Raw genomic sequence first — 144179 nt, 5'->3', positions numbered from 1 at the left:
ATTTCTGAAGTGCAGAGCATATCTGTGTGATTTCAGAGGGCTGGAGCCTACAGTAGGAGGTTGAAGGAGGTGGGCTTTTTCCACCTGGAGAATAGAAGGCTCTGGTCTACCTTAGTGTGGCCTTCTACTACTTAAAGGGGGCTTGTCAACAGGAGGAAGATTGACTTCTAGCATGAACAGGTAGCAATAGGATAGGGGAATGGTATTAAACTGAAGGAGGAGAAGTTTAGATTAGATATTAAGAGAAAATTCTTTACTCAGAGTGGTGAGGTACTAGGAGAGGCTGTCCAGAGAAGCAGTGGATGCTCTGTCTGTGCAGGTGTTCAAGGCCAGGCTGGCTGGGGTTGGTCAGCCTGATCTAGTGAGTGGCAACCCTGCCTACAGCAGGAGGTTGGGACTAAATTGGCTTTAAGGTCCATTCCATCTTATTCTAGCTTGATGTTTTCAATGTGTTACTGAAAAGTAACACACTGCAGTTTATGCTTACTACATTGTGCTGTTTAGGGACTAGAAGGGTATAAAAAACCTCACAAATAATGTTACAGTGATATAAACTTGCTTTGGAGTTTTCACTGAGTAATGGCGGATACATTCTGCTTGCACATTGAATTAGGCTCATTAAGGCAGACTTAAACTAAAATGGGTAAGAAAGGGGGAAATATTCATTGAGGGACTTAGTCCCATCCTTGTTTGTAGTGTAGGCCAATAAGCAGGCTGAGTGCTTATGTATGATTCATTTATCTGTAAGAACTACAGATCAGTCACAGATTGATTTATTTGGAGCTGGTCCCTACAGTTCTAAGGCAGGTAAAGGTCAGGTAATCCAGACATGGTGTTATGCTATGTTGAGGGAATGAGATGTTTATTCAAAAGTATGGGGTTAAGCTGACACAATGTAATCAAGACCCAAAAGAAAAGTTAGAAGAGGGATGAAATAGATGATATTTTCCTGTGAGAGCTTGTGTCCATCTGTGCTTTATGTGGCATAATTTATATTCTAGTATAATCTTCCCATGACAACATCTGGGCAAGAGGCTAAAGATGGACTGAGTGCAAGCTGGTTTTTGTTAGGTGCAAGATTATGTATGCTGCTTTCTTTCTCCTTAGCCTTTCTTTGAAATGTTCCTGGTTTTCTTTTGATGGTTTAATTTTGAACACTGTCTTTTTGTATTCAGTTCAGCTTGCCATAGTTTGCCCTGAAAGCTCCATAATTATATAATTCAAGCATAAGAAAATGCATGAGAATAAACTACTTAGTTCACATCTTGCTTTTTGAAAACTACATACTGCCTTCAGTTTGCTCTTGGAGTCTAAGGACTACTCACAACTGCTATAATTAAACTTAGCCAGGAGAAAAGTAAAGAAACCTGTAAGCCTGCAATGTCTGATTTTGTTTGAAGGAAAGGGAATTTTTAATGACTAGTTAAAACCACAATCCTGTCTTTCCTTTACTTTGCATTTCTTGTGCAGTACGTTTCTCCTTTTGGCTTGTGATGCAGTGCTGCAGTGGATCACATGAGGTAGTACATTGTTTCATTTATTTTTGCACCTTTGTTAATCTGCAAGGTAAGTAAAGGTGAACTGGTGTTTCTTGTTGACTTCATATACATTTAAATTGAAAAAATGTTCACTTTTCCTCTCTCCTCAAGCTGTGATGTGGTTCCTGTGAGGGACATTTCTGTTGCAGCAGGAAACCGTCAAAATTTTGTAGAGTATACTTGAGGGAATTATTCCTTCATATTAACGTGATTCAGAGATGCCTGGTCTGGGAAAATGACAGGAACATTTGTCAAGCAGAGTTAAACTGTATTCTTTGAAATATTTCATCACAACACTTCCATACACTTGAATTGTCACTTTATGGGCTTGTTATTTTACAGTGAGGTTTTTAGGCCTGGAGATGCACAAAAGCTTTGACTGAATGTTGACAGTGAAGGGAGTGTTAAATAACCTCTTCCTCAGGGCTGACTAAGAGAGGGCAGATACTAAATATCCCACTTCTGTGGTGGGAGAATGTGGTTTAGCTAGAGTGAGCATTGTATCAGTCCGTGATCTGACTGCTCTCTCGGGTTCTTTTTTAAAAATATTTGGTGGCACCCCCTAAAAGTTCCAGATTTTGGAGCTGTGATCATGATTTTTAAGGCTGTATGCTTTCAGAGAGGAAGTTGAGGGGAAAATTACTCAAGTGAATCTTAAGGTCCTTAAGACTAAGGAATAAATAATACATCTTGTATATCTGTAACTATGTATCTTTTTATTGCTTCTGCTTACTTTGTATTTAAACAGTGTCATGATTTTTTGAATCCTGACTTCTGGAAGCTCTGGGCTTACTATTCCTGTGCTAGTGGTGGTCAAGTCCTACTGGACTTTGCTCCACATGTAAAGCAGATCATCTTTACAATCAGATATGGTGTGTACTGTATGAATCCTTGTTGCTATAGGAAGTGTGGCTCAACTGAGCTGATACTTGATGCCTCTGATAGGCTTCTGTCATGGACAAAGTACTTCTATTATAGAACCTGAATACGGGCTTAATATGAAACAAAATTTCTCAAAGTTTGTCATTTCCAATGAAAGTTGGGAGGTTGTAAAATAAATAATTTGAAGAATATTTTCAATACAGGCTGGTGTACAGGCATAGGAGGCAGTCTGAGCTCTACAGCAAGGTGTTATCCTGACTAGATATTGTGATGTCTCTTGGCAGCGGGTCTCTTCAGTTCCCCAGAGAACATCTACTGGTGACAGTGTAGCGCTACTCCTTGGTGTCTGTGGAAAACATGAGCTGCTATTCCTGCCTACTGGCTACCAGTGAGCACCTCCACAGCAAAACACTGTGTGAATGCCTTGCTATTTTATATCTCTGCATAATCCCTCTGACAACCAAATCTATTAAAATTCATTTTCATCCAGGTGAATCCAACTCCCTGAAATCAATTGAGCATTGTTCTTTGAAAGCATCTTGTGCTTGTAATCAAATCCTGAGGTGGCTTTGCATGCATTCTACAAGCACCAATATACACTCTGTTTCAGTTTTTCTTTTTGATGTTCACTTTTAAGGGAATTAGAAGATTGCACTCAAGTAAATGTCTTTGTATCTTTAGTAAGGATCTCTGTGTGAATGGAGTCCCTCCCTTTTCCCATCCAATCCCTACTGTACAAGTACATAACATCTGTATGCACTACACATCATAAGAATTAATGAGAAGTCCTGTCTAAGTTTTGCCTTCTGTGTGCTGATTTTCTGATGGCTCTCAGCAGCAGTACTTTTTGAAGGCTCTTTGGAATTCTTCAGGGATTCTGAAGTCACTCTACTGAAAAAGTAGCTTTGGGGGGATATAGACAGGCTGAATATTCCATACAGTATTCTAATCCTGCATGAGTAGGAAACTGAAAAGCACGGGAGCTGTGCAAACGTGATCAGTGGCATTCATACCACTAGAGGGCTGCCTGCAAATGCTGCACTGATCAAGAGGCATCAAGCATGTAGGCTCTTTTTGTGTTTAGCCATTGTGTTGTGTGAGTATTTTTACATTTGCAATTACTTTTCTTCCTTCTCAAATTGGCTGTCAAAACCAAAGTGAAAAACTGAAAACATGATCTGCACTTCCAAGCCTACCCATGGAGATGGCCACCACCGTTCTGCAAGGGGCCTCAAATACCAAAATACGTTATGCACAGAATCTGCTTATCTTGAAAGCAATTATTGTTCAAAATGGACTGTCTGCATCCTCCCCAAGCCTTTGCACCAGAGGCAGGGGTGCTAAAAGCAGCAAAAGAGTTGATTCATTTATTTTTTTGCATTAATAAGATGGTAAATTATTATTTACATCTCAGTTTTATTGGCACTGGGGACCAAAGTGGCCACTAGATACTTGCTGAAACTGTTGCGTTCAACTTGGAGATTCTTAAAGTCCTGTTGAACCATCTTTTGTTTGTATGTTTATGTAACAATCATGCTGAGGAGTACTGATGAAGAAAAACTTTTGTTAAGCGCACTTTATTTGTGACCTTTTTTATACCACTGGAAATGCTACAAATATTCAATGCAGAGACAAAGAAAGATTTATATTATGCAGAAAATTTCACACAGATGTTAATATGCTTTTTTTTAATGTGCTAAAGGTGTATGTAGAGAGAGGTGTAACAGATTTCTGTTAACACTGAAGGCTGGTCAACTTTTGAGTGTGCATCCCAGTGCACTGTACAAATACATACTCTTATTTAGGTATCAAAATATGGTAGAATCTTCCTCCAGGATTTCTTGCATTCCAAGATACTATTGATCAGTTTAAAATAAAACTGTTTTGATAGAACGCACTCAGATATTGGACCAGATTAGTCCTAGGTGTGATTGTATGGACTTGGATCTAAAACAGATCTCAGTGTTGTATTTGGGAGAGTTACTATTGCTCTATGCGCTAATGTCACAGCAAGACAGTTTTGGATTATTTTGCCCTTAAAGGAAGTGTTACTGAACTCATTGTAATCCCATTTTCTCCACCATATTGCATGCTTTTGCATGACCACATGTACTTCCATCTACAGTAACGCGGTCTTCATTTCTTTCATGAAAATAAGAGAGATTCAGATACAGTGGTTGTTCATTTATGTAAGGCTTTGTATACCAGTGTTTCCTGTTAGTGACATTACAGAGTGCTGTTCTTGTTACTGCTCATATTAAAACAGTGATCCATTGTTAAAGAAATTAGTCCAAATGAAGGGCCTTAACTTTGATTTATCTGACTTTTAAGCCTATCACAGGCTGTGCTGGCAGCTGAGAGCAGACTGAGGTCTTTAATCAATCCAAAAGAAGAGGTAGAACATACCTGGCAGAAGTACAAGTAGGTCTCTGCTGGCCCAGGAGATGGAACTGTAAGGCTGAGGAAATTCTTCATACTTCACAGCATGGCCCACTTTTGGTAACAGCACTGAGCTTTCAGTGAAGATGTGGCCTATTAGAAACTTGACTGAGGGGGCTTGCGGGCTGCTGGGCAACCATTACACAGAAGTGCAGTGGGTTCCTATCAGTGTGTTGAACTTGACCCAGTGCCTTCACCATGAAGCAAAATTATTTTTCTTTATGAAATTGATATCATTGTCTGGCAGCACTTACTGTTAATACAATGACACTTCTGGCATAATTAGTAAAAATAAGTTAATTTTTCTGAATATAATGAGTTTTGTTGTTGAAATGATTCATGTTTAAGATCAAAAGGAAATGTTTTCTGAACTACAGTGTCCCATTTCTCTCCAGGGTCTTAGATTTCTGTCATGATAGGCAAAATCATTCCCTTTGGGTTCTCTGCACCTGGAGATTTATTTTTTACTTTCTAAGGCAGAGAGTTGGTGAGGATTCAAGTGAAATTTCATGAGTTTGAGTCTGGATGTATTACACAATGTATTGCTGGGATATTATGCAAGTCACTTAATGTTTTGTTTGTGAACAGTCTAACCCAAGGTGCTAATTAGCTAGAATAATTGCATATATACAGAACGCTGTTTTCTTCCATAAAAATAAATCTGTGAGGTGAATTTAACTGCGAGCTTAATTGTGTGCAACCTTGGTTTTTGAAAACAGCAGATTAATAGCAAATATTTTTGAGTGGTGTTTTCAGTTTTAACCAAGTATTTGTAACTTTTTAATTGTTAACATCACTAGTTCTAGTTACTGATTTGTTAGATGAAATAAACTGTTTAAATATTGTTGTTTTCCACAGAGTCTGACCTCACTATCTGTTTCTAGTGGTCAGTACCTTATGATAGTGATCAACTGTTTACTGCGTAGTCTGGAACAATGTCTTTTGTGTGTTTTGCTTTGACATATGTGTATTTTTTGTGCCATGTTGAGTGTTCTTTTTCTGACTTGAGCTCAAAGGTGTCTGAGCAAGGAACACAGGGTTGCTGGAATCTATTGCTTATGAAACTAAGCAATACAAATGCAAGTTATTTTAAATTGGGGGCATTCTATTTTTTACATCAGACTTCTTGGATGAGTCGAGTCTTGAAGATATTTGTGGGTACCAAGTAATAAATATATATCAGCTTTAAATTGAGCACTGCTGCAGAAGTGGCTGCAATAGGAGGAATCGGCATGATCTCTCTAGAGTGATGTAACAAAAATGAACACCAATTACAGTGTATTCTGTCCACTAGGACTTGGCCCATCGTTTTGTCTAATTATGGTATGAATTCTACAATGGAAAAAACCCTTCTTCTGTAAAGAACTATTCCCTAGAAATACAAAAAATCTTAAAGAACTCCATCCATTTCTCAATAGATAAAGAACCAGAGAGAACCTGTGCCAGCCTCTTACCAGAATGGAAGGGGAAAAAATAAACAACAAAATAACAACAACAAAAAAAAAAGCAACAGAAAAAGATAAAGGATTACCCTGTGAGACAAGGAGGGAATATGAAGTAGTAGAAACTCCTCTCAACCTTTATCTAGGCTTTATTTAATATAAGAGCTGACTGTTCTATGCCTAAGGAGCTTTACTGTCAAGTGAAAGTTGATAGATCTATTGACATTTACTTGATGAATAATTGTTGGGTAATAATAGAGGGATGTGATAAGAAAATGGCCAAAACAATCTTCTGCTATACTCCTAATAAGTTCAGAGACATCCCAAACTAACTTGGGTAACCCAGACTGCTCAGGAATGCTTTGCATACTGTAAATTTGTTACCAGACATGTTATTACAAGAAATGGGTTGCTTGAGATAGAAAAAGGGTAACCTCTGACTCCTCATTCCCAGACCTATTTTTCAGACTAAATTCCAGCACAGATTTGGTTGGGCTTCTGCAAATGTGAGGTGGTTCATTAAGCTCTACTGAGGGTTGTTCAAAAGAAAACTGAACAGCAAAAAAAATGTTAGCAGATGAGAGAAGAGCTGTAAAGCTTCTTCAGCACAATAGAGGGTGGTTACAAATAAGAATGATGAAGAATAGACTACAGTCACTCAGGAATGAGGTAACCACATGTATGCATGTCACGAGGCATCTGTTTATTCTGAGTTTTTAAACCTGCAGTATTTAATAAAAAGGCAGTGTTTACCAATGAATTTGCCTAAAATGTCTTTCCCAGCTGCCTGGTGAAATTGAGTCCAAACTCTTAGTTTCATTCAACAGAAGGGTTTCACATATTTCATAATGATGATCTTTCAAGCTACCCCACAAGAAAGAGTAAGCAGCCATCCCAGGAGGAGGACTGCATGTTGCTTTTATTTGCAGATCAGTCTGGGGAAGTGAAAGACCAGTAGAGCTGGAATTAATCACCTCAGAGACAGGTAACAGCTCTCACTGCTTCCTGGCCATGGAGACGCTTGTTTGCCATGTTTGTCTTTCCCAAGAGAGTAATCAATCCTGTAGATGTCTTCATCTTTGAGTCTGATACTACATGGCCCTTCTGCCTGCTCTAAAATTCTGAGCTGAATCATGAGTAGGAGAATGCTAAAGCCACATACCTATGAATGCATCTAACAATAACAGACCTTCCTTTGCTTTGCTGGCCTGTTGTATGGATTACTGTTGTGTTGTAACTCTGTGTGTGCCTACATAAAATGGATTCTGATGTAAAGCTTTAGTTGTATCTGCTGTGTGTCTTGCTCTGTCAGCTGCTTTTGAGGTGTAAGCTAGTACTCAGGCTTCCTCAGCAGAAGGAAGAAAAGAGGCAAAGTTGCTAAACTGACCAGTGTTCATAGAGTTCCTGCCTTTAATAGGCATGAGTGCCATCAACTTCAGAGTTGTCTGTGAGCACTGTCTGAATGAACAACTTGCTCATGAATATGGAAGGCAGCTGTTCACGGGAAGGCCTTCAAGAGGACATCTGGTCCATCCCACTACCTCAAAGCATAATAAATTCTTCCTAACCTCTTTGTTATTGTCTAGCATGGGCACAGCAAGCACTGAGTTTCCACTAATGTCTCCATTTGGAGATATTTTAATGCTTCCAAGTCTAGCAAAATTAATGGAAAAAGTTGAAATTTCATCAATTCTCACCTAGGCCAAGTGTAGATGTGCTTGTTGTGAATGCTTAACTGTACCTCCTGCAATGGGAGATGCTAATCCTTTCTGAACAGCCTGTGTGTGGAATCAAATAGCACAGTGGGGCAATGGTGTGCCTGGTAGCAAACTGGGGCCTACTTGCAAACAAAAGCCAAATGAAGGCAAAACAGCCCCAGTATTCTGATCTCAGTGGCTCCTTCCAGAATAGCTTATAGTTGCACATATGGAGAATGTTGATGTGCTGTATTTGTCAGCTGTCCTTTTGGTGTTTGTTATGCTGCACAACAATAAATAGCTTCAAAACTTAGTATATAATGTAGTACAACATTGGGCAAAACCAAGGCAATTCAGAATGCTCCTGTTTTGCAGGATGCTTTCAACAACAGTGAATGACATTTCTTTCCCACCAGGTACCAATACGTACAAAGTGCAAATTGGTCTGATGTTACCACTTGGACTTCCCATGTTGACAAATACAGCACTGTAAGGACTGTTTTGAGACTTTCCTGGTGCTGGTAGCATGAAAAAAAACTGTAAAGTGCAGTGAATTCACATCGGTTTAATTATATTGTGACAAGCTCTAGGATTTGCTGGTGGAAGCCTCCTACTGGCTTCCTGGGCTATTAAGTATTAATTATGCTTCAGCTATTTTGATAAGTTCCTGGTAACCTGAGAATTATTGAGTAACATTATAAAAAGTTCTGCACACTGACTACAATGAGCATGAATTAGTATGAATTAGGGTTGCTAAGGCATAAGGTATAAAACAGAGATTATCCTAAATTTAGTTTCAGCAGATGGCAACTAGGTTTGTGCCTTTCAAGCTAATATTACAATCTCACATAGCCTTAAAAAGCCATCTCCAGTTGCACTCTGTGCCACAGTATTAGAAACAACTCCACATTAGTTCTGAGTCAAATGAAGGATTCTGATGTGTATATGATGTGTAAGGGACATGTGAAGAATGATGGGGTAGGAGGTGCAGAGTGCTTGAGCCTGTAATACATTCAAATCCAGCTCATGGGTTTGTGCTGTCCTGTAGGTAGAGCCAGCACTTGTTTGCCAACAAAGTTCAAAGGTAGCCCAAGTACAACTTGCTTCTGAATGTCCCCTGCTTTTTAACGAAGAATTTGTCTGTCCAGTGTCAGTTCACAGTGGTGCCTGTAGTATGCAGAAGTATCCCAAATAGGTCCTGCTTTCTGCCTCATCCTTCTCTAATGCTGGTAGGTATGTCTGTTCTTTGTAAAGCCACAAGGAAATATCAGCCAGTAGCTATTGATGTACAAGTGTTTCAGGACTTGAAGAGAAAACAGGTTGAGGACAATAGTCTAGATTAAAAAATATGAATTGCTTGCTTGCAGACAAGAACAGATGTCAAGTAACAAAGCATGAGGTCTCATTTTACTTGCATGTGCCTGGATGCTGTGTCTTAATTGGTTGCTGATAAATGGGACTCCTGAGTAGAACTTTGACCTTAGAGACAGGATAAATGTAGAGAGAGTCAGTTTTGGAAGATGTGGCCATTAGCTTGATCGAATTATAGTTTGAAAATGGGTTAATAAATATAGAGGAGAGGGAAGGGAGGAAAAGGGCTTCTGAATTATTCATCCTTTGTTTCTCAGTTGACAAGTTTATACAGAAATGAAAATCAAGTGGGAGTATAGAGAGTGTAATTTCACAATTATGTATGAATTGAACAGATGTTTCCATATAATATGAAGATCTGCTTTCACAACTTGGCATTACCTACGGCTGGATGAATCCAAAAAATCCAAGGCTCAAAATTCAAAATCAGTTTAAGGTTATTTTTCACTCATGGCATCAGCAGGAGGAGCCTGCATCTTTCTTGCAACGTGCTTTAATGCTTAACTGTCTATCTGCACTGCTGTGTTACCACATGTTAGTGCAGGATGAGGGCATGTTTCTTTTTCTGGTGTAGAGGAAGCATGCAACTAAATTTTCAACTGTTGGTCTTGTCCACAACTGCAGAATGGAGGAGGTGATGAACTTAATAAACAGTCATGTTTCCAACTTCTGAATTGTAGTAAAGATGGGAGCAAACTATTGTTCAAGCAAAACTTACAAAGACTGCAGGGGCTCTTCTTACAGAGATGTTTTCCTGAGGCCAGCAAGTAATTTGAAATCCATTGGCACTACCTGAACCTATTTCTGCATATGAACTTGCCTCAGAGATCTAGTAGTACAGAGCAATCAATGACTCACAACTGATTGTAATGCCTCTTTAATTTTGATTTTTTTTTAAATCAACTTTTTTTTGTAGTAAATAAATGAGAAGGAAACAAACTGATAGAAGGAGGTGGTGTGGATGTGATGCTTTCAGATCCAGCAGATCCATGTGGATGTTACAGTTAGCATTCCTAGTAGCTGACTCATGTCTCCTCAGCAAACCCAGGTCAAAACACCTCAACAGTCTCTTTTCTTACAGGCATCATGTCTTGAATTTTACAAATGAAAATGAAATGGGGAGAAAAAGCATACTTTTATTTTAAATAGGAAATGCAAGCTTTAAAATTTGCTGGCGTTGTACGAATGATGCACTCAGTGTCTCTGAGAATGTAGATGATTCAGTGGACTGATACTTTGTTTGAAAGGAAGGAAATTTAAAGGAAGACTGTGTTTTTTTGTATTAGAAAATATGGCTTTTAGTACTGTTATGCAAATACCCAGTTTCACTAAGATATGATGTAATGATGTATAAACTATACGCTGAATAACTTTTAAAGGGTTACAAGGCTCTTCTGAATTAACAAGGCAAAAAACCCAATCCTGACTCATTTCTTGTGGCTTTTCAGCTGTGATCAGATCCACGAGGAAGCTCAGATTCTGATACTGTCATTTTTCATTAGTAGGCTTAATATTTTTTTGTTAATATTTGAATATTTCCTACTGCTTTTCATAAAGAAAGCTTTTCCACAAATAGTGTGCTGGAAGGTTAATGTTTCAGTTGCTGATTTGGTATGATAGTTTATTTGAATCGTAAATGAATTACAAGTTTGAAATGGAGCATCAAGTAAACTGAGAAGTCATACAAAGCAAGCTGGATGCTGACCCTGGGCTAGACTGCACCCTGATAGCTGAATGGATGATGTGTATCAAGCTAATTTAATCTGCATAGGTTTTCATTACACTTAAGCGTCATTGACTAATGTAGCAGCCACATGTCTTAGCTGAGTTAATTGTCAAATTGTCATCAGATAGAATTTGGACTCTCTTGCAGTGCTGAAAGTAGCACTCCTGGAGGACCCAACCATCCTGCCTGCTGATCTGTGTTGTGCCCATGGCAGAAAGCTTGAGGACATCTAGCTTTTTTACCTTCTTTTCCAGGTAGATGTATATGGCTGCTGTATTCCTCTTACATGGTCAACATGCTATTTTACAGACTAAATGTTAGATCAGGTTAATGTTATATAAATGGTGCTATTCAATATGAGAAAGCAGGGTTTTTAAATAGCTTTGTGCCAAATACATCAGTGGACCAACCATACTTAGTATGGATGTAATTCGTTATTCTATTCTCCCCCTCAGAATTGGCTAAAGAAGCAATTTCTCATAAAAACAGCTCACCCATACGCAGGCCTGTAAGTGTAAGTAAAGAACCTGTGAACATGAAGCATCTGAGAAACAATTTATTGTTTCTGGCACTGACTGTGGAGGGAGTGTCATCTCTATTTGTAGTGATGTTTTTACGTGGGGAGTATGCACTTTTCAGGCCCTTAGAAGACAAAGTGAATTGACAGTAAGTGTATACAGAAAACAGTGAAAAGTACCAGAAGAGTTTATTACCATGTTAGAGATCTTCTGTAATAGAGAAGATAAGCTGGGTGAAATCCATGCTCTTCAGAGGTGTAGCAGAATATTGTTCAAAGTTTACCTCTAAGATGCAGTGAAATTGATATGCCTTGTTTTATTCCATTTTTCACATTTACACAGATAAACTTATTTCTGTATCTTTCATAGGTGAGAGAATTGGGGTCAGGTTGCTGCTTCATAAATTTAAGCATTTCTCCTCATTCTTTTAACTGATTCACCAGGATATTTGAATCCAATCCTGTTTTTTAGTGCTCAGTCTGTTTTGCTTTCTCTCTGCATGTTCCCTACTAGACTATATCCAAAGCTGTTCACTCTTCATTATTGCAGTGCCAGATTTTGGCATTTCTTTAACTTTCTCTGGAGAAAAAGAACTAGAAAAGCTTGGAAAGAAGTCATCTGTCTTTCTCTAAAGAAAACCCAACATGAACGAGATTGAAAATTATTCTGAATTTGTCTGTTAGGAAACCAGTATCCATCTGATTCCCAAATGTTACAATCCATTTTAGTTACCAAGTGATACTGGGAAGGCTGGAAGGTATGACTGCATCTGTAATCTGCTCAGTCAATTTAGAGAGCAACAAAGAAGTAGAGTGTCTTAAAATTTTCTCTCCTGCTGCTCATTTCCTGCTGTTTTGTTTTTATTTTATACATTTTTTTCTTTCTTTTAAGTGCTTTTTCTGATATCTGTATGGGGAACAGTTCAATGTGAGAAACCAATAGTTCCAGCAGGTGATGAAACATTTGTTTGCTACTGAAACTCTGCTGTACAAATATGCCATTCAAGTAGGAAAGATGTTTAATGTTATCTTTCCTAAATAGGAGAAATGTCTGAGAATTTCCAGACCACCAGTTATTTCTGTATGTGCTCTGTAGGCTTTTTGCATTTAGTCTAATAACTTTGAATAGTCTCTTCTCAGGTGAAGAATTTAAAGGCAGAGCAATAGGACAGCAAATACAGACTCCAGTACATGTTCTGATATGCACCTCTTTGTTTTATCTTTCCTGGTTACACTTCTCATCATATTCTGAAAGGGTTTTTAGAGGATTACGAGTCTGACAGCAGTGATTTTCATAATGTAAGTTTTATTGAGGGTCTTGCACACGTTGCCTGGTGAACAGCCAGTGGGTCTCAGCCAGTCAGTGTCTGAGTTCATGACACCAGGTCTTTTGTGCTGCTGTTGATGGTTATGCAGTAAGTTACAGGGCTCATACAGGTGAGCAGAAGTTCCTTCCACCACATCTTTTCATGGGGGTCTCTAAGTGGTAGGAATCCTGAAGTGCATTTCCACATCTGTGAACTGCTGGACATTCTCAGTGCTCTCTGGAGGTGTGGTGACTGGGGAAACAACATGCTTCAGGCGCAAAAGCAAGGTGAAAAGCAATATGAGAAGGATAGCCAGAACTGTTAAGAACAATCCCACATACACATAGAGACCAGAATATTTATCTGCTGCTTTGTCTACTTCTGTAGCCACAGTTGGATAGTGAATGCGTCCAGTCAAGTTTCCATGGAATTTGAAATAAATCTCAGTCATTGCTGTCAACTTTGCTACATTTTTTTCTATTTACTTTCAACTTCAATGTCTTACCTCACTGGTCTCAAAAAGTAGGTCAAAAGAAGACAGATGGTGATATGACTTCTGTGTAAAATTCAGGAGGAAATGCTATCCTCTTGTCCTCGATCTGTTTCACAGAGTTAGCAGACTGCAAATAATAAGCCTTTGTAAACCATAGTTGCTATCATAATGATAACAAGCACTAGACTTGTATTTTACATGGCCACCAATCTTCTATTTTGTTCTCAAAATCTTTGGCCACTGCTTCTAGTAGGCCATCTCCTTCGGAAGGTGAGATGCTTTGGTTCTCCTTCCAAATTGATCTGCAAGGGGTTGTATAAGTCTTTGCAAGTGCTGCTTTCCAAAAAGAGCAAGTTTTCTGCTGGCTTTTCCAACAGCAGGTGGTTTAACCCTGCATGAGATGGGGAATTTTGGTGTCTGCTGGGAAGTTTGTGTTAATCCAGGGTTACTGATGCTTGCTTGGAATATAGAATTTCCAGTTTCTTGTAATGCATTGTGAAAAGTTGTCTGTGTAGAGGGAAATATAAGAGAAATGAAATCAAGTTTAAAAATAGCCTAATGTGTATGTGATAGCTTTAGGTAAGAAATGAGTTTAATCCCTTGTTGTGCTCCTGTGAGTCACTTTGGCTCAGTGCTGCTTCTGATCTATTTAACTGGAGACTTGGGCAGAGAGGAACTTTATGAGGTTCAACAAGGGCAAGTGCAGAGTTCTACAACCATGGAGTAATAACTGCATGTGCCAGTACAGGTTAAGGGCTGACCTGTTGGGAAGGCGATCTGTGGAGAAGGACTGGGGTGTGCTGGTGGACAGCAGGGTGGCCAAGAGCCAGCAGTGTGTCCTGGTGACCAAGAAGGCCAGTGGGTACATCAAGAAAAGTGGCCAGCAGGTCAAGGGAGGTGATCCTTCCTTGGAGGTGAGGTCACATCTGGAGCCCAGTTCTGGGCTCACCAAACCAAGAACATTTTCTGCAGATAACTTCTAGAGAGAGTTCAGTGGACAGCCACAATGATCATCGGGGCCTGAAGCATCTTCCTACTGAGGAAAGGCTGAAAGTTTTGTGGCTGTTCAGCCTGGAAAAGATTGAGTAGAAACCTTGTAAATATCTAATGGGCAGGAATCAAGTACATGGGGCCAGGCTCTTCTCAGTGATGCCCAGTGACAGAACAAGGGGCAATGGGCACAAAGGGGAGCATGGGAAATTACATACAAACATGAGGAAAAACTTCTTTACTTTGAGGATTACAAAGCACTGGAACAACCTGCCCAGAGAGGCTGTGGAGTCTCCTTCTCTGGAGTTGTTTAAAACTTGCCTGGATGCCTTCCTGTGTAACCTACTCTAGGGAATCTGCTTTAATGGGGGGTTGGATGATCTCCAGGGGTCTCTTCTGATCCCTATAATTACATGATTCTATGAAGTTTAGAGGAAGACCATGCGAGTCTAAATATTAGTCTCCTCTAGTTCTTACTTTAGAGGTAAGAGGAGGCTAAGTCTATGGAATTAGGTATCTTAGAAGAAGGGAACAAGAATCCAGCCAGTGCCCTACACGTGTTTTTTATTTGTTAGGACCCCTTGTTTCTTTTGCTGGGTATGCTTATATGTCCAGTATCCACTAGGTATGGTTGAAAAAAATTCCCCTGGAACTCTCTTGGGCATGTAACAACTGGGTTGTCAGGGTACCTATAAACAGCAACACCTGTTTTTGCTGGAATAACTGAAGTAAAGCATTTGCATTATATTTTTGTAGCAAGTCTTGCAAACCAAGGTGAACAAATTTTTTATGTACAGATCATAAATCTCCCCAGACAACAATGTTTACAGTATACACAGAAATCCTCACAAACAAATGCAGATAATACTACTGTTAAAAAAAAAAAAGGGGTACTAGAAAGAAATTTCCAGCCCATCCAAGGCTAGAGTATGTATAGAAATGTTTGTTTTTCAGAATATGCAGTTTGCTGCTGAACAGCTTGGGAGAACTTAAGATTTGAAAGCTTCAGTTAGGATGTAGTGGGGGTTGATCTGGGGTTTTCCTCCCATACATACTCCATTTTATGAGTTCTCTGAGCAACCGACTTCAGGAGAAAAAGCAAACATTAATAATGCAGCCACAGCTCTATCAAAAGGAACAAATTAAGAAAGACTTCAGATTGTGGTGATTCCTAATTACAAGTGACTTTGGGTTCTTTAGAATAAAATACTTGAGGTATATTAAATGTTCTCAGCTCTAGAAGAGAGTATTCCTATACCTTCAAGATTTTTAACTTCTTTGATTTACAACCTCCAAAATAAAGTACCTAGTTCCCTGTGATTTGCAGATGTTAGTATGTGTAAGCCTTCCATTCTGCTGCTAAGTTGTAAACAGAACAGTTGTCTATAAAAATGCCACTAGTTAGTAATACGGTGCTGATATGCTATTAAGGACTTGGTGACTATTTTAATATCTTTCTCTGACTGGAGGAGACATGCAACAGGATCCTAATGTAAGAAACAGAAGATGGGGGCAGTTGGTCACGTAAGTGGATTCACAGCTTAGATGGAGAGAGAGAGGTAGGGTGAAGTGTACTTTTTGGGTGTACATGCCCTGAGAAGGAATGTTTCACATGTCTAGAGGTCCCAGAGGATATGTCTGTGCTGAACCCTGAGGATGAGCTTGAACAGAAGCATACATTCTGGACTCCTGCAGCCCTTTTGCTTCTTGGTGATATGGGTACAGCAAGCAGCCTCCCACAACCCTTGTGAGTGCTGTATTACTCTGCCCCCCAGTGTACCAGTGACAGAGCAAGCAACTCTTAAGTATGCTTAAACATCCAGAGATGCAAGCTTGTGGACAAATCTTGTTGTCTGGTCTTAGGGCAGCCTTGGGGCACCCTTCAAGGTCTCTAGCAGTGAGCAAAAATTGCAGCATTGTTATATAGTCTGTGGCAGTGACTTGAGCAGGTTTGGAGCTGAGGCAGGAGCAGGGGATGTGAAGGCTGTGTTATAACCAAGCACTTAGGCAATTATAGGGCAATGTATCTTAACTCTGTTCTTCAGACATAAATGACAAGTATTCCCCCATGAGGAACATTCTCACGACATAAAGCAAGTGGAAATTAATATGGCCAGTAACCTTTGTATCATTTTAAACCTTTGTATTTGAAGTAAGATTTCCTTGTTGATAATGAAATGTAGTCAATCTGGAATCTGACACATGCATGCGTTAAAGCACAGAGCAATGCCCATCTCATCTGCTATCTCACTAACAGCAAAAGTCAGAGCTGGTTTCTCTACTTAAGCCATTAGGATCTTTCCTCCTTTATAAAATTAGAATGCAGAATGCTAAGGACATTAATCTTAAGTTCAGTAATTAACTATAAGCCAAGACCTTGAATTGAGAAAGCTCTGCTAATTAATAAAAGGAGCAGATTAATAATAGAAATATTAGCAGTAGAGGCTTGGCATAGCTTTCTTTTTTTTGTAGTCTCAACTATAGAACTGTCAGGAGCAACCAACTACTCAGGCTGTTGAAAGCTGTGGACTTAACTACATCTTTTTTTTTTTTTTTTTTTTTTTCCAGAAATAATTCAGTAGCCCCAGGCAGCACTAAAGATTGCTGCTGTTCAATTTGCCAGTGATCTCAGTGAATGTATCTTTTTGGATGTTAGTAAATTCAGCTTGAACTCCCTCATTTAAGGAATGCAAACTTGAAAAACGTGGAGATCAAGGTAATGTGAAAGTAAATGGGTACACAGAGGGTCTACAAAACCTGTGTATAAAGCAGGTTAGTATTTATAACTTTGTGTAACTCATAGTACTACAGACAAAACCTCCCTGGCTACCCTTTGAAGACCAGCAGTACGAGGACAAATTAAGTAGAGATTTATTAGAGAGCAGAGCAGCGTTAAGTGGTGCCAAACTTCACTGTGATCTATGTTCTTCATCAGGGCTTTGTTGCTCTGCTCTGGCTGGACAATGTATCAGTTTCTAAGGAGTGTCAAGCACCGTTAATGCTCACTAATGCTCAGTGGATACAGGCTGATTCCAAACAGACACTTCCTTTTCAGCACTTTGTGCTCATTTTATGCAAGGATTAATAACAAAAACATTTCATTTAGTAACAGAAAACGACAACAGCAAAACAACGGTAATGAAAATAGATGCCCCGAACAAAACACCAATAAAATTTCTTCTTGGAGTATGTCTTAACAAGAGAGCAAATCTTAGCCAAAACTTCATGAGTGCTGCAATCACCACCCTCCTTCTGCAGCTTCAGGAACTATCAAGATTTTCCCCGTTCTTAGGAAGCCTGCATGGCCCCTTCGCACCTTTGTAGGTCACAGAGAAGCAGAAAAAAAAGATTCCTCCTTCCCCTCTCAACAATGCAGACAGACAACAGAAATCTGTTTTGCAACTCATGTCTTATCTCACTTATTTCCTTTTACTCCCAGATTGCTTTAGGTGTCACTGCTAGTAAGGCATCACTGAAAGTGAGGGCAACTTTTGAGTTCTTTTGCTTTTCCAGCCAATACTAACATTACTGCAATGAGTGAAGTGGGACAGAAGAGAACGGTTATTCCAAAGCAGTTTAAGGTGCTCTGAGCTGTCTGACAAGCACAGAAACATTTCTTTTAGAACACAGACACTACCAGGTGTATTCTGTCTAGGTGACCTTTAGAGATAAGACAGTGTTGAAGAAATGCAAACAAGGCATTTAAGTATCAGTTCCATCCATGGCTTGCATTTTCTTCAGGGAGTATCTGAGAGGAAAGGGGGGAGTGTCTTTTATTTCAGTGGTGGTGTTTTTTGTTCTTATGCTGAAGTGCAAGATAAGTAGTGTCTCAGCTGTGACAGTGCATAGGGAGAGAACAGAATAAAGCATAGTTACCTTTCAGAAGCAGGAGTTTTGGGATTAGGCACTAGAGCAGCTGGTTCGGACCATGAGCTTGCTGGTGATGTATCAAGGCATATCTCCTCCTAGGTAGTGGGATTAGTACAAAAAAGATTTGCAGTCTTACTGTTGGATTCAGTGCATTTTTAGTGCATTTGGCATATCTGTTGCTGTCTTCTCCTTTGCTCTTGAATTCGTGTGGTTTAATGTCAGGTATGGCTCTTATTCCAAGTCTTGGTGTCAATTTACAATCTGACTCAACAGCATCAGAGCTGGTGCTCTGTTCTTCGTAGGCAATAGAAGCAGAAGACAAGGAGATTTCTCTTTGTGATTTCTCTTTCTCATCTGCTTGGATGGAAACAGTGTAAGCCAGCAGTTCCCTCCCTCAGCAGCAGTAGGCAACAGGCAGAGCGGAGAGGATTGCAGCACTCCAGTGCTGCTGTATCTTGGCTGCAGGCGAGGAGGGAAAGGAGGGAGGCTGCCAGCTCATCACACAGCAAAGTTTGTGCAAGGTTCTTAACCCTTTCGCACTTGCAAGTGGTAAACAAGACTGAGCTGCCTTGTAGTTGAGGAATAAGATGTGAGTCAGGAAGAAGCAGTATCAATTTCTTTCTGGTTTTCTGCAGATTGCAGAGGTTTTGTTTTGTTTTTTTTGCCTCTTGGGAGGGATTAGTTGGGGAGAGCTCCCAGCTGGGCTCCTGTTTGCAATCACGGGCAGGTGACACTTTTCATCTGGGGCCCTCAAACATTGCTCTTTGGGATTGTTGCTTTTTATGTTGTTGGTTGTTTTTTTTTTTTTTGTTTTTTTTTGTTTTTTTTTGTGCTTAGTGCCTGGTGTTCTGGGGAGGTGTCTGTGGCTGTTTTAGCTTACAGTTCATTTATCCCCTGAGGTATTTGAAACTGTTAACAAGTGTACCCCCAGCTTGAATGCCTTGTGGCTAAAAATTTTTTTTTTTGCTTGAAGCTCAGATCTACCTGCAGAAAAGAAGCAGGAGGAATTGAAGTTGATGTGGGAACCTAAACAGTCCTGATCTCAAGTCACTTGACCTGCATTTATTACCTACCCCAAGCTGATAAATGCAGGGGTTTTGTGTCCCTGTCCAGTTACTATACAAATCAAACAGTATGAAAATTAGAATTTTCATTGTGTGCACATCTCAGGAAGGTGACAAGGATCAAGATTGCTTACTTTACACAAGGTGGCTCAGTTTTCAGGGGAGCAGATGTCAGTTGGGATGTGTGCAATGGGTTTCACCAGCAGAGGAGCACAGCTGGAGATGACCAGGATGTAGACAGGGAAGCTGCAGTTTGTGATTGCCAACCACTGAACTGCACGTAGCTGGGTTTCACATGCAGCGTGAGTATCCATTCCCTGTGTTCTTTATGTGCTAGCTAAACCTGACCCACAGGCCCACAATTACTGTGGGTTTGCGGTAGCTTCCAGTGACCAGAGGCTGTCATTCATTCTCAACCTGTGCTTTGGGCACTGACGACAAGGTTTCCCTCTGGAAAGGAGATCCCATGCAAGTTTGGGAAAGAGCATTTCATTTTTTCTTTCAAGCATTGTTTGATGAGACAAACACTTTATCTCCTTCGAACAGCTCTCTCCTGGAAGTTCCCTATCTCAACTGCCTGAGCAGATGGCCCACAGGGTGATGAAAAACAGCTGCATAACTCTTTTATCCTTTTTGGAGTGAAGGAGTATGTTATAAACCCATCCTTCTCTGGGTATCAATATCTGGAACTCACAAGCACAGTGTATTCTTGCAGTGCTGCACTATATAGGTAAAAGATAGTCTTTATCAAAAACTACAACTCTTCCCTCTGAAAAGCAAGGTTTTCTAAGGCAAGTGTGTTGCTGATCTTACTACGTGTTTTCTTTGTTGTAATCCTATATGTACTGCCTTATTTTGCTGTTTGTGCTATGATTCCCCACATGTGTATTTTTACTGGAATCAGTCCAATTTCTCCTTTAGCAACAAACTATCCAATGACACCTCAAAACCCTGGGAATGTGTCCTTTTATTTAAGGAGAAATGAGTGAGAGCACTGTTTAAACAAATTATGTTGTGGGTTGAGTTATGAAACTCAGAAGAGGCAGACAGGTGTGTGTTGAAATCCTGCAAGCCAGCTTTCTATGTAATGCTAACGAGTGTTGGTGAAATGAAAAGCTCTCTCTCACCCTGCAACCCAGCTTCTCTGCTCAGCTCTTTTTCCCTTTGTTGTTGTTGCAGGAAATTCTCTCTCCCTTTTGTAGGACCAAGCTGCTCTTTGCTGGATGGGCATACTTGGATTTCTTGTTTCCTTTGTAGCAGGGTATAATAAAGACAGATGAATTTTAGATAATATCACAGTTTATATCAGCTAAAGCTAATAATTGCTTGGCTGACTGATTGCTGAATTCCTGAGTTGTTCAGAAGTATGTAAGGCTTTCTCTCTATGTAAATTTTTGGAACAGTCAATGACAAATTTGTGTGACATAAAGGTATACAAATTACCTTGGAAATACACAGATAAGAACCTAGTGAAAATAATTTTTCAAGCAGCCATTAGAAATTTGGAGGGTGAAGAGTAGAGTCCTCATTAGGTTCCTTCCTTCACATTGCTTGACCTGTGCACCAAGTTTTGATCAGTTAATTTTATACATCTTTCTCATAACACTCCCACAGCTAGTGACATTTGGTTTTAACAAGGTCCAAGGAGATGTGAGTGATTATTAGTGGTTATAATCTGTTTATTTCTTCAGGGATTCTTCTGTTATCCAAATTTATGAATTCTATAAACAGACAAAAGATTACTTTGGATCTTTCAAAATTTATTTCAGTGTAGCTGCGGAGAATGAAAACAGAGTTGGGCTCTCCTCTCTCCCCATGTTTTTGCAGCTGAGACATCCCAGGTTATTCAAGCTGTCATCTGCAGAGACCTTTGATAATTCAGATCTGTGTGTGGGAGGGCCAGCATTGAGTGGAAGCCTCTTTTGCTAATGTAGATGATATCTATTGAACTCTGGAAAAAGGTGCAACTTGGTAGGTGTCTGTGCATTTGCCAAAGATGACAGAAAACAGAAACAATGTCTGAGTTTTCAGTTCTAGGGATGGAAAATGTGTTAAATTAGAGCAGATTAAACTCAGATGTCACGTCTGAAATGCTTTCTGTGTTTGGATGTACTTTCTGCTTGTTTTGAGGTTACAGTCAATACCAGTTCATCACTTATGTATTTGTTGCTATCTTTACCTTTTATCTTGTTAAAACAGCTTCCCTTTTCCACCTACGTGGTTAATCCCTGTGGGAGAGTTTGACTGACTGAGCTGTTGTGCTGACCTGTTGTGCACTTGGTGGGAAGGCAGGGCCAACCTGGGGAGCTCAGGTGTGTGCAATGTACTTAAGTGACCAGGAACCACCTCCCAGACCTTGTTTAAGGATTGGCAATAGAGGAGAGGGATTTCTAGCAAGATCCCTGCCTACCAGAGGCCTTCCAAAAGTAAGCAGTTTTTCTTCCATATCCATGGCTGCTACATTTCATTGTTCTCATTTGCTGCAGCCTAGGATTGTGCCACTCCACTGTTATTGCTGTACTTTAGAGGAGAGCACTGCAATTGGATGGCAACCCTGAAAGCAAAGGAAGTTGCCTGGAGTTTTGTTTCTTTCTTAGACCACAAAGGATCTGAAGTAAATGTACTGGTTTGTCTCTACTTCATTTCTTCTTCACAGAAAGGGAAAAATTACCACCACTTCCTCATGAACAGTCTGTCAATACAAAGTGCTACAGAAATGCATGTGGCCATGTGCCCACTGCTCTAGTAGAGCTGAGTCCTTTTTCTCCTGTGCATTCCCATGCAATCTTGTTTTGCCCAGTACAGTGTGCCTCAAAACGCTCATGTGTTTGGACTGAGTTTTATTGTTTTGAAAGGCTTTGGGCTATTTTGACGACTTGGTTTTGTTTTGAACTTCATTCTTCAAAAATACTGCAATGGTTTTGTTTGTTTATAAAAACTCATTCTCCCACAGATAACTCAAGAAATTCAGCCTAGCATGATGCTACTGCTAATTTTAAGGAACATTTCTAATCTGATTTACTGTTGTCAGTGAAGGACTGTGTTGTCCCCCAGACTAAATTCTGTCTGAAACAGTCCTAAGCTTTGTTTTCCTGAGGGAGCTTGTAAAGCTTGTCATTGCAGATCCCCTTTCTCAATGGGATCAATGTAGCTCTGGTAGGGCCAGATAGAAAGAGCAGTGCTGTATGAATAACCCTTGGGTTCCACATGAAATGCAAGTACCTAATGGCCTCCTTCCACTGAGGTCCCACACAGGTCCTTGCAGATCTTGAAAAAAATTAGTTGAAAAATGAGTCAGAGAGAGAACTCAAACCAGATACTGTTCTCCAGCCCATGGTCTAGATTATTATTACCATTACTATTATTCCTAAGTAGGACAGCTCTTGCAGTACTTATTCTTAGGGACTTCAGCACAATTTCTAGACCCGAGAGCTTCAGGGAAGTCTGGAGAAGCTTTTGGATGTGCTGATCATCTATTTTTGCCTGTCCAGTTGTTAAAATACAACCAGAGTAGCCCTTGTTTGATGTTGAGTCACTGTTCTAGTTGTTTAAAGTCACTTTTTTTTTTTTAAACACTCATCAAGCTTGTCTCATGGCCCAACTGCACTACTTACTGGATGATCTTGACATGACTGACTGTGTGCAATAATTGTTCATGACTGGGCCTTATTTTATCAGCAAGGTAAAGAATGAGCTTCCAGGAGACTAGGTTGTTCCTCTGGATGATGGACAAGTCTGCACGGGCAGTGCAGGTTTTGCTGGGATTTGGGTAGCTCAGAAACTATTCTTCCCACTTCCATAGTAGGACCTGTGCCCCACTGGAGATGTGGCATGGACGTATACGTCAAAGCCAACAGTTGATCTGTGTATATACATGAAATGTGAATGTTTTGTATTTCTCTATGTCGTTTTCCTGAAATTCTAGATATTCTTGATGGAGCCTGAAAATACACTTGCTCATTTTTTTTATTTCTACATTCTTTGCCTTCAGTCTTGCCCTATGCTCAGGCTGTGGACAGCTTAGCATTGCCTTCATTGCCACTTAGTATTGTTTTATGGCAAGTGAGTGAGTTGCTCTCGAGCTGCTGGACATGCTGTCACTACAAGGTCCGTCTCAGTCCCCCAAGAGCAGGACCTCTCTGTGCAGGGAACCCTTTGACTCTTGTGGGCTTCACAGTGTTCTGCTTGCAGGACCAGCTTGAAGGGTTGAGGATGCGATTCCCTGAGAAGTGCTTCACAGAGCAGATGATGTTAGACATAAGGAAGAACTTTTTCTCTCAAAGAGTGGTCAGGCACTGGAATGGCTGCCTGGGGAGGTGGTGGAGTCGCTGTCCCTGGTGGTGTTCAAGGGGCATCTGGATGATGTGCTGTGTGATGTGGTTTAGTGCTCGTGGTGGCAATGGTGATGAGGAGACGGTTGGACTAGATGATTTTGTAGGTGGCTTCCAACCTTGTGATTCTATGATTCTATGTTGCAAGATGTGTGACTGTATCTAAAACTTTTCTCAACCTGTGCCTCTCCCCCTGTTACAGTCGAAGGTAACACCTGAGCTTGCCAGGCAGTGCTGTGATTGCAAAGTCAAATGGACTTTCTTTAGAGCTCATCCTGAGCAAACTTCCCTAAAGCTGGTGTTCACTGTTATGCAGGGTGTTATTTTGGTCTGAATGCTGAGCGTTTTTGAACTTAAGCACTTATAAACTCACTACTGGCAAGGACCCATGAGTCACTACTTTCAGAACCTTTAAAATATGATTAGATATCTTGAATTCTAACCAAATCCTCACAGGCAGGCCATAAAGCTGAATGCACAGTGGGTAGAGTATAGGGAAGGCTAGCTGCAAAACAGTTAAACTCTTCTCTGAAATCTCAGATGTCACATTATTTGCATGATTCACAGTTAACAGATGGGTATATGCCCATGTGCAGGGGGGAGCTGTTCTTCAGTTCCAGTCATTAAGTAATAATTACAACAGTTTATACTGAAAAGAAAACAATTTTGTGATGACCCTATTACATCATTTCTTATTTCTTGGGTTTGTTTTCATTCTGATCTTGAAGAAAATCCCTTTTTTTCAGTTCTCATGTATGAAATCTGCTGCTAAGGGGACTTTGCCCACCCACACAATTTGACTTTTCAGATATCAGCATTTCCACCCGGAGCTGGATGAACTCTTTCAAAACCCGTCTGGAGTAAATACGGTTGAAATCTTTGCACAAGGAGAAGGAAAAAAAAAAAAAAGTAGTAGATGCAAATGTTGCCATCTCTGCTCTGCCATGTTGTGTCATCGTGATTTTGAATAAACTCAGTTTGTATCAAAGATAAAGAAAAGTGCAGTAAAGCTTAGCTGCTGTCAAATGTACTAATAGTTATCACAGTTTAAGCTAAAATGATACAAAATCAAGTGTACAAAAAAGCCATTGCTGCATTACCTGACTGGCATGGCATGGGATTAAATTCTAAAAGTTGAGATTATTCTGTATGTGTCTGTTTCAAGTACTTTCATCTGAAGACATTCAGTCTAGCCTTCATAAACTGTGCCATGGGTCTGAAAGTGAGTGGTATCAGTGCTGCTCAAACTCCATTTTCTCCATGTGTCTGCTTGTGAATACCCATACAACACAAAAATTCACCTTAAAACTAAAGTGTTCCTTATGGCCTCTGTATGCATGGGGGATATAATGCCTGCTGGGACCAATGGTCGAGATCACAGATGTCTGGTAGTGAGGTTTGAATTGTATTTAATGTGGAACTATTGGTCAGTGCTTATAACTGGAAAAAGTCCAAGTTATCAGTGGGAATAGTACCTGTGCCTCATGCTGTTACTTCATAAAGTAGTTGCTCAGGTATTTTTCTTTAATCCACTTCCCAGGAGTTGATCCTTCCCAGTAATAGAAATCTTTCTTGCCACGACTAAGTTCTTCTCTTGCCTCTGCCTGAAAACATCTATACCTTAATGTTTGTCATTTATGGCTGAAGAGCCCAGAGATCTGTGCTGTGATACAGACAACATATGTTGCCCTGACCCTGTATCTCGCTTTATTCTACTACACTGAAAGAGCAAGAAGAGTTATGTCAAATAAAGCAATTTTGAAATCATGTTTGACTGGATGAAAATACACTACTGTTTTTCAGCTGAGGTAGAATAGTAGGAGCAAAACATTATCAGTGATTTCAGGTTAGTTCTGAATTTAAATCCCTAATGGATGCTCTTAGAATGCAGAAGAGGAGCAGAGCAAGTAGTATGGAGAAAACTGCACAGTGTGGCTGTTTGAGTTCCCCCTGGTTTACTGGAGGCCTCTTTGTATGACAGCTTTTAGCATCTATTTCTTTCCAACAATAGCGAGACAGGATGTCAGCCTAGACATTCTCTTAGTCTCGGTTGCAACAGCTGTTGCTATATATTTATGGCACAGCCAGGGAGTGTTTCCACTTGTCGCCTTTGTCTGATAGCAGTCACAAATTCCTTCTTCCTCAGCCTCTGGGTCTTTTACAGAACAAACTCGTGGCCGGTTCCACTTAATTATTATTCATTTTCAGTGAAGCAAAGTTGCTGTGTGACTGTGCTTAGTTACTGTGTCTGAATATTAATAGCCAGTTTGGTTTTTTCCCCCAAATCTGTGTCACAAAAAACCACGTTTTCCTTCCATCTCCAGAATCAAGTTGTCTGGGAAGTCACTGTTCTGTGAAAAGTCTGGACAAAGACCTTATTGAATTTCCCTTTTTATCAGCAGACTGATCTCTCCCTTTATTTTTAGCATATTATCAACAAAAGTTGCTTTATTGCTTCACTGCTTATAAATGAAGATGTTTACAATACCGATAAACAGTTCTACCTAGAAAAATTTTCCACATGGTTCTCCTGATAGCACACAGCATGAAGTCTGCTGCTTGGTCATCTGGTCCTTCTCTTTTTAGGTCCAAAATACCTACTGCATCCTGCTCGTTCCACACAGCCTTTCTTAGTTCCCATTGAAAGTAGGAGGTACAGTTACCCTCCAGATTCACATTGCTAACCTCTCCCAGCTTCTTAAAGCCAGACTTGTCTGGTGCCTAGGCATTGATTCAAAATACCAACTGTGTAGAGATCTTATGCTGTGCTCAGGTGATGCTCTTGAAGAGGTTTCTTGTCCTGGGAAGCAGCGGCCAAATAAGATGTTCGTTGCTACAGGGGAGAAGACTGAAGAAATACTTAATTGATGCTGAAAACTAGCTTTTTCTCTGGCAGGTTCCTGTTATTCCAGTACTCATTCCATGTACCAAGATTAAAGAAAATGCCAATTCTGAGCTAGATCTGCTCTCTATACATCTATGTGACTCCACTGGTGACAGAAGCATTCAACCCTTACCCTGACAATAGCTTTAGGAAATATTACTTTGTGTCAGTGTCTGTTATGTGCCTATGCTGCCTTCTGTAAAGGGCAAATGCTTCATTTCTACTTCTTGAAGACATAGCAGTTTTCTATTTTACTTCCTAATGCCAACAAAATCTCTCTTTCTTCATAGAATTTTAGTCTTGTGCAATAGCAAGAAGCACAAAATCTCCACCTGCATGCAGTTTATTGTTAACTTCCTGCTTCAGCTGCTCTTCTAGGCTCAAAATAATCAAGAAAAAAGTAACAAGTGTACAAATAATGCAATGAACTTCTCATCTCTTAATCTGTGACTAGACCACATACAATGTATGTGATGTTGTGGGTCTCTCAGCAGGGACACCTACAAAAATTATCCTGAGAATAAACATGTACATTTCCATGAAAGTAAAGTGTAAGAGATCAGACCTGAAGAGATCATTCACACATTCAGGTGTGAAGTCACTGTACTGATGACCAAAGATTGTGATAGCAGTGCTCTCTGTTGGGCTGCACCACAGCCAATCCTCAGTGGAACCATGGTTTTCCTAGGCATTTTTCCACCACCTGTGTTTTCAGTTCCCAGAGTTGGGCTTCCTGGAAGAGCTGTTTGTGAATGTGATGCCAGCATCATCACCAAAGCAACTGGCTCCTTATTTGGCCTGTGCAGTCCTGAGCAAATATTGCAGTCTTAATATCACCAGCAGGTGCTACAGCTACCCTTTCTTAGCATCCCCTGTCCATTTAGGCGGATATCAGTGCTGGATTTGGTTCTTTGAGTAGTAACTTGGCCACCTATGTTTGATGTATTCCTCTCAATTGTTTGTGAAAGGTGAATTGTTGAGTTCTGGAGGCTAACAGTGAGTTTGTAGCACCCAGAGGTGCATGTTTCCTTGGGGCTGTATTGGCCTTCCAAATATCATTAGGAGGCAGACTTGCTGGAATTCACTCTATCAATATGGAATGTTACCAAAGTCCTGAGTCTGTAGTCAGATATGGGCTGGTATGGCCCTCTGACAAATTCTTGTTACTCAGCACAGAGCAGAGATTCACATGTTATCTGTGTTTCACCAAGCCTCACTTTAAAGCTTAAAATATGTCAATTTGTGCTTATAATGCTGGAGAAGTCTTGTTCAAAACCTACTACTGAGATAAATGCTTTTACAAGGATGGAGAGAGGCTGGTCTAGAATTTAGTTCCTCAAGTCTGCTAGCACTCATTGCTTTGCGGTATTAATGTCTGCAATCTATAGCCTCCATCCTGCCCCTCTTAGTTTCCCTCTATATTCCTTATAACTCATTCTGCATATTGTCCATTCTTGTTCTTTCTAAGCTGTTCTCCTCCACCCCCATCTCACCTAAGGCTCACACAAAGTTCACATGAGCAGAGTCAGTTTATTGCAATGTTCATATTTCAGTGAGTGGGTCATATTGGACAGGGCTGCAATAGAAAAGCAGCAGCCAGCAGCTGTTTCTCATTTATTCATATGTAACCTCTACAGCACTGTCAGCAGAATACTAAACAAGATTTTAGCATTTGCTTTTTTGGTTGGTTGATTATCAGCCAATTGCTCTTGAATTCCAAGACAAAGTGTCTGTATGTCTCATTAGCAGGGTTAGCAAATCAGTGCCACAGCAAAATCTCTGCTGCTTTTAGTTGTAGAACACAGTTGTTGGTTGCCTGTATCTGCTTCCTGTGACTCCTTTTGCCATGGACTCTTCTCTTCATGGACTGTAGGAAAGCTCTAGGCCATACCAGGTTGAAAAGAGATTGTCACACTTACAAAAAATGAATGCACCTTTACCTGGTTAAAAACAAAAACTATCAACCTAAGAAGCTTTAGTTTCTGTCCCCAGTGTAAAAATTTATTGGCTGATTCACTCTTGCTGGCCTGGAGTGACATCTAGGTATCCATGCATGGGTTTCAGGTATACCCCCAAGAAGATCCTAAAAGATTGGTGAGTGGTGAGTGGTAAAGGAGTGGTGAGTTGAAGTTCCTTGAAGCTTCCTCACATCAGTGAATTCACACTCAACTTTTTCACCCACTGTACATTCTAGTAAGCAGTGGCTATTCAACAGGAAGTAAGGAAAAGTGGGTGGAAAAACCACATCAGAAGGGATGGATGCGGTCCTGTAAGTTCTATAATTAGAGTCTTGCTTTCTCTCTGCACCTGGTTTTGTGTCCTCCCAGCATAACTTGGTTGAACATAGTCTCATGCTGCCAGTTGTTAGGAAAAACAAGCACACACACACAGACAAAAAAAACCCAACAAAACAATACTTTTATCTGTGTCATAGTGAAGGTTCTTTCCTGCAGTATATTTGCAAATACTTCAGGAAGCTACTTTTAAATAAAGCAGTTGCCATGAATTAAGAGGGCAGATAGCAAGAGTCAAATGCATTTTCTATACTCTAATTCTGGCTTGGAAAATTACTCTGATAACTTTTCCTGTTAGTTCCAGTGACGTAGCTAAAAATCCGCTGTGTGAGTCAAGTCCAGCCCTAGGAGGAAGCATCTAAGCACCTTGCAGTGTAACAAACTCTACTACTTTATTTGTATGTTCTCTGAAAGGGAATTCAAGTCTCTGAATCTTCCTGATCCAGCTGATCTTATTTAAATTAGCTGGAAGATTTGTACTGCTATCTTTTCTAGCCATAAAATTTATCTTACCTTTCAACAATTTGAGATATTTCATTTTCAGTGGCTGTAATACTACAAGCTATCTTCATATTGTATGAAATATAGTTTGTGACGTGTGGCCTGTGATACAGGGTGTTCTGCCAGCAAATATTTCCTCCAAGCAGGACATTTTTTAAAGAAACAAAAACTACAGTTTTCTTTACTGCTCTTTGTCACAGAAAAACAGTCTCAGACGTGTTTGTAAGATAAAGCCCACAAATGAATAGCTCAATTCAAAGGAAACCCATGTTAATAAAATTTGGAACATGTGTCTCTATATTCAGCAGTCGGGACTGTCACTTTTGGAGACAAATCCTATTTTTTCTGGTAGTGGGACACTGAGTTTCTCAGCTCTGCTAACGTGTAATGATTCTCTTTGTTGCCCTGCTTATAACCGTCAGGGCGCATCAGATTCACTGCCATTTGAGGTAAGACTTGTTTTATGCATCTGACAAGAAATGTTCAAATGTCTGAGGTGCTTCAGGTAATTCATCTGAGAAAGAGGGCGAGTTTCCTGCACAGGAAACATGTTAACGTGCCTCAAAGAACTACAAAGAGGCAAATGAAGGGTGCATGGGAGTAGAGAAATTCAGTGCCGTTTTATTCAAGCAGCAAGAGAAGCATTTCAGTTGTTCCAGTCTGATCTTGTTTAGGTCTCAGTGCACTGAAATACCTCCCAACACTCCTGATAGCCTGAGCATGATTTTCATTTTCTCCATTGAAGCCTCTTTGTCCCTCTTTCAATCTTGAAGGCGACCAGTCTGTTAGGGAGGATGAAGCGGTTAAAGCAGTATGCCTATTGAAAATACTTGGCAGTAAAGATAGAAACCCATTGGAATGCCCTTCTGTTTGTCTATGTCTAAAGTCATAGGCTTTAATTTAGCAGCTATTTGGTTTACTTTACTCCTAACTTTCACCCAAAGTTGCTTTAGTAGCATAAACTGGTGTGAAGCAAAGCCAAGGACTTTTCAGAAGGAAAGGTTTTCTAAAATGGTGAAACGTGGAAATAAGCTGTGCTTAGATCTAGGCAGTATGCCAATTATTGCTGTCTTAAAGATAAAGATATGTACACAGCACACAAAATACGAGGCTGAAAAGTTCTGAGTATGGGTGAAATAACACGACTGTCAAAAAATACTGCAGATCTGGTCAGTGGATATCAAAGGTCTGACAGTTTGTGATCCATTTCCCTTCAGTGACAGAAAGGAGCTGGGATGTAACTGTAATATTCTAAGAAAATGGGTAATGCTGGGATATCCATTGTTTCCATCTATTATCTACTTAGCACCACTGCTTCCCCCAGAAAACAATGGGATGCTGCCAATTTTCATGCAGCTATGGTTAAAAGATCTGAATGCATTTTTTGATTCCTCTGCTTTTGTATTCTGCATTGCTATTAGGCTGGCACAGTCCAGTTTGCCTACAACAGTCTCCTGTGGCCTTTGTCTTCCTTTAATGGTTTAAACTGGAAGTTTGGATGCCTTCTATCTTATCTTGCAAATATCTATAATAGCATAATTTTTTTCCTAGAAATTGTTCCTACTTGCTGCTAAATCAAATATCTGCACTGTTTCTGGCTATAGCTTTGAGCTTTTGTCCTAGATTTCTCTCCTAGTTCTATCCTAAGATCAGTCTTAGTTTTCTGTGCCTCAGTTTGCCGCCTGTGCAACTGACTTAATTCTTTGCTCTCCTACCTTTCTGATTGATGGGTTTTTAATGTGTGATTATGGCCACCTGTCTTTTTTTCCAGGGACAAATGTGGTCTTCCATGCTCTTTTTTTTTCTCTTGAATACTTTGGCTTACATATTTATTTCTGCGTATTGCATCATGGAAAAGCTGGTGCTTGGCAACACAAATGATCACAACACATCACCAGTCCTTAATGAACTTCACTGGACATCTCCAGGTAAGGGGTGTAGCTGCCAAACTGACATTTCCTTCAGGAAATGTTCTGTACCTCCTCTGATTACTCCCTCCCCTTCATTTGGAAAATCTGTGATTATTAAATCACTCCAAAGGAAAGGGATCTGTTGCTGTAATTCATTTAATAATTCAGCGTAAGCCCCAGATTTCTTTTTGCGCAAATGAAATTTGCCCTGTTCACAAAAGATCAGCTCCCAGGCTTCTTGCTTACTCACACAACCCTTTCTTAATTAGGTGGCAGAAACTATCAAAGCATGGTCCTCTTTGCACCACAGGTGACCTTAGGGAAACAAAAAGGCTCTTCATTGGAGAGGTCCTGGTAACCCTGCCATAAAGAAGAGACTGAGATTCATTTCTGGAAGAAGATATGAATGTATAATTGCTGTGTGGCCACTAACTACAGGCATTGTCTCCTGTTCTCAGGCAGCAGAGAGAGAAGATGGGCTCAGTTGTGACACTGTGGGACCCCCTAACCTGACTTCTTTTTTCCCATCACACAGCTATACTTCTCTTTGCTTTGGTAGGTTTTTTAAATACCTGGGTGAAGTCTGAATTAATGTCATCTTGGACATAAAGAGCAGTGAAGTTTGGTTTGCAAAGCATAACATTTTCTTTGTAGCTTGAAAAGTTCCTGTGTAAGTGCAAACAGATTCTTTTTCCCACTGCATAATCCAGTTAGTCTAGTGGGATATAGCATGTGCAAGTAGGGTGCCACTTGAAAAGAGAGCCACAGACATGATGATTCTTACTGTTTATGTCTTTAGACTAACCTTGGGTATTTTTGCATTAAAAATCATAGTGGTATAATGGCTGTTAGCTCCAAATCCCCACTGAAATGTTATAAAAGGATCCAACTAGGGACCTGAGTATTTAATCATTCCTTTTGCTTTTCAGAAGCCATTAATCTATTGAAGAGAAATTCTACACAGCCAGGATTTCAGGTCTACGTTAACCGGAAGACCTTGTGCCATCTTTTGTACCTGGGCTGGGGCAGGCTTTATATTATCTGCACTGCAACAGCACCTGATGCTCATCAGTACTATGACAGCTATGCCAGCTGGTGGGCTGAGAGCAGGAGCGGGCAAGGAAGATTGTATACAAAAGCTCAAGGAAAAAAACTGCTACATCCTTTTATGGCAATAAACAATTTTTTGTCAACCTGTCCCACTTCCTCCTGTGGATAACCTGAGAAATCTCTGCTAAATTACCTCTATGACCTATACAATGAACTACAACAACTCTCTAGAGATTCCCCTCCCTCATCTGTAAGTGTTATAGGTAGTACTGCTTCCCTTTAGTTAACGTTGCCTGCGAAGCATCTTGTTCCCAGAGACTCATTGCCTCTGAATTCAAAGTACATTTGGATTCACAATGGAAACATTGAGTTCTTATTGAAGGTTTCCTTTAGCTGTATCTAGAAGCTTCCGATTCCTCAACCACACAAGGAGATTCCATCTGAATAAGAGGACTCCTTTTTCCTTGCTCATCTCTGTGTTTAGGAGTTCCTGAAGTGCAGAAGGTAGAACCACATTTCTATTTTCATTTATGTGTGTAATCCCTGCGGTGATAAAGGATTTATCACATTTAAACTCTCAGCAGTAACAATTTCATTAACTTTGAGATTTCTGTCACTGAAAAAGAATGGATTGACATGCTAGAAGCCAAAAATATCAACCACATGTTCAGTGCATATCCCATTATGTTTTATTTTGTGTCAGTACTCTTTGTAAACATTAATAGGAAATAATCAATGGGAGTATCCAATGGCAACCACTTTATATAGTGGGTTCCAGTTGGAAGTTTTGAATAACCTAAGAAATTCATTGTTTCTGGGTACTGTCAGGGATCTGAAGGCTCCAAAACGTTTTGTAAGTTATCTGACAGTAAACATTATACAAGAAGCATTTTTAAATAGAGTACAAAGATGACCCAAACTTCACAGCATGGGGCAAACACTATCAGGGGTTGGCAAAAAAATAGGGGTACATTTGTGCCCAAGTGTTTCTTCTCACATTTTACAGTGGCTTCAGAACTATCTGTCTTGTTATGTATGGGATGCAGACCTGAGGATCTCTAACCTGACCTATTTCTATTTTCTAGTTTATAGCTAGCTAAATCAGTGTTATTTGTTGATCTCCTGATTGTCTAGTGATAAAACATTTCCTCCTTAAAATCAGCCCATTTTAGTAGCACATCTTAATTTTGTGGAAAAGGGCAAACATCTTTGTCATGTTTCCACCGAAAGACAGCTCACCCATCCCTTACAAAGAAAGACTTGTTCTCCTGTTTCCAGAGAAAGAGATCACAGCTCTATGGCACAGCAATATCTGCAGCCCTCTGCAGGCATGACTCTCACGTGTAGTTTTCTGAACATTAATTTTTAAGGAGCCTGAGGGGAAAAAAGGGAAAAATAGAAGTGATGCTAAAGGCCTTAACTTTCCAGAATGATAGAGCTTGATTTATTTTCTTATGCCAACAGAAGACAAACATAGTTATCTTGACTCAGAAGACAAACATAGTTATCTTGACTTCTATATTTATTAGACTTTGACTACCATTCCTTACAGCTCGAAGAGTGCAGATCTTAAGAACCCACAATGGTAGGAAAGAAAAACAGCATTCCTATATAGAAAAATGCTGTAACAATGTTCAAGTGTCCCAATTTTTCTACTGTAACTTGATACTGGTAAACACAAGGGGGGGAAAAAAAAAAACAACCAAATTCCTTCACCCAATTTCCTTTAAGAACTGTGAGCAGCCCCACCTGGTTTTTGCTTTTAACCAATTCTTGTCAACAGATCTGTTGAAATGGTATGTAAGCATTTACTTGGGATGTGTTGGTATATTCTGGAGGTTATTTTCTGTACTATTCAGCTGTCAAGAATTGGGAATTTGGATCATATTTTAGTATATGGTAAATTGCTACATCTATGTGTGAAAAAGGTCTAGTTTCTCATGACTGCTCTTCATATTACAGCATCACAATGAGGTAACAAAATGGTGAAGTGTGATGGCTTGAGCCACTTGAGCTAAAGACTCAAACAGAGTCTAAACGAGGTCTGTGTAAGTATCACAAAGCCTGGACTTTTTTTATTTAGAAAGATAAGCTCCATCTGTCAGTAAACTGTGTTGTGATGGTTCTCCCGTGTAGAGATAGGTGTTCGAGTCGGGGAACTTATATTTCCCAACACAGCATAATGGGTTGGCTCTTCACTATTTTATTTTACTTTATTTTATTTATCTCATAATTCTATTTCTAATAATTCTTCATTGCTAGGATCATCTCTTTCCCTAACCTTACGCTAGCAAATAAATCTTTTAAGAGCAATTCTTTTTTTTTTTCTTGTATGTAAGTCCCTCCCCTTGCTTTAGCCTTCTGTCTATGCTATACTTGTTCTCTTTGCTCTAACTCACCCCTGCTCTCCACCTCTTCCACAGCATCACAGCTATGTTGGCAGTGGGCCATCTAGCACTCCAGATGGCTGGCACTTGCTGCTTCTGCCACAGGCTGAGGTAATGAGCTGGTTATTTCAGAAAAAAATCCAATGCTATTTACTTCAGGGAATGGTGACACCAGAATAAGTTATTACATGCCTCATTTCTGAAGGATGTGTTCCCTGCTAGTTAAGATCTCTTTCAGTAAGGTGCCTCTAAATCTGCTCCATAACTCCCTGACTGCGGTATGGAACAGGCTGTTTTCTAATGATGGTATAGTAGCACCTCTACTCTACTTAAGGACTGCTTACCCTTAGTATAATCCACATCATAGGTATTTTTTCCAGCTAGTGTGAAGAACATAAGGGAACAAAAGCTCTCTTCCTAGACTGTAATGCAGCCTATCCCAGTATGCAAGTAAATTAATGGTACTTGCTGAGGATGGTGTAGCATTTACTCATATTGTATTCTATGTTTCAGTGCTCAAAAAAATCCTGCTTCCTTAGATTCAAGGCATTAGGTTTTGTATATTGCAGACTTTCCTCATGAATCCTATTGTGCAGTCTCTGCATGCTTTATAACCAGCAGAGACTTCATGATAATTCAATTCATGAGCCAAACCAATGAATATTTTGCTTCTGCTGTGAAGCTGGTTTAGGCCAAGTAAAATGTATATATATTTTTTTCCTAGAAGCTAGTTGTGATCCATGGGAAAATGAGTAACAGCATGTGGAACAGTCACTGCATGGTAGAAGTTGCGTATGTGGTGGGGGCAGCAATAATTAATAGTTGTCTCTTCTGGGATGTTGATACTCTGCTGGACTGTGGCTAAGCTGGAGAGCTTTGGTAGAGAGTAGTGAAGTTGAAACTGATGGGCAATTGGTTCCTGTTAACAAATATTCTTTGTCCTGGGGTTTGTTGAGTTCCTTTCCCTATAGCATGAACACACCAGCAACAGTGAGTTATCATCCATCTCTGTCACAGCATGAGCTCACCCCCGTGACCTACCACAACCTACTGCTCCGTACCAAGCGACACCTCTGACATCCACAGCCTGCTAAATCCTGCAGTGGACTGAAGAGGTAGTTACAGCAGCTGATATGAATATTAAAAAGCTGTCTTCTGAAATCTAATTGCATCTCCTTGAAATTGATAGCTATTCGGCCAATGTAAATTAAATAACTTACTGCTAATCTCTATTTTGGAAGAGAAGATAGAAAGCAGCCCTCCAATGAAATAACTCCATATTCTAATTTAAAACAATAGTTCAGTGAATGTCTTCTCTCCTGATAATTAGCAGGATGTTGCTGTAATCTCTTCCCTCACTATAACTCAAATCCCCCCCTTAATGACTCTACAGTGGTCACTTTTTCAGTAGTCTTTCCCTGCTGTGTTCTGCTTGGTACTGATCATTCTGTATGTGAGAAAACTGATGTTTCTTGATTCCTCAGCTCTTCTCAAGAAAACTCAAATTCCTGAAGCATGGGTTTGTTGAAGAGCTGAGAAGACTGAGCAGTTTTCAGCTTCAGATCTAAACTCTCCCTTTGTATATGCAGAAGCACAGGCTCTAAGAAAGATTAGGCTCCTCTCTGAAGAGAACAGATTCCCTGCGTGCATTCATGTTGTGTAGGTCAGGCTGGTAAGGCCTGGTCAGCAAGCAGCATCCTTCTCATGGCTCTTAGTACAGAGCTCAGCTGAGGATGAAAAGTGGTGCATATTGTGGGTTGTGGCTTGTCCGAATGAGAGTTCTGGCTCTATTCCTCTGGATTCTGTTGGGTGCCTGGAAACCCTCGTTCTGTGTTTTGATGGTGTGAAACAAAGCACTGCTCCTGCTGAGGAAGCTCTTACTTGAACTCTGTGAGGACTGCCAAACCTGCTGCCCTCCAGCCTTTAAAAATCTAGGGAGACTCCAAATGTTTACAGCCTTCCAAACGTTAACTGCACATAAAACTTAAACCCTCTAATTCCATGAATTGTTGGTGGGAGGGAAATATCTGAACAGTAATTTACAGCGCAAATTAGAAGTTATCATAGAGCTGGACAGAAGGAAATCTCAAGCATGGGGACTGTATGGGAACTGCTGAGTCACGGCCTGAACCTCTGATTGATCACCTGAGGTGAGCCATGAGCCAGCCAGAGGAGCACAGGTGAAGGCAATTCACTGTGCTGCCAGAAGGGGTGGAGCCTGGCTGCACCCCTCCTAGACCTATTGAAGAGCTGGCTACCAGTGGGGAAGGATCTCTTCTGGAGATCTGCTCTGCTGGTGTTTTGTGGGTGAGCTCAGGATAGGGGTAAGCCTTCCATTTATTCTCTTTTGTTATCTTAGTCTGCTTTGCCTAACTCTCTTGTTTATTTCGTGATTATAACATCCTAGTATACTTTGATTATACAGGGACATTTAAAAATGTGATCTAGGCATTAGGGTTTATATTCTGTCTGAATTGTCAGTGTATAATTTACACCTATACTTCAGACAGTGTTGCTTAAAAGAAACTGGTCCTTTGCAGGGGTTTTGGAAGTATAAAAGAAAACTGAGACTCTTAAATCACAGCAATGTATGACCATGTGCAGGTTGCGTGAGCTTCCCATGTTTCAGCATTGAGAAGCCAGTAAGAATTTTATAGAACGAGTTAAACTATGAAAATGGGTTAAGAAATGCCACAGGGATGTTACTAATACAGCGTGGCTGCAGTAGGGTTTAAAACAGCTGGATGTCTCCTGTACACTTCCTTCGAAGTTTTAATTGCAAGGACGAAGCTTCTCTGACCCTCTGGCTGCCACCCACACTACAGGTCTGCACGGCTCAACAGCCACTACAAACTCCTGAGCGGGTTGCCATCTGCTGGCATTGCCTTTAACTGCTTCCTCTTGGGGCAGCGAAGGGAAGGGCGTTTACAAAATACGGGGAAGCAAGTCTGACGTGTAAATGCCTGATAATGTTTTCTTTAAGTGTTTTCTAAATCCTTTAACCAATTGTCTCTGTTGGTTTAGCAGGCCTCGCATTAAGGGGAAGAAAGCTGTTGTATGAGGAGCCTGTTCCTGGTGTCTGTTGTAATTTGAAATGATTTCTTATCACCCAATGGGCTACATGAAATGGAACAGTAATTAGCTTCTGCAAAGCCTGCCTTTGGTCTGATGTGAATCAAACAAGTCACATCACAGATTGTTTCAATGCAGTGCAAGGCTGTGACTCCATCTCTGGGATTTGTTTTCCCCCCCGTATACAGCTCAAATCCCAAGTTTGAGCAAGGGTTCTGCTTTTCAAGGTCCTGTAAAGTGCAAAATCAAACAAACAAAAACAAGAGCAAATCTGTTCTTTTTTCAGTTTAGGGATGCTATATCACTGAATCCTACTGTGCAAATGGAGAAAGATTTGTGTAAATCTGGCTGTGTCATTTTCAAGAAGCTGCAGTCCAGCCCTGACTAACCATTCAAGGTGTCTGAGATGTTGTTAGCTTCTTGCAAGTGTATCAATGTGTGCTGAAACTTGTAGGAAGAAAAACCAGGTTATGGGAATTGATTTCCTAAGAGGAATTTTAAACAAATCTATCAGCTATCCGTTCCTTTGAATTAAATCACTATCATTAAATACTATATTGTTCAGCTTTACCTGAAATTCTGATCAGAAGTGATCCCTTGTAGTAGGAAGTAGCATCATGCTGTACAGACGCTGCCTGTTGTGATGATGAATAATCGTTACGTGGCTCTCAGTAGCTTGGTAACAATCAGGCTATGCTACTGCCCACCAAGTTGCACGGAAGTGAGCATGTTCCAGAGCTGGCAGTGTCCTTGCAAGTCATCGAGGCAAAAAGCCTGTCTGCTTGCTCCTTTCCACAAAGCAGTAAAGAAGGTGGGAAGTGCAAAGTGTAGGAGAGATCATCTGTTTCTTTTGCCATAGCAATTCATCAGATGAACTAACCGTTGTGCCTGCAAATCCTTAGCATCTCACGGCGCACACTACAGCACTGCTAGTGAAGCACGGTGCTGCTTACGGGTGCACGATGTCCTCCCTTTCTAGGGAGCAAATAACATGCTTGAGAGCTGCACTTCCTCCAAACTGATGATGAGTCCTCGAACGAGGATCGCTTCGCACTCCGATACTCAATTTCACCACGTGGTGGCATCGTTGCTGTCTTACTGATGCCTACAGCCCGGGGATCAGCCCAAAGACCTATGAGGTTTGCACCGAGGTTTTCACGGACGTCCCGACGATGATTGCTGCGGGTGCTTGAGGAGTACGACGCGGTTCCGTGGTGCTTTGTGAGGCACGGTGGAGGTATCCTTTGTGCACTGAACTTATGCATTCAGGCTCACGTCTGGTTTACTGTTTCCTGTCACATCTGCCAACCTCACAGGGAACCACTCTGCACTAGTGTTGCTCTCTCTGTGAATGGCCTGGGTGTGGTGTGACATTCCACTCCTTTGTGATTAACGCTGTAGAAAGTAAAACTAATCTCCTTTCAGGTTCCCCTTTCGCACCTCAATAGAAAAGGCAGGAAAGGAGACTTAAAATGGATGTCCCATGATATAAAGGTGGTATGGTGACATTCTGCTGGGATTTGATGTGTACTCAGCAGTAGGAACTGAAACCTGTTGTTGCAGGAGTACCTCCACTTTGCAGTTCAGCAGATGCTAACAGAGGTGAGAACAGTGGTTATGACCAACTGGACTATCCCATCTAGTCTTGAGCACCTCCAGGGATGGGGGCACTCACAGCTCTCTGGGCAGCAGTGCCAAGGCCTCACTACCCTCTGTGTCAAGAATTTCCTCCTAATATCTAATCTAATCATCTGGTATTCCTGAGATGTTACACAATTATCTGATTTTCAGCAAGCTGTACATTCCTAAAACAAACAAACCAAAAAAAAAAACCCACCCTGGACCAGCCAAAGAAAACCCCAAATTAAAACCTACTAAAGTTTCCTAAAATGATCAGCATCAAAGCACTAACCTTTTTATTTGTGTAGTCCCTGCCCATCACACAGGATGATCATGATTTCTTTCAACTCTAAATTTCACAATTTGCCTCAAAGGTTGAGAGCTCCAGGCTGGTGTAATTTGTCCTTTTACTGCCTCTGGTCTTTTCCAGAGCTATGCTGCAGAGTTTAAAAAAAAAAAAAAAAAAAAAAAAAAAACTCCTGATGTCTCCTAAAGCCACTAAAGGTATTTTTTAATCTTCCATTGAAAATTTTAGTCTTGTAGGTCAATTATCAAGAAATTAGTAGTTTTGATCATGAGTCTCCTATGTGCTACGATGCGGCCCATAGACAACGTCTGAGGAAGGAGACATCTATATTTCTTGTGGTTTCATTTGTCATGGCCTTGGCTGGGACTTGCAGACCATATATCATGCTTAGTTTGGTCAGCAGAAACATACTGACAACGTCTGTGAGCTTCTGCGTGTTCACCAACGTAGAGGCAATGCATGTGGCAGGTGTTTCCATGTCTTTCTGCAAGCTTTGCAAATTTCTGTTGCGGGGAAACTGTGCCACTGAACTGCCACCAAAATTTGCCTTGTAGAACCCACTGGATGTGGCAGGATTTATAAAAGAATACCTTGGATGAGGGTGTCTTGTTTTCTCTATCAGGGAATTTGTTTTCAGCCATGGAATATTTATTCATCGATGTGATTTGTTGCTTTGTAGAATGGAGGGAATAAGCCAGATGAAATTTAATGTTGAAGGTATTTTTTGGGTGAGTGTTGTGCTTTTTAGTGCTTTATTGTATCTGGATGTGTTGGGAATGTCTTTGATGAGTCACTGAATTAATTCTTTGGGCTGTGTTGTTTCCAGATACTTAAAAAGGGTTTATTAGCACAGGGAATGGCCTTTTCACTTGTAGCGTGCTTCTTTTTGATCCCTCAGAGGAAGGAATAGCTCCTTTCTCCTAAACTTCAGCAGAAGTTTATCTGATGCCAAAGTCAGCTGCTGAAGTTGAGGGGGATCTGCCAAGGGTGTGGGGCTGCAGCAGCACAGAAGCATTAATTCAGCACAGCTGCAGGCTGTCTCCAAAGGAGTGACAGGTCCCACCCAAAGGGTGTTGTTGCTGTGGGATGCAGGTGAGAACCTCACACTCTCTGGCTGCTGCAGGTGGCCTTGGAGCCCAGCCAAACTCGGAATCTACAGCTTCCAACCTTTCCTCCTTCCACAGGTAGAAAACTCTGTCCCTTCTGTTCCCTGGGGTTTTCAGTGATTCAGGCTGCAGGTGGGACTGTACAGCCTCTGCAGATGGTTACAAGGCAAGGAGTGGGGCAGCTATGCTGTGAAGGTAAGCCTCCTACTTTCCTGGCAGTAAGCTGAATTTGGCTCACAAGCTTTGGTATTTAAAAGACTTTCGGATGTGTGTGGTCCATATAAAAATAAGTATTCAAAGGAAACTAACACTGCGTGGTGAAAATCTGTGAAGTGCTCATTGCTTATAGTACTATGTAGGAGAAACTTAACTCTATGGGCCAACATAGGATAGTTCTTCAATGAACTATCAGGTCCTCAGGTTTAAAGGCTGTTGCTTTAAAGTTTCAGGAGTGAGTTACTGGCCTTATGGATCTTAGGTTTTGATTGCCTCAACACATTTGACAGAGCCCTGAAATAGTTATTTGTGATCTCAGAGTGCTTTGGCACAAAGATCTCATCCAACAAAGCTTTGAAAGGAGTGATCAGATACGACATCTTCAAAGCAGTCCAGAAGCATGGAGGTGAAAATAAAATTAAAAATGCATCTGCATAGACTGACATGACAATGATGATCCAAGTTTTCCTACAGAAGCAGTGATCACTTGATTTAATTTTTTCCAAAAATTTTATCTGTGGTGCAGCCAGATTCAGGTGATTAGCACCCTTACATTGTGATGTGCTATGAATAAACAAAATTTTTATAGAGTTCAGGACATATTATTAGCAAGGCAATGGAAGGCCGACATAGAAAGTACTTAAGACTGACTCCTGATAATAGAAACTGGGTTTTGTATGTACATATGGGGAAGTTAGCACAGAAACAGTCACAGAATCTCTTTTATCTGCACTCTGCTCTTCTCTGAAGTATCACAGTTGCTTGGCAATGGCAACAAACATGTCTTTTCCCAGATTTAGTTACATAGGCAGAAGTCTAAATGCTAGCTTCCTCAGAGGAAAGATGATTCACCTGATTTAAAGCAGATATTTTAATCTGAAAAGCTATATTTGTCTTTGCTTTTTAGCAAGATGAGGCTATTGATGGGAAGAAGAATTTTTCCGATTCTCGGTACCTCACGCTGCCTAAAATGGTTTAGATTTGTCTCGGGGAATGATTCTCTTCTGAAGTAAATAGGTTTTGACCAACATTAACTCCTCGGGGCCAGTGAAGAAGTATTCATCAAGAAAGGGTTGTTTATTTCCATGCCATATCGCCCAGCCAGCGTCTTTAGAATGAGATGATTCTGCTTTCACTTGCAGAGAAGCAAATGTGGTGTGATTCCATTGGGAATGTCACATCAGTCTGGCTTCAGGGCTCTTCACCTCCAATGATGCTCTGGCTGCTGAGGTTCTTCTTGCCTGTGGCAGGATTAAAGGGGGACACTGTACTTCGTGTGATTTGGGCACCTTATACAAATAACTTGGTTACACCAAAGATGGACATTGTTACCATTGACTGTAGGAACCTTATCCTTCAGTCAGGAACAAATACCAGGTTTCTTGTCAATGTGCTTAACCCTGAATGATTTTAAAAGCAAGTGCCCATGCTCAAAAGCTTATGATAGTGTCCTGAGTAGGCATGTTCATATACACACGCTTTGTTTTCTCATTGGTGGATGAGGTTTTGGGGGTTAAAAAGAAGAGCTGTCTTTTAATGCTGTTCGAGACTATTTGCCTTCCTCATAGACTCCATAGGAGTCAAACTTGGGAGATAATTTGTATGGCATGAATTCACATCACTCTTCCACCTTGCCACAAACTAGTATCCAAATGCCTCGGGCATGCAAGACTGAAGACTAAATTTTATTTCCTTTCCTCTATTTTTGCTGTTGCTGCTCAGAGCACATGTATCATAATTTATGTCTTTGCATTTTAAAAGTATGAAAACTTAAGACAGTCTCTTGTATAGTATAGGGAAGAATTGTTTATCGTGGACAGATTATGTGCATGGTGATGAATGTCCATATATCTGATTTGGGAATGGGAAGGAGAGTAGATCTGTGGCTTCCTCTGTAGTGATTCCATGAAGCACAAGGGGAGCAGATGACAGCTTTTGCAGAGGACACAAGGGAACCTTACATGAATGAAAAGATTTCGGGGAAGAAGAAAACTTTTCACAAATGTTATGTGTGAAAATTGCTGGGAAGAAGTGCTTTGAGTGGATTCATCAGCACTGCCTGGACAATCATCTACAGGACAGACAAAGCTGGAATAAATACTATTTTTTTTTTTTCCTGTTTAAATGCATAATGTGCCAGAATGAAGAAAATCTGATGTTTTCATTCAAAACAGACAGAGCATTGTTAGGAAAGATTTCCTTCTACAGATGGGAAGACCCTCCCATTTCCAAGCCGTATTCCTATTGAAGTAAAGATAATACCAGCATCAGCAGGGTTAGGAGTGGGGTTTGCAGTGCTGCTCCTTTACGTAGGATGGAAATCTCTCTTATAGTGCAGGTGAAAGATTTTGTTGTCTCAGGGAAAGAGGCTAGTGCAATTTTAAAACAGATGAATTCTCCTGTTAAGTCCGAATTCTCTTTTGTTTGTTTGGGATATAAGCCAAACTGAATCTGTTGGGTTAGGTTTGTGTTGATTGACTCCATCCTGAACCCCTTGGCTACTTGAATGCAGAGCTTTGGTTTTGACGTATATCCAGTGCTAGTGGAGAAAAATTATTCAAGTGCACTGCATATGTAACCACCAAGCCAATTGTCCCTTCCTGCTTGCCAGTGTAAACCATGAATGCTGTGTGAAACCAGTACAGCAGCAGGACTGGGCCCAGTGCCACCGGTTAACTTTTTTTTCTTAAATTGCTTTACTAACACACTACAGCCTTGTGCCAGTATTGTAGGACATAGTAAGCTAGTAGCCATGACCTCCCTATACTGTAATCCTATAAAATTGGTGCATCAGTCTAATTATGCTCTATTTTCAGTGGGGCCAGATGCTTTACTGGTGAAGTTAAAGCCAAGGAGAAATTTACTTCCTTCGGAACACAAGCCCCAAACTTACCCCTTTAAACTTTTTTTGCTTAACCATCTATTAACATATCCAGAGCTAGAATGAACACACCCTTTTTTTCCCACTCAGATGCAGAGAAGATTACAATAAGATGAATGATGATTAGAGTAAAAACCATTGAGGCAAAGTTACCATGAAGGGATCGAACAAGGCACTAGGACCTAGGAGGCGTCTCATCCACCCTGGCAGGAATTTCTTGCTTGGAGCTCAGACAACAAAGGCAGAGCGAGCCTGGTTTTCTTTCTCTCAGCATCTCCACCCTGCGCGCTGAAAACCGGTGAGTAGAGCTCTTTCGAGTGACTTGCATGCAGAAAAGTAGCAGATGTCAGATGGAAGGAGGAATCTTTCTTTTAGTACCTTACAGCATCTGCAGTTCATTTTTAAACAAAACCCCCGAATCCTCTGTTTCATTCCCGAAGTTGCTTGGATGTTTCATTGTTCAGTACGTGTCACCCGACTGCATACACCCCAGCTGGCATTGTGCGGAAAACGTTCCGAACTTGGGGTTTCTCTGCAGATTGCCTGCATTGTCATCTGCTTTACCGCAGGCTGAGGACAATGATTTTTCTCGTGCAGGTCACGGTGACATTGTAAAACACAGCGAAGCAGCAGTTCTGGCAAACGTGAGGGGTGGGGAACTGATAGCAACAGCTTTTCCTAGATTTGTACCTGGCTGCCAAATGTGGGATGTAAATCCCATTTCTGCCTCATGTTAACATGCAAGCAACATACGTGAGTTGCATGTTTCTAGTTTACAGAGGGAATGAAAGAGCAGGACTGGGGGGATTTCTCCTCCTTTTGTGTTGGGGTTTGGTGCAGGGGAAAGGTTGTTCCTAAGCATAAACTAAAGACCATGTGAAAATTGCTGATTACTGTCTGTCAGCTCAAGTCTCTGCTTTTCTGAGCTCTTCCCTTGCGCAAGGAGCCCCCTGTGCTCAGAACAATGAAAGGTGAGCTGGCAGGGGCAGCGTGTCCCTTGGGCAGGGGGCACTTCCAGCAATTAAATCACTTAAGACCAGGAGGGGGGAGGTTGGAAGAGTTGGAAATAGCTCCTTTATTTTCTCCTCCTCATTAAATGGGAGCTGAAATGCAATTCAGAGGAGGCTCAGGCTGCTGAAAAGGGCTCATAGAAGCCTCGTTTCAATGACAGATTTTTCTTTCCAGTCATTTCTTCTTAGAGATGTAGGCTGGTCCTGGGAATTGATTGATGGGCTAGGAGGGGGCTGCGGATAGGGGGAAGGGTGGGATGGATCTCATTGTTAACCCTTATTGAACAGGCTGTCACAAAGAAACTGCTTAGTCCCCTGCGACCATTCTTTCATAAATGCCAGTTTATTCTAATGTTAAATATTCAGATGCTCTGATTCCTTCTGTGATTCGACAGATTGAAGGGCTGACTCACTGGGATCTCCTTGTTTTCTGTTGCCAAAGGAAACCTCACAGGGCTCAGAGGTTTAATTCACTGCCAACTGGTGTTTGGATGAGTTTTCTGGGGGCTGAGATGCAACTCCCTTTGGCTTCAAGTCCCAATTTACTACACTCCGAAAACTCCCAGGTGTAGGAGCAGACTGTTCTCTAGTAATATGTTCCCTGCCCCCAGTAATTGGATCCCTTTCACAGCGCGGACCCCTCCTACCCTCAGTCCCCAGAATCGATACAAATCTGGGTCAGGGGAGGGGGTGCTTCTCAAATAAATCTGGCCTGCTCCAGACGCAGCTCTGTTGTTTTTTTTCTTGCTGGACTGTGGCTCTGCTTGGCTCTAACCTGTCCTCTTCGCACTCCTTTTCTTCCCGTCTTCCTGCTCAGCTTCAGATCTTTAGGGTTCACCAAACTATGGAACTTGATTTTGGACACTTTGACGAACGAGACAAGGCGTCCAGAAACATGCGAGGCTCACGTATGAATGGGTTGCCCAGTCCTACTCACAGTGCTCATTGTAGCTTCTACAGAACCAGGACCTTACAGGCACTGAGTAATGAGAAGAAAGCCAAGAAGGTGCGTTTCTATCGCAACGGGGACCGCTACTTCAAGGGAATTGTATATGCTGTGTCTTCCGACCGCTTCCGAAGTTTTGATGCTCTCCTGGCTGACCTGACCCGGTCCCTGTCTGACAACATTAATCTGCCTCAGGGAGTCCGTTACATTTACACCATTGATGGATCGCGGAAGATTGGAAGCATGGATGAGCTGGAGGAAGGTAATTGGCATTGCTGGCTGGTGCAGTGAGGAGGCGGGGTGAGAAGGGGGCTGTACCACTTTGGCCTTTTCCTTAGGTCACATTTCCTGCAGGCCCAGGGATGCTTCTGCCCCTCTGTGTTGAACCTGCCCCATCTCCTTCCCTGCACAGAGATGCAGAGGAGTGTGGCAGCCCTCAAGGTGCCTCTGGCATGCTCACTCTAGTGCAGATGCAGAGCTTGAGGGGTGTGTCTTACTCTGGACTAGACATGGCTGTGTGCATGGCTCAGGGGGCTGTCTGAGGGCATCCCTATGTCTGTCCAAACTGGGCTAGGGTCTCACTGGGGTTGGATGCATATGAGTAGAAAATGCTATGACTGTATGTGTGTTGGGGTCATGCAGTGCGTATGTAACAGGGTTTCTGCACAATGTATGATGGGGGTAGGAGGGATTTATGCAGTGTTTAAGGGTGTGCAGTGTGGGGCTCATGAACAATATGTATGGGAGCACTGGCTGGGATGCGCGGGGGATTATGGAATGTTGGGATGTGGGGTGAGTGTTTAAGGAGGTGTGTTAGTGGTTCAGACAGCATTTGAGGAGTGTGGAGGGGTGTGTCAGGAGCTCATGCATTGTGTTTAGGGGCAGTTAATGATCAACGTGTGTGCATGGAAAGGATGTTGAGAGGGGTTGCACTTGGTTAAATTTGAGGTTTTATATGTAGAGATATGTGGAAGAAGTTGTAAGGAGGGTTCCTAGAGGGGGTTCATGCTCAGGGGTGTGTTGGAAGGATTATGCTCAGGGAATGTTGTAGAGGGATGTTGGGCTTTGTGTGTAAGAGGTGGTGGAGGATTCCTGCACAGTGATGTGTAAGGAAAGAGTGTTGGGGGGGTTCATATGCTGTGTATGAGTAGGGTTCATGTGGGGTACGTACAGAAGGTAGGCATGTTGAAATGGAGTGTGTGTGTGCAAGGGAGTGTATCTGGGGAGTGTTTCTACAGAGACTGTATGTGGTGGGGGCTGATGTGGGCCAGGCTGCTGTGGTAGGTTTGTGGAAAAGTGTGGGAAGGCATCTCATGTGGAAAAAAGGTCTGAGTGTGCAGGAGATGCTTGGTGCAGGTCAGAGTGCCTCTCTATTTCTAGAGAGGCTGGCAGTGTGCCTGTTCCTTTGAGCATCACCTGGGCTGTGGGATGAAGGAATTACCATGAAGCTCAGCCTCTGCAGTGGTAGGCTGCTGCTGTGGGTGCTGCCAGGAGGATGACCAAGGCAAAAATCACTGCAAAGCCAGCCCTGCATCCTCGCCTGAGGCATGGCCACAGGTGAGCTCTGCTGGTGGCACAGCTTGAGCAGGGTGCATGGAGAATGTCCTCTCTCTTGTTCTGCTTTTCTCTTTCCAGACCAATTCAGACACTTCATCCTTTGTTTGGGCCTGGAATACCCTGATTATCTTATTGCAGAAGGAGAGGTGCTTTCCTCTATTCTTTGTTTTCTTCCAAGTAGATGATCTGAGGGATGTGGTGACTTCAGAAAAACCACAAGGCTTCTGCTTTAATAGGACAGTAATGTAAGCCCCTGAACTGCTGGGGCAACCTCAGCAGGGAATAATCAAGTGACCATGAGTTTAGCCTTTTTTCCTTATCTGTCAAGTGGGATGCTCCTTTCCCCAAAATAGTTTGTGGAGAAAAGAACACAATGGAACAATAACATTTTTCACAGAAGAGTTTTACTGGAAAGAAGTTAATGCTTTTCACAGAGATGATGCAATCCTAGTAGAGTTATTCTCAGCTGAGTTACCATATAGCTGTCAAATGGGTGTGCGGCCTCCCTAATTTTAGAGATTCTGCCATCTTTTTCTCATCACTTTTAATATGGCCACAGCCTATCTCTAATGATGGCTCTCAGTCCTTTTTTTCTTTTTTTTTGGTCAGAAGTTAACAAGACTTTCATAATTACACTTGTTTTACAATGAAATTTGTGCTGCAGATAAGAAAGTACCTAGTTCTTCCAAATACATTGTTTTATTGATTGAGGTGTAGGCAGGAGACACTGACATTTGGGTTCTGGCTTTGTTCTACCAGAACAGTGTCTGGAAACAGCACTGAAGATGTGACACTGAAACAAAAATGGGATTGACTGTGTTGCTAGTAGGAAAATTAGCTAGTAGGAAAATACAATCCGATCAAAATGAAAAAAAAGATAATCTAACATCTTAAAATGCAAAAGGAGATCTATCTGCTGTTATTAACAGTTTAATGATAATATTCCCATAGTGCTAATTTAGAAAGGCAATCTTGGAGAGGCGCAAATACCATGGTTGCAGACAATCCTTTGTTAAACTATGCTACTGGTCTGTGTGTTTGTGTAACTGTGTTCTAGGTACATGTGAAGAAGAAAAAAAAAAAAAACAACAACTTCAGCATATTTGCACTGTGGCATGCAAAACAGTACAGACACTTGACAGTATGTTTGCCATATAATTAGCTTTCTGGTTAGACACTGACAGCGACTAAAGCAGTTTTAGTTGCTAAAAGGTGACTAATTTATTGTAATTTCTAGTAAATAAGTAGAACGTAGGAAATGAAGTTATTGGAGGGGCTAATTTCAGTTTGATTTTCAGTAGCTTGTAAATTACCACTAGTCTTTCACACTGCATTCTGGGTACTTGATTATTCTGCATGATTAAAAATGTGTTTATATGGTATAGTCTGAATGTACTTCTGTAGGGTAAAGAATGATACTGCATAATACCAATAACCTCAAGACAGCAGATATTTCACATGAACAGAAATACTTGGTGAGCTACTAACTAATGGTTCTTGAAGTAACCCTTTGGATCTCTAGGGTCAGACTTGGTAGACGTCCTTCCCTGGAATTAGGGGCCATTCTCCTAAGGTTCTTGATGAATGCATGTTTTCCTTTCCGGTCTGTCTAAGATGGAATAAGTGAAGTCTCTCCTACTCTTCTGGTCACATCTTGTATCTATCAGGTGGGATGTGCCTCTTGATCTGTACTGAACTTGGCACTGTCCACTTGTTCTGTACTGCCTCCTATGCTAGACTTGTCTATCTTCATGTCTCCCAATGACTTTTAAAGTCGTCTTCTCTGATCATTTTTTCTCTCTTGCTATCACTAATACAGATCATCTTCATTCACTGCATTCATCGTCTTAATCTTGACTCCTTGTTTTCATAATGCATCTGTAAATATGTGAAGTACATGCTGCCATTGTTTAGAACTGTGTTCTTTCTTTATCTAGATGTTGATTTAATACAGTAGAGCATCCTATTCACTGTTCACCTCATCCTGACTATACGTAAATTGCTGACAGTGTCAAGAGTGAATATTGCACCCAAGTGCAATAAATAACCCAAGTTCAATAAATGAGTTTTGGGAAAGAGCAGCAGGCGAATGTTATTCCTTTCATTTTATGATGAGTTCTAGTGACCAAGACTTAGGAAACTCCCTGGCTCAGAGAAGTGGTAGTCTGAATATGTCAAGGTGCAGGAAGATATTACCATTGAGGAACTGAGATAGCGGTAGACAGCCTGGTTTGTTTGTCCTAATTTTGTAGGACAGAAGAAGATGAACAAGAAAGATCAAACCTTGACTTTCAAGTTCATTCCATTCCTCAGTCTTTTTCAGGGCCTGGTCAGAGGTCTGGGGGTACGTACTTCTATCAAGCATTTGATTTTAAAGTGGACTTTGGTCCTATTTCTGGAGTTCAATTTTTTGTGAATAAAGAGTTCTTTGTAGCACATGGTGGGGGTCAGAAATAAATATGAAATAAGCCTATATTGACTACAAATACAGTATAGATGAGGCATGGTAGGTAAGGCAAAAAATGCAAACTATGGATTAAAATCAATATTTGAGAGACAGTATGTCTCTCAAGCTGCAGAGCTTCTCCTCTGTGAGCTCCTGGTGTGCCAAAGCTATTAGGCAGGGTCAGAAGGCCCATCATATAATTTATACTCTTGTTTTTATACTCTTGTCCTGTACTGGGCTGTTCTGGTCTGAAATCAGCCCCTACCTTAGTTTAAACATTAGAAAAATCTGAATGGAATTATGTTTTGTTCAGTGGGGTTTCATCGCAAATGTTCTTGGGTTATGTATGATATTTGAGGAAGTGTTTCCAAGCTTTTGTCATACCCTGGAGAGTCTTTTCTGGAGTCTTGTTCAGGAATGTCTAAAGTAGTCACGGGAGAGGCTCCACCTTAGAGCTGTACAGAGCCTGGTGCGTGTTGGGACTGAGGGCTTGGTAGGAAGTGCATCAAAGTCTCCACCCAATGCATGCATGTTCCAGTTTGTCTGGAAAGCTGAAGCTCCTGTAGTCCAATATTGAAACCTTGGTAACTTGGCATTGTTTGCTGTGACTGTTATCCCTAGAGCTTGGTTAATTATATCCTGTATAGCAATACATATTGTTGTTCTGTTTTATTTCCTTGATGATCTGAGCTGCCACACTAGGATTAGTATGGTCCCTTGGTATGGAGTCAAGATTAGTAGGTAACCTGGCATGGTGAATCTTTATCATGTAGTTGTGAAGGCAACTTGGTAATCATGCATTTCATTTTCTCTTTCTTTTTTTTATGGTTTTTTTAAGTTTTCCAACAGAGCATGAAGTGCTTCTCTCATGAGGAAGCTCCATGTGGAAGAGCCAAAGGAAGCTCTTCCACTGTTCCTTTTGCTGTGGTGAAGTAGGTCTTGAGGCAGAAGACAATCATTTTCAGTGCATAAAGTAGGAGGAAATTCACGCATTTGAATTCAAGGGCCTACTTTAACACAATATATAATGAACTCTGTGAGGAGTTAAGTCCACTTAATTCCTACTGAAGTCATAGTAAATCCCATGAAACATGAAAGCTGGGCACAGTAGCAAAGTCTCAACTTTGAGGCAGTAGAGCTGATAACCAAAATAATTGACTGCAGTCTACAGAGACAGTTTTTGGAATAACTACTAGCAGTTAGACTTTCAAAATGGCCTCAATCCAGCTTTTCCAATTTTTCTCAACTTCTGCATGGAATTCATTATACTTGAAAACTTGCTGGTGCACACAAAACTTGCTGATGTATGTTGATAAAGGATAACTTTTTTTTCCTGAAAGTACAACCCGTCATTTTTAGTATTGTCAAAAGAAGCCCTTCTAAGAGGGTTGAAGGCTTAGCACTCGTCTTGAGCTTAGAATCTCTAAGAAACCTTCTCTAAGGCAAACCTTATCTTTGCTGAGATCATCCCTTCTTTAGGAGCTGAATAATCTAATCGCCTTGTGCTTCTATCACAATGGTAGCACAGTGATGTGTAATGCAGGTATAGCCAATACGGTTGCACGATACAAGCTGTGGCTTCAGGTGGCAAACATGCTGGCTTATGGTCAAAGCTCTACAGTCAGTCCATCTATTGCTAACAGTAGGATGAAAAGAATAAATAAAAGCTCTAGCTGGTCTGATGGCACAGTGGGAAACAGTGATACCTCCAGAGCACGCTGTCATGATGCCAAGTACACAACATCCTGCAGGGCTTTGGCTTTGCAGTCCAGAAAGGGCATCTTGCACTGACCTAGCACTGCACTAGAAAAATGCTGTTCTTAGCACCGCTGCTCTCATGCCTGTAGTGCCATATTGAGCAGCAGTTTGGATGTTGCCTGGGATGATACTTCTCATGTTTACCAAAGCCTCCACCCCCATGTGAAATTCTCTTTGGTGCTGCCATTTGGGGTTTTGTTAGGAAGCAGCAAAATGGCTGTTCATTGTACTCTCTCATGGTTCCAGCTGTGTTTCTGCACATGCACACAGCTGCTTATTGTCTGAATATATGTTCCTGAAAATATTTGTGTGCAGGTTTTATGTTCAGGGCTGGGGAGTAATGTACCTCTTGGAGTTATTCCTTTGACTGAATCTCATATCTGCTTCCTCCCTTTCTCTGTTATGCTGTGCACTTCTGCAACCATGTTGTGCTTATCAGTTATACTTCTGGCACAAATGCACACCTTGAATTCTCATTAAAGATTCATCTACATATTGATGTAGCAGAGAAACCACTCCTCTCTGCTAGAAATATTCCCCCGTAAGATTTCTCTCCTTGGTGAACCTATGGCCACAGTGCACATACTCAAAACTGGAAAGTTCAAATGACTTCAGGCCATTCTTGGTTGATTATACTACTACTTTATGGTAAAATGTGGGTAAAACTCAGCTGCGTAAAGTGAAATAGCAAATGTTCCTGGTTGGCAAATGGTAAAGAGGATGTGCCTTACTGAGGAATTTCATTGACATGGCTGTGATTTGACAGCCAAAAACTGAGTTTAGAAATACATAAATTGTAGTTAATTTAAATTGAAACTAATGCTTCTGTGGTCAAGGAAGATGGAAATGCCTTTTCCTGGGAGCTATCAGCCATAACTGTGGAAATGATACTAGGAAGAGCCACTGTTCTGAAGGGTAGAGCAGTGTCACTCTAAGCAAATTTCCGGTCAGTTTTAGAATTCAATAAAATATCTGCTAGGGATCAGGTTAAATAAAACCAAGTGAGAATGGACAGATGATATTTTCCATTTGTGACTGTGAGCATAATCTGAAAGTTTTATCCACAAGTACCTAGCATTGCATTTGTGGAAGCAAAGCATCGGCATGTTGCAATATGCCATTATTGCCTTTGGAGCCAGCTGTTCTAAGTATGCTAAGCAACTACACAGTGCAGTGAAGAATTTCAAAGGATTCACGTGGAATTAAGAATAATAGCACTCTCCTAAACAGACCATTAATATTTTAAACTCACTTTAAAATGTGGACCTTAGTGTATTTTCCATAAATAAGACTTCATGTTTTTATAGATCACAGCATATGCCTATACTTTATTTAGTTGTAGTCTCCCAAAATACTGTGTAAAAACAAGTTATATTCAAGCCCAGCACCCCTTTGGTAGCTGATTGCTACTATTTTTCTGGTGTGGAAGCAAAGGCACAGGTCTGAACCTTTCACAGAAAAGCAGTGGTGAGAATAGGATTCAAGTCACTTCATATTGCATTTAGGTACAGAAATCCCTTTTCCCAAAGCATAATGTTACTGTTCTGTTCAGCATGCTCCCAAAGGCTCTGCTGCTTGGGAATTATCAGCTTGAGGAAGCTCAGGTTCTTAGGAGGGCTAATTCCCCGTTTGAGCATCTCAGACTCATTGCTGTGCTTCGTACTCAGTTATGAAAGTGCTGAGAAGCATGGGCCTCCTCTGCACCAGATGTTGCTTGGCTGAAGCAGATAAACAATGGCTTATCACTTATTAATCAGAAAGATTTAACAAACACAGCGTTTCTGGAAAACAATCAGTAACTCCAGCGGGGATCCTTCATAACGTATGGAACTTTGTGGGACGTTTTTGCTTCTATTGAGTCCAATTCAAGAAGTGTGAGGCACTAAAGGAGCTTCAGTTATGAGTGCTATATGAGCAGTTTATCAAGGAGTTCTGCTGATAGCACGCATACTCCAGCTGTAGATTGATTGTTCACACCAACAGAGCCTCCTGCTGGGGTTCTGTTAGTCTGGAGCGCGCTAGTTAATAAATAGTATCCATCTTGAGACTTGTTAGATTTCTGCCTTCTGTGTTTCTGTCATTACTTCAGAAGGGACAATACCTGCTGCTTGGCGGTAAATGACTTCGGTGCTCTGCAGTTCAGGAGACAAAAGCTGCTGCTGGGGATGTAACTGCTGAGAGCACACACTGCTTTCTGGCAAGTGAAATACAAAGTCAGGGCAAAAAGAAATCCAAACAATTGAACAGCCAAACATTCTGCAGCTTTTCAATGGATTTTTGTGAATTCAAACACCAACGGTGGCAAGGATATAAACAGTGTGCACTCCTTTGTTTTAAGCCTTTAGTAAGGCCTCTATGCGTGTGGTGTTGGTCTCTCCATGTGTTCCGTGAGGATCATCTCACTGCATTCACTAAAAAATGCCATTTAGTCATCAGAAGGGTAACAGTGTGAGCACTGTGTACAAGGTGTATGTTTCATGCTTGGATCATACATTTTTCTGTGGAAATCGGTGGGCTCTTTGGAAATCCATATTTACACCTTTGCCAAGTAGATGTAAAATCCTATCTGGAAAGATTCCATATTGAAAAGCCAGATTCAGATGCGGGGCAGGCTCTTCAAAGACATCCAGGCCATACAGTTTGTAGGAGGTAACAGATAAGGAAATGCAACCGCTTCTGTATCTGAAGAAGGATTTTTTTTCTTATTCAAAATGGCCTTGATATTAAAATATAGATTTAACTATCGCAACACCTAAAGAACTGTAGGATCAGTCCAACAAAGCTCAAAAAGAAACTTTGTAAGATCCTGCAGGTACCCATTTTATATCTTCAATTCCTATTAAAATTTTATCTAATGGTGAGACAAAGGGCAAAGGCTTTTTCCTCTAACACTGTTTTACTGTTCGTCTTTTTTTTGTTTGTTTGTTTTTGTTTCTGTGCATCCTCAAATGCTCAGCAGCCTGAGTCATTTCAGACTAGACAGCTCAGCTACGTTCCCTTAGGGAGACTGCTTCACAGTCTCATTCTAGTAATAAATCCTCTAGGATCCATCAGACTTGCAGGCCCCAAAGAAGCTCCTACAAATCCTTCTTTAAGGTGATTTTAAAACCTTAGGTAGATAGAATCCTATAAATTACAGATGAAGCTTGAAACTAATTTTGGATGGGATAGGGTAGGGCTTTATTTCTTTTTCTTTTTTTCCAATGAGTTACTACTAGGATTATGTAACATTTCACCCTTCTCTACTATGTCTATATTTGGACTTAATATATTTTTGGTTGGTACCAGCCATTTTGAAGCAAACAGTGATATTTGGTATAGTGTTCTATCTTAGCTGCTATTAGATCTGACTAATAAGTCACTGACACTAAGTGAAGTGTATTTGTTATGCCTGCTAGATTTATCAAAGATGCTTTTTGACAAAGATTGTTTAGTACTGGATTTTCATAATTCTTCAGTCTTTACAGAACAGGTACTTTGAGGATGGATGTTGATATCCTCTAGGAAGGGGATGATGGGCTGAAGTAGTAACTAGGTCCGTAAAGATGGAGAAGAAGCTCACAGATTTGCAAAATAATTTGGGTGATTAAATGAATTAGATGTTCATGAACTTTTAGACAGCTTAGAGGCATCTTCAGGTAACTAATACCTTTACAAATCTCAACCTTATTTAATCCCAGGTTTATGTGACTGACAGTGTGTGTTTGCTGATGTAAGTTGTCTGACTTGCTTACACTGGGGAAATGCTAAATCATATTTTAAATAAACATAAATATAAAATATAAAACTCACACAATGTTTTAAGAATAAGATGTCTTTGAAGTTCTGATGAAAACCGTGATGAATGTTTTACATAGTTAATGGGGGAAAACGTGTGCTTTCTGTTTCTTATCAGTCTTAGGGTAAGAACTGTATTATACTGGTGTTCGTTTCTTTTGAAAGGAGAGAGTTACGTATGCTCATCTGACAACTTCTTCAAGAAGGTGGAATACACGAAGAACGTCAATCCCAACTGGTCTGTCAACGTGAAGACATCTGCCAACCAGAAAGCACCTCAGTCTCTGGCCAGCAGCAACAGCGCCCAGGCAAAGGAGAACAAAGATTTTGTGCGTCCCAAGCTGGTAACCATCATCCGTAGTGGGGTGAAGCCCCGGAAGGCAGTCCGTGTGCTCTTGAACAAGAAGACGGCCCATTCGTTTGAGCAAGTTCTCACTGATATCACTGAAGCTATAAAGCTGGAGACAGGAGTGGTCAAAAAGCTGTATACTCTGGATGGAAAGCAGGTAGGAGATTTTACAGATGTTGCCTTTTTCTTTTTTTCTTATCTTGATGCTTTGCTGATTCAGAACAATTTTTGAAGCCTAAAATTAACCTGAGATGATCACTGCCATCTGTTCTCTTAAAGTCAGACTTCCCATGCCAGTGGTTAAGTTACTAAATTTTCACTGATATCAATGTCAAGTGAAGAATGCAGCCAACCATCTGAGTGAAACAGATGCTCCATCCTGCACGCCAAAATGCATTGTGTGCCTTTTGGACCAGCTAAATAAATAACGTGGGGAGTTCAGCTTATGGCCACCAGTTGATTTGCCTCTGAAGTAATTACAAGAGCTCTCAGGCTTTGGATTCACTGAGTGAAAATGTGTTGCTTGACTTGCCCTGCCTCCCACCGTGGCCTTGCTAAGATCCATGTATGCTCTCAATAATGAGGAGGAGAAGTATGGAACTGTTGCATCTTCTTGACTAAATACATGAATAGATAATGTGCAGAATGGGTCTAGGGGCAGAAATATTTAGGTGGTGGTCATAATGTGCTTCGTGTCTGCATTTTCCTAGAACCGAAATAAACATCTGTCTCTTGTTAGCAACTACACAGCAATAAGGCATTTCATATTACCATATCTATGAAAACCTTTAAAAGAATGTGGAGGATAGCTCTGGGGACTGGGAAGAACTAGATTCTTCTTCAAGGAAAATTCTGATCTTGATTTAATAGTTGTGAGTCTGCTGTAATTAAGAGATAATCTTATTTTTGTATCTGTTTTTCTTACTCCAGCTCTTTTGTTAAAGTTGGACACTGGCTCTTCTAGGATTTTATGCTGTTGCTTTAAATTAACTCTCCTATCTTTAGAGAAAATTATTCAAATACCTTGCCAACACTAAGCAGTGAGTCCAACCAACCAACATGCAGCCTTTACAAATGAAAATGTTTATCCTTTCAGCACCCAACGTTGGTTCATTAAGTGTCCAAGTCCAGATACAGTGTCTGTGAGCTGAATGTAGCTCTTGCTTTGTCCCGGCCCATACATGTTAATATCTTTGCATCCTGTACAACAGTTAGTGGCTGTTTGTAGTCACGTATAATCTCAACTGCCCATCAAAGATTTTCTTTCCACTTGCCTCAGCCCTGCTCTTGTATCAATGTAAGTCATACAGCTTATATGACATACACGGGTGGGCAATTTTCCAGCTAAGCAGACTGTACAGTAGCATGTTGTAGTGATACAGGATGTGTGATGTACTGGGAGCACTGGAAGTGGCTGTGAGGAGAGGGAGAGGAAGGACAAATGATAGTTTTGCACTGAGAAAGATCACATGTGGGCACAGGACCGTGCATCTTGAATCACAGCAGCTTTAAAAAAGGCTTAATAGATGGATCTGATCCAAAACCAGTTGTCTCCTTCTGCTGTCTTGTTGCACTCACAGTTGTGAGGATGAGAATCTTAATTTAGATGAGTAGATTGCCTCTATTTTTTGAGAATAGCCGACAATTTGGAGATCAGATGCAGGTTTGGATGAAGCATGGAAATTCTTGGCGCGTGCCCCATTGGCATACCATCTTCTTTTCTGTTTTTAAACTATTTGCAGGAATAAACAGTGTTTTCCCCTCTGCCTCTGATGGTAAGCAAGACTGAATCAGCTCATAAGCTGGACTATGTTTATGGGCTGTTGGTTGTACCTCCTTGGGAAATTCTGTTAGTTAAGCAGAAATTTGGGAAATGCTGCTTGCTTTCAAGTTACAGATTACCTAGAGTAGTGCTGCTCTGGGGCTGAGTGCAGTCTGGTGCAGGAGTGGCTGCCTTTCGTGGAGACATGGCTGAGGATGGAGCACTAAGATCTATGTAATTCAGCAATTTCGACTGCAAATGCATAGCAGCCATAACATATGCTTATACATCCAAAAGGAATTCAAGAACCTTGAAGGAAAGCAGCCTTGCTTTCCTCAAGTCAGCCTCAGAGATCCATAGAGAGTGGTGCCTACATTTTGTGCTTTGTTCATTGGGGCAACCTGAAAATTTCATCATTGTTTTTGCCACAGAAATCTGATTTCAGTAAAGTCTAATTTAAGTTACCACATTTAACTTGTTTTACTACCTTTATAATTTACCGTTTTATGGAATGTGATATTACATTGTGTTAGGTACCACCAGCAGTTTTACTGCATGCAAATGTACATTTTGTATTGCAGTTAATGAGAGCAATGAGATTTTGTAATTTGACAGTAATGCAATGTTTGATATTTGTGGCATCAATTATTGCTGGAGGTCCCTGAGGAGCAAATCTGATTTACCAATGCTTTGTTCTTACTGGGAAGTTTCCTTGAATGCTTATATTTTAATCTAAGCTTATTTGAAATCTCCTACCTATGTGTGTTTTCACAATGCAGTTTTCCAAGCCAAAGCCAGAAGCTTCTGCTTTGAGCACTGTGTTTGCTGTTAGGGTTTCGTGACATACTGCTCCATAAAGTCTGACCTTCAATATGATATTAAAGGTTTTTGCATGTCTGATTCTGACGTTAGAAGAAAAGATTCTTGAATGCCTAATTCTCATGAATAGTACTTTATTTTCAGGAGAAAATATTCATACAAATGTGCAAGCTGCTCAAAGCTGAAATACTGACAAGAATCCTGACAGTCCATCTCTTTGAGTGTCATCAGAGGCACATTACACTCTCTGCTGTGAAATGATAAAATTTACAAAAGGAACGTACAAAGGAAAATCATCTTTCCCTGCTCCATGGACTGTAATTTAATGAGAGCTGATTATTTTATTTATAGGCATTTCCATGGTGCTCATCAGTAGAGTAATCAAGATGCGTCAGAAGTACAGACAGTAGTGGCAGTGACAGACTGGTGTGTAAATAATTATATTTCTATGCACTGCAGACCTGCATTTGGAATGAGAAAGCAGTTAATTTGAGAGCTGGATGGGATGAGGTACATTTGAATGAATGTAGCACTTAAAATAACAGTGGGTTAGATTTTTTTAAGGAAGTTTGTTTCTTGTTACATCTCATTGTTACCCTTTTGAATACTACTACCATTTTGAAATTGCGGAATTAGAATCTCGCGTTTAAGTAGCTTACTTTACTTGCTCTTGCATACATTTTTAGTGCTTTGTGCCTAGTCTGTCTGCTGCTTCTCTCCTTGGAATATATCACTGCCTTATAAAAAAAAAAAAAAAAACCCTAGAATTCAGAAGGAGCTTCAAACTATTGACCAAAGAAGAGTCATAACAGAATCACAATACAGATTTGTTTTCAACTCTCACAGCTACATAGAATGTAGTATCTGCCAAAGAACTCAGTGCATTAAACAAAAACTTAAGACAGTAGATTAAATTCAGCACTTTGTTTCATGACTGCAGCTCCAATTCTGCTGAGATAATGTAATTAATGTGTATGTATACATGGGTGTGTGCAAGACTGAATTTGGTGTGACCTGTGGGTCATGTCGTAAGGCAGTTGTATTGGGAGATTCTTTCTCTTTCTTTAAACTGTTACAGTTATATCCAGTGTCCCAAATAAGTCTGGATTCCTGGGAGCACCGACTGTTTTATAAATACATGATGACAGTTCCTGCCTCATGTAGTTAAACTGAATTAGAAAGCAGAATTTGACACAGTGGATGAATTGCATTCAAATATTTTGAATGCAGTAGTCTAAGTAGACCTTGCAAGTGTTGTATAGACATACTGTGCCATTTGTGCTTGAGCTGCTTTCACTGTGCTGTACAGTAAATAGGTGTTTAGGACAGAGGAAGCAATTTCATGGCTAACAGCCCTGTGCCCACCTTCTGCCTTCTGTATCTTGCTTTGCAGGTGGTGTCTGTTAGCATTTATTCCTACTTTAAGAAATTAACTGAAAGAGTTAATGTCTTTTGTCCATACTGAACTTCTTTTATCCTAAGCTGTCTTGCATTCCAGTCTTAGTAATTCAGAATACATACAAAGTGGTCTATACAAAAGAAACAAGTCTGGGTTTTTGTTTTTTCTTTTTTTTTTTTTAATGTGGATTACTGTTATTGGATGAGTGTGCAGCTCTAGAAGAGCCAAAAATGTGTGCAGTAGGTTCAGTACTATCTTATAATTAAGATGCTTTTCAATGGTATGGAATTCTTTCTGTCTTTTCTTTAGCAGATGTATTGCCATGTTTTAATCAACTAAATGCCCCTTTCCATCAGTTAGCATCACTGAATAAAGACTGCTCAGGTGAGAGAGAGCTCGTAGGCTCAAATCCCCCTAGATGTTCTGGTCAACAATCAGGACAACTGAATGCCTTTTTTTGCCATAGTAACGTACAGTGATCTGCTTTGGATTTTAAAATCTTCAAGCACAGGGAGAGGTCATGCATATACTATTTATTTGCTTTTATCTAGCCTAGACAAAGTGCTTCTATTCCATCTGAGTGTTAGCTGTCTCACCAAATGGAGCTATATATTTTTATATGTCATGGTACTTGTGAACATACTCTCAAATTAATTTCTAGTCTTAATAAAATGATCCCTTCTGGCAGTCTTTTTACTGATGAGGATTTCTTGTGGCAGGTGATGAGCGGAGTTTATTTGATTGCAAAACTGATGCAAATGCACAGGAGACCAGCCCACCTTTCCTGTTCAGAGGAGAAATTCCCATTTCATTTTAGATGATTTGCATTGAGGAAGGACAGCAGCTGCAAGGAGAAAGAAGCAGGATGACTAAGCTCACAACGTGCTAAAGTTGATTCTTTCACGTAACAGCTAACAAAGTAGTTGGTAAAGCAGCATCTGGTGCTTCGCTACTAGTGAAAATGTACCCTGGGTGCATCCACGTAAGTTGCACTGGAGAGACCAAACAAACTTTGGAGTTGTACTGATTTTAAGCTGGGATTTGGAAACAAACCAGTAAAAATTTCACCACTCAAGTACCACTGCTAGCAATGGACCAAACTCTATTGCTAGGATAATGTAGTTCTATTATTGTATTAATGAATTTTAATTAATACGACACAGAATGAGGTTTGTACCAAAATATGCAAATGCTTCCAACTGCTGTGATTTGTAATTGATGCTCGAGAAGGTGAATAAGCCCATGGTGTATCTAGTAACATCTGCATTGCTGAAAGATCAGGGGTAAAAATAAAGAAATCCCCCTAGAGCCCTGGAGTGAGTTAGTTTGTGCCCTGAGGCATGAGGTTCAAGGCTACAAAGCAAACAAATTGGTTTGCATATTGGAACATGCAAAGAAGTTGAGGTTATGTGTGATGCTGAGACTAGAATGTGAAATACCTTGTCCTTGTGAGACTTTGTAACTGCCCATTTGGATTCTGAAAGGTTCCAGAACAAAATAGTTTAATTCACTTGTGAAAAACTGGGGAAGATTTACCTTCAAAACTAATGGGAGGGAGGAATAGGAGATGAGTCTATGCATCCTGCAAAAGGATCTGCGAAAGCTGGCACTAATGGGGAGAGGTGAATCCTGTCTTCCCTCCCTGCTGCCTAAAGCCATAACAATGAGACTGTATCTGTTCTGCATCTTTTTCCCAGACCTTTTTAGGGCTTCCTGTTGGCTGCTGAGACTTGGCAGGCCTTTCATAAACCTCCCATTTTGATATCAGGACAGGTCTGGCTCAGGACTAGCAGAGAAATAACACAGGCAGCTCTGCCCATAGCACCGGTCACTTCGTTCTAGGATTAATTCTGTGCTTCATGCCTTCTCACTGCATTTGCAGGCTGCTCTGAATCAGGTTGTTTGTGTGACATGACTAGCAAATGCATGTCATGCAAAGAAGAGTAAGTAATAATGTATGGGCTTAAGAACTTCTGAACCCAAGCCATTACATGGCCAGACAAGGCAGCCTGGTTCCCTATCTTTAGGGAGCTCTTAGTCTAAGCTAGAAATTCAGCTTTGCCTGATTCATGCAACGACTAGACGCTAACGCAGACAAAACCAATTTGGCCTCAGGTATCCCTTAAGGATTTTATTATATGCTAGAGTGAATAAGCCAGGCTTCCATGAACGCATATCTAAGTACTAATGATGAAATATTCAGAAGATTTTTAAGGTATTATTCAGAAACCTTATGCTTCTTAATTTCTGTTTACATTGGTCTATGGGCCGCAGAATCAGGGATAAAAGAGCCTGTCTAGGATACTAATGGCTTCCCCAGAGTGTGCCCATCAGACACTGTTGCTGAAACTGTACCTAGCTAGTGTCTTCAGTACTGTGCCAACCACAGACAGTAGTGAAAAATGCTCTACAGCTGTAGTACTGATGCTATGATAACTTCTGCCAACAAGCAAGCTGAGAATGGTGCCTCCACTCCTTGTGAGCATAAAGAATTACTGACTCAAACACGTTTACTGAATACCTATAAAAGCTGTTATGTTCTAGCTCTTTTTTTTCCTCATAGCTGATCAATTGATTTGTATTGCGGCCTGTTTAAAAATAAATGACCGAAGAATGTCCAGCTTCAGGGATTTGGCTGATCACGGTGTCACAAGGGTTTTGACAAATACCAGCTGACATATATGGCCTTGGATCAGTCCTTGCCAGAGGTGGCTCTGGGAATAAACAAAATTTTGCCTTAGATGTCCATGGCTGGAGCTCTCTGAGGAAGCTGCTTCTGGAGCAGTGTTAAATAAAGTGTTGAATTAAGTATGTCCCCTCCAAGGACAGACAGAAGTGCTGCAGTCTATGGACAGACTCTAGTCAGTTTTCCAGTTTCACATATTTTTGTTTTCATTATCCTTCCCTGTTGTGTGCAATTTAATGGTGGGAGAAGGTGACTTTGTTTTCTGAGAGGCTGCCCTGTGTGCAGCCTCTGAGTCCTAATTCCTGTATTTATTAAAGCAGAAGCAGTTTGATCTCAGCAGCTTAAGTCTTGATGACATTTGTTCCCACAAGAGCTTTGAAGCTGGTGTGGTTGCAGTTGGTGGTGTCTCCAAAAAACTGCCAAGGCCATGTGCAGAGGGAGGCAGTGAAGAAGCTTGTCATCTTGCAAGGTTTGGCAGATATTTTGTCATTGCTTTAGCTCAGCCTCTGGTTCTAGAAGGTGCTGTGCTCACACTTGCTGTCCAACAGGTCTCTGGCACCGTTTTTTGGCATTTTGTTGTTCTGAAAACTCTGGCTAAAGGTCTAATGCATCTATAGTATTCTTAAAGAAGTGAGTCTCAAAGTCCAGAAGCAGGCTGTAGTGCTGCTTGCTGAAAACTGTTGGTCTTCTGGAAATATAAGCCTTGCTAGCAGACATGTATTGACCAAGATTCGCGTGAACATCTGCTCCTTATATCACAGATGGCAGGCTGTCAAAATTATTGGAGGACACAGTCAGATCTGACCTGATGACCTAGAAGTACATGACCCCTATCACTGAATCCTGGTGCTATTCACACCCCGAAAAAGAGAGATGTTAAAAATTCAATCCTCACCAGCATCTTTATTTTAGCAGTTCTTTCTGTCATAGAGAGTGACATGTTCCCTTTTCACTCTGAATCCCAGGAGAGAAGAGGATTATTCACTGTAGTGCCAGAGGGTTTATCTAGGAATAAATAAGCTGAAAATGAGCAAGGGAAAATTAGGCTGAATAACAGGAGCTGAGACAGGCTGAAAAGGCCAGAAGTTTCTGGTTCCTTTTATTTCTCAAGTAGAAATCTCAGAATTGTGAATAGGAGTCCCACCTGCTCTGACAGGGACCAGGTATCTGGAATTTATTCTGAGCAAACATCTACCTCAACACTTGGCATTCAGTAGATGCCTTATTTTGATGACACAGTAGAAACACAAATTACATGTAGTTTTTTTCCCCTATGTACTGGGGGAACGTCTTGTTTATTCTGGTAAGCCTGAGTCCTCATTTCTTATGCTCTGAACGGTACCATATTAGGTACATTTGCTCAGGTTTATCTACCTGCTCTAGTGCGTCAAGCAAGGAAATATTCTCCTGACCTTACCCAGCATGAGAGATCTCAGAATCTGATTGTGGATGGTCCTGTATTCCACATACCATAGTAAATTCCACCTCTTCTTGTCTGTCTGAATCAATTGCTTCCAGTGCTTCCTTTCCATACCCTTCACAGCTCTTCTTGGCCTTTGATCAAATGGCTGTTTTCTCTCAGTAGTGTAGAGCTACGACAGCTCATGCTTTGCTTTAGGAAGAGCTTGCACTAGATATGGCTAGAAGCAGGCAGCCAAACAATTGAGGCTGATAAAAGTGTGTGATAGTGCTCTCATCCAACACAACAGTATCTCCTTTCTTTCTTATCCCCGAAACTGCATGAAATGGAACCAGTGATTTTTATTTTCAATATGTATGTGCATCTTGATGTAACTGAAGTATTAGGAAATGAATCCATGTTGCAGAGGGCCCATACTGAGCTGGAGAGGTTGTCCAAAGCCTTCCAGCCATGTGTTTTATACATAATGCTGGTGTCATTCAAACGTGTCTGTGTGGGACAAGTGATACCTTTACTTATGTGCAGAGGGTAACAGCTTCCATCCACCCCCAGGTCTGCCAGGGGTGATGAAAGATACTGGCACAGAAATGTAATAAATGCATGTCTAAAGGAGTTTAGAAGAAAAAAGCTGGACCCAATCCATCCAGATTGTCAGAATTGGCTAAGGTAGGCTTGCATATGTGGGAAGTGCAAAGGCAAGCCATGAAAGCTAAGGGCTGTTCCAGTTTGTGCTCAGGGCTTCCCAGGCTGCAGCAAATCGATTAGCACAGAGAGCTGGAATTGCAGGACTGCTCCTGGAAATTTGCTTAGCTCTGAATTTAAACTCAATAGGGAAAAGTGAGCAAGGCTAATAAACTGAGCATTTGCTGCTCCGAGACAAAAGACACACCCTCTCCCCTGTGAACATACAGTCACTCTTTTCTGAATTAAGACACAATTCTAGCTTTCTTGTTAAAGCAAACAGGGTGTGTGCGAGTATATGCACATGTACTTATCTGTATAAGTATGTTTTAGTAAATATTGCAGATATAGCTCTGCAGCTCAGCTTGCTGTTTGGTAACCTAAATTCTCCTCTTACAGTAAAAAGCCACTATTTTCCTCTGAAAACATGATCCTTGAGTTGTGTTAATTATTGTTTTTTCTTCCTTTCCTTTAATAAACCCAAGAGCATTTTGCTGGAGTCTTTAATGTTACTTCGAAAATATATTTGATTACTTCTACATCATGCTTTGAGATAAATGCAAATCTCATTTTCATTAACAGTTTCAAATTTATCCACGTATTTTAAAATGCACAGGAAACTTTTGTGTGTTGGTTCACAATGCTTTACTATTACTTTCTATCTTGGAAAATAGATTGAAAAATGCATAGGATTTTTCAACTACTAAGCTGTAATCTGTTTTTCAGTAATTCTTTCTTTTCTTCCTCCAGTAATTCTTTCTTTTCTTCCTCAAAGGGAGGAACTAGTTATATGAACAAAAACTAGTGGTGAAGACAATATGCATCATTCATTAAAAGCATTTTTTTCAGGGGATTTTGCTTCAGTCAGAAGGTACGTGAGAGATCAATCATTCCAGGTCTGAGCCCTGTTATCTGGAGGGCAATGAACACAACAAATACCACGTGCTTTATTGGCTTCACTGGAATAATTATGCAGCTAGTGAACCTGCTGGGCAGCAGGGGAGAAGCAGGACTGTGAGCTCCTTCCCTGTGCTCTCCTGCCCTCCCCATCTGCTCTGTGCCTACAGCTACCAGGGGCCACAGCTCTGCTTCTGCCACTGCCTCTGTGTGTACATCACTCCCTGGGTGTGGCGGAGCTCTTCAAGCCACCGTGCAAAACCCCCAGCCATGCTGATACTGGGATACCAAGATGAATAGGCAGTATAATGGAAGATCATAAGTGCAAAGTAATGCACAGTGGTACAAATTACTCTCGTTCTTAGCTTTTAAATTAGATGTATCTGTTCAGCTGAGAGGGTTGGTCTTGATGAGGCAGCTAGTACAAATGTCTCAGCACAGATTCAGAACAAAATAACATGCTGGAACATATGGTATACATACAAAATTTAGAAAGGAACAGTTTTAAATGTTGCAGTAGTCCTTTTACCCTTCTACTTTAACTCTCCATCTCTCCACATTCACAAGTGAGCCTTGGAAGATAAGTAAATAATTTCTCCAGAGATTGTGCTGACCTGTAGGCCTCTGCAGCACTCCCATCTGCACTACGAAGGATGGAATAGCTTACACGTATGCTTGGAAACTCATTTGTAAATGTATTTGTAAGACCAGAATTCTGGTGAAATGTGAAGTTACAAATGGTCAAAACGTGTACCGTGGAGAGTTCAGTGCAAAATCACCCAGGCTTACACTGCTCTCCATGGTTTCTACATTGTGGTATGTATGGTTTTGTGCCTCTTTGTGTCTGGGAGTCTGACTCTGACTGAGCTATCAGGATGATGTGGCACCCTGGACATTAATTTACTTTGGAGGTTGGAGGTGTCTAGCTATGTAAAGAGCCTGAGGGGTGCTGTAGGTGTAGCTTTACAGATGGGGAATACTCTTGTTTTCTATAGACAGAGGTGACATCTGCATGATAGGAAGCATTTGAAATGGTTTTGTAAAAACTGCGTGGAGGGATTCTACTCTTTACATTTGGGGCACAAAAATACAGTGCTTGTGGAAGTTTTGCTTTTAACACATTCTTCAGTTCATTCTTCAGATGTGATTTGTATAGTTATTAACTCAGCCATTTCTTTGATGTGCCCAATTTTCACACTGTATTTATCTCCAAAATAGTATCATTGAAATGGAGAGAAATTACGCCCTTCATCCTGGTTCCCTACCTTGTAATATTTTAAAAGTCTGAAGTATTTTAATAACGGAAGCAGAAGCAAAACTGCAATGCAGTGACTTCAACATTCTAATAATTTTAAACCTAGAAAATGAATTACTTGGGAAAGAAATGTATCAAGCCGAGAAGAAATCTGTTTGAATCTGTTTGAAACCTTAAACCTGAGAGGCCTTCCATCATGGAGCTCAGCTTTCTGGAAAGACAGGAAGAGGACTAAATTTCTTTTCCTCAAATGTGCACGTATCAGAAACCTTATCAACTGCTGGCAGACTGCAGGATTACATGTAAATTAAGTGTATCAAAGAGTCGGGGTAGATAGCCAACGTTAGGAGCTAAGAACGCTATTCTTGCCTAGTTGAAAGCCCTTCATAATGGATTAGAAACAAGAACTTACATCTCTTAATACCAGCAAAAAATTGAGGCATCCTTTTGCTTCTAGTGAATTTTAATACTTTCAGAGTAAATGATACTGGGAATTTCTGTCATTTTAGACAACCCTAGTTGGAGAGTTGCAAAATGTGTCCCACAAAATGAAAGCCATAAGGCTGCCTGGATTTTGTGTAAGACTCTCAATGGAGACTGTTGGTGAATGTTATTTTTAGCTCTCTATGGCAACAGAGATCTTTACATCCTTGTTGTTTCTTGCAGTTTTAAAATGGAGAGCAGTTTCCAAAATGTCTGCTTTTCCTTGAATTTTTATCCACCTCACGAACATCTCCATAAAGGTTTTACACTGCTGTTGGCACCAGGTAGTGATTTAGTGCCAAGCTGTGCAGAATTACTCCATCTTACACTGTTTCTGCAGAATGCTTTTTCTCCCAGAAAGCAGATGCTGGTAACAAACAGTCCCATCTGATTCTAACATTCGTTATTTGGGTTGTTTCCAGTTGTATCTGTGAAGCATTCAGCTTCGTGTAAAATGAGCAGTAAACAACAAAAAGTAAAGTTGAGCCCAAAAGTGGATACATGAAAAACTACTGTACACATCTCATAATATTTAATACTGGTGAAAATCAACATTTTTTCTTTTTTTTTTTAATAAACATAGCTCACCAAAGACTTTCTTACTTTTGATAGTAAGGCAGTTGCTACAGGAAATATGGAAATATTTTATCATAGGTGACAGGCATTGTGCTTCAGAAAGTCAAACAGCAAGAGTGGGTCTTGGGGCTCCTGGCATTACTCCTGGAGTCACCTGCAGGCTGTGGCCTGGGTTAAAGCAATTAATTTAGCAATTTCAGGTGGGTATGCTTTGCCTCATTTAAACTGTTGGGGGGGGGGGGGGGGGGGTTAAAATGAGGCTAAAAGTTTTCACATGTGTCCTAGCTGTTCTTTGAGGAAAAATAGAAGATGATTCACCTGTAAGTTTTGATTCATAATGCAGAGAGCTGTAGGGGTATGATGTAGGTCAGGGTTTCTCGAGTCCTTTATTTATTTATTTTTCTTTCATCAAAAGACTTCCCAGGTTGGATAAGAACATCCACTATGTATTGCTTACAGCTAACATTACTCTAGCAATCTAGCAATTTTTTCTCCGATTTTATTTCTTCCCTGCCTGCATGCACAGGGATTTGCCTGTTTGCTTTGCTTTCTTTGCCATATTGTTTCAATTATCAAACAATCTTTTTTCACTTCTACTTGACTTACATGTGGGTTTGACTTACAACTGGGACAATGTAGTCATTTTGGCAGATGTTTTGTGGACCACCTTTCTGCTGGTTTTTGGGCCACCAGCTAAGTCTGGTGAAGAATGTTAATAGCTCTGTAACAGATTCAATCTCTTCTTTTTGTTGCATCCAGATATCATGTATGGGATACCTGGGTTTCATACCCAAAGGTCTGTCTTCTAACACAAAATAAGTGTCCAGGTTCTGCCCCCTCAGCGGGTGAAACCCATTGACAGTGATCTCTTTTTTTTGTATCTAATGCTGCATTTAGGCAAGGAGACAAAGCAGAGATTGATTCAGTCCCAACCTTCATCCCCTTCACATGTGATTCCTTTCCGTAAGTCATGCTTTCACTTCTTTTTTGCAGTCTGGCAGCTGCAAGGGCTGGTTGCTTGGTGACGTGCTCAGCAGCACAAAGAGCTCTCAGCTGGGAGGCCAGGTCTGTTGGCCACAAACAGCTGGGGTAATTTTATTTGTCTTTCTCTTGATCCTGTTAATTGCAGGGAGCTGAATCAAAGTCAACTTATAATATAAATGGGAGTACCAGCAGATACTATTTATGGCTTCTTTAACATCCCTCTTTTACTCCCTGAGTCAGGAAAGCAGCATTGTACACCAGTAGTGGTCTGTTATTACAGAGATGTAGAAATAAAGTCAAAAGGCACGACTTACACTTCTGGTTCTGATGAGGTTTTAGCAGACAGTATTTAAAATAAGTTGTCAGATTGGGCATTGGATTTACAAATCATTCCTTAATTTGATGTGTGAGTGCCCATTCATTGTACAAATCGTACACTGTGTGGGTCACCTCCCTGAAACAGCTGTTAATGACTTTCTTCCACCTCAGAAGGATGTACTGCCCCTCAGATTTCATGCAAGATAAAAACAAAACTCCTAGAGTTCGGTGTTGTGATTTAATGACCCAGGAAAAGACCTTGGTATTATGAGCAGTGGTTTCTCAATTCTGCTCCTACACAGATGATATTATCCCAAGTTATTTGATATGTTAGCTGTTTCATTGACATACTAAGATATACTATGGTCTCTGAAGAAATGTTGGGGGAACCTGATGGCTTTCTACTTAGGCCAGACTGTTTGGCCTAGATAAAAGACTGTCTGTGTAGATAAAAGAAAGTACAGGGGGAGTGGTGACAAGGGGACATCAGTACTGCTCAGCTGGTGCTTCTGGGGTAGCAGGACCTCCCAGACATGGGTCTGAGTGCTACCAAGAGCTGAGGCATCAGCTTAGATACATCAGAGCAGTTAGGCATGTGAAGAAATTCCAGCAAGTCAGCTTGTGTGGAGGCGCACTGTAGTGTTTGAGAAGCAGTATTCAGCTCTTAGAGGGGAAAAGTAAGGAAACCCACCATGGCTGAAGCTGGTCTCACCATACTTCTACTATTATAATAAGGACCACTATATATATATTCCTAAATTACTGATTGTTTTTAGCTCCACTTTGCAAGACTTTTTTGTAATTTTGGGTGTAAATCAAAACTGATTCCAATCAGTTGTTAATTTTATGCTTTGGGGTAATCTAATTATGCAAATTAATATACAGTAGCTAGGCAAGTAAACTTTAACACTGAATATTTACGGTCCAGTGGTAAAACTGAACAGAGGGAATAAAGAAGTTATATAAACTAAAGGATCTGCCTTTAAACTCCTAAGAGCAGAAAGCACTATAGGTTCATGCATTTTCTTCCCTGATCAAAAGCCCTGAGGTTCAAAGAAATAAAGCTACCTTTGGGGAGTTTGGGCTGCTCTGTTCCCAGGACTAAAGTCAAGGAAGATAGAGTAATATGAACTGAAGTGGGAATGTACCTGCTTAACACTGCTAAGTCCATCATACAGAACTGCTGAGGGAAAAGCAAAGTTTTGTGAAATCTTCTGATCCAATTGTGAAAATGAGGATTCAGTTTCACTGCCTCCCATTCAGGGAGCTGTAAGCAAGTGTTAGAGAAGATACTCTGGGTTTCTTTGGACCTGCCTCTCCAAGCAGAACAACGCAAAAAGATAATGTGCATTATTTGTGAAGGGGGAGCTTTCCCCCTCCTCTGCAACATCAGCTATTAGCTGTGCATCAGCCTGCATACACCAACGAACCGATCCTCTGTGTCAAATGTTATGTAAATGCAGCAGCCTAATCCCCCTGTCCTAATAGGAATTTCACACCTTAATCCTCACAATGAACAGGGGCAAGGGCATTCCTACTAGGCAGTTTGATACACCTTATTTTGAGAAAAATCACCGTGTATAAGTTTGTGGCAGTAGGGAAACTGTATTCTCCTATTTGTACAGAAGATTGAAGCATGTCATTCTAATAAAAGTGAGGGGATTATATTCCTAAATTGTCGATGGATTCTGGGGGATTAGCTGCACCAAATGAGACCATTAGCCTGCCATGTCCTTCATTTTGCCCCTGGCCATCTTTTCTTGCTTCAGATGGAAGTGCTCCCTGGGTGATACAGCTGAGTCTGTAGGGGTGGAAGGAAAAAAATTCTCTCCTGACCTCTGCAGCAATCCAGGTTATACCTCACAGCTTGGCAGCTCTCATGGTGTGCTGGGCTTGCACTACTCAAGTTGAAAGAAGTGTCGGTGCGTGTGGTGTCACTCTGAATAAACCCGAAGGTGAATTTATTATGTAACCTCAGAGAAGTATCACAAAGGCTGAAGTGGAGCCCACAGTGGGGCTAGGTAGTGCCTTGAACTCAGCTTTGTCTGCATAGATATGTGTTAATCTCTCAGGAATGAAGAGTATTTCTTAACCAGATGAGAAGACCAGCAGATGGGAAGACCAGCACTGTTCCTAAATTGCCACCTCGGAAAAGAAGGATGCAACAGTGCATCTCCTATCACAGCTGAGAAGTAATTGCTTTGCGCACAGGCAATCCATTTCTCAGTCTCAGAAGGACCATGGCTGTGCCTCTTACATTTCTGGTTACAAAGATAATTGTGGGTGCAAATCAGGCAACTGGATGTGCTGTTACTAACCATCACATTAAGCACAGTTCCCCCAGTCTGTTTGCTGATGCCTTTTCTGCACGCACAGACAGGGTGGATCTTAATCAGCTGTGGATTAACCACTAACGCAGAACACAATGTGTGCACAGCTTTACAAGCAACTGTGGTTTGCTGGCCATTTGGAAGAAATCTGCGTACATGTGTCCTGTAATTTGCACTGCCAAAGCTCTTCCAAACCAGCCTTTTGTTTTAGTTTATTTCTCACTGCAGAAGCTTTTTATTCCTTGTCCCACTCTCTTGTTGCAGCACCAGTCCTACTTGGCTGCTCTTTGTTTGCTCTGCTGTTACTAGACACTGCAGTTTGGACTTGCTTCTCACCAGTGCACGAATGAGGCTCTCCACAAGGCAGGCCTTTATATCTATTCTCTATAGAGTTTGTTCTACTATGCCACCCTTTGAGCATTTACATGCAAAATACCAGTGCACTGAGTCAAATCTGCCACTACACAAGAGTGCCTGAACAAACTAAGCCTTGATTTTTTCCCAGGCCATCTGACTGTGGAAACTTTTGTTCTTTGCAACTCTAAATACTTGTGTTGTTTCAAACGATATTTGACTGTAGCTCATTTAAACATCTGTGGCTTTTCCTTTGGAATGATATCACTGTCCCAGTTAGATCCTGTGGAGCAAGGATTGGAAAATCCACTTTATGAAAAACTGTAATTTTAGAGTCAGCAATGTCTCATGTAGCAAGAAATGCAGTTTTGAGGGTAGCTTCTACCCAGTTATTTAAATTCTTCTGTCATCTAGGATAAACCCATCTGTAACAACAAAGGCCATAGCATCCCCAAAAATTCTTTCTTTTTACCCATGTCTAGCATGCAGTTGAAGTGGCTTCTCTGCGTTCAGCCCCACAGAAGGGCTGTGCCCTCGTGCAGCTTTCTGTCCTGGCTGGGTTCAGTTTGTGACACTGAGGAAACACTGAGAAATCTAGAGGGAACTGAGACAATTATCAAGTCTGAGTGTGGATCCCTTGCAAATGCAACCTTTCCTGGACTTTTGTAATGATTTTGGTAATCGTATGTCATTTTTGCATCCTGGCTACAGCAATTTTTGTATTTCCTGTTTTGATGACCTTTGCCAGCATTTTCTTGTACTCAAGAGTCCCAAAAGTGCCAAAGCTGACTGCGCTCTTGTGTTTAACAAATGCCTTAGCCAAGAATTTAAAATAATTTATTATAAAAAATATAAGGAAGGAAAAAGTATCTCATTGCTGCTCAGGCCAGAAATTACAAAACCCAGAAATTTCTTCCAGCCTTACTAGATCATGTCTTGAACAGACATTCAGCACCTGTGTCCAACCTGCCAGCACAAGGAAGGAGAGAAAACAGGAATGCTTACTCCCTCCAGGCCTTTCCAGCTCTGATCCCCACTAAGCACTTCGCAGATGTTGTCTTGCATTGCTTTGTGCTATCAATCTCAGCTATTTCTACTTGTATCTTGTTGACTGCGAAAAAGTGTATGACTGTTGTCTTCCCTATAACACTGTACTATATTTAAGATGGTATCTGCAAGAGAGGATATACTGTGTAGTGCCTTTAAGCTTTGAGAGAGACTGAGTTCCATAAAGCTTTGCAAACCAAGACTGAGGACATCCCTACTGCTGCAGTTGTGACAGCTGCACTGTTCACAAACGCAGAATTTTAACTGTGCCACAGGCTGAGCTTTTTTGAACTCACATAACAAACAGCTAAGGTTTGTTACATCCAGAGGAGTTACACCAGCTGCAAGTCCTGATGAATATAAAGGAGGTAGCAGGTAATGCATGATAGAATTTGTTTATGAGTGTACTTGCACAGACCCAATTGCTGCAGCAGCTCACTAATGTGTTGTGTTGCTTTTTCGGAAAGAAATGTGGGAAATGAACATAATAAGCATAAGTATCCTAGAAGTTTTTATTGTTTCCATCAGGCTATGCTGAGCAGTGAGAGTAGAGAGAGCAAAGGGGCTGAGGGAGGTGGACCTGGTTGGCCTCGCTCAATATGAAGCACTTTGAGACACCATCCTTGCTGGAGTTGGCAATGGTGTGTGCTGACAGCAGCTCCCCAGGGCATTCTGCCTGAGGCAGGTGTGTGCTGCTGGTACCCCAGGGGGAGCAGATACTCAAATAGCCCCTGCTGCACCATTCTGTAGGACACAGAGTGACCTCTTTGCATGCCTGCCAGATGGTGCAGGGAGGCCTTCACTTTGCCCTCACTGCTCTGTCTTGTCTGCAGCTGCCAGAGAGACTTGATTCCCTTGGTCCCTGCACATCGGTAGAGTTAATGTCAGGTTGCACTGGGCTCTGGTGTCCTTTGGGCAGCACACCTCAAGTACTTGAAAACCTTCCTGAGAGTGCCAGCTATTTGTGTGCTGCTGTTAGGGCTAGGCTCCACATGAGGCACAGGAAGCTGTATCCTCACATTAATTTCCAGTTAAGTGGATTTGTAACAGCAAGGCATGATACTCAACGTTTTTATTCCCCTTTTAGCTGGATAGTCGGGAGGAAGATGCCCAACTCTCAGTAGAGAGCTAGAGAAAAGTTACTTGTGGGTTGCACCCGTATAATTTGCCCTGAGCTGGCACAGTGGCAGAGCTGCTATTTCACTCTGAGCAAACGTATTCCCAAAGCACAATGTGTGTGGGTCTTGAACTTGCAGAAATCCATTAACAGGGCTGGTATGGGAGTTGCCTGGCTGTCACATGGGTTGTGTTTGCAAGAATCCTGTTAGAAAAAATAGATCCTTCTTGACAATGGAGTAACCCCAAAGCAAGATTTTAAGATGTTGTAAATGGGAAGATCTGAGGTGCTATTTGCAGAGCAAGGCTGACATAAGCTTGGAAAGCACCATTAAAAGCAGTGCAGAATTATTGATTTACTCTAGCTGATAATGTGTTCCTAAAGCTGCTTTTTAAACCAACACACTTCCTATTGCTTGCCCTTGTCCTTTCTCACGTTGTTACTTCTGTCACTTGCTCAATGTGCTGACAATTTAAAAATGTATTTGGAAGAAGTGTTCAGTGGATTTTGAACGTGATACCATTAACAGGAGCATTGTTCTATCAGTCTTGGCAATTACGTGATTTCCTCTGCAGGGCAAATCTGCAGTTTTATCCACTTGGGCACGAGATTACCACCTTGTGAAACAACACTGCTATTTCCTCTGCCAAATCCCACCCAGCATGTGAGGGTGCTCCAGGCAGGAGGTTAGGCATTTGTCTGCTTCATTGCTGGCAAGGGGAAAAATATATATGCAGAAGAAAAATCTTTCCTGACTTCTCTGACCTGAAGAGGTCAGAATAGCTTTTAAGTAACTGCATCCATGTAGCACTCTTATTTTTTAGCAGAGCAGGAGCTAATGCAGGCAGTTTGCCTAGTACTGTCCATTCAGCATCTCCGTTGATATGTTAATCACATCCTCCTCAGCAGTCTGCTAGAACCAGCAGCAATGATGTAACCGAGCTCCCAGCAAATCCTTTGTTTAAGCGATTGCTTCTGCTCTGAGCCTCTTGGGCTGCGGCAAAAAGAGCTGCATCGAACGGGAAAGAAAGGAGCTCCGAGAAATAACTTACCCCTTTGCCTTGGAAAGGCAATTTTCCTCTGAGGTGCTTTCCCAGTTATCTTGTTTGGTTTTTTATTTTTATTTTTTTATGTTTGTGCTGTTTACATACATCCAATACTGTGTTAACCATCCTGTTGCTGAAAGTTTTCCATAATAGATCCCAGGATAGAGCCCTTTTCCTCCACTGTATCAGCAAGGCACAGAAGAAGTAGCTTTAAAAATTTGTCTCTGGCTCAATAATTTACTCAGTGTGTGTGGAAATGTAGTAAACAGATGGACCAGATCAGTGAGGTGGTACCAGTGTCTCCAAATCTCAGCAGAGAATCTGATATGCAAAACTGGACTTTAATCTTTTTACTCAACAGGAGACAAAACAGTCTTCTGAGGAAGAGATTCAGGTTTCTTTCATTCCTCTAAAGGTAATTAATAGACTTTACTTACTCAGAAGGCATCTGCTCCATGTTGCACTCTGCTTTTCTGCTGTGCAGAGGCCATTAGCAAGCACATGTCTTCAGCACAGTAGCAAGTGATAAGGAAATCAGACGTGGTCTTAGAAGGGTGAAGTAGAAATCTGCTTCACACGATGAAAGGCAAATGGGGGAATGGTTGACCAGAGAAGAGAAATGTCCCATCTTGAACTTCAAAACATGAATATGCTTGTACCAAAATACTTAGTAAGCTGACCTCAGAGCATCAAGTGCCACAGATCAAGTTCCTGGCCCCAGTGAGATCACATTGTACACACAACACACCTGTGATTTGGCATAAACATCCTGACATTCTGTCGTTGTCTGTGGTTTGTACTTACTTTTTATTGATGAAAGTTTTTGGGTGGAGCCTATGTCTGTAGGCAGTGTGATCTATGGAGAGACTGGACATTGTGTGTCCCCCAGAGCTACAACATCAGAAGGGAAGATAGGGCTCATTTCTTTGGTAGCACGACCAGAGGTGGCCTTGTTTAACATAGGCTGTTCTCAGAGTGCTTCACTGGCTCATTTTAGTACAGTTGCCTGAGAGGTGATGAACAGCAGAGCCCACGTGCAGACATAGGATCTGGTAAGGAAGGACATGTGTTTACATACCCAGTGGGCAGGGAAGTCAGTCTCATAGAAGTAAAACACATATCAGCACAGGTGAGCAAAGAGGAGCCTGAGGGGTATGCTGCCTCCCTCTTGTAAATGTAAACGCTTTTGAGACTTCTTCTATAATAAGTAGCTATGCTTAGAAACATATCCAATGTGGGCAAAAGGGTTTTAGAAAACTGCAATAAAAGGCCAAATCCTGCAGCCAGTATTCTAACCTAGAAAAGTTTGTCTTATTATTTTGCACAGGTTTTATCAGCAAAACTCAGAAGTTCATTTGCTTGGTTGTAAGAGACATCTAATTTAAATTTTTCAGCCTTTGCTAGAGTTGATCCTGAGTTTGAAGAGGCTTACAGGAGGTAGCTTGCCCTTGCTTTACCAGAGGTTTACTCACTGAGAAGTAGGGAAAGTAATGAGTGCCTTTTTGGTTGGCAGCTGCAGCTGTGCTACTCTAAGAATTATCACAGGGTGAATCATAACAAATGTTTTGGGTCTTGGAAACTTAAAAAAAACGTCTAGGCGGCAAACATCCAGTGCTGTATTCACCGAGTTCACTGCAGTTGGCCTTTTTTTTCTCCTTCTTACTACAGCATTTATGTAAGATTGGTAGACTGAAGAATAAGTTCAAACAGTATTTGGCCCTTGAACACCAATAATATGTATATTCAACTATATTATTCATAAAATAATATTAATCTGTGTAAACAATAAATATTTGCTTTGTGTGGAGATGCTAAAATGACTCCTCTTGCTCTCTATCCATCCCTTTTTCCCATGGAATAACAAAAGATATATGCATATAGATATGCAATCTACCAGAGCGTGAGACTTGGATTTTTTGTATATATTTACACAGAAGAAAGGAAAGGTATGCAGGGAGAATGTAAGTCATACACTAACTTAATGCAAATTATTTGACTGAAGTAATGGAATAAAAAGAAAACAGTGGAAGAGGAGCCAAGTGGTTTTCTTGTAGACTGCAGGAGGGAAGTTCAGTGCATCTGGAAGGCAGCAGTGCAGTGGGAAAGTCTTTGTAATTGAACTGGCATATGGTAAAAGAAGTGTTGTGGCAAATTTGCATCAAAATAAAGGTGGTGTCGAGTTGAACTCAGATATAGTAATCGTGGGTGCCAAGCGGATGAATTTAAGTTAAAAGTTAAGAATTGTTTTGATTACTGTGGTTATTCTGGGTTCCTTGTTCAGATTGTCCCAGCAGGCAGCATGAAAGATTAAAAATTTTACTACGAGGATGGTGATAGAGAAAGACATTCTCTGCTGCAGGAAGTCTACAAAGTTCACAAAATGTTGAAATGGGAAGTACTCCCAGTTCAGTCCAATGTAGGACACTCAAGTTTTTTAGTCCTCAAAAAATGGCTGCTAGTTCGCATAAATAGATTTATGCCTCAACAAAGTAGAATTACTTTGGATAAATGGTCTTCTTAATTCAGGGGAGAAAAAATAGCCCCTTCCAGAACAAATAATTAGTCAAGCATAAGAGTATTTCAGGCCCTCATGGTTGGGTAAGATATTCAACGGAGTTGAAAATCAAGGGAAAGCAAGTACATTTGGAGAACAGCATCAAAGATTGCAGTGTTGGATGGGTAAAGCTTCATCCTCAGTAAGCACATTTCTGGGACTGCTCAGATGCGTTACAAAGAAGCATATGTAGTTGTCCTCCTTTTGCAGATAGGAAGTGTTCACGTGGATTCTCAGGTTGTCCCAGTGCCCTTCTCTCATTCATCTCCAAACACCATCAGTCTGTTTGGCTTGTTGAGGTCACTCAGCAGGTAAGACAGCTAGAGATGACTTCAGTATCCTCCACTCTCCAGTAATTCTTTCCCATATCTTTCTCTCTTTTCCTGCTGATGTAGAGTTGTTCCCTACAGTACATGGAAGGTTTATTTCTATTTTTCCTTGTCAATTAAAATAAACTCCCAACTGCACTGTGTCAAACTCCTGCAGTATGTGAATTCCATACATTTTCAAAATTGTCCTTCCTGGATAAAGCATATAAGCAAACTTCATTTGTCATGTAAGGACTTTGGGGAAAGAGCAATTAATCTCAATTTATCCCTGGAGGACTGTGAGGTGGAAGCAAGTTTAAAGGTGTGAATAGCTGAAATAACTTGATTTTTTCACAGCTCTGAAGTGAACAAAGAATTCCTTATGGAAAAGAGGCATGCATAGAAAATAATACAAGAGGAAAGAATAGAAGAGCAAATGGGCTGGTGGCCTCAAAGCTGGGTTCACTATTTGCCCTAGTGTGGTCAGGTAGGAGAGCCTCTTTTCTGCATAATCAGTCTGTCAAAGTTTGAAAGACTAGCAGAAAGAAGGAAATGGGCTAAAAGAGAGACACTGCTGCTTTTTCAGTACCCTTTGCAAACATAGCTGTTTATTACTTATTACACTATTAGCTATTATTAAGAGTCATGGAAGATATTTTTCAAGCGTTTTTTTGCAGGTAAGTTTGATGGCCTTGACTGATTCTGGGGGCGTTTGGATGCAAAGGGAATATCCTGACCTTCCTGCCAGTGGGAATGGTTGGATTCTGCACTTCATGTGGCCCTGGCTGGTCTTCTGAGCCACTGTCTGCTCACCCATAATAGGCGGGGAGAGGATATCTACATTTTTGCATTTTCATGGTAGGTCTATGGATCTTTGTGTCTATGTTCCTTAGCAGTGGATGGCTGCAGCAGTAGATGGCTGTAGCAGTGGATGGCAGGGAACAAGCTGGGCTTACCTTCAGGAAGATATTGAAATGCTGTATCTTAACTTAGTTTAGTATCTGTGCTCTTCCAGCCAGACAGCTGGAGCTCATCTAGGCATAGTCCTGATTTCTAGTAGGACTGTGGAAAAGATCTTGAGCCTATTCTCAGTCTGCAGATACCACTGTGGAATGGGCTTTGTTCTTCACTTTGCCCATGAGATTCAGAGTCTGTGATTCATTGTCCCAAGGGACTTTTGTGGCCATCTGCTTCTGGTGATCTGGGTTTCTGTATGCTAATCCATCCTTCTGTAACCTGTGAATTTGATCTTTGTTGTCTTGTGTTCTGCTTAGGGAATGTCGGGAATTAAAAAGAAAAGAAAAAGGTATAAGAGTGTTGCCTGTGCGAGCTGCAGCACCACTGCACCTTTTTTTGTTGTGGTTTTCATTTTTTCCCCCCTTTTCTTCTTTGGAGTGCAAATTCGACCTACTGGCTTGGATTTGCAAATCTGCAGATAGTTCCTGCAAGCTCTCCTTCTACTTTGAATGCTGAGGCACTGGCTGAGATCAGCTAGGTGTCCTGAGTGCTGCCTAGATCTAATATTTGTGATAACCGCACACCGAGGGCCATCACATTTACGAGCAGCTTTCCCTAGTGGCCTATCAATGCTTGGATCACTTGATGTTGAAGAACTGTCAATAGCTTTCTGTTTCTGTTCTGTCTGTTGTGTTTCCCTGGGATGGTTTGGTGGTGACTTTTCCCCTTACATGGAGGTAGAGAGATGAGTGTACGTGTGTGGTTTTTTTTGTTAGTTTACATAAGTCTGCTTTGAGGTGTGTTGGGAAGGGGATGCATTTTGTACAGCTAAAAGTAAATACGTCTGAAATTTGTATATTATATTTCTCTAAGGGAAAACAGGCTACAAGTTATGAGTTAAATTGGAGTGAAATATTATAAATGGGATTTGAGTAAAGAAATGTAACTCTGCAAGTATACAGTTTGAAATTTTTTTGTTAATTCTAATTTTTTTTTTTCCAAATACTTTAAATCATAACATGAGTCTTTAAAAGCACTAGTGATATCTGTAAACAGTTAAGCACTTCCTGATAGAAACTAATTTGATAGCACAGCAACTTAAATGGCTGCTTTGACCTCTGGTCCTTGAAGGTCGGATGGTGAAGTTATCTTGTAGTCAGTTCCTCAGTAATATTTTTAAAAATGTATTTTTTCAGGATGTGAAATTTGCTTCGTACAGGCACGTAGGTGTACAAACATACATATACATGCACTTCCTTGCAGACGTGCACTTCAGTGTGCTTTTAGAAAGCACTTTGTGGGATTAGCTTGGATTATGAAAATAGGCAGCTGAAACATCTGACTTCTCCATGTATTTATTCTTCCTGCACTCTCAAAAGCTAGAACATTCTTGGATGTGTTAAAAAAATGTGTTGCAAAGAACGTACTTTATGAATGCTTGTGGCTTTCATTGCCTGGCTTCATGCTATGGCGCACTGCTGACAATGGCCACTCCATGGCCTGTCTTACTTCAGAGCAACAGTTCAAAAGAAGAATAATGGTAAGCTTTGGTTTATCTTTTGCGCAAATATGATTTTTTTCTACTATTTTACCAAATAATAATTTGTATTTCTATGAATAAAACTTACTGCAACGAGGAAGACTTTGGCTGGAAGTAAACATTACAAGACCTGGTTTGTATATGTAGGTTGCAGGGTTTGGCCCCAGATGTTATGTTTAGAAAAGCTGAGCAGTGTAAAGCTGTAGGAGTTGCTGTAGGAGTTGAGAAGACATGATATGGAGTAACTTTTGTTACATGTAGAATACGTAAGCTAAGAAACCTGAAAAGATGGAGTGGAATTGCAAACAGTGCATAGGCACAGCAGGAGTCTGGGAGAATCGCTCCTTCCTAGGGACAGGAGGGAATCACACAAGTCACAAACATGCACTCAGGGCTATGTGCAATCATGGGTTATTAGGCACCATTGCAAAAGTGAAATGCTAGAGGAGCTGGTACAAAAAGTGCAATAAAATATGTATTAACGTGATGAAATATGTATTGGAACGAATGCTAAGTGGGATAAGCATGACTCTTAAGTGAAACAAATCTGGCAGGCTCTAACTTTGACTTCTGGAGAAACCCCATTGCATGCTAACCCTGTGCAGATGCTGGAGAGCTTCCACGCTGGAAAGCCTACACAAAGTGCTCTGTCCGTAGGTTGACAATGTGCTTCAAAGGGTAATTTAGCAGCCTTTGATTCCTTCTTCAAAAGGAAAGCAGACAGTAAGCTGTATTGGTCTCCTGGGGAGGTGCTCATGCACACTCTGTGCCGTAAGGGTGAATGGCCTTGACATAAAATATGTTGCATACTGTGATGGTCTTTACTATGGCAGTCTTTTCAGAAAGAAAGGAGAAATATATTCTGTAACTCATTTCCATTCCCTCACATTGAGAAGAAACTGCAGAAAAAATAAGGCATGCCCAGAACTTGTCCTGCCCATAAGAGCTCAGTGCCATGCTCTACTCTGACTTATACCATAGAATCATAGAATCATTAATGTTGGAAGGATGGTCTAACCATCATCCTTTACCTGTGACCGCTCTAGCCCATGTCTTTCAGTGCTGTATCTACTCTTTGTGAACACCTTTGAGGATGGTGACTCCACCACTTCCCTGGGCAGCCTGTTCCAGTACCTCATCACTCTTTCTGAGAAGAAATTTTTCCTAATATCCAACCTGAACCTCCCTTGGTGCAACTTAAGGTCGTTGTCTCTTGTCCTATCACCAGTTATCTGGGAAAAGAGGCCAACCCCCATACATCTTGGAACATCTTTAATGTTTTCCACTAAAAGATGAGAGGAACAGATGTAAAATCTTCCGTTTCACCAAAGTTATTAGAGTTGCTTAGGGCATAACTGAGGCAGTATCTTTGAATCATTCAACACACTGCAATTCTGTGAATGCAACGAGAGTCCAGTCCTGAGGCCCTTGTTATCAGCACAATGGGCTGCAGCCATTCAGAAGACAGGGCTATCCCTGCCAAAAAGGTCCCTTGCAGAGTAAAACTATGAGGCTCCAGTTGTCATGTTTCTCAGTAGCTGTTTACAATTCTGACCATAATCCTATTGTAACTATTACTAATTAGTCATACTCTAGCAAAGCATCAGGGAAGATTTTCCAGACAGAATAACCACTAACGAATCTATAATCCAGCTTTGATCACTCATTCCTTTTGAATGCCAGTAGGTGGAGTTTACATGCCAAGATTTTCTGAATAATGAAGATGTTGCCTCTAAGGATCCTTTGGAGTTAATGTTTTAAGTATGCATCCAGTATGTATTCTGGGCTCCTGTAGTTGTTTTTCTCCTAATTGAACACTGAGAAAAAGACACTTTGACAAATTGAATTGGTCTTCAGGGTTCCACACGCACCTACTGAAATAAAAAGCAAGATTCTCTGCTTTTGGAGGAAGTTGAAGCAATGAGGTAGAAGTACTTGCAAATCAGACAGGCTGCTACCTCAGACACTCATACAAATGGCTTGAGAGTGACTGACAAAGATTTGAACCCTAATCATTCTGCGTGTTAGTTTACTGCACTGCAACATTTTGCAATGTCAGCATCTGACATCAATTATTCAGCAAATAATTATGGTCAGCTTTGACAAAGCAAAATATAAATCTCATATCTGGTGAGGCACAAATATCAGAATACTGTCTGTAAAGCAGCTAAGGGCTGTGTAAATTCTAATTAAAAACATTTAATTTAAGTTAATCGTCATTAGGAACATCATTATGTCCACATACAAATTGCTTCAGTGTAATTGTCACAGTTGTAAGTAACTGTGTAGTAGTTATTTAGTAATTAACCAGCTTTTTGTCAGGGACAAACTGTCTAAGAGATTATCAACTGGGTGTCTATTTGTGTATCTGCCACATGTATGTGGATGGAATTAGATGGAACTTGCTGTTCTTGTCCCCACATACGCTGTAGACAGGCACCAGCTCAGATTTACCCCATGGCTCCAAGTAAGTCCTTGTGCAGAGATGAGTGGATACTATCTTGATGTTCAGTAATTTATGACAATATGGTTGTAGAGAACCGGAGCCAAAGGTTTGCCCCACAAAATGAATCAGAATTCAATTTCCAAGGGACAAAGGTGTTTTAGTCCCAAATGGCACCTGTTTCAGCCTTATACTTGTCTTATGGCATGAGCATATATGGGAAAAGTCTAGGCTTCATACAGTCATTGTTTTCTGATCAGGTTACCAATGAAATCTGTGTGTGGACTTTGTTGTGATGCCCATAGGAAAACTGCGCGTTGCGGAAGCCTGGAGCTATATCCTGTCATCAACAATTCTCTGGTGGAGACAGGATGATGTCTTCCAATGGTCAAGTGGTGTCAACCAATAAATTACTGTAATTCTTTCCTTCAGATCTCTTGATTGCTGTGGGGATTTTGGGTCTGATACAACGCATATGGAAGTCAGTGGTGAATTTTCCCACTGACCTCTGTGTGGTCACAATCATACCTGCTGCAGAGGAGTGAAGGATGTGGTACATGTTGGATTCTGCTGAGAGCAACCTGGCCTGAATCTAAAGAGACTGAGAACAGTTACTGCAAGACTTAGCTTAAAAAAGGAATGATTTATTTCACTGCCTCAGGATACAATGCCACAAATGCATAAAAGAAATTAAATAGCACATGGGAGAGGAGTAAAAATTGTCTTAAGTGGGCATGAATGCTTGAAACGGATGTTCAATAATATTGTTTAAAATTAGAAACTTCTAACTGTTGGAATGCTCTTCCCAAATAATCTATAGTGTTTCTTCTAATTAGCATAGTAAAAATTTGCACCAAATCCATTGCTAATCGTATAAACTCGTGATTTTGATACAGTGAGTTGCTCAGGGCATGGCCAATTTTATTGTCATGCTTCCATTTGCTGCCATTCATTAACCCTCAAATGGCAAGTTGGTCTTTCTCATCTAATTGAGAAAGTAATATTCATATTCATAGTGGATAGCTGTGAGTGGAAAATAAGAATAAAATGAATACATATACAATCTAAACAACCCTCTTCATGTGTGTTGTATGCTACCTGCTGGAAAAGGGCCAGGTTCTCATCAGCATGTGCAAAATTAGATCTGGTGCAAAGAAAGTTTGTATTGAATGACATTATACTTAATAATGCTTATAGGTTAATACTCTACCCCAGGAACCACAATATGTAACAGTACTGCTCCTTGCAGCTCATTGTCTTATTCATTTAAAAGCACATTTCACACTGTTTAAACTGTACACTTATTGCAGCAGCTATCAACCACTGATAGCATGATATCTGGGACTCAGACCTGACGATCTCATGGGGCCTATTATTATCAAAGGTAAGTTCAAAGACCAAATTCTGACACTACAATGGATGAGACATCCATCATCACTATTACAGGAGATGCAAAGTACTGAATAAGCACTGCTAGGGCTTCTGCAGACATGTCTAAGGCAGGATCAGTGTACGTCAGTGGGGCAAGGTGGAAAGGCTTGCAGTGTTGATGCCTTATTTTTCATTTGATATAGATAAGCAAGGCACCTTAAAGAGGATTACAGGAATAATGACTTGGTCCGTAAGATTTAACTTCTCTCTTTTCCATTTACATTCTGAAAAGAATAAAAGTCTGTTCAGGAAAATACCAGAACTTTCATTTGCCAACTGCTGGCCTAAATTTTACATCTGGAAGCTAGAATAACACCCAAACCTACTTTTTTTCTTAGAAGTCAATGTCATCTTGTGAAAAAATGCTTTGTTATGTGATCATTTGGTAGTCCTTAAATAATTGTACCTTGGTAAAATCTGGGTATGCTTCCAACAAAAGAAGTTTGGATGTTAAATAGCATCTCTCTAAGCTGATAGTAGCCAGGAGAGGTCAGTTTGCATGCTGCTACCAGGATGGTCTGTATTAGAGAGCTGCCTGCTGCTCTCCCAGGAATGGGGCTCCCAAGCAGCATGGTCCTGCAGCTGGCAAGAGCCCTGTGCAGAACAGGTTCTGGGTGCCAAACAGTGATTTCACTGATCAAGTCCCAACCAAAGAAGTGATTTCATGAAACACAGGGGAGGGTCAGTGGCTGTAGAACCAGGTCAGATAGCCAGGGAAAATGCTTCTGAGTAAAACCTTTTATGGATAGGTCAGCTTGGAAAAGCAAATTTGCTACTTGCGTAGGTAACATAGAACAGTGAAGAGTAGCAGCAGTGAAAAATGTCTTATCATCTAAGGCTAATCTTCAGAGTGTTTTTTTTTTAATCTAAGAGGCTGCCTTGGAGCAAAAAAGATGTAATGGTATGTGTTATGTGTTCTGTTGAAGAAGAAACAAAATATTTAGACTGACTAAAAAAACCCAAAAATCTTCTAAAATTACTTCAGCATACTTGAGCTCAAGACAGGACAGTAAAAGAAAAATGCTTGTTAAATCACTCCAGTGTGCAAATATTATAGTGGATTGGTGTTCCAAGAATTAACTGCATCTGCGTGTTAATTGTCAGGACATTATTTTTTAAAGGATATAAATAAGGAAAAGAAAAAGGTCAGGTGGTTTGGTGAAAGGTTGGTTACAGTGATATCTTAGTGGGCTGACACCACATTCCCTATGGAAATGTGTCTTCTGGGCTGAACAGCATTTCTTCAGAGATGCCAAGGAAAATATAGCAAATATATTGTAGGAGAGCTCAGAGAAGCGGTCTTGTTACAATTACCTCTGCATTTATTTCTGCTCTCATGTGTGTCTGAGAGGCTGTGTGTCTGTAGCTCATTTTGAAACCGACTGGAATTACAGACATTTGATGTTTCTTAAAAAAGCCCAGCCCACGCTGTCTGAACTGGATGTGTGTTAGAGTGCTGGAGCAAATGGAAAGCACACCACTCTATCTGAGGATAGAGATCTCCTCAGGAGAGGCTGATATTGCTGGATTACCTGTCAGAAATGATCTGAGATGAAAGGAGAAGGGAGCAAAGGGAAGCTATAAAGCATTTGAGGTGGGGAAAAAGAAAAATAAAATGCAAAGTTCTGGAGGTGCTGTCGGTATATTTAATCAAGGAATAAAGTCAGATGGATGCCTTGTGTAATTCTTCTGACTTTGGTAGATTTTTATCAAGAGGCTTTTCTGGCAGTACAGATTTGGCCCTTTTGTTTACATTTCATTTCATAGCTGTATCTTGAGGTTTTTTGCAGTGCCTACATATGAGTTTATGTGCGAGCAGCATGTCCACCATAAACAGACAGCAAGCACTGCCTCTTCCTTGGCATCCGCAGTAATTAAAAACAAAAACAAGCAAATGACAAACTATCTGCATCTTTTAGCTGATATAAGGTATTATCAGCTCTAACAGGAGGTTATTTAATGTCCTTTTGTTTAGGTAATAGTTGCAAAGTTACTGATCTCCATGGTCACAGTGAGGGGTAAGAAATGGTGCTTTGACCCAGGGCTCTTGGGTGCACACATGACATCAGTGTGTGACTTAAAATCTGCAAGAAAGAAGAAATACGTTATTTTCTGGAGGAATGAAGAAAGGCTCTTGCCAGGAGGAAATATTTGTAACATCTGTCCCTGGAACATAAAGGCTGCTGCAAGGTACTCTCTGGGCTCAGGACTGTCTCACAGCACAGTGCTGCAGAGAAGAAAAAGCTCCATACAGTCCCTGCTAGTAGCAATGGCAGCAGGGAGAAGCCCTGCGTGTGTGGATAGTGGGCATGTGTTTTTTGCCTCAGCAGAAAGGATCCATTTGTCGTGGAAATTACACAGTCTGTCTAGAGGGGTGGGGAAGAGATGGAAAGTGGATGATATGTGAAGAGCTGATGAGTTCATGCAGCAAAGGAGAAGAGAGGAAAAAGTCCAGATGTGTTTCTGCAGTTCAGATGAGAAGAGCAGTACCCAATTATCCCAGTGCCAGTGCACAAAGGGAATGTAAATGGGCATAACCATCTGCAGCCAGCTGATGTGTGAGCTCATACAGTCACCCAGCACCTGCAGAGGAGGAACTTGCTATTTCTTACAGATTGGGAAGGAAACAGATGTAGTTTTGCTCCTAAATCTCTGGCCATCTCTCGCCTCTCTTGTCATGTGTCTCTTGGGGGAATCTTCCAGCAATTAGTTTCTAATTGCTTCAGTAGCTTACAGCTCATTTTATGAGAAATACCATCCAAATGTAATGGCTCTTGCATGTTTCAGAGCAGAAATTAATTGCATAATATTTTTAATCCCCTCTTCTTCCTGCTCCCCTTTCCTCCATCACATAACACCTTATATTTTGAAAAGAAAGATAGAACATCACAAAGGAAGGTGTTTTATCACTCAGTGTCCTGCCACTGTCGCATGCTAAGAAACAGCTTGATGTGCAATATCTTTACTATACTGATGCAATTTGAACATTACTGCCAAAATTCGTGTGGATCCTTTAATAGCTCTCCCAGGTGCTGTTCAGCTGGGGCAAGACGGCTTTAACCTTCTGCCTTTAGGAATCCCCTTGGTAAATCAGTGGCATCTTGGGATCATCTCCAAATGAAATTTGCCTGCTACACAGCAGCCAGGAGACGTGATAGGATTATAAAGCAGGACTATTTTTTCACTGCAGAAATGCTTGAACTCACTCCAGACAATTATGCAGACTGCCATTTTACACACCATCTATTTCAGTATTCCTGCATCAATTATTCCTTTAACATTACTGCATGCTAAGCTAGAACTTGCTGTGGGTCTACAGAATTGTAAGAGGTGGGACATATTTCAAATTAAATACACAAAAAAAAGCACTTTCATTTGAGAGGCTTTGGGACACTCATTTCAGCAGCCTTTCTGTATGTTCTGTGCAAAGTACTTTTTATCTCTCAGCCTGCTTAACATTTTTAATTTCTACCCTAATATGGTTTAATTCAAGACATAATGCTGAATTTTCCATGACTCTCTTAGCTGTCAGCTGAATTGAAAAGACCCGTTTAATTAGAAAAAAATAATAGCTTTATCCAAAGATTAACAGAAATTAGAGTGAAAACAAAATTGTTCTGATAGAGGGGGCATATGCATTTGCATTAAATTCAGGAAATCTCCCAGAACACAAAGAACCTGTTTAGAATTGTAATTAAGGATGAAATTCTAACTCACTGAAAGAACAGCTTGATGGCAATTGTTACTTTCCCTTAGCTTGAATGGAGCATGTTACAATTTAATTTTTAAAGGACAGCACTTTTAATTCCCGTTAATCTCTAAAATTAGCAGTGTAATACAGATCCTTGCAAGCACTGGATTTTAACAAGTCAAAATGTCCTAAGGAACTTTTTTGAAATATTTTAACTATTGAGCAATGCTTTACAGGTGGGGTGAAATGCAGAGCCAGTTTTAGCTACATACAGAACCAGCTGCATCTTCTGATCCCCTTAAAGAATTGGGCTGACTTGGATCCATAGCCTGCAAATGAAGTTGCAGCTGGAGGACAGGACAGTTCATTTATTATCAGGTTTTGGAGGTCTGTATTAGGAAGGGTTGAAGGTCCAATACTTCTTACTTGTGTCTTTTTTTCATTAACGTAGTCTGCAGTGAAAAATATTAGCTTTTTTATATCTCCTCTGAGGAAAAAGTATTTTGGATTTTGCAATTGTTGAACAAAACAGAGAGGGGCCTGTATAAAATATAAGCTCAGTGACACATCCAAAAATTAGTTAATAGACAAAGTATCTTTAGATACAATGAAAACAGCAGGCATGCTTTTGAAAGACTGTAGTTGGAGATCTAGACCAAGCAACTCAGTAGAGAGGCTGAGACACAAGTGTGTGCATGAGGTAAATTGACAAAATAGTCTTGTCTGAACAAAAAGATTTTAATTGTGACTGAGTTAAAGTTCATCTTCCCCTGGGAAAAAGCCACACTGCCATAGTCCTAATCAATACATGCTTTCTACTCGACGTGCCAGGGAAGACAAGGTTATCTGCGGAGAAGTGTGTCAGTGTGCTGCTGCCACTGTGCTGGGAAAAGTGCAGCCAGCTTAAAACCTGCTACCTTCAAAGCCAGTGGTGATGACTGACTTGAACTGAAGTGTCCTCAAGCTCTCCTGATGCGCTAATAATAATGGCAAGTCTGATGCTGATTTTACTGTAGTGCTTATTTCGGAAGGAGGCTACTGATGTCAGCAGGACACACGACAGTGTCAAATAACTACAGTTCTCAGGCTGCCTCAGTGAGAAAAGCACATCCACTTGTTGCATGGAAACCAAATCTGTTTGTATTAAATATGATTCCCTTTGTCACTCAGTGATTATCAAAGACAGAATTTGCTATCTTGTGTCATCTTACACCATATCACAGAGGGGCTGTAGGAACAAATCCTTCTATTTTGTACACCTGTGTAATCCTTCATTTTGCCAGAACTTTATTCTGCCTGAAGGCATCGTGCAGGGATGCCATCCCCTGCTTCCATGGCTATACAGTAGGCAATAGTTAGGCAGAATGGGGTTGCAAGAGCAATGGACATATCCCCATAGATTGGAAATGCATGAATAAATCAGTTCTGTCCCCCTGTGAAAGTTCATCTGCAGTCTCTATAGCTGCAGTGCTGGGCTGAGGTCCCTCACTATATCCAGGTGAGTAAAACTTCACAACGGAATCTCTTTTTTGTATCTGGCCAGTGTACTATACTTGGAAATGTTTGGGCTGAGAATTAAGTTCTTGATGCACCTAACCATGAAATAATTAACTAGTGGAAGTATTTTTATGTAGTGCTGGCTGGTAAGAGAAAGGAAAAGGAGCAAGGACATTTATATGACATTGAGGGTCAGAAAAGACATCCTTCCTAGGGCATCCATCTAGCAGGTAAGGAAAGCAGAGATGTCATCCTAGTCTTTTAAGCAGGTAGTGTGCACTGCATGTGTGTTTGGGAACAGCTTTAACAGCAAAAATGGTCGTACTTCCTCCGTTCCATGCAGCTTCCACATGAGTCTGCAGGCAGAGGGGTGGATAAGGAACTGCTTACGCTGATCTCCTCATTCACCAGGTAGACATGGATATAAGGGAGTGTATGGAGAAAAGAGCTCCTTGGGGAGGAGCTCAGCTGCAAGGCTAAATAAAGGCTTGGCTGTTGGTCTCCTCCAGCCCCTCAGATCTTGCTTACAAGTGGAAAGTGCTTAGTGAAGCTTTTCACTCCCTTAGGCCTGTTGGTTGGCTAATGGTAGTATTATTTCTGTGCTCTCTGAAGATGGTGCAGTTGCTTGTGGGCATGCATCCAACCCATTCAGTCCTGCTACATGGGTTTATGTTGCTGGGGTTTTTGAGTCTTTTGTTTTTTAATCAGGGTGAGGATCTATTTGCCAATATCTCTCCACCACAATCAGTACCATTGTTAAAGTCAAATGAAATCTTGCACAAAGCTGAACAGCCTTTCTCTTTTATGAAGATATGCACAATAGGATCAGTGACAACTATAGGTTTTTAAGAGCTTGTTGCTGGAAATCTCATTAACTGGAAATTTCAGCCTATTGTTTTTTCAGCCTGACCTTGAGTAGGCTGACTGACAAAGGATGCCATTTTGAGCAGCATTGCTTGACTTTGGCCATATAGTCGTGCTACATGCAAAACCTTTGATGCTCTTTTTTAAGTCCAGAAGTATGGTTTCCTCTGAAAAGTGATGAGAGGGAATGATTAACAGTAAAGTTCTAAGAATTCTCTGGATTATTAAGTGCTCTCTGCGTGGGGGCAACTTGTGTTAGAAATCCTTCGCTATCTTCATCTGTTAACTAGATGTTTGATTTTATGGTTCTCTGAGTGGAGAAGGGGTAATTTTTTTATATATTGATGTTGATGGGTGGGCTGCTCATGCCTCTGCCCTGCACAGCACATTTGTCCTTCATGTAATACCATTATGAATGCAAGAAAAAGCCTTTCTTCTAGGTAAAAAGAATGAACAGCCCAAATTTCTGTCTCATAGTCCACTCCATATGTATAGAGAATGAGGATAACAAACTAACCTTTCTACCAGGGGCTAATTGGATTTCACATGGTTTGGAAGCACCACTGATTCACCAGATATATTACATTCACTTTTAATGTTCCTACTGGGTAGCTTGTCTGGCTATTGTCCTTCCCGTCCCTACTTTTTATCCTATTCTATTTTGAACTGCTCTATTTCCAACACTTAAATAAATACATACTTTGTGCTGCAGCCCTTTTGAGAGCAGCAGTTCTTCTTGCTTGAAGCATTACAAGCTGTTTTGTATATACATGCGTGAATATTTCTTACTCCATTTGAATAAGCATCACAAAATGAGTCCAAATAATGCATATTGGTTAGAAGTTGGTGTCCCTACTCTGCTTCAGTCACAATATAATAAAATATTCCAAGAGGCCATAAAGCTCTCATAATCAATGTACTGTACTATGCAGCCTAATGCAGAAAATCTGCATTTTTCATTGATAAAAAAATGCTAAGTAGGAGAAATGATGGAAAGTGATGTAAAAATTCCCTCATGCATCAAAGAAAACATTGGTCTTGCTGTTTTGTGCAGAATTTTCTCTCCTGAAGATGAAAAAGGAAAAAAAAAACCTCCAATAAAAGAGTAAAGTAAATAGTTGATTGAAACAAATGTAGGTTTGAATGTGAACCATGGGTCTCCATAAATGCAAGAGAAAACTGAGGTCTCTGACTAACATTTTAACGGATAGAAGTCTCACGTCAGGCTCTTGCAGAGCGAGCAAATTGTGTGTGCTGAGATGTAGATGGTGGAGATGATTTTTCCTTCCCCTCACAACCTGCACTGCATTGTGAGGGGCCAGCATGACCCTGCTTGTGACGAGCTTCTACAAGGGTGTCTGGCACAGAGCAGAGATGGAGGAACAGATGACAAAGTCCCCTTCCTTTACTGCAGGGTATCTCAGGGAGGGTCCCCCAAGGCACTATAACTGCACTTGCATCCCTGGTCTGGGCTGGCATGCTGGAGTGCTCCCAGTCCATTTGTGGAAACCAACATCCATACTTTTTCTGCTCATCTTTCTATTACTTATCCATTTTAAGCAGCATTTTTTCCTAAAAACAGATAAGTAATTTTCTTTCTGTGAATGCAAATGTGGAATCTATTGAGTGGGTGTGTGCATGCTTTAAAGAAGTAACTGAATCCAAATTGAATCCTTATTTTTAAATTCAGGAAACCCGAATCTAATAAAATGTAAATCAATTCAGTATCTGCTTTGGGCTAGCAGTCTTCAGACTGTTACAAAAAAACACCCTGTATTAAGTGCTGTGCATTCCAGTATTAACATCTTTATTTTCCATTATGTCTGTTTAACCATTAAGTCTGAAATCTTTTTCTTTCTGGACATGTGGTGAAAAGCTTGTCAGAGAAGAGAAAGCAATTCATTTAAAATCCATTCCGCATGTCCATTCATTCCTGATATTCACTCTGACACATGACCTTGCTGAGTCTTCTTGTGGACAAGCCTGTATATGTTTGGTTGCTGTACCATGCTTTTTTGATTGCGAGCGCACAACTGATTAATTGTACAGCAGGGCTGCCTTTGTGATTTAGAGTTGTGGTTATTCGGACATGAAATAAGCATACCACTGCCAATTTGACTTTGAGTGCAGGTGTTGGAGTATAAGTAAGTCCACTGGATTTCCCATTATTTTAAACTGAGTTAAAGCACGGTTTAGTCATGTTCTCACCTTAGTAAACTCCCAGTGCCTGTTTAGCTGCTAGTCCTGCTTCTTTAGCTCCACCTAGCACTTGAGTGTTGAACGAGAAAGGACATCAGCAAGTTTCTGAAATGCATTGTCTTCAGCTGACAATTTTATAGCAGTTACGAAAGTACCGTCAAAAATGCTTTGGAAAATGCATTTCTCCTCTTTATTCTGCTCTTAATAGGCTTTATTTGTGCATAGCATGCAAATTGGATTCTAGAGCCTTTCTGGCCTTAAAAGAAGCTGCTTCTGAAGACAATTTTCCCACACTCAACTCTGGAGGCTTCTAAGCTTGACTAGTATGATGATTTTAAGAAATCCAGTAGGCATCTCTTTTCTTTGAGCACAACTATTAGATCTGCAGAAAATTAAGGAACAGTTTGAAGATGGCTATCACTTTCTGTTCTGCCATCTAAATCCCTAACAAGAAGGTTATTACAGTGGGAAGAATTAATTTTTTTTTATGACTAAAGGAACAGTAGAAATCTTGCCCTGGCTCTTACCCTAAGACTTACACAGAATCAAGCAGTTGGTTAAAGATAGAAGTCCTGAGATGGGATATGGTCAGCCCCTAAGTCAGACTTGTGATTGTGTCATTCCAAATAACCTTTGCCAGATCTCTGCTAGCCATTTAAGCAGAGGTCTTTGCTCATTCCACAACATAAGGAAGAGATGGAAAATCGGAGGGCAGGAGTACGTACATAAATCACTGTTCTGAATAATCACCAGCTACAGCATCTGACCATTTATCTCTCAGCCTGACCTGGCTCTGTCAAGCTAAAAATAGGAACCTTTAATAAAGGCATTTCTCAGAAAGGTGAAGAAGACAGTTCAGTTAACCCCCCTGGTGATGTATCACTCTTCATAGACACTCTCTGTGTGCTTAACAAATGGTGATGGCCAATCCAGGCTACTGGAGGTCTCCTGCCTAAGTGGCAGAGCTCAGTCCAGCAGAGGCAGCACCCACAATGCGGCTGGAGCCTTTGTTACTGCAGTGACAACCTTCACACTGCCAGCAGTAGAGTGACAGAGAGGCAACATGTTAACCATGTGTGCTCTGCAAACTGTCATTCTGCAGGTTATGAAAGGGAACAAAAAGTGCTTGTTTAGCGTAACACCCTTATAAAGCTCAGGAGGTTCTGCACTGGTAGGTGACATAGACTAAGTCTTCAGTCTTTTGATCTGTAATTCTTTTCAGTTATTTCATTTATTACTGAATTGCAATTTTGAAATGCTCCTACTGCCTCGTGGAGGATGGTAGGAATAGCTGGTTATTCAGCTGCACACCAATATCCTGCAAACTGACCACTCCTTTTCCAGGCAAACTAAGAACATCTATATTGGAGACATTTCAGCAAACTGTGAGCTCACTTCTAGCTCCATTTTGTGAAATGGTTTGTTCTACAGCTGCTGTGTTAAAGTGAACTAGAAGGCTCAGCATCACTCCAAAGGACATATCTTTCCTTTCCACAAATAAAATGGCTGCAGCAGACACTAATGGAGAGTCAGTGCAGAAATCCCCTCCTGGAAATCCTGACTACATTGTTCTCTCAGAGAAGGTTTTTCTAATATACACACAGAAGGATTTCTTTTAATGAGGAAAGAAACCACGTTTAAAGAAAACCAAGGAACTGTGAATGGTCTTGTGCTCCCTAGAATTTCTTGATCTCTACTGACTTCTGTTTCTTCCCTAATATATGCTGTAAAGTTTAAAAAAACATCAAAACTTGACACAAAGAAAAATGTCACCAGCTAATCTATTAGAAAGAATTACTTTGTAAGAAATAAATCTGTGCCTCATCTACTGGAGTGTGAAGATTTACCTTCCTTTATTGGCTCTGCTAAAGCTGCAGGAAATGGAGAGAAAACATTTCATGCAGTGTGATCTTTTCTATGTCAATATTATCATTTCTGTCTTGAATTTCAAATTAAATATTATCTTTCTTTAAACAAAGGCTTGGAAACCAATGTTATTTATTCTCTCTACTGTAATTGTATACACAGGTTTAATTTTCCATTATAGATAAAATTAATAATAAAATTTGCAGATTCAAAAAGACAACATCTTACTAATTTCATGGATGCCAGTGCCATTGCAAATTGTGCATAAGAACCATAAACACAGCCACCATTTTCAGGTAGCAGCACAGGTCTGTGCACTGGCAGAGTGCTATCATTTTTCTGCCCTGCACTTTAATGAGTTGATAGCTAACAGCAAAAGGAAGCATTTAAAACAATGATTTTCAGGTTGTCCACTGGGGTAATTTCTTTCCAGGGTTTTCATGGTGCTCCAGACTAATTATTGGATATAATTAGAGCAGTTGATTAGGGTAAGCTAAAGCAGAACATGTACTTTTAAAATAGTCTACAGTGCCTGGGGACAGACTTGTAGTATTTTTTTTTTCTTCTTGAGAAAATGTGAGAAAAAAGGCTTTCAAAGAGTAGAGATCAGAAGATTCTTAAGGTTATTCTGGAGTCACAAAAATCCCCGGAGCCAGCTAATGCAGGGTAGAAGTTCAGTACTGCTGGGCAGACACCCCTGCTGAGTTTCCATACTAGCTGATGAGGTTTCCAAGCAGCTGTCCCAGCAGAGCAGCTCGCAGTCCCTCTTCCCGGCTCCATGCCCTGCAGGGATGTGTATGTCTGGGGCTGCTCTCCTGGTGTTCTTCATCTCCTGCCCACACTTAGGCTTGGGAGCAGTAAGATCCAGCACTTAAGTCGCATGTTTTCACAAAGCAAGTTTATTCTAGCAACTTTATATAGACAGTGATGCATATGGGGTATGCTTCAGGGACATACAGTGATGACCAAGGATTTAAGTTTAATAAACAAAGGGTAAATAGGAAATACTATGCACAGTGAAGAAAAGCAATGTGTCTGACTTAGAACTGCATGAAGTGACATTATTTTCTGAATTTGTAATGTTTTCCATTGTTTGGTGAGAGAGGGGTGGGATTTTGTCTGTCTTTCCTTGCAACAGGAAACAAAAGAGAATGAATAAAACAAATACAGAAGTTATTATTTCCTTAATATTAGGAGCACAACAAATGGGTTTTGCGGTTTATCTATCAGCCTCCAGTGCTCAGCCAGTTTGCTGGTCACAATTATAAAACATACATATTTATCTACTACTTGAAGGGGCAAGAATGCAAGAAGGTGAATTGCAAGTATCTCTGCTTGACGTGATATCATATTTGTCCTTGTGCATCTGTCACGTTTAGATACTTGATCTGAAGGCCTCCTTGGTTGCCTGGATTTTCTTTTTGCTTGTGGTAGCGTGGAGCTCAAGGACAAAATATACCCTTTGACTTGTAACCTGGAGAGGGCGAAAGCCTCTGGGTTCTTTCTGATTTCATCTAAAAGACTGCGGATTTTTTGAACCCTTACACTGTGATCTAGGTTTGCACAGCAGTTTCCATACAGAAGAGTGATCTAAGCAAACCACGAGTCTTTTCCATGGAATACGTATGGTACTTAGAATTCAGATGGGAATGTGGGTATTGAGCCAACCCCAATTATTTGCAAATGAATCAGTGGCACGCACCCTCAGGGAGGACTATAATAGCAAGTGCTCATTTGAAATGTCATCATTCTGTGGGGGAATTCTCAATAAGTGATGTGTTAACTATTTGCATCCTAATTTCAGGCAAACAGAAATTGCAGCTCACTGAGTTTGTAAAGAAAATTCTGTCTCTGATCGATGCCATTGCAGATTTCATCTTGCTCCATTTTGAAAACCGTGCAGATGTGAAAAGGAGGCTGTTCACTAATGTTTGGCATTGTAAACAGAGCTGGCACTCCTAGTCGGTGCTTTAATTATGCATTATGTTAATCAGTGTGAAATACTGAGCCCTCTTTGGACAGCCAAAAGCCTTCTTTATATTTTATTTATTAGAGTTTGAAATTAACTTTTCACAGTCCAGCTCCAATAGATCAGTAGATATGGAAATTCAGCTCTGTTTACAGTAAGTTTCTCCACTGCTGTCTCCAGGGCTTCCTCCGGTTCCTTGCGATGCGTTTGACCTCTGTGAAGACCCCAGTGGCCAGGCATGGCAAAACACTGGACCTCAACAATCTGAGACCTCTGTTACAAATGTTGGTGCCAGTACTGCAGTCACTTGCAGTGGTCTGGTGAAAAAGCTGCATTTTTTTGTTTTGTTTACTTATGTCTTTCAGGTGCAGCCCTGTGCTGCTGGGCTCACCTAGGTCACAGCTGTGCTGTCATTGGGCTGGTGCTGGAGATGTCTCATGCTCGTGTGCTAGCATGTTTTTCTCCTCCTGACACAGTACTTAATCAGTAGGTGGCTGGGATGCCAGGACCTTAGGATAAACTCTGAGCAGTCAGTTGTGTACAGGCACTTTGGTGTTCTCTGAGCCTGTTTCTGTACTGAACACTTGCGTTTCGAACACAAAAGGTTTCATGTTGGACTTTCCAAAGTGTTTTTTCCCCTCTTAAAAATAAGTGTTACTTTGCACTTCATCAAAGTTTTCAGAGCATTCTATGAAGATGAAAAAACATCATCTTCCTTTGCCTCAAAAGAGCACCTGCCAGCTTGCCAGGAGTCTGATTAATTTTCTGCAATATACTGATGACAAATCTGGGTGTTTAAGGTTCTCCCTGAAGAGCAATGATGTGCACATTCTCCACATGTCCTTGCACTGAGAAGACTTGAATTAACTTTAGGTACTGGAGATAGCACAAAATCATTATCGTGAGTTAATGTGTAATTACCACTGGTTCCAGCAGAATTACCCGTGGCACAGTTATCCTGCTGCTGTTGTGTAATTGCATTCATTATTTCACTGGTAACTGCAAATTGCCATGACTGTACCTATGTAAATATCAGAATATGTCATTATTCACAATGTAGCACCTAGAAAAATGAATGTTGAACGGCCACCAGCAGTGCTGTCCTTGCTGATACAAACATCCCACAGCAACGTTCCCAGTTTTTCAGGCCAACTTGCTGCACAAGTGCTGGGGGGAAAATGGGAAAGGAGGGAAGGCAGGTGGGATTAAGGTTTTCTGTCCAGTTCTGCAGGTCCAAAGAGATTCATAGAATCATAGAATGGCCTGAGTTGAAAAGAACCTCAAAGACCATCTAGTTTCAATCCCCCTTCCATGGGCAGGGTCGCCAACCACTAGACCAGGATTACCTGCTAATGGTTTTGGAGACACCTTCTGTAGGAACATGCTGTGCCCAGCCACTCTTCTTAGCAGTCCTTGAGTTTCTAGGCTCTGTTGGTACTGAAATACTTGTCAGCATGGGCGGTGGTGACAGCCATGTTTACCAACCCAGCGTGGGGGCACCCTGCTTATTATTTTAGAATTAGCTCAGGAATGCCTGTGTCATTCATTAGGATGGTTAACATAGCCTGTCAGCTCCTGAAGGGATTGGAAATTCCATACTTCATTGGATTTTGCAGGGTAGCTGCATTTTTTTTTTTTTTTTAATTACACCGTTCCACTTGATTTGCAGGAAACAGGACCATGTAGGTATGGAATTGGGGAGCAGCAGAGAGGCAGTGCCTTCCTGTTTAAATTTAAACTGAGCCATGTCAGAACGTTGCTAATTAAAAATAAAATGAATGACTTTGCTCTCTCTATAGGTGACCTGTCTCCACGATTTCTTTGGGGATGATGATGTGTTTATTGCCTGTGGTCCCGAAAAATTCCGCTATGCACAGGATGACTTTTCTCTGGATGAAAGTGGTAATGTTGAACACACACTGTTCTTCAGTCTGTTCTTACTTGACTTCCATTCATTTGCTTGTAATAGGTAAAAGTGCTGCATGCTTTTGTTCTTTTCTGTATGACCCAGTACATGGAATTCATCATCCTTTGGTACAGTCAGTGGATATTGTAATTGGGCAAACACTGGCTGGAATAGCCCATTTCAAAACAGATGGACTCCTCCACTCTACCATCATTTTTACATTAATGACAAAATCTGGTACTATATATCCTTTAAACTTGTTCAAGTTCCAATCAGATTGAAACATTTTTGAGAACTAAGCAGTAGAACACTAATCTCTATTTTTCTACTTGGAACACAAATACACACAGTTTGTCACTCTTGTCCTTATGTACAGATGTCAACATTAAAAATGGGAATGAGCACAGTTAAAAAGAAAAATCATTCCCTTTATTACTTTCTTCTGTTGATTAAAAAATGAGGGCAATGTTTGTTAGGTGGGATTTGGACAGCACCATCATTTGTCCATGTTATGATAGCAGCCAGAGATCTGTAACAATGTGAGTCTCTTTGATCAATTAAACCACAGAATCTCTGATTTCACAGAATATGCAGAGCTTGCTTGTAGGAGTTACCCTACCTGGCAACTGTATATACCAACAGCACAGGCTGTTTGATGGTGCCAGCAAGTGCAGCAAGAGTGCATGAACGCAGTTGTGACCATTTAAACTGAAAGAAAATATGGCTTCCAAACATTACTTACAAAAGCTTTTAGGTATACTGTGTAAGGAACAGAAAATACATGCTATCTTGCATGCTACAGACTGGCTCAGTGTTGAAGACTTAAGAGAACTTTTGCTGTCTACCAAGAGGCAAAGCAGCCTCTAAACTTCAAACACTGCATTTTTATGACTCCTTAGCAAGGCTGGATTTATTTGATGCTGGTACTTCAGACCTGTGTACTCCAGATGAACCCATTTGGTGGTCTTGGGTATTTCAAAGTTTCCAGGAGTCAGCTGAAACTTTGCAGACAGAGAATAAAGCCTGCATCAAGCTGGTGAAGCAATCTGTAATGTGAGCTTCATATTTTATTTTAACAGTCAGGAGTTGAGTCAGCTCCACAGGGATTTCCACATATAAAACAAATTGCACGTAATCCTAGCAGAACAACTTCACGGGAAGCTCAGCTCTCTGCCTACACTCCTGGTTTCTACTACTTTTTCCAGCTTGGATTTCTCTAACAAAAATAAGGCAAGCTTGCTGTTGGGCAGGTACTGAGCATCTGCAGCTCTCTGTTGTATTTTCAGGAGAGTGGGGATACCCTGCCCTTCCCAAGAAATGGATGGGGAGCTATTAGCCAGCAGCATTTTCCCATTATCCACCCATCATCCTTCCTTGTTATGGATCAGATGCTGCAAAGAGAACCTGAAGTCTTGTGGATGAATGTCACTTATTAAAATCTCTTCTGCCATGGATACTTTCTCTTTCCTGTTGGGATGACACATACTTGAATTGCTGGCTATTATGTTCGCTCTGGCAGGACATCAGGAAACAAAAAGAGAAATACCATGAGAGGATTATGTCATCTTTTTCTTTCTGACTGCCCACCACAGCTTCTGCCCTATAATCCCTGTTGCTAAGCACCTTCCAGATGTTGCTGCTCTGTCTCATTCATACTGGCTGGCTTCAGCATCAGCACACTGAAATGTCACACCCCACACTGCTAAGAGGCCTGCTGATACTGATGTCAGCACAATCAGATGTCCACATTTATTACCTTGTTGCAAGGCATACAAATGCTCAGTAATTGCCTTTGGTATGCTGACACTTGCTGATGGCTGAGCTGGAGAAATTCATCAGAGTCAGCATTTCTGTGCTGGTAAATGCAAAGCTGAGCTTCTCTGCAAGGAATTATCCTTTGGGGAGAAAATGAATTTGAATAAGCTTTTTTAAAAAGGCAACAAAATATTTTCACTTTTTTAGGTTTATATTTTAGGGAGCAATTTGGATGACTAAATACTGATGTAACACACTTTTAAATTCCCTTGGTTTCTGAGAAACCCATATCTGGTGCACAGACATTGCTCATCCAAGTGTTACACTCTTTTGTTAAGCAGCTACACGTAAAAGCCTTGAAAAGCATTACTTGTGTAGTGCCTGAAGATGATTGTCCCCCATGTTTTGGTTAGGCTGATTAACACCAGAAGCAGTTATTTGCACATTCTTCCAAATGGCTATCATAGAATTCTATGATTCTATCTCAGACTGCCTCATCAAACATTATTTAGAACCAAGGACATAAAAAAATGGGGAAGTTTCTGTTCTGAAGCCCTACAAGGCCTTCTCCTTCTCTTCTACCTGGCATCGTCCGTGAGAAGTCAAGTACCTTAGGAAAACAAAACAAAACAATTTATATCCCTACTTTACAGTTTCCAGAATCTATTTATTAGGAGAGAGAATAAACTTAATATAGGTTTAATTATTATCATGCATCATCCCTGGAGCACAGGGAATCATCCCATCTGGAAGAAGAAGAGACTGACTCTTGACTGTCTGAGAATGAGGAAAGCCTGGGGAAAAGGTTTAGGGCAATTACATTTTCATATATATTCTGATATATAAATAAAATAACACATACATTTCGGTCAGACTATTTGTTTTCAATTGACCAATTATGTATCTATCCACTATATTCTGCTTCAGTTAATTCCCATTAAAAAAGCCAGGTCAAGGGGATTCTCAGTGCAGCCCATGCATGCTGAGCTGAGCTTTTCTATAAAAATCTTCCTGTAAGTGGAACATCTAATTCACATCTTTAAAAAATACTTGTTTTTCGTGTGAGGACAATTGCTTATAGGAGATAAGACCAGTTAGAATTTGACAGAGAGGGAATTCCTTTTTTATTGCCAATTCTGAACTGAGATAAGTTAACTTTGGGAAGACAAACTACTTTTTCTATCAGTTCTCAATGTCAATAAACCTTGTTGTGAAGACCTGAGATGCCTGAAATCCTGGAACACATACAGATTTGTTAGCGTTTCAGTTCCCTTCTGCACAACGCTGTAGATCATGTTTACATTTTCCCCTCCTCCTGGCTCGTATATTTTTTTAACAAAACACAGTTGGGGCTCTCATCTGCTCATGCATTTAAACACATGAATCTATTGCATTTGTTTATGTAAACCTTTCTGAAAAAGATGACCAACCAGCACAAAGGGTGTATTTTGTAAAACCTTTTTGTTGTCTTTGCTTTCCACATCTGTAAAGGGCAGCTTGCTGAAAACACAGAAAGAGCGTGAAAGGGCTGAAGGCCTCCTAGGTCACAGGTCCCATGCACCACTTAAAGTCATGCTACCAGCTGTTTGCTGGCTTTATGCGCCTGCATAAACAGTACTCATCGCTCCTTCTGCTAGGTCTCCATGGGAGAGTTTTGCAGATTAACTGGTTTTTGACCTGTTCTTTCCTCACTAAATGCTGACTATTTTCATTTTGGTCTCTAGTTGGTGGGCATCAAGGCAAGGGAAAAGGCAGAAAACACTCGGTAGGGCACATATACAAAAATGTTCCCTGCCAGGGAGAGAATCCTGATTTTAATGTACAGTCTCAGTGCCTCCTCTAGAGGCTCTTCTTTTTAACCTGTCCCTAAAATGTCTCATTTTTACCTTGGAAATGCCAGTTTTCCCCTTAGTGTTGAAGTTTTCTTACAGCTTTTTGGAAATAGAAAGCCACTAAGCCACCCAAGAGTTTCACAGCTAGCGCCCATAGGTTGTGAGAGTAGGTAGGGACATAACCATGGTTACTGTCTCTTTCCTTAGAGTGCCGGGTGATGAAAGGGAGCCCTGCAGCTGCCACGGGCAGTAAGTCATCTCCCACCCCTCAGAAGAGCTCAGCAAAGAGTCCAGCCCCAATGCGCCGCAGCAAGTCTCCAGCTGATTCAGGTAACCATCAAGACGGTGAGTGATTGTTTTCTGGATCTTAACTCTGCTCGAGATGAAAACACGTAGCGTGTGACTTTGAGAACACTGTCCTTGGATGTTTGCATTTGAGACTTTGGCATATTTTAAACACAAGATGATATTGTTAGCATACAGGATCACTAAATAAATATTGGAGAGGAAATCTCTGGTTAGTTAAGTGCAGTCAGGCTTTGGGATCATACCACCCACAGTCTCACAGCCTCTTGCCCTAAAAAAATTCAAAAGGAAACATTTCCATTTTACAGACAGGAAATTGAGGTTTGCAGTGCTCTTGTATGTTCCCTGTAGCTACAGACTGTTTTGGAATAGCCTCTTGTGTAATGCAAATGTTAATTACTGCACAAGTCAGAAATGTCCTCTCTTAATCACCATTTAAAGAAGACAAGTGACCTTGCAGTTGAGGATCTGGTGATGGGCTTATTGATGTGATAGAGACATTCACTCAGTAATAGAAGAGAAAGAAAATGGTAATCCTCATTCACTGCAGCAGCTTTCACCATTTGAAATGCTGCCCTGCCTCTTCAGTATCAACTGGATTGGCAATATAGCACACATGGAGAGCTGCAGAGCCTGTAGATTAGAGATCTGGCTGGTAATTGGTAGTTTTTGGACTCGTACAACGAAGAGAGTGGGACTCTAGGTGTGTCATCTGTTCCACTGTCCTTTCCAAAAGAGAGCCAGGTATGGGTGTTCATTAAAAAGGCAAAATCACTAACTATATAAGCATTTCAAGATTCTACACAGCTTTATAAATTGAATTCAAAATTCAAGTGACCCACAGTATTATCACAAGCTAAAAGTAAAGCAGAAATTGTTTTCACCTTCATGGACACCCACTGCATATTGCACGTGGACACCACAAAACAGCTGACCCTTCAGTAGACATTGGATTACTGGATGTAAAATTCTCCTAATGGTATTCAGTAAGATTTTCCCCATTAAGCAGTTAATTTGTTTAGGGTCTCTTGATGTTCTTTAGCTACTTAAAAAGATGATGTGAAAAAAATGTGAAATTTGCTGGCACATGCCAAACTGCTTTAAATAATTCCTTCTCTGTAAGGTGATTCTGCACTCATACAGTTTTCCATCAACATTCCAGTATTTGCTTAAACTTGAGTTTACTGTGATCTAAGAAGTTTATGGAGAAGAAGTTGCGTGGTAGAGTCGTGTGGGTGCATTTAAGATGTAATTGAAAATCTGTTGTAGAATTAAAAAAAATAATCTCCTATTCAGCAATCTGGGAGTCAGGCCATGCATGAGTTGAGACAGCATTTAAACTCCATAAGCATCAGGTACTAATTGCTACCAGAACAAGACTTTATTACATGAGTGTATAGTCTTATGTGAAATGACAACTATTGTGTTCCTGATTTTGACTCACAGAACAAAATGGTGAGTCATCTGATGAAGCCTAATGAACAGTTAGTTTGAGCCTTTCAAAGGGAGATTGATTAAAATAACCAGAAATGTCAAACAATAGCCAGCTCCTGGAATTAAGGCCTGTAATGAAGGACAAATCAGGTTTCTTTAATTCATCTAGACAAAGGTCTTTCGTACTTTTCTGTGATTTCAGTACAGGAAAAATGGCAGCCTGTCTTTTTTAAAGAGAATAGAAAATGACTGAACTCTTTCTGTGCTGGAAGGTTAATAAAAGATAATTGTTTTCTTGGGACATAGAGAAAAAAAGAATACTTACCATCTTATGTTGTTTCCTCTTGAATTTGCAATAAAGAAAGCAGGTGTGCACGTTACCTGAGAGACAATATTTACGTAAACAAACACCAGGCTTAGCTGAGTTTTAAAGTTATCACATTGAAAAAGGCAGGGAATACTGAATGAAGCTTGATTAATAAAAGATTATCTGATGCTTATTTTTTCCTTCAAAATTCTCACCTATTTCTTTTGTAAAAGGATTTTGAAGCAGTTTTATTTCAAGTATGTTCAGTATATTTCCCATGTGTTTGATCTCCCATGCATTTGTACTTTTGTCTTTGCTGTCTTTTACTCTGTTGTGATTGTCATACCAGACCTCGGAGTTTCTTAGTTTTTAATAATTAGATTTTGTTATTTTCAGTTGTTATCTTTGTAGTATTTTTTATTCTTTGAGAAATCTATTGGTAATAATGTAAATACAGATTCTGAGGTGAATCTCTAAGTTGCTTGAGTGGAAGAAGGCTGAACCTTCCGTATTACAAATTACATTATAGTGGCAGAAAAAGGTGTTATTTTATTTATTTTCTCATTCTACAAAGGCTGCTCTGAAAGTAATGCCTCCTATTTTATAATGTTGGCCCACAGCGGTGGATGGTGGTGGTTCGGCAGTAAAGGTTGAGCCTTCCCACCAATATCCCATTAGACGTTGTTTCGTGTGACTGATGGCAGCTGTGGGGCAGTCTGACAGCATGGTGTGAGATGCGGAAGTGCAGATGAAGCAAAGGGGTGGAACTGAATTCCACTGTGTGAAAAAAATGGCACCTACTGCCATTCCTTGATGCTTGCTGAATGTTTCTGGAGACCAAACAGTGGGTGTGAGCACAGTGAGCTGATGGGTGGTGAAGCACTGAGCTGTGGGTGCTAGTGCAGAGTTTTGCAAGTGCGGCATGCGGACTCCCCTCCCCTCCCCTCCCCTCCCCTCCCCTCCCCTCCCCTCCCCTCCCCTCCTCTCCTCTCCTCTCCTCTCCCCTCCTCTCCCCTCCTCTCCTCTCCTCTCCTCTCCTCTCCTCTCCTCTCCTCTCCTCTCCTCTCCTCTCCTCTCCTCTCCTCTCCTCTCCTCTCCTCTCCTCTCCTCTCCTCTCCTCTCCTCTCCTCTCCTCTCCTCTCCTCTCCTCTCCTCTCCTCTCCTCTCCTCTCCTCTCCTCTCCTCTCCTCTCCTCTCCTCTCCTCTCCTCTCCTCCTCTCCTCTCCTCTCCTCTCCTCTCCTCTCCTCTCCTCTCCTCTCCTCTCCTCTCCCCTCCTCTCCCCTCCTCTCCCCTCCTCTCCCCTCCTCTCCCCTCCTCTCCCCTCCTCTCCCCTCCTCTCCTCGCCTCTCTTTTCCAGAAAACACATGCAAAACATTTGTTAAAAATAATCAAGACAAAAAGCTATGAACAGAAGTGGAGCTACACAGAGTACCAGCTCCAGCTGCAGTGATCAGATGCAAGTTCACTGGCTGAGTTGCTACCTTCTGCTGGAGGCGATTTGCCTTCTGCCTAGACGTGTCAGTGCCTTGCTGTGAAAAGCTCAATTCCCTCTAGGCAGCCAGAGGCCTTCAGCTCCAGTGGTGCTCAAAAAATGAGATAGCCAATCCACAGAAACGTCTTAAACACTGTTTTCTTGGTATAGTACTTTATTTACTATATGGTCATTTAAATAAATGAATGAAGATGGAATGACTGTTACGAGAAGATACAGCTCTGTGTTCATGCTGCTGTGTCCTGCAGCAGCTCACAGATGTTATGTACTGGTGTAATTGAGAAAACCCTAATTTTAAGGTATAGTGGATATGAGGCAGCTCCCTAGTACTGTGTGGGAAGGTGGATGAAGGTACTGTATATGGTCCATGTAATTTAAATGGAATTTGGGAAGATCAGTACTAAGGATTTCTTAGTAACAGGCCACTCCAATCGGAAGTCAAACCAAACAAAAGACAAAGCTAAATGTTGGGTGAGGAATACAGTGGTAAAAATGATCATGCTATTTGCCCTTACTTCTTTGTTCTAAAAACCCAAATATCTTACAGTAGCTCACATAACAAGAAAGAGTTCCATTGTACATGTTCTGTGGTAGGAGAGTTTTAAATCCAGCAGAATCTTAGTCCCATGCAGTGCAGAGCTGCAGGTCCCTGAGCTGAAATTTGAAGATGTCTTTTCCTCATTTTTGCCTTGATTTTCCTCAGTGTCCCTATGAGATCTGAGGCACTGCTAAAGGACTTTCATTTCTTACTTCTCTAATGGGAGAGTTTGGACAGAGGGAGAGAAGCATATTCACAATGCAGCAGCAATTAGCAAAACAGATACAGAACGTCAGTCTGTCCTGAGAGCAGATCTGGCTCCCCAGGGTCATTATCTATGAATATGTCAAAAAGGCAGCACATGTCTTTTGGATCACACATGAGATAGAGCAGCTTGTAATCCCACTTGTGCTTACTTACTTTCTGCTAGCTGACAATCTGCAGTACGCATCCAGTGGACAGATCACCCTCACCAAATGTGACTGAGAGAAGGATGCCTGTGCAATCTAAACTCTTCTACTCCTAAATAAATGCTGCAATGGAGTCCTTGCAAAGTTTCCCAGATACTTCTGCCCTGCAGGGCAGGATGGCTTGTGCTCACTAAATGTGCTGTTATTTCTACGTTGGTTTTGTGCTCTCCTTGTTCTGGTTGTTCTGTCTCTTATTTCCTTGGCAACTCTTCAAAACATGACTGGGACAAAATTATCCCCGTGTTCCATGTTCTTCTTCTCTTGTGATACAAGAGCATGTGATCCCCAAACCAGAAATTCATCCCTAGATGAATGAATCCCAATTCATCCCTAAGAACCCCAGTGGAGCAAGGAGCATTAGCCATGTTTTCTAAGCTGGGAGAAGAGGCGAAATCTCCACAGATTTTAACCCTTATTGTAATCTTTGGTCCTTGCTATCTCCAGTTCTGTTCTTTGATGGAAACATCACTAAGCTCATTTAGAGGTCATGGTACTTTACGTTGCTGTAAATTCAGAAAAAAAAAATAACACAAGTTTTGCAATCAAAGGAAGTGTCATGTGCTCAAAGGAGCTTTAAAGCAAATTGAGGTTCCAAAGCAAATACTATGAAATAAGTAAGATAAAATATCCAAACAATAGTGACAGGAAAAAAAGTCAAATTAAAGCCAGTTATAAAGAATGGTTTCCAACAGCCAAGCTTATGTGAGATCCTTCGCTACCGTGAGTCATCATCAGAGTTCAGTGGAGGAACACTTGGGATCTGCTCTTTTCATCTTATTTCCTTGCATTTGAGTTCAAAAGAAGTGTATGCAAGTTTGATTATGAGCACTGTTCTTCATTAGCAGATCCATAGAAAATTAAGCCAGGCTTCTTAATTGTTGCTCCTCCTGCTGTAAAATTCCATGTGAATATCTGTAAAGATATGAACAGGTCACTCTGAAAGTAATGCCTATTTATTTCCATAGAAACTACAACAGATACAAAGAGTACAATAACACTATTTGATAGAGCAAATTCTTAGCTGCAAAACATTCTTTTTCAGCTTAGTCACCACTATTAGCTGTGCATTTTCAGCAGCTGTGAACCAGCACCTGCAGGCTGCACATCTAAAAATCTGTGCCAGCAGAGGTGCCCTGCTGTCACTGTCACTACTGCTGAAATGCACCACCCACCACCTCACTGTGCTCACATCCACTGCTTGGTCTCTGTAAATGTTCAGCGAGTGTCTCCATAAATTCACCCAGCAATGAATGTCAGTGGGTGCCATTTTTTCTACACAGAGGAATTCAGTGGCACACACACAGCAGCAGAATGTAGCAGGATATTGGTGGGAAGGTTCAACCTCTACTGCCATACCACCAACATCCACCTCTGATGTCATGGGCCAGTGTAGTAAATTAGGAGGCACTACTTTCAGAGCAGCCCTTGTGCATCTGTTGTTTTGGATTTCTGATTTGGATGTCACATCTGCTTTTTCACTGCTGCTTATAAAATATTAATATTCCTGCTGTAGCACTTGAAAGTCTCATTGTATTAGAGAATTTCTGTCCTTCCCTGCAGCAATTACATCCTTTTGCTGCACAGTGACTGTTAGCTGTTATCCCAGTCTTCCTGTTTGTGGATGGGGAAATTTGGGTTCTTTGTAGAATTGTGGCATTTTTCATCTTAGAAAGGATTATTTCCTGCCTCGGGTTGAGTGATAAAGAAAGGGATTTTAGAAAGTAGAGATGGATTCCAGCTAATACAGATCATATTAGTACTATTATAGCCCACATTATATTCAGTAGAAAACCTACAGTACTTGCTCTTTTTCTGAATTGCCTTCATTATATGGCAAATAGTGAACTCCACTTTTTTCCCTCCAAGCTCAAGGACAATTCACTTTAGAGAACTAGAGCAAAGTGAAAAGTGCCATGTGGCAGTTCAGGGTACAACGTGTCACAGTTTCTGGGGTTTTATAACTAATTTTTCTTCCGGCCGAAGGAGGATGGCCTGGGTAGAACAGGTAGGTGAACGGTCAAACTATAAACCAATTATCTATAAGTCATTGTTTCTAACATCTTTTAAGGAATATCTATTTTCTTGATGAAGTGCATTTGCAATGGAGAAAAAACTATTTCTTCCCATTAGTGCCTAAAACACAGAAGCAATGGATATGAAGACAGAGGTCTCACTTCACAAAGCTTCAGTTAAATCTGAGCTGCTTTAACATGCCTGTAGCTCTTCCTTTGTCCCTTGACTGACAGCACATTTCTTTACACTTATTTAAAATCAGATGTGTGATTTCTGCGTTTGCACCAGTATACTAACAACCTTCACTGCTTCCCTCCTTCTCACAGGAAGATAGCAGAGCATTAAAGCAGGGAATAATGAGGTAGATACCAAGGACATAAGAGCCACCCACAAATGAGTTTAAAAAAATTATAAGTTATAGATTTTAGTCTCTCAGGAATATTTTCACAATGAGAAAAAACTTGATTTAATGAAGCCAGAAGTTTTAGCAGGAAGTCTATAGCTGTAGTGGCCAAAAGATATCTCAATTCCAATGTGTAATTGCCCATCGGTGGAGAAGGGAGAAGGAAGAACGAACATAACACATGATGTATAGGAAACACCCATTTGGCCCTGGCTCCAGTGATTTATTTATTTTTTTACATACTGCATGTTCTACAAAAGATGGAGCTTTTCTTATAGGAACAATAAGCATGTTGAGCACCTCAGCTGAGTCTGAACTTGGAGGCTAAGCTCTGGAGTACAGTATCCTGCAGTCCCAAGGCCAAGCCAGGTTCTGTCATTGGGTGCTGAAGGTGATTAATAGAGCTTATGCTTAACAGTGTCCATATAGCAGTTCCCCAAAGTAACACACTTGAGGTTAAACATATGTCTGCTTGGTTGGGACCAGACTCTGAAAAAAGTCCTGATATAAAGGCCAGACATGTTTTAGCCTCACTGGCTGCTGTGCATGTCTGTAGATCTGGAGGTTGGGCATTTGCTTTTGTTTTTAAGAATTAAATGCAATAGAATCACTAAGGCCAGGGCTGCACACTGAGACTTAGCTCACCTTTCTCCACCCAGGCTGGCTTCCCAGCCAACACTTCAGAGATGTCCTAATTCTTGTGTCCACTTTCTGTGTCAGTGGACATGATGAAAGGCTGCAAGGTGGGTGCAGGTTCATATTGCTGCCCTGCTTTCTGATGTTACACTTCTATCAGTTCTTTCTGATCTCACTCTTTAAAATACGACACTTGCGCACAGCATTGTTACTGCATGATATTTATACATTTCTTACACTCAAATGCTTGTTTAATTGCAAGTATGTAATTACACATTCAGTGATTACAATTGAAAGTGTGAGTCCTATACGTGGAAATCATCTATCTTCCTGTGCATGTGCCATTGCAGCTGGAGTAATGATACACAGAGGTAATGGGAAATTAGCAATCAGGACAGTAAGACCATTATAGGCTTGTCTTTCTGTGTGAAATATCTACACAATTAAAAATACTTTCTTGAAAGCGGTAGGGACACGTAGACTTATCTGGAGGGTAGGCAGCATCATTGCCATTTAAGGACACAACAGAGTATTTGGTGTTTAGTTTTGTGTCTTGTGCTGAATATGTTAACATCTGGAGTAGGTTTTCAAATGTCACTTCTGTACACTTGACTGAGATGTGTAGTTTAATGCTCATAAGGCTTCCGGCTTGCTGCAGATTGGATTGCAAAAAGAAAAGACCAGAGAAAATGATACAGTTAGGCACAGACAGCATGAGCTGGAATTTCCCTCCCTCAGGAAATACTGCTTGCGCCGAAGGAGCTACTTGATTACAGCCCTGGTAACAAGAGCAGGGTCTGCATCCCTGGAGTTGATGTGCAGCAGATGAAGTTCTCTAGGAGCAAGTCTGTCTTTATGAAATATGTAGCATGACACTTTGAAATTATCAAAGACATTAGCTTTCTTCAGAGGACATCGATGGTAGCAAAATAATCATTTGTCTTGATAACATCTTGTTTGTCTTCACTTTTCTGTGAAATATCCTCTTTACTTTGGTTCCTTTTTAGTGCAGCACGTCGATAATAGCTGACTGATACAGACCTCCACTTCTTCACTTTGACCACTAGGCCCCAAAGAATAACCCTTCGTAGAGCTGTTTAGCTTAAATGGACTGGTTTTTTAATAGAACCATGGAGGTTAGCTATGCTTTCTTCAAAACAAAGTGAACAAACAGAGCACCCCTAAAGGCCAGATTTTGGTCTTTGAAAGAGGATTTTCACTTGATGCAATTTTCCCGTTCCTCCCCTGATGGACTGTGTTCATTTCTTCGTAAGCTGGTGCAGACAGCGGAGGAGTGGCAGGGTCAGCTCTGGTGTCAAGTAGTGGTACCAAGGTGAAGAGATCCCACCAAGTTACACCAGGGCTTCAGAAGGGCTCTTCTACTCATTTAATCTCTGCCACATCCATCCAGGCCATTCCAGACAGCTGTTTGTCGAATTTCTAATATGTGTCTTTGACATTTAACATTTCTTATGTAGGATCCAGGATATCTGCAGCCTCTGGCTTCCTCTCATGCTTTTTCCATGTGGTTTCAATTGTGTTAAACTGTTTGAGAGCACAGAAATTGTCTTTGTGTTTTTTTGTTGATTATATCATGGATCAATTTGATAAATATTTGCAATGTAAAATATTGCTTCTTCAATGTATTTTGTATTTCACTGTCTTTTACAGCCAACTATTCTGAACAGCTGAAAGCCTTAAGTTGGATGAATAGTTATGTTGTTCATTTGTTTTTTTTTTTCCCCTCCTGTCTCACATGAATAAACTATAGTGTTTCTATATTGACTGTTTGGATATCTTCCATCTCCCCAAAGAAGAGAAATGATCTTCCTTTTTCTTGTCTGACTGCTAGCTTCTGTCTTGTTTTCTGACAGCAAATGGGACCTCAAGCAGTCAGCTGTCTACACCCAAATCCAAGCAGTCCCCCATCTCCACACCTACCAGCCCAGGGAGCCTCCGTAAGCACAAGGTATTATGTTTCTTATACCTTACTACATCTGTTTCTTCCTTAGTCTGCTTGAATGTGCAAGGCACTTTAAAGAAGTCTTTATTTTCTTGAAACATATCTTCAAGTGAAACAGTGGAGAATTTTTCTTGTTACCTGAAAGAACTGCCACTTTGGCCTATAGCAAGATAAGAACAGTCAGTCATGGAACTGTTCCTCCTGTTGGAGTTATTAATGTGTGCTGAAGATTATCTGTGTGGATTAGAAAAAATAACTTAGGCCTAAATTTGTATCATTTGGAAAAGCTCACAAGTCATGGATAACTTCATTTCAGTGCTCATCTCTTGAAAAGCCATAGGTGTTGGCAAGTCCAGTTCATTAAACAGCAGAGAAATGCAAACGTAACTGAAGCTCCAAGACATCACCTTAATGCTGCTTCTCAGGGATTTTTAAAATGATTTAAGGCAATGTTCTGTTTTGCAGGAAATGTGGTTTTTCTATTCCCAGTGTAGTAATTGTATTCTGATACAGTAACTTTTCCTGGTGACATCCAGAGCATCTAACATATAGCCTGGCATCCTAGTAGAGATGAGTAATTTTGTGGTGTCTCATAGTTTATTCATGTATTGATTTATTTGAACTGTATATAAGTAGCACAGCTTTTCATGGTTCTGTTATTATTATACTGAATCCACTTTGCCATTTCTGTGGGCTTTCTCATTTCTCTAATAGCTATAGCGTTGCTGTTCTCTTCCTTGAACAGTTTTTGCTTGATATAAAAAGTGGAATTTGGATGTAAATTTAAGTATGAGTGAAAGTCAGTGGGATTTCTGCTTTAGTAATCAGAATGTACCTCAGCCCAAGTATGATATTGAAAGCATTCTCTTGAAATTGTGGAAGACTGGAAGCCTCATTAAACAATTCTAATGATGGTGAGGTTTTGCAGTCAGCTAGATAGCCACATGTCATCTCCTGTGGACTTAATTGCACAAGTGGAACTGATTTTGCTGGAGGATTATGCTTTATCTCAAAGAGAAGAGTGGTAGCTGGACTGCTGTTGTTAGTTGGTGGAAGAAAGTATAGCAAAGTCTCTGTGAAGTATTCCTGAAAGTCCAATGGGCTTTGGTTATAACTCTGGTATGTAAGACTTTGAACCACATCGGAGAGGGGACTGAATGGTACTGGGGAAGCCTGGGGTGGAATTTGGCTTCTCAAAAATCAGATCTTTAAAATATTTCCAAGATACGAAAATCCTGTAGTCATTCATCTTTGTCTTCATGTCCTTTAACAGAGGTATAGCTAAATCAGATGAAATCAGTGTTTTTCTCAGGACTTCACTCTGGTCTCAGTCGCTCAGTTTAAAGTCTAAGGAAATGCACCAGTGTAGCACAGTGGTTCCAAATGTATTCTTAACTTTTATTTGAGAACAGGATCTGGCCCATAGTCTGCTCTCGGCAGTTGCTTGTGTGTGTTTCTATGAAATTAATGCTATAAACTGCATTTGTTGCTTCAGCAGCCAAGGACCTAAAATACCTTCCAAACACTATCTCATGTAGGGCTTTGGAGTTGAGGATTGGTTTTCTGGTGAAGACAAGTAAATCTCACCTTCTGCTATGTTTTATGTATGTTTTCAGCTAGCTGACTTATGACTTTCCCAGTGAAGGCCCTAGAACATTCGTAATAGAAGGTGACTGCTAAAGGCAGCTACAAACTTCTCCACTAATTCAAGCCAATCAGAAAATGTGAATGTAGCATTTTAGGTTTCCTGATCATTCACGCATTGTTGTTTTCCTCCCAGGAGCAATTTCCCACTTAAAATGAAATCACTTCTCTTTTTTTTCCCCTCCTCTTCTGTCAAGATGCTTGTGAACTCCCTTTCTGTGTATTTGTGCTTTGCTTCATGTTGCTCAGTTATTCCATGTGGGGGTCAGAGTTCATAAAAGCCCAAAGAGAGCTTTAGTCCTTAAGACGGTTTGTATTCCTAGATCCATGCAGGACTTCAAAGAAGCAAAATAAAATGGTTACTCAGAAAGAGGCCCTGGGAAAGCTTTGTATTCAGTATTTTATCCAAAAAATGAACTAGGCATTATGTTTTTAACTTCTGAACAGCTTTCTGAATGATCAAAAATGGCTTAAAATAAAGTATACATCACGGGAGGTGATTTTCCTAGAGATCTGTCCTAAGGGTAGCTGTCAAATAAAGGTAATACTCATTAGACTTAAGTTCAGAAAGATCTCTTTAAGGAAAGTTTCTGCTCTTTCATGCATGTTCTGCAATGGATGCACTGATCCAGAAGTGATAAAAAATTTCTTCTCAAACTTGTCACCGAACAGTCATCTTTCTTTTGGTACCAAGGTGCACATTCCTCCACTCTGCAATGGACCTTATTTTAGCCTCAGAGTAACCAGGCAACCATCCAGTAACCAGTGCATGAGAATTCCACCCCGTCCCTATGAAGTGCACAGAACTGGACCCATCCAGTTGTCTCCTTTTGCACGACCAAAGGTGAAAACTGATTGTGTGAATTAACATGTTTTTCTTTCTTCCTACAGGACTTGTATCTGCCTCTGTCTTTGGATGACTCTGATTCCCTTGGAGATTCCATGTAAAGCGACATGACGTTAATAGTCCGTACTGCAAGCTATGTTTAAGATACAGTAGAGTACTTCTGCCAAACTAAGCAGATAGGTGACTGGTGCTTTCAAATCAGACAAAGGACACACAGTTATATGTCATTTTTTTTCTGTGATTTATCCTCTCTACCACAAATCAACACCTACCAGTCTATAGAGATAGAGGGATACCATTCTTTTAAGCAGTTTTAGGGATGCAAAATGGACATTGCCAGCAATTTTGGGCCGTTATGCTGCTGATCCTGTGCACTTCCCATATTCTTCTATTATTTCTTCTTCTGCAAATACGTAATTTTCCTATGACAGCAATGGAAAGCTCCCCCAGAAGTGTGTGAATCAATCTGTTGCTGACAAATTCTGACAACTCTTTACCTCCAAACTGCCAACTCTTGCTTGTTCCTCATTTGCAGCCCTGATTTTAGCACTTGCATACTAACTAGTACTGTTTTTGTTGTTACAGGGCAGGAAGGGAAATGACTTATTAGTTCGATGCTTAATATGTCAGCAGAAGCTTGGACAAGATTAGGAATGATAACATGAGATGCTAAGTAAGATTAGTGCAATAGTGATTTTTCAGATATTCAAATATTGGGAGTTGTTAAATAATTAAGCAAAATAATGTAAGTCAGTTGAGTTGTCTAGAGTTGAACAGATTCACATATGGTCCAGAAACACTGCTAGCTGGTAACAAACTTTTATAACCACCCTATGGTATCTCTCTATCTCTGTTTTTAAAAGTAATGCCTTGTGAACAGCCAACACTGAAAACACTGTGAGAATTTGTTTTCAGGTCTGACATCCTACAGGTCACTTTTTATAGCAAAAAATCAATACACTTTTTATAAAGGAAAACCTTGTATCTGTGTTTTGGAGTAAAGATTCAAGCTCCTTTTTTATAAAAGCTGGTAATTTTGTTTTGTTTAAAAAAAACACATTCAGAAAAATGAACAAAAAAAACCCCACCAACTGCAGAACAGTAATAACAACGAATCAGTTTAGAAATCTTGTCATCACTGCCAGAACAGACACTTGTAGGGGAAAAAAAAAGTCAGTTCAAAATATTGAATGTTTTGATAGTTTTTGTAATGTTTAAGATATGTATTTGTTTTTTTACACTTCTGTATTCATAACTATGGCCAGATTCTCTACTTCTATAACAAATGAAACTTTGTGTGTTTGAAAACCCATATTTTAAGAAACTCTTCTATCTGACAAAAACAAACTTATTGTATTTAGAGAAACGGTTTGCTTTTATTAATCAGTAATGACTCCTATGGAATGCAAAGTTCATCTACTCACGCAGGGCTGGTGGTTTTTACTACGCCGAAATTTTGTTATAGGCTAGCTGGCATTGCCTCTCTTTCTCATGGAATAAGCTTTTGATGAAACTGATTATTACGGAACTTTACCTAAAGGAAATCTGTGCAATCAAATATTTCTTTCTTGCTCTATTTGCCTTTGTTTCAACATATACACCTATTCCTTATTCTCTTGCAACCCCTTGTGATTAGAATGAATTATAATGTGATGTTTGATGCTATATGAATGCTGGGTTGTTCAGAAAGCCACTCCATGTTTTGTTTGCTTGCATTGCTGATATGAAACAATCTGTGCAGGCTATGTCTTTAGAGGTTCATGTGATGATACATATAATGCGACTTTAAGAAGATGCATCTGAGAGAGGACAGAATTGGGAATTACCAAGGGGTCAGAATTATGCACCAATTTTGCACCCTGTAGTCTTAGTGCATGATCTTTTACACAGAGTTTTGTGAAAGAAATCACTTGTGCCCACAAATAACTTCATTTAATTGAGTAATTTGCTGACTATGTGACTGCTAAATGAACATTTCACCTATTGTATATAGAAACCTGGTTTCAGTTCAGAAGGCTAGAGGCTCATGTTGAAGCTGTATAGGGGAAAGTACTGTGGACGAAGCATAGGTGTAGTCAGGAAACCTTCATTCAGTCTTTTGGCACTGATTTAGTGTCTGAAGGGGAGCAGGTCTGCTAGTAACACTGTGCCTCAATAGGTCTACCCGTCCCTGTGTGGATAACACTGTTCTACCTCACTGGGGGTTGTGAATCCAAATGTTGGTTAGCATTTGTAAAGTGCTTTCAGATCCTCTAACAGAAGGTACTGAACTGTTCCGGGTGCAGATTTTGCTGTGGATGCTAATTTTTGGCTGTTTAATACACTAGGTGCTACTGTAGAGACTGGTCTTGAGAAAACAGGGCTTTCTTAAGCATCAGGATAGCAAAGGCCATGGTTATGCCAACAATATTGTTAATTAGAACATTTATCTTAGTAAAAGCTCTAGCGAGATAGGTATTTGGCTTGCTTTTACCCTCTTCTCTGTTCTGTTGATGTAAATCTGAAGGAGACCAAGGAGACCAGCCATAAAATTAGATCTAGGTTCTCTTGCAATTCAGCCTAGACTCTCACCACTTTTTCACCTGGAATACCTAATTCTGTGATGCCCATAAGCAGACTGAAGTGCTAGAGTTGCTGATGATGTTACAGGAGTCAGAGACATGCTTCCATCCAGTACCCACAAATTCAGTTTGTATAAGACAAAGCAGGATGCCAAAGGTCAAATAAACCTTTGGATGGATGGTGGTGAAGGTTGTTGTTGAGAGGTGATTCCTTTCCTTCCTGCCACAGTAGTGGTTATTTAAATATGATCTTCCTTGTAGAGTATGCTAATAAATCAGTTAGGCCTTCCTCCTGTGCTGTACTTAGTGATACACCTAAAACCTCATCCTGCAAGTACTTCCTTAGGAGTTTTTTTTGCACTAGGATTATCCTTGGGTGAGGCTGAGCCCAGTAATTTCTTCAGGGCAGTACCAAGGGAACCTGAACAGGCCTAAAAGAAAAAAAAAAATCTTCAGTGGGAAGAATAGCCATTCGAACCTGCAAAAGCCACAAAGAAAACAGGGTAAGAGGTCCAACTCAAAGTTTTAAAAAGCAGTTTTCTAGGTAGAACTGCTTAGGCAGTAGAAGTCAGTGAGCATTTCAGCTGTAACGTATTGTTAAGTCTGCATTAATGCTATTATTGCATGAGGTCTTGTACAGAAATGCATGTGGATGTACTGTACATTCAACACTAGGTATTTTTGGCTTTGTAGGATGCCTAACATAGATTTGATTACAAAGAGAAATAATGCACAGGTATCATTTAAATAGAGGAACAGCCTTGATTCAGCAAAGAAGTATGCTTATATTTTCACACGTGCTTTACTCCTGTTGATTTTTCATGAGATGTAAGTCTGGGTTTGGCCAGAAAGCTTTCCTGAATTAGAATGAATTAGGAATTAGTTTCACTGTGCTGTAATAATTCCAGACCTTATGAGATCCTGGAGCAAGTGACTGCAATTCTGTTACACACTCCAGAGTTTACGTTTTATATATTTTCTACATTTGCAGGCACATAAAAAAAGCACTACAGGATGTGAGGATTTGCCATATTAATTCTGCTGTAAAAACCCTATCTGATTTCCCCCATGAGGCTGCCTTTAGTGTTTTCAGAAACTAATTGAATCATTAACACTATATTGATTTAAAACAATTCAGTATTTAAAAGCAAATTTGAGAGATTCTTAATCTGGTACAGAGCTTTGTTTCTTTGAAATCCACCTTTATTTATTCAGTACCAAGTATACTTTAGCAAATTTGCGTATTAAATTATATAAAAAAAACTATTTCCACATATAATCTTTAGTAAGGAATTAGAGCAATATCCTTCAGCCATAGAAAGACCAACGTATTTAGTCTTCATACCTTTCCACGGCAGTCTCAACTGTAGAATATCAGGGCAGTGCAGCAAAGTTCTTGAGCCTTGGGAGTTTTGTCACTTGTAAAGCATTTATATTCTGAACCTTTTGAGTTAAATCTCCATCTGATGTCAGATTTGGAATTAGTTCATTTCCACCTACTAGATAGCCAACCAGTACTCTACCCCTTGAAGTAATTTTGAAAGAGTTTGGTAATGAAATTCTACCTTGGTCCACTTTGCATTAGGAGATGGAATTAGCTTTTGTCTTCTGTTGTCTGTGTTTCCCACATCTGCATATTATTTACAGTATTATCAGAATCTGAAAAGCCTATTTTCATAGGCAACAGAAGAATAATTCTGCTTAGAAAAGAACTTCCACATCTCTCTTTCTCATTTAGCTAGCATGCATATATGCTTGCAAAGAATCACACACAGTCTAGCTGTTACTTCTCTCATTTCCCTGAATAGTGCTCTTGAAAATAAAATAAAGAGACAGGACTCATAATTTTGGCTAACAGCAAAACAGTGTTACACCCAAGCATTTCTAATAGGAAATACTGGTATAAATTTGTTAGTTCCCACTTACTGATGTGGATACTGATATTTTCTAGGCTGCCTTGTGTTTCCTTTTCCATGTCTTTGCACTGACTGCTGATCTTATTGGAAACGCAAAGAAAACCTTTTGAAATTGCTCTGTAATACCAAGCTAAATCCCTAAAATAAAGCACCATTCCAGTGACAGCTATCCCTGGAAGTTCTACCTTCTCTGCAGGGGTATGCTGTGGATTTTGCAAGTATGAGCCTTTTTTATCATAGTAAAAGCATGTGTATTTTGCTATGACCTCGGTGGCACCCCACATCCATTCAAGGCAATTGGAGAGATATCTTTGGCTACACTAAAGTAATAATTGTTTTTAGATAAAGGAGGAAAAGATAGCCAAGTAAAAGAGGTACAAAGTTAGTCGAGAAAGTTCTCCACAAGCTAAGACAATACACAAAAGAAAAGCTATATAGAGGTGTATTTACCACACAGAAGGTGCTGATCACAACCAAGACAGAACAACACATTTTCTTTAATAGTAATTTAGGCTCAAAATTATTTTTCTGGTTACTGACAGAAGCAAATTAGAATGGTATTTGGGACTGGTGATGTTGCTTGTAGAAGCAAATGGATGGCACAGAATAAATATCTTTTTCTGCTAAGGTAGATAAAGTACGATGTAGCTCAGCCAACAGGATGAGCATGTTATACAAGATTCTAGAGGAGATCCAGCTGAATCATCACCACTTTGGTTTATTGAGGCAAAGCAGGTTAAGTCTTTAAGTGCCTTCCAACATGCGTTGGGCTTCAGTAGCAGGACTACACGTATCCAACAAGGCCTAGATTAAATGGCCTTGACAAAAGTGGGCAGGACAGATTAGCTCTTGAGCCTCTTGAGATGATCAGCCCATCTTGCTTTTATGCAGTCAGCTCTAGAAAGTGACTGTCTCCAGGATCACAGACATCTTCTGGCTGATGCCTTTGTCCCATTCCTATGAACCTGAGCAGGCCTCTCTGCAGTATCTCAAGAAATGTTAAAGCTGAGTTCTATGTCTTACAGTGCAGCCACTAAATATTAATAGATTGGCTGGGCTGGGTCTTGCTGCGTCAGCTGTCAACCCTGTTATTCAGGTATTCTTCACCCTCCCTCTTTGCCCCGACTTGAGATCTGGTATCTCTCCTAGGGGCCTCCAGTTTAAAGCCTGAATTGACATGTCCATCCACCCCTGTGTTATTTTGCTGTTGTTATTTTTTTTTTCCCTCTGGAAAGGTTTGAGTTGTTTGATGTTCACAGGTCTGGGACTAAGCTGACCAAACAAAAAAAGTTACTATCCCTATTGTTTGGGAGATGCTCAGAGACAGTAAGTGGAGGGATGGAAAGGCTTTTTTTCCAGCAATGTCATTGCATAGCTGCTCTAACAGATTCCTAATTGTAGGGCAGAGTAGCAGTACTACCTCAGGGGAAGATGCAGAGCTTTAGGGTCACAGACCACTATCCCTTCATCAGGACACTGTTTAAAGGTCAGAAACACTGACACCAATGTTCATCCAGTAGGTGAATTTCTGAGCAAACGAGAACCAAACCTAGTGAACATAACAGTGGGAATTCAGAGCTACTGGTCTTTAGTATAACTGTGAGCCGATCAGTTCTCCCTGTGCCACACTGTCCCAGTGCATAAAGAGCTGACCATAGCACTCAGCTCTATCCATAAACTGCTTTGAGATCAGCTGATATACAGAGCTATAGAAGAGCTAGCTCTTAAGATTTATTCATTATTACTGAAGTTTGAAAACCCTATAAAAGCAGATTATGGTGCACTCTCTTAGACAAGTCAGGAACTCCCAACCTTTCAGGAGTCTCCAAAAACCAAGATGTAAAAATGCTTCATTACTTTAGTAATGGTGAAAAACAGACACACCACTTCTAGTTCCCCCAAACCAACTGGGGAGCCAGCAGTGCCTCATCCAACAACCAAGTTCTCTCATCTGGAGCTGCCACATCTGGCCTGAACACAGTCCCCAACTGCCCCTCTTTTTGTTACCTGTACATGTATGTGTCAGGGGGCAACGCAGGTTACCATCTGAAAATGAGGCCCTGTATTTTTAAATAATGAGTAAGTCTAATGATTTCAGAGGCCTTCTACCAAGAAAACAGTGGGTCTGTTGTTGAAAGCTTGCTTGTTCAGAAAGTGTTCATGGGAAAGAATCGCCTTTCAATCTTCATTGCTTAACAAACTTATTCTGGCTCTTGCTCTATCACTCAGTGAACTGTAACTCACTGGCCAGTTTAGAGCTTGCCTAGGTCTGACAGTTTGCCACTCAAACAATTGAAGCAGGAGGATTCCCAAAGGGAATTAACAAATCTTTGCAGCAATTAGAGTCTGTCAACTGAAAAAAAAAAGCTGCACTGCTGGAGAAAGATGCCATGATGGCTATTGTTGCAATAAACAAAGAAAAGAGACTTGTTTCCAAGAGGAATGGTAGGGGGCATTTGTTGCAAGATCTTTACTGAGTGATGAAATGAGCGTGAACATCACAGAAAATCGTATGGAAGGGAGAGCATGAGGCAGTGCGCTGAAAACATCAACAGCATTGATGTGTGGGAACAAAGAAAGATGAGTGCCAAGAAACTCCAAGGAGAAATAAAAGGGGTAGTGCAAGCTGTGGATCTACAGCTTGGGTCTGGATGGAAAAGCAGCAGGGGTTTCTGGCTGCATGTTGAGAGTGCTATTGCCCCTGCAGGTATCTAAGCTAGGATGCAGGCTATCTGCCACAACAGCATGTGTCCCGCTCCCACTGGCAGAAATAAGGTCACGCTTGGCCTCAGGCTGAAGAACTTGGTTTGAAATTCTTTGTCTGCCCCTGTTTTGCTCTCCTGCTGGCATATGGATGTCTGTGTCATCTCTAAAAGGGTGAAGGGAAAATCCAGCTTTTCGCTGAATGACAGCATCAAGCTACAGTTTGGTTTTATTTTTATTCCTTCCTTTAGATCAGAAATAGAATTTCATCAGCATGCACTGGCTCAGGAAAGTGCAGGTCTGGCACACTGGGGAATTGCAAGACATGTATGAAAGGATAATGAGGGCAACTCTGAACCTCCTGGCCCTTCCCGTGGAGTGCAGCAAACTGGAAGAACTATCAACCCTGCTGCACCAAGGTGATAAGTCCAGACAGGCTTCTGGAAGAGGTTACCGTGAATCGCTGTGCAGGCAGAAGGGCTGATGATGATCTTGTCCATGAAATCCCTAGCCACACATGCGAAAGCTGTTGCATTCAGTGGAAATCAGTCAAATCAGTGGAAAGGCCATGGTGAACAAGAGGATCCGTGTTTAACACTGATTTTCTCATGATAATCTTTCTTTTAAATTCAGTGGAGTTACAATACTGGTGAATTTAATGCTAAAAGGCAGAAGAGGCGATTTATTTGAATACGTTTTTTTGCTGCTTGTTCTCAGACTTTCAGTTATTTTTTTTTTTCCATAAGGATTGCAGCTCTTGGTTTCTGTAGATTCTCTGACACTCAGTGTAACGCAAGCAAAACCCAAAGCTCCTAATTCTTCATTGTTTAAAACAGGCAGAAGCTTCTCTGTAATTATGGGAATTGAATCCATTTGGTCCAAGGTTGGTCTCCTATGTCAGAGATTCATTACTGTTAGTAATTACTGTGTGATGGATTAGGTAAGTGCAGATTCAGTTTCCTGGCTGACAACTGCAGACTTTGCAGAAAAAATCACATTTATCCCAGCTAGAAAGTGATCTCTTTTATAAACTTCTAATGGAAAGTTATGTATAGGAGACATTTTAATTTTATTGTAATTGATGATAAAGCTAAAATAATGTCACATGTTTAATTATCTTAAAACATTTAAGATTGAAAATGAAACAAGCAGCATAGCAAATCAAGGTCTCTTCTACATTTTCTGGTCCTAGAGAGTCTACCTTGCCTTCTCACCTCAGTCCACCAAGACATGCCCTAAGCCCAACAGGCTTATAGAAAATAGCATTTCTATTTATTTTGGTATTTTTCTACCCTAATCCCATCTAGTGCCAAGCAGAATAGAGGCTTATGGTTGGCTCAGTTTTTAGAGAAAAGTATTACCAAATGTCTCTGAACATAAAAGGAAGGTTCCGTTCTGTTTTAGGTGACTTACCTAAGCTCATGGCTGCTTTTGATTTTATTCAAGCTGGTTCTTCCATCTCTACTTGCAATTAACACATGCCTAAGTTATATATAGGAAAGTTATATTAATGTGAGTCACATTTGAGCAGTGAGGTGGCTGCAGAGCAAAGTGATTTGCCTGATACATGAAGTCAGGGTGAAACATGTTGGTGGCGCTTGGAAAGGGTGGACCCAAACCAAATCCTCATTCCGAATCCCCAGTTTTCTGAGGAACCCATGTGTAGAATCATACTGAAGAAATGTCTGTAATGAGCCAAATGGACCCTAGCTGGGTTCCAGGCCCAGTTCTAGAACTGAAGAATTTTACCCTCAGAGAATCCCTATGAAACATTCAGTGTTTTCGTGTTTTTGTTTCATTTTGGGAAATTCCAACATGGCTGCTTTTCTCCAGCAGCTTCCACCCTCTGCACAGCAGGTATAGATGGATCTTTAGTACTCTTCTCTTTGCAGGTGGCAGTTGGAATGGAGTGATGTTCTGTCTCCCTGTCGTGCTGACCAGAGTCACTGATGGGTTGCAGAACAGCTTTTTTTTCTCTTTTTTTTTTCATTCTTTACATCAGAAGAGCTTTTTCCAGATTTAGTGTGATATCTAACAATGTGTCTCCTTAAGAAGAATGTCTAGGGAACTAATTGCACTGTTAATTGGTGTTTAGAGATAAGGTGAAGCAGAAGTATTGAATGTAAGAACAAGAAAGCCTGTGAGTTATAATTACATGCTGAATTCTGACATGTAAAATTGTTGTTAGTTTGCTTCTTATTTAAATTACATGTGATCCAAGCAGTTTTACCACCGTGGCAGTACTAGTACAGCTGTGATGACCAATTTAGAAGACATCCAGGGTCTTCTAGAAAGAAGCCAATGTAGATGAATCTATTCCCTGTACAAACTCCCCTCCTTGATATTCTGTATTCTATGACACCATCTAGTCTAGAAGCACAGGACAGGAGTATCAGCTTGTTGACTTTGCTGTTACTAGCCTTTGCCTATTTTCTTAATCACAAATACAATTTCAAGCTAAGGTAAGTGGCTCTCATCAGATAAGCCAGCGTTCTTCATGGCAGTCTTCTGTGAAGAGCGTGACCTGCCTTCACTCATAGCCCTGCACTCTGCAGCTCTCTGTGAGCTGCCAGTCTGCCCACAGGTGGTTTTGAGGGAGGGAGATGCAGCTGAACTGGAACCTGATCACGGATTACTGTCTTAGGTCATTCATCGAGTTTGTATGATTTCATCATTAATAACAAAGCTGCAATATAGTATGACTGGGAGACCACAGTGTATTTTCTATTGCCATTCAGTGGGTGGGGGTTGGAGGGGCAGCTGGGTTTAAAGTTTAGCTGGTATACTTTAAACTCTGTGTACATAACCTTGGAGGACACATGGGTGGTAAGGGTTGAGTTACTGTTTTCTTGGATTGGTAAATTTCATTTTCATATTTCATTTAAATAGTAAGGTATTTAATGTCACTGTACAAAGAGCTATTAATTTAAATGATGCATTTGTTCTCCTAAAACAGATGTATCTAAACTTTCTTTTTGGCAAGCCTGCAGCAATGCTACACATAGCATTATGTTGACTTTTGTACTTTGGGGGAGTACGTGGAAGGGGAGGGGAAATGCTTTCCTCTTCAAACAGTGTTGCCCATAGTTAACTTTCTGCTTGGGTATATAACTTGAGTTCCCTTTACTCCAGATTTTCATGTGAAGTTCTCTTAAAGGGATGGAACAAGCAGAGGTTATGCCAAAAGATCTCAATTGTATCATCTTGTAATATATTGCAGCTTTATGCCAATGATTCCTTGCTTACCTGTACACAGTCCATGCATGTTTTGAACTAATTTTGCATTCTCCATTTGTGGTGAGTTATTTAGCATTTTGACCACCTTTTGTGCCATTCAACTTGTACAGAAAACATTTTTATTGACGTTTTAAAGGGAGGGGGAAGAAAAGAAAAAACCCTTCTGCTCCCTAGTTGTAGGTAGAACTCGATTACTTAGCAAACAGATGTAGATGAGTGGTTGTAGTGTTAGAAATGTTAGCTTGCTTGTGAACAAGCTTTTGAGAGTAAATGCATGGTCTTGTACTTCACTTAATTAGCTTTTCCTTTCCTCCTGGAAAGATTCTCCCCCTCTCTCTCTATTCTATCTTTGTCTCTCTCGTGGTTGTAAAGTACAGATTTGGGCATAAATAAAGTGATATACAATGAGGTTTGAAAAGCAGTTCTCAACAGATTCTCTTGGGGAACTTCTCACTGCGCTCTGCCTTGGCACTTTGGTTAGACTCTTTCAAGATAAAACAGATGGAGAACAATCACCTGTTGCCTCTGCTTGAACTGGGGAACAAGTTAATCCTTGGAAGTTTGCACCACGGGTGAACAATGAGATCTTGATGATCCATTGCAGCTGAGGCATGTGGCACGTGGGCTACTGGCCGTGGCTTCCACACCTGGTTGTTTGACATGGGACTAGTCCCACGGCCCCTGATTTGCAGAGTTTGCACGCACTTTTTGATTTTCCTGCATACACAGCAGAGGGGAGATAGTGGATGATATATAGGAATTATGTTGTTATGGGTTCTGCAGGCAGCTCCTTCTCCACACTCCCAAGCTCTGGGTTGAGTACACAGGGCCTATTATTGTATAGCCGTGGTTCTGTTGGCAGATGAGGACAGGAAATAAAGGCTAGAAAAAGGGGGTCACAGATAAAGATGGATTTTGTAAGAAATGGACTTAAAAATCCCCCGCAAAACCCTGCCTCAAAACCACAAAGTCTACCTTGATCCATGCATTTATTCCCCTCTTCTCCCTTAGCAGAATTTCCTTTTGTTAGAAGATTTGACTTTCTAGAAAAAAAAATCCATTTTTGTGAGGTGTTGTGAACTGTTTTTACCACTTGTAATAACCATCCCAGGTCTGAGTATTCTTGTAATGCAATGCCATGCAGCAGAGAACCTGTCCACTTTCTAGCTTTGCTCTCAATATTTGTTACTCATTGTTTTCTCATCTAAATGTACATTTGCAAGATGTGTGTAATGTCATTTTCAAAAAATAAAATTTGGTTTCAATATTTAGGCCGACAAAACCTTTCTGATGCTTTTATTTGCATAGTGTGTGTTTACTGTGTCTTACAAATTACAGGGGTACTTGTTCGGTTTTCTTTGTCGACTTTCCCAAATGAATCCTGGTTGTACTTGCACAAATGCAGAAAAAAGACCAACGAAATGTGACTGTCTTAAATTAATTATGACCCACATCTGTCTGTCTGAAACAGCCTTGAGCTGTAAAGGACCCATCCTTCTCACTAAAGGGAGCCAGTGTAGGAGATCTGCAGAAGCCAAGGGCAACTTCTTCCTTCTGTGCAGCACTTCAGTCAAAACTGTGGATTCAAACCAGCAGGATCTGGCCCTTAGCCTGACCTCTTCCTTAGCAACAAGGTTTCAGCAGCATGGGATTTTTGGTCCCAGGTTCGCTTTGGGAGGCTTTGTAAGATTTGAGATGCTGTGTTTGTTCTGTATTTCTACACAAGCTTAAAAAATGTCTCAAGTTCTGTTTTCACAGCTACCTCATCAGAACCACAGTGAAGACAATGACATTTTTCTTTGTAAGCCTGAAAAATAAGGCTTAGACCTCCTCATTTACTTATATAGTGCAAATCACTTTGTGTTTTATCAACTTGACACCTGCAGAATTAAAAGTAAAGGTGGTTGAGTCACCTCTGCTCATCCGTGCTGTAGAACAGGCAGCGACGAAAGAGCTCAAATTCTTCCCAAAGAGACATGCTCAGATGGAGCCCTTTATTCTTTCTTTTTCTATGGTCACCACATTTCAGTACAAAGAGGGCTGTGCTCTTTGCCGTCTGGATCCAGAGGAGACCCTATGCCAAGCAGCAGACAGCACTGGGGCTACCAATATATCACTCCACACGGCTAGTTACTGGCACCCATTTGTCATTATCTTGGCATGCCTGAACAGAAAAAGCACATACAGTACAGCACTGTTTGCAGTGAAAAACCACACTAAAAAAAGTTCCCAGAATAAAACAAGTAGAAGAAAAACAGCCTTTATTTGAATGTGCATGAATTGAAACTGAAGCAAATGTTAACAGAAAGGCAGAACAAGTACTGGAAAAAATACTCTGCTTCTGTCTTTTTGCATACCAACAAAACACTTTATTGTCTTTTTGAGGAGCTGCTTATTAGATGAGATCAGTAAAAAACCATAAGAGTTAGTGTTTGTGCCTATGGAAAATATTCTGGAAATGGCAGGTTGTAAACCCTCACACCACTGTGTGCATCTATCACAGCTATTCCAGAACCTATAGGTAGTCACTGGAAATCCAGATGGGCATAGTGTGTACCAACAGCTGGCGCTGGAAACCTGTGGAAATGCTGCTGCTGTCTTAATATAAATCCCACCAACACGTATGGATTATTCCAGATTAACAGCCACGTAAATAAGAACAAAATTAAGTTTCTGATGTCCAGCCTTCCTGTTACATCAGCCCAGGTTTATATAGAAATGCGTGTCAGGTATTTCTGAATGTAAAGTCTCATCAGAGCAGCAAAACAGTGTTTGTTTCCAAGAGCTGTAGGTCTAAGCATGTTGGCCCTACGTGGTGTCAGTTGTTTGGACAGAAACAAACGTTTTGGCCCACTTGGAAAACCTCTGGCTGGTCTCTAGACCTAATCCCCATTACTTGATGCTCAGCCATTGCTTGCTGCACAGTATGGTTCTAATCAAAGAAAACACACTTTTTGCCTGTCAGGCTTGCCAGCTGCACACGATCCAAGTTTTCTGTGGTTGCTGGCCTTAAATTCCAGCCCAAAATATGGCAGCCAGACCAAGAGGAATAGAACTGGGCTGTAGCAGCTTAGCTCTATGAAATGCTGAACAGGGTTGTAGCATCAACTCTCTGGTTCCATTGTTATGTGGCGAAGTATAATCTTATCTCTTCTGGAAATAAAACACCTTCAAAAGAGTCAACAAATCTAAATCCTCTGCACAGTTCCTTTGGTAGTCTCAGATCTGTTCCTTGTTTTCCACAGCAGCCATCTACTCTGCTGCCCCAATCTTTCTCCCAAGTGCACCGAAACTTCAGAAGTATAGTTTTCCATGAAAGCATCACCTTTACCATGATGCAGGTCTTGCACACCTGCAAACAGATGTGAACCACCCAGAAACCAAGTCCATATCATTTTCGGTTTTCTTTTTTTTTAAGGCACCAGGTCAGCAATACTGAATTTTACAGTTCCAAAATAAGTAAGAGAACTCCAATGGCTTGAAATCTGTAGGCTTTCAGCCCTGTATTTGCAATATTGTTAACATGACTAACACCCACTCAGTCTCTGTGTGATGCTCTGAATTACAGTTGGAGCCCTTGTGTTAAATCTTACAACATCAACTGTGCATTGAGAGGGTAGGAGTAATGTTACACGCTGTATGGTTTTAATCACCATACACACATATCTGACTGAAAATAACACCAATCACTTATCTTTAATCTGTATTTTTATTCAGAAGTAGGTCTACCAAATTTCAAAGTTCTCATCAATGTTTTACATAAAACTGTTCCCCTCAGATGCCAGAAAAAACCCACTTCACAGGGTGTCTCCATTCCTCCAAAACCTGCAAGAAGCACATATATGTGATGCAAACATTTTTGTTCAGTTTACGTTGCTCTTTGAGTTTATACTGGAGTGTAATAAGGCACTGAGTACCTCAAATTCTATTGATCTGCCTTGAGGTGAAGAGCATGAAAGATTTTGCAAGACACATTTTACCTCTGGATGGAGCAAGCAGCCATCAGGAACACCAGTGACACGCTCACAGTCCGAGCAGTGGGACAACCAGAGCCTGCAAAGCACCTCTCACTGTAGAATCATAGAAACATATGACTTGGAAGGGACCTTTGAAAATCATCACTCCAGCTCCCCTGCAATGAACAAGGACACCTACAGCTTGATCAGGCTCTCTGAGCCCTGTCCAGCCTGACCTTGAGTGTCTCCAGGGACTGGGCGCCCACCATGTCTCTGGACAACATGTGCCAGTGCTTCATTGCCCTTATTGCAAAAAATAATATATAAAATATCCAGTTTAAATTTCCCCTTTTTAGGAGACACAACGCTAGCCCTGTAGTGACATCTACTCCCCTTGGCCTCTCTCACCCCTGACTCTCATCCAAACTCCAGTTTCTAGGCCACCAGCTATAGCTGGGTTTTACTGGAGTGGTTTGTCATTGCAAAGAAGCATCTTCTCCCAAGGACATTCTCCTGTTTTGCTCAGGACAGTGTCTAGCTGAACCACCAATGTGGTATAAAATAGTGAAAACACAGGAGCCAGTAAAGGATGCTAAACGTGTAAAAATAAGTCACTTTTGCTGGAAGCTGATATATTTTAAGTATAGGTCTTCCCAGTCAGTGCACCCAAATGGATGCTGGCAGCTGAACAGCTGTTTGAAACAGATTTGAGTTGTTTCTTCTGACGACTGTGCTCTATCCCTGGTGCGCGTGTCATCTTCTACTTTAAGTGTGCAGAGTATGCTTTTAGCACCCACATGCAGCCATGGGAAATGCCATTAAGATCATTAAACCTCCGTTCTTCTAGTTACCACAAGAATGACAGCTAGGATTGCAACTGGAGCTCTGGAGAAAAGGTTATTCCTGAAGGTCCCTGACAACAGTTCAATGGCACTCAGGCTGCCACTTACACAGCACCAATTTTTCACAGCAGCTTCACTGCTTCTAACAGAGTGTGGAGGCTGAGGGTCAATCAGAGAAGGATTTTTGATCGCTGGAAATGACACTTTGTGCCTGTGTTCAAATCTTGGTCTTCTTGAGCCCTGGGTAACAAATTATGAGTCTGGTCACTTTCTCAGATGCTCTCTTTTACTGTGTGTCATAAAATTTTGCAATTTTGAAAAATTCTCTCAGGGGTTACTACTGCAGGCCTGCTGTTTGCTGATCTTCAGACAACATATCAATCAGTGTTTGTCCACTTTCAAAAGCAGAGATATCTGAATGATAAGAGCATTCATCACCACGGGGAGGTCCTCCAGAGAGCTGCAAAAACACATTAGTGGTCTGAACTTCCCAGTGGCAATACTTCAATTATATCAGTGTTTTATCAGTTCCATTAGGCTGACCTGCAGCTCTAGTTGCCTTAAAAGCTTTAAAAATGTGGATGTAGGAAGCAGGATTAAAAGCCTCCAGTTACACCAGACAGTGGGACGTGGTGCAGGGAGCTGAGCTGTACAGATCTGCAGCGCCAGCTTGAATCCCAAAGGCAGCATGAGGGCATTGCATGGCTGGGTGTTCTTGGGACACTGTAAGACTGCCAAGGTTTGGTAGAGCGCACTGGAGCAATCAGTGACTTTCTCCCCACAGACAGTGTGATCTCCTGGAGTCTTCAGTTGCTGGTGGAACAGGAAATACAACTGCCCTTCCCTGGGAACAGGAACAGGGCAAAGATGTAATTCTGTGATATATATGGCTTCAGTTTTGTTGTAAAGTATGGCAGTAAAGCTAACCTGAGCTTGTATTAATACAGTACAGCAGCCTGACAGAGAAAGTGGAAAAAATCCTACAAAGTAGGAATACTGCATCTGTTCCCAGCCAAATCTATGACCAGCCTGTAAAATATGATTCTTGCAATAGTGCTTAGAAAGCTGAACAACAACTAGAACAGGATGCATTAACAGAGTCATGATAAATAGTTTACCAGCCTAGTCTTTGGAGAACAATGACTTTCTGCCCAGGAAAGAAAAGCTTTGGAAAATGCTGTTCTATCACAAATTGTTCATGCTTTAATTAAGAAGTCCTCATCAGGGAAGAAGATAACTATGAGATATGTGCGGGGAGGAACACACTTGATTTATAATGAAATCAACTCTCAAATGAGGTCGCCCACCCATGTATTACTGTGCACATACAACAGGAAGATGAGTGAAATGCAGTGAGATGAGGCCAAGCTTTTGTAGCTCTGCAAATGAATGGATTGTCCTTTGGGTGCGAAATGGGACAGAGAGGGGAGGCAGTGTAGTTATGTGCCAGAAAAATGAGGGGAAACGTGTCCTCCTGTGCCCTTCTCACAGCTCTTTCTATAAGATATATTCTTTATGCTACCACTTCATGACAGAGCAGTCTGGGACAGACTCCCAGGCACACATGGACAAGAACAGCATCCCTGTCATTGCTTATTCCATTACACTAGAGATGGAGATTGAGATACAGAAAAACAAGCCTCCTCGGAATATCCTCAATCTTGAAATCTAAATGACTGAAGATGTTCTGTGGCTGATCAGAACATTAAATCACTTGTCAGTAAAACTATTGGGCAATTGCACTAGAATAAGAGTAATTACAGTGGGCACTGGGCTATGACGCAGGAGACCTGGTTTCAGCTGACACAGCCACAGCGTTCTGTGTGACCTGCAGCATCACCTAGGGCCAGAGCCAAAACAGGACAGATGCCTAAAGTGGACTTGGAATTTCTTACTTCAGGTGCTAGTGGGAATGAATAACCAAGAGTTTTACATGTGAAACTAAGGTAGCTGCTGCATTATCAGCACGTGAGATGAGCTGCATAGCTGGGATCTGACGAGCACAGGCTTGGAGCCATTTCCAGCAGATAGCTTGTTCCACCTATCGTTAGACTCCACCTTAACGTGGCGCCTTGTATTTTACCTATCATCGTGGCTGATGCGATGAAATCGATATATGGCTCAACCTATATATGGTGCTCCCGCAGCAGCATCCCAGAGACCACAAGTGATGTGGGAACTGACCAAAGCCCCTTCCAACTCCTGCTGTTAAACAAGGCTATGAATTGAGCCCACTGCAGAGGCGCATTGCTCCTGGAAGTCTCAGCTGCACAGGGAATGGAAAACGGTTCCATCCAAGAGAAGTTCTCATGACCCTGGGTCAGCAACGGCTTTATCCAAATCCCTCCGAGAAACAAGAACGCTACAGGCAATGTTTTAAATATTTAATGTTTACACAACGCTCAGAATACCAACGGCAACTCAAAGAGAAGGGAATCCTGTGTTCACTGTGAGCCTCAGGGAGTTTCCCCTTCATGTGCGTTTTTCAGCCTGTCTGCCGCCTGCCTACACAAGCAGCAAAGGGCTGCGCGCGGTGTCAGCGCCGTGTGCTCTGATGAGCGCCTCATCAACGCGGCCATGAGAAGGCCGGAGGACGTGCCCAAGGGCACGGGGGGACGCGGACCCAGCTGCTCATCGCCACTCCCCGAGCCGCTTTCCTCCCTCAACACAAAGCTGCAGGAGGACACCCGGCTCTCCGCGAGACGGGCCAAAGCGGCGAATCCCCTAAACTCGGTCCGCGCTGCGCCCTCCGGCTAAAGGGCGAGCTCAGAGGAAGATGGCGGCGGGCGGCGCCCGAGGCGGGAAGGAGAGCGCCTGCCTTGAGGAACGGCCGCGACCGTCGGGCGAGGCTGCCACCTAGCGAGCGGCGGTGGAGGGAGCAGCGGTGGAAGGAGGAGCGAGCCGCGCGCCCGAGCCGCTCCCGGCTGCTCTGGGGCTCCGGCGGGGAGGTGCGTGGTGCTGCGCCCGCCTGCAGCGGCTGCGAGGCAGTGCGGGAGCGTCTCTGCAGAGACTGTGCCGTTGTTTCCTCGCAGGGCCCGGCACCGTGCTGCGGCTGTGCTCTGAGGGGCTCACGGGTGATCCGCTGATGTCCATTCAGTCAAGCGCTGGGGACTTTCCCTCACGCTGTGCCTGTCCTGGAGCCATTTTCCTCTGCTCTGCTTCAGGCTCCGTTTCCTCCATGATGGACCTACCCAAAGAGTAATTGCAAACACCTGTCTCAGCTCTTGTTTTAAAAGGGAATTCAGGGAGTGACAGTGTTGACTTGTTTTTTCTTTCCCCCAAATTCTGTTAAAATCATAAGTGTTTCTTAATGTAAAATCAAGTCCTTTATTTCTGAAGATTTAGACATTCTGTGGTTAATGCAATTAGAGGATAAATCCTGTACAACTGCACTGAGACCCTGGAGTGGCCACGGAGCTTTTCCGGGAGTTGCAGTCCGAGGCAAAGCACAGCCCCTTAGAATCACAGAGCTGCTTGTGTTGGAAGGGATGCTTGTTTGCCATCAGTCCAACCGCCCTGCAGTGAGCAGGGACACCTACAGCTCCGTCAGGTGCTCACAGCCTGTCCAGCCTGACCTCGAGTGTCTCCAGGACATTCCACCACCTCCCTGGGCAACCTGTGCCAGTGCCTCACCGCCCTTATTGTAAAAAGCTTCTTCCTTATATCCAGTCTAAATCTCCCCTCTTTTAGTTTGGAACCATTTCCTCTTGTCCTAATGTTGGAAACATCCAAATAATTTATCAGGATGGTATCTCTGATGAAAACATTTTATTCCCAATTGCAGTGGCAGGCGTCCTGCAAGCAGGAGTGCTCACCGAAAACAGCATTACATCTTCTATGCCCTATTATGATACACGTATCTCTTCCTATCTTTTATCTATACAGAATAGCCTTACTAGTCCATAATAGTATACCCCTACTATTCACAACATTTAAAAACTATTGCAGTTTTGCAAGCAAGAATTATCACATAATTCAGCAACTATATTTTAAAATCTGCTACTAAAACATATGGTATTTTTACTTTTTCACATCAGCTATTTCTAAGGAAAAGCTACAAAATACAAATACATTGTGCTCTGCTTCTTCAGATCAGTTTCTCCTTTTCAATATCTAATGCAGAAACAACATTCCATTCCTACACTACCACGACAGATCTGCTAAACTGCCTCCTTCTTTCTTACAGCCGCCCTTTGGGTACTGAAAGTGCTGCTGTTGAGCAGAATCAGACCTTAACTGGATATGCAACTCTGGAAGCTGTTTGTGTGCTTGGTTAGTTTTCAAGTTCTGCCTCTTGGGGTCCTCTCTACAGAGCAGCCTAAATTAAAGAGTAGAATAAACACGTAGGCTTTAAGGAGAATCTCTGCTGGAAACCACCTAATGTTTTATTAACAAATTGCCCTGTGCATTTAGGTGAATAATAGATGAGCGTAACTCTGGTGGGACACAAGAACCTGGCAGTGCAAGGTGATTGCAAGGTGACTGGTGTCTGTGGTGTGAAGTCGTGAGTTGGGCAAAGCTGCCCTGACACTGTGCAGTTGTAGCAGTTCTGACAGGCATGAAAACAGCCTCTGTACAAAACAGCCCAAATCTGGAGTGAAGATGACTGTGCTGTCATGTCCTTCTTTTGAAGAGAGTCCTTCCCTAAGAGGAACTCTCCTGAGTCAGGGTTGGGTGGAGAAGAGAAAATCAGTGCTTGCTTCTAGATAACAATCCCTTGTAGTCATTGGCAGCCATGTCATGAGCAGTCCTACCCTGCTGCAGCACAGCTGTGTCCTCTCTGCAGCTGTGAGGGGCCTTGGGTGAGATGCTGCTGGTCAGCACAGCACCAATCTGGCCACGTGCCGCAGTCTGGGCTATGCTGTCTTGGAGCACAGCAAAACTGTGTGCTGCAGGGATGAGGAGCAAGTCCTGTGTCTGTGCTGGCAAACCGAGGAGTTCTGAAGCAACGCTGAATCATCAGTACGAAGCAGCCTAGAAGAGCATGTGATGATGGGGCTCAGAATACCTTCCACTGGCAGGCTAAAGGCTGCTGGCAACAGCTTCAGGGACTGTGTTTGAAAGGCCATGTTGTCCCCAGCTTGTGAGACCTCTTTCTAGACTATGCCAGTGTATGTGAGCGTGTCTTTCTGAGTACTTTGATGCAATCCTACTGAATTACAAGGTGGGTTTTATTTGGTCATGGTTCTGTAGTGAGAACACAGCTGTCTGCCTGCCCTTGGTTGCCTGCCTGTGAGACTCATCTTGCTTCCTTTCTAAGGGGATTTCTTATGAGACCTCAGGAGAAGCTCCTCCTCAGCCCAGATAAATTGCATGTAATTCTTGGATTATGGCACTAGATTAATACATAAAAAAGTTCTCATAGTTTTGTTCCATGGTGGATCAAAAGGCAGTTACATAAGAACATGTCTATATAAGCTGTGAAAATTATCACCTCAGAAAATAGCAGAATTTTGTTGTACCCATGTGATTTTCCATGTTCTTCCCTCAACCAACCATGCAGATGAATCACAGCATGCATATTGTATATAGGAGGACATTGTTTTTTTATTATGATTTAAACTCTAGTCTGTTTACTCAATCACAAATTGAAAACACATGGCTTTGTTGTGTAGGGCTTTTTTTTTTTTTTAATGCATTACATGCTAGAGCTGTAGTGGCAGCTTCCAGGGACTTTCTGTCCAAACTTCAGCATGCCTTCAAAAGGAAGCTGGGTAAGTGCTTTGTAAGAAACCAAGCAGTCCTACAGGGAGCCTTGCAGAGCAGAGATTTACAATCTTATTTAACACTTTGTCTTCATAGTGTTTTTTGAATGTAACTTGTCCCCTGAGATCAAATTCCTTTAGGGAAGTAGATTTGCTGAATAGCAAGGTTTGGGAGGAGTGGGCCTATTTGCAAACTCAGGCCAGCTATGCTATAATAGGAAGAATGAAATGGAAGAATCAAATCGGGGAGAATATTTAAGACTACTGGTGCAAATGACAATTTGCAATGTCTACTGAAGTGATACTTGTTTAGGAACTGGGCTACATCTACAAAAATGTAAGTGAAAGCTGCCTAAAGGTGAAGGTGAATTTTTTTTATAGTCCTCAAATGAGAAAACTTTCATGTCAAGTTAACCCAAATGTTCAGGATTTACCCAGAATGAAATTGTGGCTCTGGAATATGCAGAGAAGCTTGTTTCACCAAAACCAATTTTAAAGTGGAATTTATTTCTGACCTTTTTAAAAAATCATCTTTCCCAGCACAGAAAAATGTGTTATTTTCCCAATTTCTATACATGAACTGGCCTGTCTTCCCTTGTGTGCCAGGGGAGAGGAGCAAGACTGGACAAGTGCATGAGAGCCTGGGCAGTTTTGTGACATCTCAGGCACAAAGAGCTGTTTGACCCAGCTGTGGAACAGCTCTGCTTCCTGGACAACTTGGGACCTCTGGAGTTCTGAGGCTCTCCCAGGACATCTTCCCCATTCAGGCTGTTTTCCCTTCTGCAAGGGAAATAGATATAGCATCTTTTAGGCACATGCTAGACTGCAGTCAAACAAGGAGACAGAACTTGGCAGTGTGCAAGAGCCAGCCCCAAGGCTCTTCTGGGCTTGCCACAGCAATCCTGCTTGAGGGCACAAAGCCACCTGTTGGGTTTTGCAGCATCTCGTGGTCTGCTAACCGCCACCCAACTGCAAGTCCCACAGAAATGCTGTGTGATTCTTCCCCACAGCCTGGACGGGCCGCTATCAGAAGGGCCCGCTGCAGTCAAGGCATGGACAGTGGCTTTATGCAGCTGAGGAACAGTGCGCAGCCTAATAAGGATCATTTCTTTCATGATGCACATTAATCTGCCCTGTTTTCTGTACAAAAAAATGCCTGCAACTCCTGCCAAGCAGCCTTGCCTCATCTCCTCCTTTAAAAATTCATTCCCAGTTACAGCCACAACTACAGATAACAATTTACCAGGAATAAACAAGACTGCATTTTGGGTCAGCTCAGATTGTTTCCTGGAGTCCCTTGTGACTCATCATCATTGTAAGGGTCATCCTGAAACACACCCCTCTCCTGGTGTGCTCTTGGTACAATCCAAAGAGTTTCAGGTTAAGAAGCTGAGGGGATCTTTGTTTGCAGGAGTCCGTTTGGAGTTTGATGTGCCTCGGAGCAGGACCCGTGTCAGCTAGGTAAGTGCAGAAGGTATTAAGGAAACCTTTATTTACTTGATTTACAGCTTCAGCACCACGATGGACACTTGTTACTAGTAACCAGCACTTCAGCAAGCACAGTGACAAAATGCTTTTGTCTACTGCTTTAAGATACATTTCTTGCAGAGCGTGGTATCGCAGTTGTATGCTAACATTGAGCCAAGCAGTCACTGTGATTTACTGCAAAGTGTGGCTGCCCTCATTACTTCTGGAATAACCAGCCAAGCACCAACACAGCCATCTTTATCAGTTATACCAAATAAGGGGGTCAGAATGATGAAGTGTGATTTAATCTCAGTTCTCATATAATTCCATTTTCCATACTGTTTCTGATCTTCTGAAATTATGCCAGTTCTCAGTGTGGATTCTTTCACTGTGGAAATTCAAGTGGGTATTTTCATCTTTCTTATTTTTTCCAGAGCAGAGACTTTTATACTCTGTCTACAATAGTAGATAAGTGGATGCATAAAATAATGGAGTAGCCTGACAGAGTTACCCATTAATTTGATTGTAGACCTTTTTTGAACTAGCTTTTATGAAAAGACGGGATGGAGAGATATTGGAATTCTAAAGAGAATTGTTTCCCATGATTTCAGTACAAAAGCACGGCTGGAACAAATTGGCTGACATTGCTGTTAGCATTTTCTTTACAGTTTGTTGTAGATCTCTTGACTTGCATTAATGTTAATTGTAACAATCAGCATCCATCATATTAAATTACTTTCTTTTGAATTCAAAACTGGAATGGTACCTCTGTGCAATTAGCTGTTAATCTCCCTGGGATCAGGACTGTAGTGGATGCCACTGAGGGTCACGTTGTTTAAAGATATGCTGGTGCCTGTGCAGATTGGGAAATCTGGTTGGCCTGGATGTTTTTTTTAAATGTGCCCTTTGGCCACTTTGTGTCTTCACTTGCTCGTCGGTAACAAGAGAAATATGTTAGCTTAGAATCAAGATGGACAAAATTGAACTCTGTGCAACATACACAGGCCCAAACAGGTTTCCTTCCTCTAGGGAAACAGCACCAAAATTAGGCGTGTGGCAATCTCTGACGTGAAAGAGAAGCAGCATCCCTGGGCATGCACTTCTAACGCACATCGGCAGTGTTGGTGCGCAGCTATTTAGAAAAGCATTTCCTGCTGTTCCACTTTTGTGCTCTGTGTTCATTCTTGTACTGTCACCCTGCCTGCTCTATAGAGCCCCTTCGAGCCCAGATGTGCGGAGTGTTTTGAATTTCTGAATGCTGACTGAGATCTAACAAGGGACTTGTGCATCTGCAGCAGAACACAGGCAAAACACGGGTGTCTTGGGGCTAAAATGTACTCAGAAAAACTTAACTGCCTGCTGCACGTTACTCAGAGAGAGCTGCTTGGTGCAGTGTAGATTTCCAGTAGTGGCTGCCAATGAAATTGCCCCGCTGGCCAAGATGCTCATGCTCTTGGTGCAAAAAGCCCTGCAGGAGTTTGATTCTTATGTTTGGATAGGGATAGGGGTCACACAAAACACAGTAGCAAAAAAACTACTGTATGCTTTTTCAGTTGGGTTGAAGGCTGTGGGGCAATCTGCTCATGCCAGGTGGAGCCTTCCCTCTCGGGCGTAATCACCTGTAAGTGCAGCTTTTCTCAGCTGCTGTTTGCTCCACCTGTGCAGCCCCAGCACCCTCAGCTCATGCCCTCCAACACTGAACAGCTGTGCTTCCAACTGTGGGAGAGGTGGTGCAATTAGCCAGCAATTCACACTCCAAAGGATTTACTTTGCTAAAGCTGTGAATCCAGCACTACCATTCTACAGGGTAAGAATGCCGTTTGCATTTTTGCTGGCTGTGGCCCAACTAGAAGAAAAGTTGGAAGAAAGGGGTGATGCTTCAGCGCTGTATTTGTAGTTTCTCATGTATTCCTCTGCATCTGAGAGATAACAAGACTGCTGGTCAGCACTTGCCTTGAATTACTGCTGCTGTGTGTCAGCACTCAGTGACTTAGAGCTGTGTTCTGTCCCCTCACTGCCACCCTGCAAGCATGCTAGCGGTGGGACAGGTAGCTCTGTGTGCAGCTTGTGTCTCATGAGGGCAGGGGAATCAGTGTGGATTGCAGTGAGGATTACAAACTGAAAATAAATAGCAAGATTCCTGGTAGGGCTCCTGTTCAGCTCTTGGGCTCGCTGGAAGGGCGCAGTTGGTCTTGAAACTCCTCTCCCTGAGCCATTCTGCTGGATGTGGGCTTTGCATTAGAAGCTGTATCCTGTCTTCCAGTTACTGGTATATGAAAACTTTCTGTCTCGGTGAGCCCTGAAAAAAAACCCCTAGTTGAGCACTATCAATTTGCAGTAGAAGAAAAGGAACATGTTGTGATTAATGTTATCATAGCAAAACTTTGGTTTGTAGCCAGGAGATTCTGCTGCTCCTCAATACCATCCATGAAAGCAGACAGTTGTGGCCAGTCCTCCTCCTGCTATCTAGTTAGCCTCCCCTGAATTTGTGCTTGGAAGCAGATGTTCTCAGCTGAAAATATGTGATCTTTGATCTATCGATTTGAATGCAAAGTATGGCAGAACTGAGCAGCAGCACAATGTTGGCATCTTACTGTTTATATTAGAAAAAAGAAAACCATGTGTTTCTTTCCTGCAGTGAATTCTTGAGCTGAGACAGAGAAACCTTTATATACCTATTGAAGTACCGAGGGCCATAAATAGTGAAATTAACCTTATTTTGTAGAAAATTCAAAAGCTGGATGATAGGATGGCTAACATGGCACCGCTGTGCTGTTTCAAAGGTTGCAATAACACTTGGTGTTTTGTCCTGTGATGAGAGCGTTGCTATGCCAAACTGAGAAGGACCATAGTTAACATGGGACCTCAGTGCTATGAAATACCCTGTGTAGCAAATTTGATCTGAACTGAGCATGCTCTTATTAATGCAATCGCATATCCACAAAATATGAATTTAACACTGACTTTGTGCTTTAAATCAGTTGATGCCAAAGAGCAGAGGATACACATTATAGCATACAGACTCCCAGTGCAGTTAGTGTGTTGAAATGTTTAAAGAATACAAATGAGTAAATGTCTCCAGTAGGAATGTTTAATGTAATGGGCAGTGATGCTGCTGATGCATTAGTAGGAAAGTAATGGTCAAGATCATGAAGCCGCTGTGTATTGAAGCAGAAGTTTTGCAACCGCTTTAAATTCCCCGACGCATAATGCAAATTTGCAGAGTCACTGTTTTGTAAGGACCTTCTGCACAGAAGGAGAAGTTATAACCTATAACAGAAGGAAATAACCTTTTCCAGCTGAAGTCCTGGAAGCATTTTCAATTAGGAGTTTTATAGGAAAACAGTTCAGAGTAATTTAAAGCTTTTGGCTGCTTTTCTGGAGGCACTCCCTGGCTTGGTTGCTCTGAAGCAAGCTAGGAGTTCTGAGGAAGAGATGTTTGCAAAAGCACTAAGCAGCTATGTTTGCAAACAGTTAAGCACTTGAGTCTCTGTGTTGCTGTTATAATCCAAACAGTGGCTCTGAGGTTGAGTGATAGATTGGTTCTGAAAGAGTAGAGCTTTGAGTTAGAGTTTTTCCGCAATATTGAGGCAGCTCACAACTCCAGTTCCAAAAGGGGAACCCGAGAACCAAATACTGGTTGTTACTGGTAATGTTGCCATTTGCATGAAAGAAAAGCAAGCTCGGTGCTAGCAAAGGGATAATATGTTAAAATTGGGGTGCCACTCCAGAGCACAGTGTGTGTTCCTGCTGGCATCCCCCTGCTCAGCCCAGGCAGGGGCTCCTGGAACAGGGGTGCAGTGCTGAGGCTGGGGGTGCCGCTTGTTGGAAGGAGCAGTGTCTTGTTCCACTGTGGAGTTAAATATCAACTAGAGGTTTACTTTGCCCTTTTAGTCCTGTCACTGTGCATGAAAACTCCTTTGAATCCTTCAGTTGGAACAGAGAAGTGGGGTATGTGGCAGAATAACGTAGTGTTAAAGCATGCCAAGACTCTTCCTTGAAGAGGAGTTCCATCTAGAACAGAGGTTTTGCTGCAGCTGCTTGGCAGCGTTCACCTTTGGAAGGAAAATTATTGCTTTCTGTAAGGCAAAACCAGCTCAGTGCTGTCCCTGCACCCCTCCTGTGGGGATGGCAGTGAGAGGGGTTCGTGTATGGGGCGGCTAGATCCACAGCTTCAGCAACTCTTCTCTGACTTTTTATCCTGCACGTTGCTTAGTTAGTTACACACATAGGCTTAAAAGAGATGACTTTTTGTGTTAGTTCTTGTGTGTTCACTGCACGGCTTTAATGGCAGCCAGGGTGTAATTTTCACTCAGGCTGTCTGAACAGTTAGTCAGCCCTGTTTGTTGTGGACCCTCTGTGGAGCAGCTGGGAGGAGAACATTTAAGATGGGAAAATGTGAGTGTAAAGAAAGAGTGGTTGACTGGGGCTCTCCAGAGTGAGAATAATACTTACAGATCTTGTGAAGAACTGCATTTCAAGTAGATGTCCCTTTAATTTAAGGCTGCCAGGAGCTGGTATTTGCAGCTCTGTTGAATGTGATTAAGACAGAGCCTTGCTCATTCTGATGGAGGAAGCATCTCTGAGTGTGAACTGTGAGTAAGGGCACAGTGGTTGTACTGCCAGGCTGAGGGGAAACCTTGGGTGGAGTCCTTTGGAAGAGGGGACCTGTAGCGACTTGGCTTCACTGTGCTGCTTGAAGTGGTTGTGCTGGTTGAAATAAGTATTCCGCTGGAAAAGGGGGGGGTAAGAGAAAGACCTTAAAGCTTGGTGTTTGAAAGTCAAGAGTTGCAGGACCTTCTATACTCCTCCTGGCTTAAGGGGCTAGTCATGGCTCCAGAGAAACCTTGGGGTCAGCTGTGCTGAACTGCTGGGGAGCTCAGCTCAGAGACCAGAAAAGAGAAAAGAACTAAGCTGTTAAATACAATCAGACAAAGAACAATCAGCAAAAGCATGATATCTAACGTTTAGAGCTGGGTTTTTGTTGTTTGTTTGGTTTTTTTCCCCTCTTTTCTTCTTTGCCTTCTGTCCTTCTAGAGTGATCTCCTTCCCTTAACAGAGTGGCCACGGGTCTTTGTATGGGAACTATTGAATCATGGCCTGAACCTCTGATTGATCACCTGAGGCGAGCAACGAGTCAGTTGTGGGATCACAGGTGAAGGAAATTCAGCTGTGTGATCAGAAGGGCTGGAGCCTGGCTCCACCTCTCCTAGACCCCATATAAGGGCTGACTGCTAGAGGAGATCGTGCCTCTTGGAGTCTTTTTCTGTGAGCCCAGGATACGGGTAGGCTTTTCCATTCACTTCCAATTATCCCTTTCCAATGTAATAATCTTTCCAGCTATATGCTCTCTAAAGACCAGCCTAACTTCTCTGTATGCTTCTCATACGTCTGTACGCTCATTGATTATACAGTCTCTAAAATGTGGTACGATATTTTTAGGACTGCACTGCTGAGCTCTCTCTGTGCTGTACGCAGCTCATGCTATGGCACATGACAGTGTAGGGAATCCTGGATAGAGCAGCTGCCAAACCTGCCTTCGTGTTTTCCTCAAGTGCGGCTGCGCGCTGTGAGTGCCAGCAGAACCGAAGATAAATCAGTTGAAGAGCAGGGAAGGCTATCTTAATGTATACTGTGAACTTGAGATTGGACAGAGAGCACAGCTGGGTAATTTGAGAGCTTCAGTGCTCAACTGAGGGGCAGCAGCTGGGACCTGCTTTAAAACAAGTCAGCGGAGTGGGAACTGGGGGCTTTCTGCCTGTCTTGATCAAGTCGGGCTGTGTTCTGGTGGGTGAACACCCTGAGAGAGAATGAGCCCATCCCTCAGTCTCTGTGCTCTGGCTGTTTTAGAGACTGCGGTCAGCCCCTTGGTTGTGCCCAGCCCCTTGCTCAGGACAGCACAGGGAGTCTGCAAGAGGCTGGGTGGCAGCTTCCTTCTCCTCGGGTGCATTCCCCCTAGGGTGTGCTGTCCAGGGTAACTCAGCCAGCAGCTTGAGGTCATCATTTCATGAATGCAATCTGTGTGTTGTTGCAATACTGGCTGTGGTGCAGTGGGTGTGGGGGTGTTAATCCTGGAATGTCTCCTGTTCCAATCCAGAAGATAGAAAGGATGGGGGAGCAAAGTCATTAAAGACCAATCTTGATGAGTTAGGCAATAGCAGCTGAAAACCTGATCAGCCTGGGGCTATTCTGAAAACAAGCGTGTCTTGCAGATAGGATCAGTTTAGAATCTTACTTAGCCTGTGGGGAATTTTTAATAAGCAAGAATACCAGTTATCATGAGATAATCTGTATTCTACTGAAATTAGCCAAATTAATGCTTTTCTTTTGTCCCTGAGCTATCTTCTTATAATTGATAATTTGACTTTAAAGAACTTGCTAAAAAATAAAATAAATAAAATAAAATAAATAAACATTAGAAAAAAGGACATTATTACAAATGGCAGAGTATTAGTTTGGTTTTTTTTTTTTTGAACTGTTGATTGCATGCAGTTTTATTTCATTGAAGCTGGATAACACAGTAACAGAATATAAGGTCCTGTTCAAAAAGGGGAAGCCTTGGCCTGGCTGAAGATACAGTAAATTTTTCTGTCCCGGTGCTATTAGGATTTGACTCCAAGTAATTACAGTCCTGATGTATGCCAACATTATTTCTGGATTTTTGGTCTAAGAGGGGATTTAAATGCCTAGAAAGGCATTTAATATTTGCTTCATCCAAATATCACATAGTCTTGTTTCTTGTTCTATCACTTTGCTGTGTAAGATTCTGCTGATGGAAACAAGGTTGTGCTTACAGGAGAATTGCTTTGAGTGTGGTTAGGAGGCTTTGGAGTGGATGCGAGAATGGCAGTGAGTTGGAGGAGCACCCATTCCCATGAGCGCAGCAGTAGAGCAGCACTGAACATCCTTGAAACGCTACCTAATTTGGGGCGAGAGAAGGAAAGGAGTGGAGTGGGAGAAGAAGGGAGGGAGGGTTTCAAAGCCATTCCTATGTTGTTATTTTGGCCACAGTAGCTTTCTTTCATGCACAAAAGCAGCCATCGCAAATTTGATGTTTCCAAGTGTTCCTCATTACTTCTTTCTGTTTCCTCTATTGTGTTCGCTTTCCTGCTGGGAAATGCTTGTGCCTGGCTTCGTTCAATTTTCTGCAATCTGTGGGATCTTATGCAGTGCATAATACACGTTGCTCAGGGATCACAGGCTGAGATCACTGCACCACAACACAGCAAGTAGGCTGCTAGGACAACATAACACCATTCTCTTTTGCAGGCGTGTGGTTTCAGCTCTTATAGCTGGTGTGAGGTAACCTGTGTTTGTCTTTATTGCTATAGATACCTCGAGGAAAGGGAGATACATCCTTAACCCATACTAGGAAGGAAGAGGAAAGAAATTGCTGTACAAAAGAAGTGTTACGTACAGAGTAAGTTCAAACACGCTCTTCACTTTCTTCAAATAGTGCCCTTACAAAGATGGGAGCATCTTCATCCCTCGTGTTCCCTAGGCTTCAGACTGTCCTGAGTAATTTATGTGGTCAATTTTTGATTTTTAGAATCATCTTAAGCAACTTATTTGAGCTCTGTGACTATGACTAGACTTGCAAAGCTAGATAGTCATGATTCTTGGAACCAAGGGCTGAAAGCAAGTTTTTTGTTGTTTTCTTTTCCCTCTCTTTGCTAGTGGTTATTATTATTCTCAACAATATTTGCAAATGTTTGCTACTTCTGGGAATTTGGCTGCCTGGAACGTAACACGAAAATCAAGGACAGCAATGCTAGCTAAAGTGTTGTCACTTTAATTAAGATGGATAACTGTGGAAATCTGTTTTCCATTCTAAGTAGGCATAAGAGTTGCAGAAGATAATTGAAGTGTTAGTGGCCAATAGAAGAATGCAGGGATGGAGATGGCCTCGCTCTTCACATGCACTGTAAACTGAGGGCCAAGATCCACTCTGTTACATTTCCAATCCATTAGACAAAGCAAAGTGCTATATTTGTTTCTTACCTGGAACCTTTAA

General features: G+C 41.2%; 2 protein-coding genes across 3 annotated transcripts; one reads left to right on the top strand and one right to left on the bottom strand.

Moving 5' to 3' along the window:
• Window positions 1–13091: 13091 nt before the first annotated feature.
• SERTM2 (serine rich and transmembrane domain containing 2) lies at window positions 13092–13370 on the bottom strand (the record flags this gene model as incomplete). The annotated part of the gene is made up of 1 exon (XM_079541904.1): window positions 13092–13370. The coding sequence occupies one exon, from the start codon at window positions 13368–13370 to the stop codon at window positions 13092–13094; it is 279 nt and encodes a 92-aa protein (XP_079398030.1).
• A 32364-nt stretch (window positions 13371–45734) lies between these two features.
• On the top strand, window positions 45735–113879 carry DCX (doublecortin; the record flags this gene model as incomplete). Of its 2 annotated transcripts, none has more annotated exons than XM_079541881.1 (6): window positions 45735–46113; window positions 55555–55895; window positions 98031–98133; window positions 101932–102069; window positions 111199–111293; window positions 113823–113879. In XM_079541881.1, exons 1-6 carry the CDS (start codon window positions 45750–45752, stop codon window positions 113877–113879), a joined length of 1098 nt encoding a protein of 365 aa, XP_079398007.1. In that variant the 5' UTR covers window positions 45735–45749. The 2 variants fall into 2 exon arrangements, with proteins under 2 accessions (XP_079398007.1, XP_079398008.1); XM_079541882.1 differs by having other exon boundaries at window positions 45747–46113; window positions 101932–102054.
• Window positions 113880–144179: the final 30300 nt, after the last annotated feature.

Source organism: Tetrao urogallus (assembly GCF_951394365.1).
Source record: "Tetrao urogallus genome assembly, chromosome: 13".
NCBI classification, from domain to species: Eukaryota; Metazoa; Chordata; class Aves; order Galliformes; family Phasianidae; genus Tetrao; species Tetrao urogallus.
Note: the sequence above shows the minus strand (reverse complement) of the source record. Positions and strands in the feature narration are given on the sequence as shown.